Source organism: Marmota monax, unplaced genomic scaffold (genome assembly GCF_021218885.2).
Source record: "Marmota monax isolate L192 unplaced genomic scaffold, Marmota_monax_Labrador192_F-V1.1 WCK01_AAM20220418_F8-fsc00249, whole genome shotgun sequence".
NCBI lineage: Eukaryota > Metazoa > Chordata > Mammalia > Rodentia > Sciuridae > Marmota > Marmota monax.
Window position 1 is genome coordinate 1,046,334 of NW_026694242.1, and position 123,667 is coordinate 1,170,000.

A 123,667-nucleotide genomic window follows, 5' to 3' on the forward strand; every position below is an offset into this window, starting at 1 on the left:
AGAACAAGTCACACCCCTTGTAGGTATAATGTGTCCAAATTCACGCTGAGCCGCACCCCCAGCCTGCAGTCTCTGCCTTGGGGTGGCCACAGCCGGATGAGAAACAGAGACACCCCCTACAATCTGGTATTTATGAGACGAGGGAAGGCAGGTTCTCAGGGAGGGTGACTGGTGTCCTGGGACGTGCGATCAAGAGGCTTCTGGGGGCGGTGACACCTGATCTACATCAGGGCTGGGGATGAGGCTCAGAGGTGGAGCCCTTGCCTGGCGCCTGTGAAGCTCTGGAGTCACTCCACAGTGAGCCGGCACCCAGCAGAGGGCCACCTGATCTAGGCAGGAAGAAGGGCCTGGCAAAGAGCTGGAGGCTTGACTTGGGACAGGGTCACTGAACATGGCAGAGCAGAAAGGGACAGGAGAAGGGCTAAGAATGAAATCAATTTTTTGTTTTCTTTTAGTACTAGGATGGAACCCAGGGTGCTTCACCCCTGAGCCCCGTCCCCAGCCCTTTTTTCTATTTTATTTAGAGACAGGGTCTCGCTGAGTGGCTCAGAGCCTCGCTCAGTGGCTGAGGCTGGCCTCCACCTTGCGATCCTCCTGCCTCAGCCTCCCGAGCTGCTGGGATGACAGGCGCGGGCCACTGCGCCTGGACACCTGTAAATGTACCATGACCCCAACTTGAATGGGACTCACCCCCAAAGCACTAGCCTAAATGGACATCTTCCTCCACAGCAGACTCCCCAGGTCCCATACAGTCCCCATGGCCGGGCACAGTCCCTGGGGACATGGCTGCCTGCAGAACTGTGATTATTTGGAATGTGTCCCTAATGGTAATGGGATGCCGGCTTATTTCTGTGTCTTCAATGCCATTTTTGAAACAAAGGTGGTTCAAAGTTCTTTACAAACAGCCCCATAATGAATGCAACTTCATCAAGGCCCATTAATCCAGGATTAATTATAAATTGGCCCAGAGGAAGTTATTAGACTTTCCTCTTTGATTTGAATTCGGGCTTTAAAGATGCTTTCAGGAGGGAAATGGAAATTTCTCTTTTCTCGGAGGGGACCTACCTTGCCGAGCGATTGCAAATTAACCCTGTGTGTTCCTCAGTGGGTCCTACATCCACCAGCCTCAGAGGACACTGTCCCCCAGGCCTCCACCTGAGGTCCCTGTCGTTCCCAGAACTGAACAGATCCGCTCAGGCCACACTGAATCCGAGGTGGGGGAAGTCTGACGCAGCGGCAGCAGCTCACTCCAGCCGGGCACAGTGGTATCCAGTCGCCTGGCATCCAGGTTGGCTCCGGAGGCTGAGGCAGGAGGATGGCGGGCGAGTGTGAGGCCGGCCTCCACAACTTAGTGAGACAGTGACTCAAAATAAAAACACCAAAGAGAGCGAGGGATAGAGCACCATGGTAGAGCATCCCCTGGGCTCCATCCCTAGTACCGCAATAAATGAGAAAAACTGCTGCTGAATTTGGTTTACAAATATCAGATTTTTGGGAGAGAATTTTGCATCTATGTTCACGGGGGATATTGACCTCGGTTTTGTCTCTTTTTTTTTTTTTTTGTTTCATTCCTTGTAGAATCTTTACCTGATGCTGTCATCAAGATAATGCTGGCTTCATAGAACATATTAGAAAACATTTCTTTCTCTTTATTTTTTTATTTTTTATTTTTTTGGTAAGAGTTTGAGATGCATTTGGTTTTATTTTTTATTTTTTGGCACTAGGGATTGAACCCAGGGGTGCTTACCCACTGAGCCCCGTCCCCAGCCCTTTTTATATTTTATTTAGAGACAGGGTCTCGCTGAGTTGCTCAGGGCCTCGCTAAGGAAGTGGCTGAGGCTGGCCTCCAACTGGAGATCCTCCTGCCTCAGCCTCCCGAGCCCCTGGGATGACAGGCGGGCACCACTGTGCCCAAGTGAGAAAAATAGATGACTTCTGTTTTTCTTTATCCACTATTGTCTTGAGTCTCTCCGTTGATGCAGCGGTACTAATATTCTAACTAATACAACATTAGATCATCCCATGCCCAGTTGTGAGTGTTCAGCTGAGGACGGAGGCCATGAGCACACAAGGGCTCCCGGGGAACCCTGGGTGACTTTCTCCTCCTCAGCAGCAGTACAGAAGGCAAGGTTGGCTTGATCCCAGGCTTGGGGGTTCAAAGGTCAGATGGGACAGAGGTCAAGGCAGGCAGGGAGCAAAAGAGTTGGGAACCAAATGACTGAGGGCATCCGTCTTGGGCTGGAGAGAGGAGAGGTTGAAGGACTTCAGGTGAAATATGACGGGAGTGAGAAACTGAGACACGGCAGAAATGGGATTGTCCAGTGCACGCACGGTTCCAGAATGTACTTCTCCATATGATAATGGGTCTGGCTTTTTATTACCTATTAGTGGATAAAAACATAATTCAAGCCCTGCACGGTGACATATGCCTGTCATCCCGGTGGCTTGGGAGGCTGAGGCAGGAGGATCGCAAGGTGGAGGCCAGCCTCAGCAACTTAGTGAGGCCCTGAGCAACTCAGCGAGACCCTGTCTCTAAATAAAATATAAAATAGGGCTGGGGACGGGGCTCAGGGGTTAAGTGCCCCTGGGTTCAATCCATAGTATAAAAATAAAGAGCATGGATTCAACAGTGTGTGTGTGTGTGGGGGGGTGTTTTCTAGAACCTTCTTTGAATTTATAAGAAGTCTTATCTAGAAGCTGGTTTGTAGACTGTGTACCAGGTTCCAAAATTAAAATTAAAATGGTAAATATGTGTTCTCCACCTTCATCATGTAAAGCAGTCGAGGGAAAGAGGCAACCATCAACTCAATAATTATGTCAATAATCAGAGTAAAATAATTAGATTTAAAAGTCAGACTAGAGAGGACAAAGAAATCACAGGGAATCAGAAACACCCGCAGCTGGACTGGATCTCAGGCGTGTCTTAGCCTTCATGTAAGCTCGCTTATCTCTGGCGCACACCTCTAATACCAGCGGCTTTGGAGGCTGAGGCAGGAGGATCGCAAGTTGGAGGCCAGCCTCAGCCGCTTGGCAAGGCCCTAAGCAACTCAGTGAGACCCTGTCTGTAAATAAAATACAAAAATGGGCTGCGGATGGGGCTCAGTGCTTTAGAGCCCTTGGTTTCAATCCCGGGTACCAAACACCCCCCAAAATGCTACTGGGGCCACCCACCACCTGGGCTCAGCTCCTGAGCCAGGGAGCAAAACCCAGGGCTCCGTCCTTCTGCGCTCACACCCCCCTCAGAGTGAGCCGGAAGCACCTGTTGCCGGGGAAGCCAACGCAGTGACACAGCCGGAAGTATGTGGGCGGAGCTCTACCGGCAGCTGGCGATGAGCGCATGCCTGAGCCAATGGAGAGCGGCGGCGCTCCGATATCCTCCAATGGGGCGCCCACGGAGGCGGGCTCTTGCGAGCCGCCCTAGTAACGGCCGCATGGTAACCCCCGGGGCCGCCGGGGGCGCAGGGTAGCGGCGGCTCGTGGCTCGGCGGCGGCTTGGGCTCCCGGGCGGCACCATGAAGATCGAGGAGGTGAAGAGCACCACGAAGACGCAGCGCATCGCCTCGCACAGCCACGTGAAGGGGCTGGGGCTCGACGAGAGCGGCCTGGCCAAGCAGGCGGCCTCGGGGCTCGTGGGCCAGGAGAACGCGCGGGAGGTGCGGGCCCGGGGCGCGGGCTGCGGGGACCCGCGGGGGGACCGTCCCGGGGGTTCGTCCCCGACTCCGCGATCGTCAGTGTCACCTTGGTGCCCGGGGTTGCCCGCGGAGCCACATCGCGGCCCTTTTTTTTCTTTATTCCGAGACAGGGTCTGGCTGAGCTGTTGAGGCTGGCCTCCACTTGCAGTCCTCCTGCCTCAGCCTCCAGGTGCCCTGGGGTGACAGGCCTGCGCCACCGCTCCCCGACCAAGCATCCTTTAAGTGGCCACTGCACCAAGTCCCTGGAATCCCGCTATTTATTTATTATTATTATTATTTTTTGCAGAAGAAAAAGTTGAGAAGGGAGAGGTCACCCCGCCCATCCATTGGCCACCCAGTTTAGTAATGACGGCGGGGGGTTTGCACTCCACCGCCTCTAAGCTGCTGGACCCTAGAGTCATGGCCCGCGGTCTCCCTGGAGGCTGAGCAGCTACAGAAACCTGCAATTTATATGAGGTTGTGACTGCAGCCTTGGAGCCTCCTATTAACAGAAAGGGTCTCTGTCTCTTTTTTGGGGGTGTGGGGGGTGCCAGGGATTAAACTCGGGGGGCCCTGAACCCCTGAGCCCGTCCCCAGCCCTATTTTGTATTTTATTTAGAGACAGGGTCTCACTGAGTGGCTTAGGGCCTCACTAAGTTGCTGAGGCTGGCCTCCACCTGGCGATCCTCCTGCCTCAGCCTCCCGAGCCGCTGGGATCACAGGTGTGGGCCACTGTGCCCGGCAGACTTTTCTCTCTTGCCTCCACTATTGGGGCATCCAGTGCCTGGAGGGTGCTGGCGCCCAGGGTTGGTTGGATGAGTCTGTGAATCGTGTGGATCAGAGACTGCATTTCCCCCCCCCACTGACACACAGTAATAGTGAGCATTTCTTCCCTCTGTGCTGCAGGCATGTGGCGTCATAGTCGAGTTAATCAAAAGCAAGAAGATGGCGGGAAGAGCCGTGCTGTTGGCGGGACCTCCGGGAACTGGCAAGGTACCCGTGTTCTCTCATTTATTTCCACTGCCCAAGAGGATGATCCTCATGTCGAAGCCCAAATGGAATTCACGTCTGAACTAGTCTTTGTTTAGCGACATGGGTCATACGTGTGTTTAAAGAAGGAGTCTGATCTCAAACTCAGGCTTCTAGAATTAAAATCATCCTGGCCAGAGAGAGAGGAAAGCCCTCAGAGGGGTCTGGTCGCTGGGATTGTCCTTTAACTCTTTCAAGTGTCTTTGCTTTGGAAATGCATCTCTCTTTCTTTTCTTTCTTTTTCTTTTTGTACCAGTGATTGAACTTGGGGACACTCAGCCACTAAGCCACATCCCTTTTTTTTTGTGTGTGTATTTTATTTAGAGACAGGGTCTCGTTAAAGTTGCTGAGGGCCTCGCTAAGTGGCTGAGGCTGGCCTCCAACTTGCGATCCTCCTGCCTCAGCCTCCTGAGTGGCTGGGATTATAGGCGTGTACCAGTGTCCCCAGCTGGAAATGCATTTCTGTTGGTCCAGGGCCTTGTAAAGATCTGTGACAGGCTGTGGCTGTGACTCAGTAGCAGTGCTTGCCTCAAATGTGTGAGGCACTGGGTTTGATCCTCAGCACCACATAAAAAATTAAAATAAAGATATTGTGTCCATCTACAATTAAAAAACTATTTAAAAATCTTCTGTGGCATCTTATTTGAGGGGGGGAAATGAGTCAGCCTGCATTTTTCCTAAGGCTAACTCTGCACACCACTATTTTGGCTACGCGTGTGATTGAAAAATATTAGAAACGTGGTTTTGATCTTAAAAGAGGCTTCTAGTCTTTTCTGGGTAGAGAAACAGGAAGTCTCTTGATGGCACAAAATGACTCAGTTGAGGTCTGAGCTTCTAACTGCTGACTGATTTTAAACGCTGGAATTGGGCAGAGGGTTTGATGATTCCCCTTCAGAGTCGGGATTTGCAGGGCAAAGGAGCCTTCTAGGGAGGACACATGGTGGAGCTTGCTGGGATCTGCAAGGGGGTGGCCAGATCCTCAGGCTTCCCAGAGCTCCTGGTCTGGGCATGGCTTGTTCTCTGGAAGGGCCTCTTGGCCCAGGAGAGTCGAGGCCTGTGCTCTTCTATGTAAAGAAGTGGCTCTTACCAGGGGCGGTGGCCCACGCCTGTCATCTCAGTGACTCTGGAGGCTGAGACAGGAGGATCCCATGGTGGAGGCCAGCCTCAGCAGTTTCGCCAGGCTCTAAGCAACTTAATGTGATCCTGTTCAAAAATAAAAAATATAAAGGTCTGGGCTGCAGCTTGGTGGGTATTGACTCATCAGCTGGGAGACCTGGGGCAGGCTCCTGACCTTTCAGAAGCAGAAATATAATCGGTTGTGAAATAAAAGCTTGAATTCTGATTCTGAAGTTGTGCATATGAAGTTGCCAGGGTGGGTTGTGTGGTGTCTGATGGTGGATGAGGAAGTCCTGTGTCGGGGGGAAGTTTTTTGAGGCTGGAATGCCGTACGCTGTGCACTTACAGGAATATTAACTTGTCCAAGTCGTCTTCATTTTTGGGGGGGGGTTACCAAGAATTGAACCCCAAGAATTGAACCCAGGGGCTCTCGACCCCTGAGCCCCGTCCCCAGCCCTATTTTCTATTTTATTCAGACACAGGGTCTCGCTGAGTTGCTCAGGGCCTTGCTAAGTGGCTGAGGCTGGCCTCTACCTCACGATCCTCCAGCCTCAGCCTCCAGACCTGCTGGGATGACAGGGGTGCACCCCACACCCAGCTCTCAGCTTCTTAACCCATAAAATACAAGTTAGACTTCCAAGATGACAGACTATGGGAAGATCAGTGAGATCTATATAGTTCCATAGGAAAGGGTAGGTCTATGTGCCTTTCTTCTGTGACTGTTTTTGATATTTTTATATATATATAATATTTCTTAGTTGTAGTTGGACACAAACCCTTTGTTTTATTTATTTATTACTTTAGCCCGGCCCCTTCCATGAGCTTTTAATTGGAGAAAGCTAGACGGACATGAAGCCATTCCTAACCCAGTATTTATCCTATTTAGATGGAAATGTAATGGTCACCCCTTCTCTATTAGGTGGAGGGAGTTGGGGATGCTGTTCAGTGGGACGTGGTCACCGTTTTTTGACACTGGAAACTGATAATGGGGAGTTGGGGGCTGTGAAAGAAGAGGGAAGAGATATCCTGGGTAGAAGGTGGGCATGAAAACCAGGCTCCGTGGCTCACACCTGTAAACCAGCAACCCAGGAGGCTGAGGCAGGAGGATCGCAAGGTGGAGGCCAGCCTCAGCCATTCAGCAAGGCCCTGAGTAACTCAGTGAGACCCTGTCTCTAAATAAATGCAAAATGGGGCTGGGGACGGGAGGGAGGAAGGAATGGCACTCAGAGGCCTGGCATTTCCCAGTCCTGGGCCCACTTGAGAACATTTGCTTCCCATAACTTGGCATTTGACGAGACGCCTGTGACATCTGGTTCTCTTTAGCATCTGCCAACCAGAGTTAGGTCACCGAGCATCAATTTGTAGTTGACCACAGGGCACGGTCAGGGGGGCTTGTGCTGACCAACCCACGGCTTCCAGATTCGGCCTCACGAATCATCCACTATTCGCTGGCCTTTTAACATGAATTGAAGGTCATGGAATAAATCCTTCCTGATTGATTAATATTATTTTTTTTGGTCCCAGGGATTGAACCCAGGGCTGCTTAACCCCTGAGCCCTGTCCCCAGCCCTTTATATTTTGTATTTAGAGACAGGGTCTCGCTGAGTTGCTCAGGGCCTCGCTAAGTGGCTGAGGCTGGCCTCCACCTGGCGATCCTCCTGCCTCAGCCTCCTGAATCTCGGGGATCACAGGTGTGTGGCACCATGTTCAGCCTCTTGGATAAATTTTTTTATAGATGGGTTTGGATTATGTTTTCAGGACTGTAAAATGAAAACCTTTCCTTTCTCGCCTCTGTAGACAGCCCTGGCCCTGGCGATTGCTCAGGAGCTGGGGAGTAAGGTGCCTTTCTGCCCCATGGTGGGGAGCGAAGTCTACTCCACGGAGATCAAGAAGACAGAGGTGCTGATGGAGAACTTCCGCAGGGCCATCGGTGAGTGTCACATCGGAGTGAGACATGGCTGTTGCTTCTCTGATGCTTTGAATCCTTTCGTCTTGAAAATGCTTCTGTGATGAGTTGATTGTACTGCTGTGTTCTTTTGGTACCGTTGACAAGACTGGCAAGAGCAGCCAGGTGTCCCAGCAGCCCGGGAGGCTGAGGCAGGAGGATCGCAAAGTGGAGGCCAGCCTCAGCCACTTAGCAAGGCCGAGCAACTCAGTGAGATCCTGTCTCTAAATAAAATAGAAAAAGGGCTGGGGACAGGGCTCACGGGGTTGAGGGCCCCTGGGTTCAATCCCTGGTACCAAAAAGAACCAAAAAAAATGTGACCAATAAGATATCACAATCTTTCAAATACCTGAATATTAATATTTTTTAAAACTTAAAAAAAATACATTTTGGGGGGCTGGGGCAGGGGCTCAGTGGTAGAGCACCCACCTAGCATGTGCAGGGTCCTGCGTCTGATCCTCAGCACCACATAATAGTAAATAAATAAAACAAAAGTGCTGTGTCCATCTACGACTAAATAAAAATTATAATCAAGATCATTTCTGTGAGACAAAAACCTGATAAAACTGGTCTCCACACAGTTGCTTGTGTTTGAATTAAAAGGCTTTAAAATTTGAAGAAAGTAGAGGTCACCAGGCACCTTGGTTGGGAGTGGCCCCTGGGGTGGGGTGCGGTGGGGGACACAGCCGGGGCTTTTGATGGCAGCAGGTGACGAGAAACTTCTAGATCCTGCCACAGAATGAAAGGGCAGGCTGTGGACGCCCCTCAGACAGGAGCCTGCTGTCCCCGCACCTTTGAATTCCTGCGAGGCTGCAGGGGTGGGGGGGAGCGGTCATCTGTCCCCGTCTGGGCCGCTTCCTTGACGTGATGAAGGTCCCTGTCAGGGGCTTGGAAACCCGAGCCAGCAGATGAAACCCGTGTCATTTGTGCTGTCGTGGCCAGAGATAGCGCCCGCGGCCCCTCTCCTGGCCAACAGCCGGCCCATTGTCCGCCGGGCCTTCCCCTGTCCACTTGTCACCACCGAGAAACTTCTAAACAAATAGGAGCAGAGAGACGGAGGGCTCCCTTCCCCTCCCGGAGGAATTCCATGTCACTGTCCCCTGACAGTGAGGAGGGGCTGGCATTGCATTTGGAGGAATTCTCTCTCTGCAGAATAGAAGAGGTTCTGTTAGAAAAATCAAAGTAGGCTTAAAAGCCCAGAATTTTCCAAGCTTGACAAGAGTTTTCTGATCACGTTCATGTTGGTTGAGAAATTTATTTATTTATTTTTTTTGTACCAAGGATTGAACCCAGGGCCCCTCGACCCCTGAGCCCCGTCCCCAGCCCTACGTTGCATTCATTTAGAGACAGGGTCTCCCTGAGTGGCTGAGGGCCTGGCTAAGTGGCTGAGGCTGGCCTCCACCTGGCGATCCTCCTGCCTCGGCCTCCCGGGCTGCTGGGGTGACAGGTGTGGGCCACTGCTCCCCGTAGTGTAGCTCTGTACCCAGGATGGTGTCTCCTTTGAGGCACCAAGGTTGTTGGTGGGGAGGGGATGGATGTGGAGAGAAGGATGGTCCCACTTCTCACCGTGTCCCCATCGGCCGTGCCTCCCAGGGCTGCGGATAAAGGAGACCAAGGAGGTCTACGAGGGGGAGGTGACCGAGCTGACGCCGTGTGAGACCGAGAACCCCATGGGCGGCTACGGCAAGACCATCAGCCACGTGATCATAGGGCTCAAGACAGCCAAGGGCACCAAGCAGCTCAAGGTGGGTCCCTCCTGAGCCCTGTCCTCCACACTGTGGCACCGGGCAGGTGACGTGACCTCTGTGTCCCCGTTTCCTTGGCCTCTGCACTGTTGATGCCACATGGGACACTCGGCTTAACACCGTGTGGTATAAAGGGACACTCGGTAGAGGGCTTGCACGTAGGTCTCTTCCTTTTCTCATTGCTCCTGGGAGTCGTGGGGTGAAGTCAAGAAATTGCTTCTGCCATCTCGTCCCCCACATGGTGACCATTGGCCAGCCGGGCACAGTGGCCCACGCCTGTCACCCCAGCGGCTCCGGAGGCTGAGGCAGGAGGATCGCAAGTTGGAGGCCAGCCTCAGCCACTCAGCAAGGCCCTCAGCAACTTAGCGAGACGCTGTCTCTAAATAAATGCAAAATGGGGCTGGGGACGGGCTCAGGGCTAAGTCACCCCTGGGTTCAATCCCCAGGACTGCCCCCTACCTCCTCCCAAAAGTCAAAGTGTGCATGATTTTTTTTGCTTTTTTCCTTTTCGTAATGTTTCATTCGTGCACCGCTGTCATTAGTGAGTCACGCTCGCTCTGTACCTGTCCCCTGCTGTGTGGCCAGGTCCCCTGCCGCAGGCCTGGGGAGGTACTTCACCTGTGGCTCCTCACAGCTGTGTGCCACTGGGGTGCGCATGCGCCGGGGATCTAGTTCCCCGTTTTCAAGATCAAGGCCTCAGGCTCATAAAGAGGCTCAACAGTCGTCCTGCGTCACACGCTGGCTGAGGGGCACGGTGACTGTGAGTCCCCTGGCGCTGTGTGACCCCTGGTTGTCACCCGAGCTCTCTGGGACTCAGTTGCCCATCTCTAGACCTCACTCCATCCAGCCTAGAATTTCTCCTCTTTTCTCTGTTTTATGATTTCCTGGTTGTTTGATTCTCTGAGGTTGTCTCTTGGTCACTGCTTTATGGAGATCATAAAAATGTCACTTCTTCCAAGGGCCATTCTTCTTTTTCCTAACGGGGCCTCCATGTCGGGAGCTGGGCTCCGCCAACCTCTCTCTGTCTCTTTAATACGTCGCCTCATCACGTCCGTCCTGTGTCAATGAGGTTCTGAGGAGGTGGCCCCTTCTCAGGAACGACATCTCGAGCCAGTTCATCTGGAAAATCAGCCGTAGGAAGCACCTGAGACGGAAAGAGAAAAATTGTCCTCCTCCACACAGGACAGAGGACACAGGAACACAGTGGGAATTTTTGTCATCCTTCGGTCTGCTTCCGACAGCTCCTCCAAGAAAAGAGCAGAACGGAGAAGAGGAACAATTTCTTCCCAAATAAATATCTCTGAGCCGAGGGCGGTGGCCCACACCTGTGATCCCAGCAGCTCCGGAGGCTGAGGCAGGAGGATCACAAGGTGGAGGCCAGCCTCAGCCACAGCGAGGCCCTGAGCAACTCAGGGAGACCCTGTCTCTAAATAAAAGACCAAATAGGGCTGGGGACGGGGCTCAGGGCTTAAGAGCCCCTGAGTTCAATCCCTGGTGCCCTCCACATGTTTTCCCACGTGTGACATGTTGGGACAGAAGGACCTCAGGGACATTGTGAAGTTTTCAAGTGTCTGAGTTGGAAGGAGGCTAACGAATCTTGGCCTGGGGACTCCCCAGCCCTGGTCCTGTGTGTGTGGCCCAGTTCACTCCCCCCATCTTAATTCTAGCACATGAGGGACCTCATTCCCATGAATGGCCACCTGCTGACCTCCCCCTGGCCTTCGGCCACCACGTGCTGACTTTGTTTCTGGATTGGCCTTTTGGGGGTCCCCTCCCGCCGAGGGAGCCCTGCAGTGGGTGTTGACTCTGGACTCTGGGACAGAGCTCAGGTGTGTGTCCCCAGGTGGCCCTCTGTAGCAGCTGCCCCAGAAGCTCAGCCTCGGGACCTGTGCGGCAGCCGGCTCCCTGCAGAGGCTGCTGTCTGCCCAGTGCACACCTCGTGGGGAGGAGCAAGGCCCCGTAGACACCGTCACCCCGGGATGTGTGCACAGCCCCGGGAACTGGAGGCCGCGGGGGTCTGCTTTTCTGTGGTCCTGGGACTCGAACCCAGGGCCCTGGCCGTGGTGAACCAGCGCCCTGCCACTGAGCTGCCCGCAGCCCCAGGGCCTAGCTGCGTGGTCTCGACTGGCCTCCACCTTGGTGATCCTCCTTCCTCAGCCTCCGACCCAGACAGTGTGGGGGGATTCCAGCTTATGTTGCCCTTCAGAGCTGGACTCCTCTGTGGGTGCTTCTGGGCGCTGTCACCTAGAGGAGGAGCCCGAGGCCCAGAGAGCCGGGATCACGGGCCACGTCAAATGCAGCCTCAGGTGGCTAGGCAGGAAGCTGTGGGGACCCCAGCCCGAGGACTGGCGCTGCGGTGGCGATCCTGAGGGGTGCCGTGGGGCGGGGCCACAGACAGGTCCCCTCTGAGGACAGCCGGGTCCCTGTGAGAATGCTTCTCCCACTTTGCAACCCCTGAAGTCAAGGCCAAGGGGAGTAGTGGTGACCGTCTCTTGTCCCCTGCAGGCAGACACGGTCACCCTCGGGTTCCCCTCCTGGTGGGCTAAGCCCCCAGTCCAGGCTGTTGTGCCCTGTCACATGCCCTCACACCCACCCGCTCCCAGGGTCGCTGGCTGCCTGGGGTGTCTGTCTGTGTGTCTGTCTGTGTGTCTGTGTGTCTGTCTCTCTCTCTGTTTAGTCCTGTGAATTGAACTCAGGAGGGCCTACGCCGAGAGCCCGGTGCCTGCCTTTTTAATTTTGCTTTGTATTGTTTTGAAAGAACTCTCCCCTCGCTGAGTGGCTGAGGCTGGCCTCCACCTTGCGATCCTCCTGCCTCAGCCTCCTGAGTCCCTGGGATGACAGGTGTGCACTGCTGCGCCTGGCCCCTCAGGTCTCTTCGGGCAAGGTGCCTTCCCTCGGGGTCAGAAGGAACGGGAACATGCATCACGTCCTCTGAGTCCCCCTTTGTCTGGTGGGGTTTGGTTTTAGCTGGACCCCAGCATTTTTGAAAGTCTCCAGAAGGAGCGAGTGGAGGCCGGGGACGTCATCTACATCGAGGCCAACAGCGGGGCCGTGAAGGTACGTCTGCTCCCCGGGGACAGCACCGCGCCTGAGGGTCTGCCAGGGGGACCTGGGGGACCAGGGCGTCACTTTCCTCAGTGTGCATGGGGGGGGGCAGCAGCTGTCCCTTGACCTAAGTCAACTTGGCTTCTGTGCTTCCTGTCCTCGTGACCTCAGCAGGCAGAGTGTTAAGACCCACCAGGCGGTGTCTTCCATCTTCCTTTATCTCCCTGGTGTCCCTCCCTGAGTCCTGAGCCTGGGGACCGCGCCAGGCGGCTCCTCCTCTATCTGATGCTGTGTCCCGCGGTGGCCGCGCCTCCCCGGTAATGGATGTCACCCATAAATCACCACCGAGAGGAGCCCGCCCCGCCCCAGTGAGTCCCCTGGAGGCTCCTTTATCAGGAGCAAAAAGAAAGGGCAGAGAATGTTCTAGAAAGTCTCAGGTGTCGTCTGGGCGGGTCTGGGAGCCCAGCAAGGCTCAGGCGGAGGGCACCTCGGGGCCTTGGTGGGCAGGGGGACCTCTCTGCCCCTGAGCCCCGTGTGCTGAGGGTGCCCGGGGCTCTGTTGGCAGAGGCAGGGCCGCTGCGACACCTACGCCACCGAGTTCGACCTGGAGGCCGAGGAGTACGTGCCCCTGCCCAAGGGCGACGTGCACAAGAAGAAGGAGATCATCCAGGACGTGACGCTGCACGACCTGGACGTGGCCAACGCCAGGCCCCAGGTACAGGCCCCGGGAACAAGGGCCTCCCTCCTGGAGGCCGCCGCGGCTGTTCCCTGTGGGAGGTTGAGCAATGAGCACGACAGCAGCTTCGGCCCCTTTGTCCTGATGCCCAGGCGCTGTCACAGCCCCGTCCCCAGCCCCTTTTTATACTTTACTTAGAGACAGGGTCTCGCTGAGTGGCTCAGGGCCTCACTAAGTGGCTGAGGCTGGCCTCCACCTTGCGATCCTCCTGCCTCAGCCTCCCGAATTGCCAGGATTTTTACAGACACGTGCCACTGCGCACGGCTCTGCTTGATTCTTGCAGGTCAGGGGAGACCTCTAGGATCCCTCTGTGCTTAGGAGCCCCTCATCCTCCCCAGGGGAGCTGTGCTGGGCCTGTCCACCTCAGGATTCCAAGTGGAGTGACATCAGGGACCCACAGGACACAGGAGGATGGGCTTTGGTAGCTGCCTTAGATAGTCCTCTCTCCTGCAGGGGGGACAAGACATCCTGTCCATGATGGGCCAGTTGATGAAGCCAAAGAAGACAGAGATCACAGGTAGGACACGTGGCGAGGCCTCCCCAGCCCTGTTTCCATTTTATTTAGAGACAGGGTCTCGCTGAGTTGCTCAGGGCCTTGCTAAGTGGCTGAGGCTGGCCTCCATCTTGCGATCCTCCTGCCTCAGCCTCCCCAGCTGCTGGGATGAGAGGCCTGGGCTACAGTACCTGCCCGTCTCTTCCCCAATTTTATGTCCTTCTCAGGCCCATGACCTCTTTACTCCCTGAAAACATAAGTTAAACATGAATCCACTGTCGCCTTGAGGCCTCGCAGCCGCCTGAGCTCCTCAGCGAGTGGCCAAGAGCAGATTCCGTCTCTAACTCGGTTTTGACAGCCCGCGTGATGGCTCTGGGCGAGGACAGGCCTCAGATCCTGGTTCTTTGTGAGCAGCTCCATCCCAGTGACAGCGGGCGCTGGTCTGGAAGATGAGGGCTGCGACCTGAGGCGGGCCCGCCGTTCCGCAAGGGCTGATGGTTCTGGGGCGGAGGCTGGGCTCCTGCTCCGACCCGGTGCACAGGATTGTCACTGCATTTGATTGAAAGTTAATTAACCTGAGCATTGTCACGCAGGGCCCCCAAAAGGGGCTGGTGCAGCAGAGGAGAATTTGCATATGAAAACGCATCTCCCTGGAGCTCCCAACTGGATGGCTCCAAGGAAGGTTTTTTGTGGCATTTCGGTGCAATGATGCCTGTTTTTTTGGGGTGGGGTACAGGGATTGAACCCAGGGGCTCTTAACCCCGGAGCCCCGTCCCCAGCCCTTTTTACCTCATATTTAGAGACAGGGTCTCGCCGAGTTGCTTAGGACCTTGCTAAGTGGCTGAGGCTGGCCTCCAACCTGCGATCCTCCTGCCTCAGCCTCCCATTCTGCTGGGGTGACAGGCCTGCGCCCCTGCACCCGGCCTGATTCCTGTTTTCAAATGATGACACCCAAACTGGGATGGGTCAGTGCCCAGCCGGGGTCAGAGCCAGGAGGAGAAGCAGGCTGCAGGGTTGCTCTGGAGGGAATCGAGGTGGGGAGAAGAGAGGTGACATTTCCCCCGCCGGCTGTCACCCTGCCCGTCTCCGTCTCCTAGACAAACTCCGGGGCGAGATCAACAAGGTGGTGAACAAGTACATCGACCAGGGCGTGGCCGAGCTGGTCCCCGGTGTGCTGTTCGTGGACGAAGTGCACATGCTGGACATCGAGTGCTTCACCTACCTGCACCGAGCTCTGGAATCTTCCATCGCCCCCATCGTGATCTTTGCCTCCAACCGAGGCAACTGTGTCATCAGGTAGGTGCTGCCGGCTCCCGGCTCCCCGGGTCTGTGCCCACCCACGACGTCTCAAGTCAGGATGGGACGAAGGGATCGCTCGGTGACCCTGAGCCTGGCCCTGATGGGCAGGCTATCCACGGGTCTCTGAGGCTCAACGTCCCTGTGGGGAGCAAAGGCCCGAGGAGGCGGGGCCACTCTGGTGACCTGAGCCTGCTTCATCATCTCACTCAGCACGATCGTCTCCAGCTCCACCCATTTACCTGCAAATGCCATCATCGCATCCTTCTTGATGGCTGTGTAATATTCCACTGTGTATATGGACCCCAGTTTCTTTATCCGTCCATCTGCTGAGGGGCACCTAGGCTGGCTCCACAGCTCAGCTACTGTGTATTGAGCTGCTATAAACACTGACAAGGACACAGGTCTCTCCAGTAACGAAACCAGTAAGGACAGTAGTGCCTTTGTCCCAGACCTTCCCTGGGACACAGTGGTGCCTCTGCACAGCTGCCCCAGGCCGTGGGGACGGGGGGTCTGCTGCAGAATGGCTTGGACACATCTTTAGCCCAGCGGCCGTGCCACCTGCGCCACAGCTGGGTGACGTTCCTTGGCTCCCAGGCCCTCCCTGGGCCCCTGCGCTAGAGGCCTCCCCGCCAGCAGCCGAGGGCCGTGGGGACGAGCCTGAGAATGCACGCTGGGGTGGGAGTTAGAAAAGGATCCCGTGGTCCAAGTGTCTCGGGACGGCTAGAGCCGGAAGTGACCCCCCATGGGCCCAGACTGGCTGCTGGGAAGTTGGTGGCTCTCCGTGGAGAAGCCCTGTCTCGGGAGCTAGAGGGCCACAGCACCAGGCCCCCGCGGGTCCCTGCCAGTGGCCGTTCCCCTGCCCTTGGGATCTAAGCGAGTGACCCAGGCTCATGGGCAGCGTTGTGTGGTCGGGTCCCCCAAGTCCCCTGACGCCAGCTGCTGCAGCCTGGTGTCAGCCCGCCCGGCTGCCCCAGGAGCACCTGGCTTCAAGGCCCACCCCCCGCCTGCTCCATTTAGAGTCAGGGTCTCGCTGAGCTGCTTATTTAGCACCTTGCTTTTGCTGAGGCTGGCCTCCAGCTACGATCCTCCTGCCTCGGCCTCCCAAGTCGCTGGGAGGCACTTGAACTTCCGGTGGCTGAGGAGCGCCCACCGCGTGGCACATTCCCCAGCTCATGGATCTGTGCACCTGTCACCCGGAGCACGTCAGGTGGTTTGGCTGTGGGAGTGACGCCGCCGCAGATGTGTGGGGACCGCAGTTTCTTTTGGATCTGTGTGGAGGGGGGAGCTGCTGGGTCACACGGCACCTCTGACCTTCCAAGGACCTGCCAGAGGACGGCTTCATTGCCACACTCCTTCCGGGAATGTCTGAGGGTCTGGGTTTTTCCGCGTGCCACTCGACGTCTGTTACTGTCCCACTGTAGATGTCCTGGTGGGTGTGCAGTGGCCTCTCACTTGATTTGCATTTCCCGAGGGCCAGCAGTACTGCCATTTTTATTTATTGGCTATTTGTATATCTTTGTAAAAATATCTGTACGTATCCTTGTCCCTTTTTTATTCATGTTATCTTTTTGTTGTTGAATTGTAAGAGCTCTTTATATATTGTGGATACTAGATGTTTATCCTGTGTGTGATTTGTATTTTCTATTCTCAGGGTAGTCTTTTCAGTGTTAGAACAGGGACTTTGACATAAACGAGTTTTGAATTTTGACTTAAAGCCCTAGTTGATTGTGCTCAGTGGTGGCTCAGTGGTGGAGTGCTTGCCCAGTGTGCCCAAGGCCCTGGGTTCCAGCCCCAGCATCACATACACATACAAAAAAAACAAAGAATTGCAGTTAGTCTGCTTTTTCTTTTGTATTTTTGGCCTCATATTTAAGAAATCATTGTCCAGCCAGGAGCAGTGGCGCACACCTGTAATTCCAGCGGCTCAGGAGGCTGAGGCAGGAGGATCACGAGTTGGAGGCCAGCCTCAGTGCGGCCCCAAGCAACTCAGCGAGACCCTGTCTGTAAACAAAAATTTAAAAAGGCTGGGGACGGGGCTCTGTGGTGGAGCCTCCCAAAATCAGCAAAAAGGAGGTTCTCTGGGGCCTTCCTTGGGGTCACCCCCTCGCTCTCTGTGGCTGTCAGTGTCCCCTTCCCAGTTCCCAGTGTCCAGCATCTTGTCTCAGACAAGCGTAGGTGACGGGACTCCTCTTGGCCTTCACAGGGGCACCGAGGACGTCACCTCTCCCCACGGGATCCCCCTGGACCTGCTGGACCGCGTGATGATCATCCGCACCATGCTCTACTCGCCGCAGGAGATGAAGCAGGTGCGCCCCTGTCGCCGGCCCCTCCCGCCTTCCCTGCCGGCCCCCACCACCCTGGGCAGCTCCTGTTACCCAGAGGCTCTGTCCCCGCGTCTGCAGGGTGGGTGGGTTACGGGGCCATTGCTCAGTGTCCCAGAGCCTCTGTTCCCCTGGGTCTTGCCTGTTCTCACCTTTAACCCCCTTTGGCCAAGTTTGAGGGAGAGAATAACAGGGACCTGCCAACAGCCAGGGACCAAACCAGGGCCCTCGTCCCTGAGCCCGTCCCCAGCCCTGTTCTGCATTTTATTGAGAGACAGGGTCTCACGGAGCAGCTCAGGGCCTTGCTTTTGCTGAGGCTGGCCTCCACCTTGCGATCCTCCTGCCTCAGCCTCCCCAGTGCTGGGATGACAGGCCTGTCATTCTCTGAGCCCGGGTGAAGGGCTTTGCTGGGGCACCTTGCAGCAGTGGTGGCCTGCATGGGGGTTGCTTCCTGGGGTGCACGCTGGCCTGGTCACCTGGACCCCACCCTGCTGGCCTCGCAGCATGCTCAGCCTCCCTGGGTCCCTGGCTCTGTCCCTCTGGACAGCCGGCGGGCAGGCTCGGACACAGCTGGAGGACTGGGTGTCCCCAGTCCCCGGGCCTCCACCCCTGGAGTGTTTTTATGGCTGTAATTGAAGCCTGGGCTCCTTGAGACCTTGTTTACGAAGCTGCCAGAGTGACAAATCCCCGTGTGGACCAGGCGCCAGGCCCCGGTTATCTCGGCCGAGCCACACGCCACCTCATCACCGCCCCTTAACACCCAGCGCCCCCGGGACCCCGCGCACCGAGCCCGGCCTCCCGCCGTGGCCGCCCCGCAGCTCCCCAGGACCCCGCGACAGGCGTCACCGGCTGACAGATGACATGGCCCCCGATGCTGTGTGGGCTGCCGGATCCTGGGGACACTTTCTGACTTATTGGCCTGTCCTGTTCCCCTCGCAAATAAAAATGGCTCCTCTCGGTCCCAGGCTGCGGAGGGAGGCTGGAGCCTCGGGGGTTGGGGTGCAGGGACAGAGGGGGACACCAGGCACTCTTTAGTCAGTGAGCAGGACACCGGCCATGCAGGTGGCCCGGGTCTCCCAGAGGGTGCAGCCAGCCTCCCAGTCCCCAGTCCTGCAGCATGAGACGCTGCATAGGGTCATTTTAAAGCACTGGATAAAGGGGACATTTGAGCCCTGTCACTTATTTATTTGGTACCAGGGATTGAACTCAGGGGCACTCCACCCCTGAGCCCCGTCCCCAGCCCTTTTTGCATTTTATTTAGAGACAGGATCTCGCTGAGTGGCTCAGGGCCTCTCTAAGTGGCGGAGGCTGGCCTCTACCTTGCGATCCTCCTGCCTCAGCCTCCCGATGCTGAGATGACAAGTGTGGGCCACTGTGCCTGGGGCCCGGACACTGTTGATCATGTTTTTTTTTCTCTGAAAGATCATTAAGATCCGAGCCCAGACGGAGGGGATCAACATCAGTGAGGAGGCGCTCAACCACCTGGGGGAGATCGGCACCAAGACCACTCTGAGGTGAGGCTGTGGCCTCCTGGGCCCAGGTGGAGGCTGCCCAGGGCTCAGGCTGTCTCTGGGCTTCTAGGTGTGACAAGTCCCGGGACACTGTGGCCTAGGCTGCTGAGCGTCTGTGGTGGCTTGTAAAAGCTAGATTGACGACAGAGGTCCCCCTTGTCCTGCCGCTGACACTCCCTCTGCAGGAGGTCACTAACTCTGCCACTGTCCTCTGGGACAGGAGATGGACAGAGCCAGAGCCTGGGCTCCGTGGGGGCCTCGCCAGCCCAGCCTCTCCCCTGGCCCCTGGCTCCTGCCCAGGTGCGTGAGGACAGTGGGCTCTACAGACCAGGGACGGTGTCCCCGACAGCCCACAAGGCCCTGTGACCAATTTCCTCAACTTCCGCGTGTCCCTGGGGTCTGGCTGAGCTCACAGCTGCAAGCCGCCTTGGGTGGGGGGTGACTTTAAAGACCTTTCTTAGCTGGAGACGCACGGGGCCTTTATTTTTATCTATTTTTATGTGGTGCTGAGGAGCAAACCCAGGGCCTCGCAAGTGCTAGGCAGGTGCCCTGCCCCTGAGCCCTGTCCCCAGCCCTTTTTGTATTCTATTTAGAGATAGGGCTTCGCTAAGTGGCTGAGGCTGGCCTCCACCTTGCGATCCTCCTGCCTCAGCCTCCTGAGCCCCTGGGAAGCCACTGTGCCCAGTCTGGGGAGTTTCTAGTCTAGGATTAAGGTGTGAGGACCAGCCCTTACATCACGCCGGTGGCCTCTCTGTTGGGGCTGTGACTGTGATGTTCCCAGTCATGGAAGCTCTGTCCTTTGCTGACCCCTGGCCCGACGGTCCACGGCAGGTACTCGGTGCAGCTGCTGACCCCAGCCAACCTGCTGGCCAAGATCAACGGGAAGGACAGCATCGAGAAGGAGCACGTGGAGGAGATCAGCGAGCTCTTCTACGACGCCAAGTCCTCGGCCAAGATCCTGGCTGACCAGCAGGACAAGTACATGAAGTGACCCGGATGACTGCACGGGAGACTGCGGCCCCCCGAGGGCAGCGTGCACGGCCTGGGCCCGGCCCGCCCCGCTCACGTGAGGTCTGCGCTGTGGTTAGTTGTGTCTGAAGACAATTTATTTTTTTTTTTTAAATTATAACTTTTGCGATTGCTTTGGTAGAATCCTCCCTCCCTGAGGTGTTTTTAAATAAAACCTTACATGTCACTTGGGTGTCACCTCCCCGCCCCCTCCCTCCTTTGAACTTTTTTTGGTGGGGGGTACCAGGGATTCAACCCAAGGACATTTTTATTTAGAGACAGGGTCTCACTGAGTTGCTCAGGGCCTCGCTAAGTGCCTGAGGCTGGCCTCCACCTTGCGATCCTCCTGCCTCAGCCTCCCGAGCCACTGGGATGACAGGTCGTACCTTAATTATCTGTTATTGTGATATTTCTTCCAACATGGCCTGGGCCCTGTCCCCAGGAGGGTGCCTCCGTGTCCCCCACTGCGTGCTGTTGGGATTTCTCTCAGGTTCAGGCCCTGGGACAAGCTCACTGTGGCGCAGGGGACAGCGGGGCCAGGGTGAATCCTGAGCTTTCCCTCCACCTCTGCCCACTGTCTCCTCGTCTGCTCGGTCCCATGTCCCCACACCCTGGCAGTGAGGTCCTGCCCGTGTGGGGGACGCCTCCGTGTGCTCAAGCACGCTGTGCTCGGCCTACTGGAGAGGAACCTTCTAGAATGGCCACCTGCCAGGGCTGCCCCCTCCCGCTCACTCAGTGGCCCTCTAACCCTGAGGTGGTCAGTGATGGGGACACACTGAAGGGACCCAGGAGCCAACAGAAGGCTCTCAACGGCCCAGCTGCAGCAGCCTGAGTGACCAGACAGAGGCGTTCTGGGTTGTCACCCAGTGCACAGTGACGTCTCCGAGAGTCACGCTGACATCAGAGGAACTTGGCCAACATGGGGGCTGGGATCGGCCAAGTCACTGAGGTCAATGTGCAGCCACCGAGCCCAGGACACCACCCTCCACAGGTGACAGGACCTTGTGGGTCTGAAGCCGTCCCCTCGACCCAGCCAGGAGGTGGCGGTCAGCACCAACAGGACGCGTCCACAGCGAGTGCTTCAGCAGACACAAGGGCACAGGGGCTCCCCACACCCAGGGTCCTGGTCAGGCCATGAGCTCACCTGAGGGACCCGGGGGACAGCACCTGACCAGTCCTTCCCCCGAACCATTGAGGTCACCAAGAACAAGGGCCATCGAAGAAAAGGTCACAGCCCAGAATAAGCCTCTAGAGATGGCACAACAAGGTCCCTGGCTGGGATTTCAGGACACAAAAAGGGGCATCAGGTCAAACAGAAGGCGTGGTGCAGGTGGTGACTGGGCGCCAACTACAGAGGACGACAGGTGACACACAGGAACACTCTCCACCGTCACACTGCTCTGCAAATCTGAAACTGCTCCCCTTGTGGCAGTGGACATCCAACCCAGGGCCTCACGTGGTTGTAAAAAGTTCCAAGAAGCCAGGTGCAGTGGCCACACCTGTCATCCCAGCAGCTCTGGAGGCTGAGGCAGGAGGATCGCAAGGTGGAGGCCAGCCTCAGCCACTTACCGAGGTCCTCAGCAACTCAGGGAGACCCTGTCTCTAAATAAATGCAAAATAGGGCTGGGGACGGGGCTCAGGGGTTGAGGGCCTCTGGGTTCAATCCCTAGTGTCCCCCAAAAGATGGAAGCCGAGTGGCCGTGAGAGCCCAGAGCGCCCTGGGCCGCACCCCTCCCTTGGTGACCTCTAAGGGCAGGTTCCGCCCTGGCCCCTCCTCTGACCCAGGCCCCAACCTTTCCCAGGAACAGGCCAGAGGCCATGGTGACAGCAGGCCCCAGCTGGGGGTTGGGACAGAGGTGCCCTGGTGACCAGAGGGGGGTGTGGTCTTCTGCTTCCTGCTCCTCAGGTGTCAGGGAGGTGGCCCGCTGGCTCTGGGCGGAGGTGGCCCTGGGTGGGCAGGTTGGGTGGCCTGCATTTCCTCCGAGTCCCCGAGTCCCCTCTGTGGGCCCTGATGATCGCATTCATCTCCCAGAGGAAGTCTTTACGAGCCGTCCCTCGCCCACGGCAGGCAGTGTCTCCATCCATTACGGGCGGGACACAGCCCGGGCGGGAGCAGGGGATTTGTCACATCTTATCGCGCTGACACGCAATCTAGCTGCCATTACAGCACCCCCATTTTTTGTGCTATTTCAGCTCCAGCCTGAAAAATGGTTGTGATGTTTAGGTGGGGGGTGGGGGCTGGTCCCCGGAAGTGGCTCAATGGGTCACAGCTGGGCCCAGGCTCTTGGGTGCCTCCCAGTAGGGGACTGGGTGGCCATCAATCCCTGCCCGCTCTCAGGGACCACCGTGGGAGTGAGAACCCAGAACCTGGAGGGCTCTTGGTTTTGGCACCAGGGACTGAACCCAGGGTCCCTCACCTGCTGAGCCCCGTCCCCAGCCCTATTTAGATTTTATTTAGAGACAGGGTCTCACTGAGTTGCTCAGGGCCTCGCTAAGTGGCTGAGGCTGGCTCCACCTGGCGATCCTCCTGCCTCAGCCTCCCAAATTGCTGGATGACAAGCCTTTGCCACCCAGCCCGGCTCCTTTCTGTTCCTGAGCCTCGGTTTCCCCATCTGTAAGATGGGCCTCCGTCTCCTATCGCTGGGGGTGTGTGACCATATCCCATGGACCTGGGGGGTGGTGTGTGATGAGCCACCCAAGCAGCCAGGATTGAGAGGAGCCCCCAATCCGGGTCCCCCCAGGAAGAGGACCTGGCAGCAAGGAGACCCCCGAGGGCCAGCTCCACCCTCCCCTCCCAGCCGCTGGGCTTAGAAGAAAAATCTCCATTTGGGGGATAAGAACCCGCTGCCTGCGGGGTCCCCAGAGCACAGAGGATCAGACCAGGCGAAGTCCCCGGCTCCACCCAGTGTCCCCACTGGGAGAAAGACCCTGGGCCCCTGTCCCAGGGCTGCAGGGGGAGGGCAGCGGCCACCCGTCTCCTGCTCACCCATCGGTCAGCCCGTGCCTGGTCCCCTCCCCAGGGCGATTGGAGGACGGTGCAGGGGGCCTTCCGCGGGCCGCTGTCGCCCTCGTCACCCTCGTCACCGTCGCGGTGATTAATGGGCGGCCGCGCGGCCGGCGATGGATGCGGCTGTCACTGCGCCCGGCCGCGCTGACCCCCGGCCCCGGGCCCCGCGATCAATGGGCGGCGGCGGCGGCGGCGGCTGGGCGGGCGCGATAAGATGGGCCGATGGGCGCCGCCGATTGCCCGCTCCGTCACCTGCCGTCGCCGTCCCCGTCACGCCGCCCGCGCGCAGATCGGCGCCGTCAGCGTCGCGTGATTAATGGGGACACCGGCGGCCGTCGGGAGGGACGGCGCGGGGCGGGTGTGGGCCTGGGGACGCGCAGGGGGACCCCTAGGGCTCGGCTCCCGCCGCGCTCACCCGAGGACCCGGGGACTTCAGCGGGGGCGGGGGCGGGGGCGCAGTGACAGCCAGACGGGCTTCCCGACCCCACCCCGCCCGCGCCAGACTCAGCCACTGGGGCCGCCGTGCTTGTCGCTTGCGGACCCCTTTCCCCCTGTCCCAGCCATCGGAGAACCCAGATCCGAGCCGGGCGCCTGTCATCCCAGGCCGGAGGCTGAGGCCGGAGGATCGCAGATTCGAGGCCAGCCTCCGAACTTAGAGAGACCCTTAAAAACCGAAAAGGCTGGGACGTGGCGCGGTGGCCAGCGCCCCTGGGTCAGTCCCTGTCGCCGGGGTCCCCACCCCAGGGGCGAATCCCGCCTGCACTCTTCACCCTAAGCGGGAACTTGTCGCATTCAGGACGCGGTGACAAGCTGCCGGGTCCGGGCTCCCGCGCACCCCGCCCGACTGCGGCGCGTTTCTCCAGGCGACCGGGGAGACCCCTGAGGTGACCGTCCCCCGGCACCGTCCCTGCAAACCAGCGGCCCCGCGGCCGCCCCGAGCCCAGCGCGACCCGCCGGGGGCCACGGAGGCCGGGGGCGTCCCGCAGCGGCAGCGCCGGCCACCGGGCGAGGGACAGCCGCGCCCTCCCTAGAGGAGCCGAGCTGCCAGCGGGGACGAGGTGGGGACCTCGGCTGGGTCCTCTGGGCCTCAGGCGACCCGCCGCGGAGACGCGCCGTCCCCTCCTCGCGGTTCCCGGGGGCTCCGCAGCGAAGCGAGGCCGGCAATTGCGAGGCTGCAGCGCCGCCGCGCGGACGCACGCGCACAGCGCGGTCCCGGCTCCGCCCACGCCCCGCCCCGGGGGCGTGGCAACGCGCGCCACGCTCCTGCACCGCCCACTTCCCGCCCCTGGGGCGTGGCCTCGCGCGACCTGCTCCGGCACCGCCCACTCCCCGCCCCCGGGGCGTGGCCACGGGCGCGCTGCTGCGGCACCGCCAGCCCCCAGGCGGAGGGTGGCCAGGCGCCTGTGGGGGAGCCCTCCGGGAAGACGACTCCCGCGGTACGTGTGCGCATGCGTAGCGGGGACGGCTGGGAACGTGGTTAAGGTTTAAGAAAACCCCGAAGGAGCCGGCTGCGGTGGGGCGCGTCTGTCATCCCAGCCGCTCCGGAGGCTGAGGCAGGAGGATCGCCAGGTGGAGGCCAGCCTCAGCCACTCAGCGAGGCCTGTCTCTAAGGGGCTGGGACGGGGTCGTCGGGTAGGCGCCCCGGGGTCCAGCCCCTGGGACCAGAACCTAAATTGCCCCGTGGTGCCCGCCCTCGGCCTCCTGTCCCCGACCTCCAGCTCCCCAGGCCTCGTCTCCGGAGACCCCCAACCAGATCGAGGCGTCTGTGCGACACTGACTTGGGGACTTACCAAGTGCAAGGCTGGGGACTCGCCGAGGAGCCCCCAGAGCCGTCCATCAGGCGCTCCCCGTCACCCCATCATCCTCTGCGCTCTCCGTGCCACGTCCAGTGTCCTGCGCTTTGGAACTGACACGCGATCCCTGGGCCCCTGTCACCCGGTGTTGAGCGGATTCTTTTTAAGTTGTAGGGACTGGAGGTTCCGTCGGGTGGCCGACCACGGAGCCACATCCCAGCCCTATTTTTTGAGACAGAGTTTTGCTAAGTTGCTGAGGCTGGGCTCGAACTTGCGATCCTCCTGCCTCAGCCTCCCAAGTTGCTGGGATTCAAGGCGTGCGCCACGAGGCTGGGGTCATGGAGGCTCTTGTCCAAGTCCTTGTAGGCCCGGCTCCTTTCAGAGTTGACGGGAGGGGCATCCAGTGTTCTGGCTTCATGGAAACTGCTAGACCTTTCCTGATGCCCGGTGGTTTGCTTCTCATCCAGGCTTTAATTTAGCTTCTAGAATGGACAGAGTGGTCCCAGAAGGTGTGGGGCAAGGGGTGAGGTGTGCGCTGGCGTAGTTAGGGCACCCCTGGGAGCCTCCAAGGAGAAGCACTGGTGGGTGTGGTGGGTGCTGAAGCTCGGGATGGTGCCACAGGCTCAGGCACCGGCCCTCATCAGGAAGCTGTGCGCTTTCCTGGGCCGCCCACCCAGAGGCTGGGACTGGAGGCTCATGGGTATTATCCTCCAGAGGATGAGGCCAGGCCAGTACGCAGATGGGGGTCACCGGTGGGAAGGAAACCCAGGGGGTGGGAGCCAGGGGTGGCAGCTGACGTGGCCAGGACCCCCTCATTCCTGGCCTCAACTAGACCCCAGCAGGCAGGAGCCTGGGGTAGGCAGAGCTCAGAGCTTGGCCTCACATCTGCCTCCTGGCGCTTCCCGGGGCAGGAGGTTCCCGACTTGGGGTTTTCCCTGTATCAGGGACTGGACCCCAGGGCTGCTGGACCACGGAGCCCCACCCCAGCCCTTTTTATATTTAGAGACAGGGTCTCGCAAGTTGCTGAGGGCCTTACACTAAATTGTTGAGGCTGGCCTCAAACTCATGATCCTCCTGCCTCAGCCTCCCTAGTCACGGGGATACAGGCGTGAGCACAAGGGGGCGCTCCCAGGAGGAGGAAGGTCATGCTGCAGGCCAGCGCGCCTCTGGGGATGAGCCTGAGGGGAAAGGAGACTGTGACCCCGCAGTTTGTAAAAAGTTGCCTTTATTTCTCATTTATCCACCGTATCTCAGTTATGCCGTTTTGGCATCCACAGTGACAGTCCCCTGGGAGCTGGGTCAGCCCCTGCCCACCCGCCCACTGTGACCACCGCCCACAGGCTGGAAGCCCAGGCCCCAGGGGGCCAGCAGGACCGCAAGCTCCTCTCAGGTCCGGAGCTCTCCAGCCACAGCCCGGGAGCCGGGGACTGGGCCTGCCTGCCAGAGGCCACGGAGTCCCCAGCGGTGGCCTGGGGAGGCCCTGACCTCTAACAGGCGCAGGAGAGGGACGGCGGAGGCCCCCGTGGGCTGGGGGGCGGCTGGTGGCGGGGCTGCCCGGCTGGGGACTGGGTCTAGACAAGGCCACGTGTGAGAAGGTGCTGGGCCCTGGGCGGGGCCGGGGACCCCTGGTTCTGGTCCCAGGTCTCTGGGGACAGTGTGCCACCTCTACTGAGGTGTGACGGGGCCCTCCAGAGGGAATCTGCAGCTGTGTCTGAGAGGGGCCTCCTGAGACCTCCGGGAAGGTGCCCAGCTCCGTGGTCTACGTCACCTGTCACCACAGACGTCATTGTCTTTTTGTCTCAGACACCAGAGCACCTTCCTGGGGACCCCGAGTCCCTGACCCTGAGCTGATGGCCGTCCTGAGCCTGAGCCTCCCCTCCCGGCCTCCGAATGCAGTGGAGGCTGAGTGTGGTGGAGGCTGGGAGAGCTGGTGGCGCCTCGCTGTCCCCTTACTTGCATTTGGTCCCTAAGTGCAGTAAGAACGTTCTAGAAACACAGGGGGAGACGGAACACGACCCTTCCCAGGGGCACAGGGGCAGCTGCACGGTGAGGTCGCACAATGGCTGACTGGAGTCTGGACAAGCGGACGCGGCGGGGTGGTCCCCTGAGGGCACCGAGCTCGGCCAGGTGAGGGGGGAGGTGGCGACCCCAGGCCTCTCCCGGACGAGGACAAAGCTGCCTGGCCACCAGGTGGCCACGAGATGGCGGGGACGGCAGCCCTGGCTCTGCCCCACCGGACACTCAGTGGGAGAGCGGCCGCCAGTGGCCAGGGACCCAATGCCCCCCACGGGAACAGTCTTGAGCCAGACAGTGCCACCGCTGGTGACAACAGGGACATGCTGGTGACGCTGTCCATGTCCCCAAGAGGAGGTGCGACCCGACGCCCAACCACCCTAAGGCCACACACAGAGATTTTGTGCTTCCAACCAGAGTCAAAAAGCCACCTTTGTGGGGACCAGGGACGCCACGGTGGCTGCACACGTCACTGAGGGGGGAGGGGAGGCCAAAACAAAAGTCTGACAGACGATGGGGACAGCGCTCACCGTCCCTGTCACGACTGCAGCTGCCAAAGCCAGGAGGAGGAGAGGGGTCCCGCTGGGGGTGGCCAGCCTCGCGGTGGACAGGAGGGCAGACGCCACCCAGCCGATGTCCCCATGCGCCACAGCTCCGCTGCCAGGGGCCACCGCTGCCTTCCGAGGCACCGCCCGGCGTCCTCCCTGGTCCTCGGGCAGGCGTGGCTCTCAGAAGAGCAGGGCACCCATGCTGCCCACCTCACTCTGTTCCTTCACGAAGATCTCGAAGTACTGGTAGATGATGGTGACCGCCAGCAGGATCCCGGTCCCCGAGCCGATGGCGCCCAGGAAGTCAGCCAGGACCGAGAGGGCCCCGATACACAGGCCCCCAAAGGCGGCCGCCGTGGGGATGTACCTGGGGGAGGGCAGGCGGTCAGCCGCAGGCCACCAGAGCCCCCAGGTGGCCACCAGGCTTGCCCATGACTGAGACCAGAACCTCAGGAGGCCCCCCACCTCCCTGGGGCATCATCTGCTAACACCCCGTGCGCCCCACTAACGCTACGGGACCTAGTCCCTGCTCGGGGACTGTGACTAGTCCAAACTGAAAGGCTGCCGGACGCAGGGGCCCACGCCTGTCACCCCAGCGACTCGGGAGGCTGAGGCAGGAGGATCGCAAGGTGGAGGCCAGCCTCAGCTACTTTGCAAAACCCTCAGCAGCTCAGCGAGACCCTGTCTCTAAATAAAATCTAAAAAGGGCTGGGGACGGGGCTCAGTACAGGGGCTGGGGATGAGACCCAAGTGCTGAAGATGTCCCTCGAAATTGCCACTGTCCCTACCAAGGATTAGAGAGCAACCTGGAATTTGCAGTTGTGGCTTTTAAAGTGGTTGCTTCTTTCAGGAACGGTCACCAAGTGACAGCCCCCAGGACAACCTGGCCTGCCACCTGACTTTGTAGACACAGCCCTGCTCACTGTGGCTGCTGCCGAGTGGCAAAGAAGAGCTGACAGTGTGGCAGAGAGGCCCAGGGAGGCCGGAGGCAGCCGTCCATCCAGGATGAGGCCCACCTGCACGGGCTGCTCCTCCTGCCCCGGGCACCTGCCACCTGGAGCCTCTCCCCACCCTCCCTCCTCTCCACCCCAAGGTGACGGCCACAACTGGCCACCTGGCCGTGGTCCGGCTATCTCTGGCCTCCTCTCCTCTCTGACCTCCCTGCTTCAAACACCATCCGCCCTCTGCGGCTCTGCTGGCCTCTCTGCCACATCCACCATCTTTTTTGGTCCCAGGGATTGAACCCAGGGGCACTTAACCCCTGAGCCCCGTCCCCAGCCCTTTTATATCTTATTTAGAGACAGCGTCTCACTGAGTTGCTGAGGCTGGCCTCCACCTTGCCATCCTCCTGCCTTGGCCTCCAGGTGTGCCCCACGGGGCCTGGGGCTTCAGCTCAGATCCATCTGGAGCCCCCCTCTGTGCTCAGGTCCTGGGCACCTGCTCCTGGATGCCACCAGCATGAGCAGAGGTGAGGGTCCCTTGCCACCAGCACCGTCCCTACAGAGCCCCATGCTGGGCCGCCAGGCGTCTGTTCCCATGTCCCCAGAGCCCAGCACTTAGCAGGTTCATGAACATCCAATGACGCGGGGACCTTCCCTGTCCTGCAACCCGAGGAGGAGACCCATGGCCACTGGAGACCCCGAGGCCACCAGTGCTCGAGGCCCAGGAGCCGCACACGCCGACTGGGAGCGGGCACCGCACTCACCGGTTGAGCTCGTGCACCATGGACGTCTCCCTGTGGCCCCGCATCACCATCTGCTGCTCCTTCAGCTGCTTGGCCACCTGCAGGACGCCCAGAGCAGAGGACAGGCTCAGAGGTGGGTTTGGAGGGAAAGGTCTCGAGGTGCTGGGCACTTACAGGGCTCCTTCTGCAGCTCTAGGTCTTTACACGGACTTTAAGGGCCGGGGGTGCGCCTGTCATCCCAGCGGCTCGGGAGGCTGAGGCAGGAGGATCACAAGGTGGAGGCCAGCCTCTACCACTTAGGGAGGCCCTGAGCCACTCAGCGAGACCCTGTCTCCAGATGAAATCTAACAGGGACTGGGAGGTGACTCAGGGGTTAAGTGTCCCTGGGACCAACAAGGTGCCGTAAGGAGACGACGACACAAGTGTGGTCTTCCACTCTGGCTTCGGGTTCTCAGACCTGCTGCTGACGGCTGAGCTCTGTCCGTCTGTCCTTAAGGCTCTGAACTGTCTCACCAAGGTGGGTGGCCCGTCTGCATGTCACAGACCACCACTGTGACAAAACGACAGGGCACGTGACACTTTAATAAAGTCCGCTCATACTTACATCCTTAGCAGAGGAGCCCGAGACCTCGATCCAGGTCTTGGAGAAGAAGGCGCAGGAGCCCAGCATGAAGACGATGTAGACCACCGCGTGGACGGGGTCCTCCAACACGGAGCCAAAGGACTCCGGCGGGGACAGGTAGTAGCACAGGCCACCAACTGGGTAGGCACGGGCCGGGCCTCCAGAAGACGTGTCCTGGGAAGAAGGAACAGAAGGTCTGGGACGCTGTATCTACCGAACCTGAGCTTCTAGATGAACCCAGAGCAGATCAAAGACTGTGATTTTTGGTGGGCACAGTGGCCCACACCTGTCACCCCACAGCTCAGGAGGCTGAGGCAGGAGGATCGCAAGGTGGAGGCCAGCCTCAGCCACTTAGCAAGGCTCTGAGCAGCTCAGCGAGACCCTGTCTCTCATGCACAGAATTTGGGAAAGAACACAGGGGAGGAGAGCTGTGGGCAAGACACTTGGTCATGGTGGCCGGGAGAAGCTCCCTGGGGACAGCGGACTTACAGACCAGGTGCCCAGCAGGCTGACGAGCAGGTTCCCGCTGAAGCGGGCCGACAGCATCTGGGAGATGACGTAGAGGTTGGAGACCAGGGCGGACTGCAGGATGATGGGGATGTTGGAGGTGTAGAACAGCTTGATGGGGTAGGTGTTGTACTGGCCCCGGTAGCGTGCAGACTTGATGGGCAGGTCCACCCGGAAGCCCTGAGGACACAGAACAGGGCGCCCGTCAGTGCCTCGCTGCCCCCTCCGGTCCAGAGACATGAGAGGTGGCACCAGCTCCGGGGACCCGACTTCTGACAGTGCTGGAGAACACCTGCCCCTTCCCTCACCCCCACTGTGCTTAGGGCACACACAGTGGCCCACGCCTGTCATCACCAGCAGCTCTGGAGGCTGAGGCAGGAGGACTGCAAATTGGAGGCCAGCCTCAGCAACTCAGCGAGAGCCTCTCTCTAAATAAAATCTAAAAAGGGCTGGGGACGGGGCTCAGGGGTTAAGCGCCCCTGGGTTCCATCCCTGGTACCAAAAGATAAAAGAGATCCACAGTTCCTGTGCTCACGCTGGACACACCTGGAAATAGATGACCACAGCAAAAACAAAGATGGTGGCGATGAGGTTCATGAGGTTGGGGAGATTCTGGCGGTAGAAGGCCTCTCGAAGGGCTCGGACTTTGTCTGTGCGCGTGGCCAAGAGATGGAACAGTGCGATGATGGCGCCTTCAAATTCCATGCCTGTTGGCAGAGGAGGGCACAGATGTGAAGGGAAGAACAAGAGGCTGGACTCACCTGGGTCTTGGGCCTCCTACCGGCCAAAGAAGAGGCAGGAGAACAGAATCAGCCAGGAGACTCACAGTCACGGGGTCACAATCTGGATTTTTTTTTTTTGGTCCCAGGGATGGAACCCAGGGGCGCTTAACCCCTGAGCCCCGTCCCCAGCCCTTTTTAGATTTTATTTAGAGACAGGGTCTCGCCGAGTTGCTCAGGGCCTTAATAAGTGGCTGAGGCTGGCCTCCACCTTGCGATCCTCCTGCCTCAGCCTCCCGAGCCGCTGGGATTTCAGACAAGCGCCTGATACAATATGAATTTTTTGAATCTTTTATTTCTCTTTCTATTTGAACTACAGCAATGGACTAGTCCACTGTTTAAATTCTTTGGGTACTAGGGATTGAACCCAGTTCTTATTTTTAAATAAGTGGCCTTGAACTTTTTTCTTTTCCTTTTTTAAAGTATTTTTTTGGTCGTGGTTGACTCGATACCTTTATTTTATTTATTTATTTTATGTGGTGCTGAGGATCCAACCCAGGGCCTCGCACGTGCTAGGCAGGCGCTCTGCCCCTGAGCCACAGCCCCAGGCCTGGCCTTGAACTTTCTTCCTTCTGGGCCTCAGCCCTCGCTGAGATTAGAAGTGATCAGAGGTCCCAGGTGGCCCCGCCCCGCCCAGCTACTCCACCCTTTTGAATTCACTGGTGCCCTTTCTTGGGCGGGTGAGTTCAAGGCCACGGCTGCTAGGGATGAAGAGCCCCAGGCAGAAGGGCCCCCAGCTCCTGAAGTCAGGCTCAGGCTGGCCTGGGGGGCTGGCCCTCTGTGCCCTATGCAGTTGCACACACAGCCCTATGACATCTGTGCCAGCACGACGGTCACAATCTTGATACTTTTTTAGTACTGGGGACTGAACTCAGGGTTCCTTGACCCCTGAGCCCCCTCCCCAGCCGTATTCTGTATTTAGAGACAGGGTCTCCCTGAGTTGCTTTGGGCCTTGCTGTGGCTGAGGCTGGCCTCCACCTTGCGATCCTCCTGCCTCTGCCTCAGCAAGGGGCAGAAAGGGGCGTGGCCTGAGGAACGGCAACAGATGGGCCAGGGATGCTACAGCACAGGGCACCAAGGTCCAAGCACTTCAGAAATGGTGTGAGACTGACTTGAGGACAAAAGCACAGTGGGAAACACTGTCACCTGTCACCGTGACCCCTGCTGCCCAGGTCAGTGCTTCCCTAGACGTGGCCTCTGTGGGCAGAGTGGCTGCCGGCTGGGGACTCAGACATCCCAGTCCCTCCTTGGGACAGCATTTTTCTGCCACCCCTGACTTGGGACAGCGAGAAATGTGTCGCTTTCTGGCCGGCCACTCAGATGGGCCATCTGTCCTGTAGACCACGTGGCCGGGACGTCCGGGAAAGAAAAGCTGTCCTACCACTCCCTGGGGTCCAGAACCTGAAGATATTAAAGCTCCAGCATTTTGTAAAGGAGGAAGTTCAGCAATCCCAGGGGGAGGAAGCAGGGACTTGTCCTGGCTCCTCTTGCCACCAATGAACTCTCTGAACTCCTCTCACATGCTCCGCTGAGCCCCGCGCCGACCCTTGAACACACCAGCTCATGTCTGCCCCAGGGCCTTTGCACCTGCCAGGTTCTCTAGACGGACCCCCGTAACGCTCTTCCCCAGGCGCCCCGTCTGCCTTCTCTGCTCCACTCTGACATCTGTCACCCAGGGCCCTGGGTGACACTGAAGCTCACGCATCTTACGTTATATCCCTTTGTATTCTTAGCACCCACAGAAGTGCTGACACTAACAGCACCTGCCTGACAAGTGTCTGGAATAAAAGGGGGGTCACAGCAGTGGCAGGGTGAGGGCCTTAGGAGCTTTCCGAATGTTTAACGTGGTCATTTCTTGAAAGTCACTACCCGCTGATCTCTGGGAACTGGGTTGTTTCTTGCACTAGTGCCGCCCGGGGGTGAGAGCCGTGTGACCTCTGTACTGTCCCCCTCCCTCCCAGCCTGGACTGTCCCCCACCTCAGGGAAGCAGGACCAACTGCGCTCTCCACCCGAGGGGCCCTTCCACACCCCACTTTCCAGGTCACAAGCTGAGCCGTGGTGGCACCAGCTGCAAGCCACCTGTGCCCTCTCTGCCCGCTTCTTGCCCGTCCTGGGGTGTCCCTGTGACTCCGCCATCTTGGCTCCGTCCAGCACTACTCATGGCCCCCCAGGTAGCCCCTCTGCCCCAGCCAGGTCCCAGAGGTGGCCAAGGGCAGCCACCTCCACATCTCGGTTCCCTGGGGCCTTCACCTCTCGCCAGGTCCTAAGGCCCTCGCTCTGATGTCACACTGGCTGGCTCAGGCTGGATGGCTATGTCACCTCCCAGCCATTTTCTCAGCCTGTCTCCCAGGGACAGCAAATCTTTCCTTCCCAAACTGTCCCCTCACTCACTACCCTGCTCCAGAGCAAAGTGACCCTCAGGCTGGCTGCCGCGGCCCAAGCCTTTGCTGATGGGCCCCTGTGGCCACCACTGCTCCCGATCCTTTCGAAGGCAGGCTCCCCCCCAAAGCCAGGGGGTCTTTGCAGACACCCCGACTCCTACCCGGCCTTCACCCCCACATCCACGACTGGGGCCCAGCTGCTTTGCACCCCCAGGTCCTCAATTCATCTCAGATTTTCTAGAATTCTAGTTAGAGTCCATGGAAAAACCTGGTGTCACTTCTGTAAGTGTCCCCAACCCTCCTTCTCCAAGGTCCAGTCTTTCCCATGGGATCCCTCAGGCACCCTGCAGGGACCTGTGTGCAGTTTCATCAATTTGATGATGAGGCACTGGAGGCCGAGAACCAGCTCCACAGTGAATTCCAAGAAAACACGAAAATGCACACAAGTATTTCTCCTGAGGGACTTCCCGGCACATAACAGCTTCAGGTTCAGAGGCCAAAAAAGAAAAAAGTCAATTTCCATGCGTCATAGTGCACGCCTCTGATCCCAGTGGCTCTGGAGGCTGAGGCAGGAGGATTGCAAATTGGAGGCCAGCCTCAGCAGAATTGGGGCCCTGAGCAACTCAGCGAGACCCTGTCCCTAAATAAAATATAAAAAGGGCTGGGGACGGGGCTCAGGGGTTAACTGTCGCTGAGTTCAATCCCCAGTGCCTCCTGCCCACAATTGGCAATACTGGGGATTTTACCCAGGAACAGCCATTCTACCCCAGCCCTTTTGGAGACAGGGCCTCACTTATTGGCCAAGGCTGGCCTTGAACTTGTCATCCTCAAACGAACTGCTCCTTGCCTGAACAAGTGGTTTGCTGTAGCAATTTCATTTTTAGAATCTTATTCACTAGGAACAACTCTAAAATATGTGCAGATGATCGCCCGAGGACATTCACTTCGATGCTAACTGTAACCGAGAAAGGACTTAAATGTCCACCAGAAGACAACTGGCTAAAATCAACACTCCTTTCTCCTTGCAGTGCAGGTTCATGCTAAGAAAAATGAAGCAGGATTGCTCTGTGGCATGCTAAATGTCCTTGAATAAGACTTGGAAGTTTAGATATCATTTTGAATGTAAGCCTTATTATTATTATTATTATTATTAAGTTCCAGGGATTGAACTCAGGGGCACTTGACTCCTGAGCCCTGTCCCCAGCCCTTTTTATATTTTATTTACAGACAAGATCTCACTGAGTTGCTTAGGGCCTTGCTAAGTGGCTGAGGCTGGCCTCCACTTTGTGATCCTCCTGCCTCAGCCTCCTGAGCTGCTGGGATGACAGGCTTGAACCTCTGCACTCAGCTATATTTTTAAAGCTTCGCACACTGGAAATTCAGAAGAGATGTCCTTGAAACACACATTTCCCCCAGAGGAATGCTTTGCGTGCATCAAAACTTCCTGCAGAGGTGCCCCCGGGAGGCAGGGCCCTTACCTCGGCCGGTGTTGACGGTGGTGGGGCTGAAGGCCTTCCACACGATGGTCTCGCAGATGTTGGTGGCAATGAAGAGGGAGATGCCAGAGCCCAGGCCGTAGCCTTTCTGAAGAAGCTCATCCAAAAGGAGGACAATCAAGCCCGCCACAAAGAGCTGCAAAATGAAAATCAATCAATCACTAAAAGTGGACTCCATGTTGCTAGCCCCAGGGACCTGGTTCTTCCCATCTGGCTCTCTGCTATGAGGCCAAATAAGAGCCTCTTCTCGGTCTGCCTCGGTGAATTCAGAAGCCAAAGCCAGGGTCTTTCCATTCTTTTATTTATTTATTTTTTTTTGTTTTTAAATCCCTTGAGCGCTCTACAGCTGAGCCCCAGCCCCAAAATACTTTGTTTTTATTTCTTAAAGTTTTTTGTAATTTTAAGTGGACAGCATGCATTTATTTATTTCAATATTTTTCATAGTAGATGGATGCAGTATTTGTATTTTTTTATTTTCATGTGGTGCCCAGGCTCGAACCCAACCCAGGGCTTCGCACTGGTTAGGCCAGCACTCAGCCCTGAGCCCGGACCCAGCCCCGGCTGAGCATCGCTGCGGAGGAAGAGGGAGGGCAGGGTCCCTCAGGAAGCGGGGTGCAAGTGGGAGCTCACCTGAATGGTGATGAGCAGGCAGATCCCAGCGCCCATCTCCGAGGGGTCCCCGTACATGCCCGTCATCACGTACACGATAGACTGGCCGATGGTGATGATCATGCCGAACACTAGGACCCCAAGAAAACCCTGAGTTGGTCATCACAGGGACGTCAGTGGGACACCAGGAGTGGGAACAGCTGCTGGACACTCCTGCAGGGCAGAGTGTGGCAGGAACCCAGACGAAAAATACTGACACTGCCCCGGGGACCTTGGTGAGGACCGTCAAACTGGCACACGTCAAAAGCGCCCGAGAACTCAGAGGCTCTAGTGAAAGCACACGTTTGGTCTCTTTTGTGGCTTTAGGGATTGAACCCAGGGACCCTCGACTACTGACCCCCGTCCCCAGCCCTATCTTGTATTTTATTTAGAGACAGGGTCTCGCTGAGTTGCTCGGGGAATTGCTAAGTTGCCGAGGCTGGCCTCCAACTTGTCATCCTCCGGCCTCAGCCTCCCGAGCTGCTGGGATTAGAGGCATGTGCCACTGTGCCCAGCCAAGTATATTTCAAAATGTCCCAAATAAAAATTTAAAAAAAAAGAAAGAAAAAGAAAACCCCTGATTAGTGTTTTAGAAGAATAAAGCATTAATTTAAGGCATTGAATAATAAATGCATTACTTAATATTTAATCATGCGTAACTTAATTAATGATTAATGCATTAATACATAATATATTTTACAATCTTTCTTTATGTCTGAAACTCACAAATTTAAGTTAGATAGATGTCTCGCTCAATGATTTAACCTAACTTAAGATTTCTAAGGCATGCTGTATGGAAGATGGCAGAGTAGAAAATTGTAAATATTGTTTTCTAAACCACACGTTCCAGTTGACAGAGGCTAAGCGTGGTTCACTCTGAGGTTGGTCACCATTTGACTGGGTGCTGCCTGTATCATTTGTTACTGGGGCTGCCCATCGTTTGATAAGGCCAATACTCTCACCCTAGTTTAACAGCACTAAGAACTGACACTCCAGAGCTATTACCTAAATTTCTTCCACATCACAAAATGAATCAACAGCAGAGCTGGACGGAGAGGATCACCTTTCCGCTCATTAAATCCTTTTAAACGCAGAAAAATAGCACTTGCCAAGTAACTACCATGCGCTAGGCACTGGGGGAGTGATTATTCAATTTAATCCTTTTTTTTTTTAAGTACTGAGGACTGAGCAGAGGTGCTTGACCCCTGAGCCCCTTCCCCAGCCCTTTTTCTATTTTATTTAGAGACAGGGTCTCCCTGAGTGGCTTAGGGCCTCGCTAGTTGCTGAGGCTGGCCTCCACCTTGCGATCCTCCTGCCTCAGCCTCCTGAGCGGCTGGGATGACAAGCATGCTCCACAGCACCTGGCTTCAATTTAATTCTTATGACAGCTCTGAAGTAGATGTCACCTCCTTCGTGAGGTAAGGAAATGGTGGTTGGTGAAGGGGTGACCTCCATGCCCTGATCCTTCAACTCCACCCTCTGGGGCGTTCCTGCCCTCCCCTGCCCTGCCTGGTCTTACCAGGTGCCCAGCACCTCCCAGAAGTGCTCTCCCACTAACAGGCCGTGGAGCACCTACAGGGTTGGCAGGCCAAGGACACAGGCCAAGGAGGGGACACAGGCCAAACTGGGCTGTTTTAATGCCCCCGATTTTAGAGCCAATTCAAATTCTCAACTAGACACCAGAACTTTCCACATGATCTTTCTTACACTTCTGGGCTCCGTTGAAGAGGGCTCGGTCTTTTGGGGTGTCACCAACTTCGATAATCTTGGCGCCGGCCAAGAGCTGCATGATGAGGCCCGAGGTGACAATTGGAGAGATACCCAGCTCCATGAGTGTGCCTAAAGAAAGGGGTGGCAACACAGCCCTCGTGAGCTCAGGAAAGGGAGACCTCATTTAATAAAACGAACCTCCAGATTTTCATGTGTACCCCTTCTCCACGTCGGATGCGCTTCAGGTTGCTGGCAGCAATTATAGAATAATCCCCCAAAACCAAAGATCAGAACCCAACCAAATCCCTCCTTGGAGCCCGCCAGGCCCTGTCTCCTTCTGTTTGGAAATTCACGTACCCAGGAACAGATCCATTCTAGCTGGACAGAGATCAGAGTGGTCCCTCCTCCATCAGTTTATAAAACTGGGTAACATTCAAATCATCTCCTGAGGCTGGAGACGGGGCTGGTCCCATCCTATCTAGTTGGGAATCAACCTTCCTTCCATTATGTTAAGCTGAACTATGATTCTGAGGGGCTGGGACCTCATTTGAACCCCATTTTTAAACCATGACCATCAAATGCACCATCAACATACACAAGAAAATTATTTTTCCAGACCCACAGGGGACTGGTCAGAGTCGACCCTACACTGTCTGTCGCTCGTGGTTTTGATGCATATATTTCACCTGTAGATATGAAAGAGATGCAGCTGAGAAACAAATGGAATGTTCTAGAAAATGTTATGGTGGACTCGCCATCTCGTTTCAGGTATTGAAAACACTCTAGTTTTTGCAAGTTTTCAGAAATTCTCTAGCAGAGACTTATCTTGCTCTTCCAGGTTTTGTATTGCATTCAAACCCAACTCCAAAGAAGATGATCTTTCTCAGGGCGGAATGCACCATTGATCAGGCTATTCAACGTGGCACCCGCAGACACTGCAGGCTACGTAGCTTCCTGTTCTCTGAGCTCCACAGAAAGGCTGTCATTAAGCTAAATGGGGCTTGTCCAGCACAGAAGAGGCCAAGTGAGTCTGAGCCTACCTCTGTTGGAGGCCAGAATCACTCGCATCCAGTAGAAAGGGTCCGCAGAATCGGAGGACATAATACCAAATAGAGGGATCTGGAAAGAAGCAGAAAGAAAATGAGTGTGTCTGGTCCTCTCTCCCCCCCTGCCCCAAAGCCAGCACAGGAGACCAGATTTACCTGACAGCATACTAAGAAGATGAAGAGGGTGATGGCTGTCCACAGCACCTTCTCCTTAAACTGGATCTGCAGAAGAGACAGAATCAGAGCACAAGAAGTTTCCCAGCAAGTCAATAAAAATGAAGCAGTTCGGGAGGCTGAGGCAGGAGGGTCACAAATTGGAGGCCAGCCTCAGTAATTTAGCGAGGCCCTAAGCAACTCAGCGAGACCTTGTCTCTAAACAGGGCTGAGGATGTGGCTCAGTGGTGGAGTGCCCCGAGTTCAATCCCCAGTATCCCCCCAAAAGAACACTGCGTAGAAAGTGACTTGTCACACAGACAAGCCTACACGTATGAGCGATTTCACTGGATGGAAGAGCTGGTAAGTCATCTGGAATTTGGGATTGTTGACGTGATTTTCTGTGAATCAAGGAGAAAACCATGTAATAAATAATATGGGGGAGAAAGTGTTGCCCCGAGTTCTAGTAACATCTGTTCAAGCAACTTCAAGTTGAACAGGTGACATGATTCATTTTACAGATGACTGTCAAGAATCATTAGGAAAGTTCACAGCCCTCCTGCCCAGAAGTTAGTCACTGAGCAAGAGTGAAAACTCTTCTGGATTTTTCTGCCTTGAAAATGGAGTGTATCATTAGTCTTGCTGCCTTTACTACCAAGAAGGCACAATCTCCTACAGTGGGGCTGGAGGCAGACACACACATACCCCCACACAGAGGGGGTGAATTCAGGGCTCAGATATGAATCTATCGGGTTCATACATGATACATATGCCTCTGTGCCATACAGAATCTGGAGCTGAAGGATATATACTCCCAACTTCCTGGAGGAGGGCTCCAAACCTTTCCTTCCCTTGGGGAATGCTCCCCTTACACACTGCTGTCCTTCCACAATGAGACAGAAGTTGGCCAGAGGAAGGTGACACCATTCAGACTAACCAGTGATATGACAAACTTGTAGTGAAACGCACCTCTTCCCCCACTCCGCCCTGCAGTGCTGGGGGACAAGCCGGGGGTCTACTGCATGTACTAAGCAAGTGCTCTACCCCTGAGCTCCATTCTCAGCCTTTTAAATTTCTATTTTGAGTCAGGGTCTTGCTAAGTGGCTGAGGCTGGCCTCCAACTTGCAATCCTCCTGCCTCAGCCTCCCCAGTAGCTGGGATGACAGGACTCATTTTTAAATGACTAAGTCTCCTCTCTTGGTTACAGATTTAACAGCACAAATTGAAAACCTCTTTACCCAAGGGCCGTCTCCTCTGCCTTATAAATAGCTCCTAGCCCCATGGGCGTTCAGTACTAAGGTTCATCCTCCCATGCAAAAGCCTGCAAACCAGACTCTAGGCCTCCCTCTTACTTCCAAAGCAATTTCCTGTCAGATCCTCTCCATTCATCTCCCATCGCTTCCTGCTTGCCCACGTCCACCATCCAAACACACGAGGCTGGTCTTCTTATTTTTGTACCAGGGACTGAACCCAGGAGTGCTTCACCCCTGAGCCCCGTCCTCAGCCCTTTTTTTATATTTTATTTAGAGACAGGGTCTTGCTGAGTTGCTGAGGGCCTCACTAAGTTGCCGAGGCTGGCCTCCAACTTGCGATCCTCCTGCCTCAGCCTCCCACAGTGCTCTGCTAGTCTTGTCTTCTTTGCCTTAAATACCAAATTAGACTCCCAAAGCCTAAGATCCACACAGATGTCAAGCACACATCAACCTGTGGGTGCATTCACAACAGTCTGTATAGAGTAGACACAAGTATCTCACTGGCCACTTTCAGAGCCGGGTCCTTCACCATTGAACAGCTCCAGTTACATCAGGGAATCCCTCTCTTGGGCTGCAGTGGGCCGCCATGCAAAACCCCGACATCTCTATCTTAGTCTGACTGCACCTGCTGGGGAGAGCAGCAGCCCTCCCCAGACGCCTCTCTGAGCATTTTGACAGCCTACGAAAGAGGAAGACCTCGTCCGCACCCCGGGCTGCTCTTGCCCTTAGTAGCTGGATTCAAAGGGCGTCTCCTGGGGTCCTGCTGGAGGGAGGGAGGGAGGAGGGGTCCCAGGAGCTGATCCTGCCGGAGGGGAGGGCGGTGGGGACCCAGGAGCTGCGCCGCTGGAGGGGAGGGAGGTGACTCAGCCCGGGGATCTTCACGATTCGCTCGTGGCCCAGATTCCTTTTGGGGGCAGGGGAACCTGATTCGAAAGAAACAACTCCCGGTGCCCGGCGGCCTCCCCTCTGCCCGGCGGCCTCCCCGCGGCCTCCCGCTGGCCCCCGGCGGCCCGAGGCCATCTTGGCCCGCGGCGGCTCACCTTGCGCTCCGGCTTCTGGATCTCGGGCAGGATGACACAGAAGGGCTTGATGACTTCCAGGAACTTGACTTCGGGGGGACAAAGGAGAGCGGCAGTGAGCGCCCGGGAGGCCGGCCGCGCCACCGGAGAGCCTCGAGGCCCGGAGGGGCAGCGCGGCGGAGGAGGGCCGGGGCCGGGGCGGCCTGGCAGGGCGGCGCGCGGGGAAGGGGAAGGGGATCCCACCCGTCCCGGCCGCCCCGGGGGAACTCACTCGCCATGGCGGCGGCTGCTCGGGCTCGGCGCCCCGCTCCGGCTTCGCTGCGCTCCGAGTGGAGTGACGCCGCCTGCCCCGGAGCGCAGCTCCTCCGCCGCCGAGAGAGAGACACGTCAGTGCTAACCCGGCGGAGAGCGGCGCGGCGCGGCGCGGGGCGGGGCCGGGGGCGGGCCGCAGGCCACTTCCGCTTCCTGCCACGCGCGCCGGCCGGCCCCCGCGCCGCTTCGGCCGAGGCCACAACTCCCGGCAGGCAGCGGGGCCCCGAGGCCCGACGGGAAGCGGGCGCGGGGCATGCCGGGGCGGGGCCTGGAGCTGGGCTTCTGCGGCTGCGCAGATTCGGCGGGGGCTGCGGGCCTGGGTGACGCGCCGGTGGCTTCCCTGCCGCTGACCGCGCTTAGCGCTCCTTGAGGTCGGCGGACGGGCTGCAGGGCCCGAGCGCCGATGGGTTTCGGTGTTTGTCCGCTCGTGGGTTCCGGCCGGGGAGCCCCGGGACGCCTTTGTTGGGTCACTCGGCAAACGGGCGGGTCCGGCCAGGCGTGGCCCCTGCAGCGGGGACAGATGGGTTGTGAAGGGACGTCGTCGGAGGAAGGCTGCGGCGGCTCGGGGAGTAACCCGGAGTCCCTGGGCCAAGCCCGCTCCCCCTGGGGGAGACCCGAGGGGGCCGCCGTGGCCGGGCGAGGGGACCTCGATGGGAGAGGGGCCCGGCGAGGGGACCTCGGGCCGGGAGAGGGGACCTCGGGCCGGGCGTATCCGGGGGGAGCGGGCGCTGCTGGGGGGCGGACAGAGTCACCAGACCTTGACCTGAGCCGGTGGAGGTCGCAGTGCCGACGTGGCCAGGTGGCCTTTTTTGCTGTGCCTTTTGGTCCTAGGGATTGAACCCACTGAGCCCCCGTCCGCAGCCCCTTTTCATATCTTATTTAGAGACAGGGTGTCGCTGAGTTGCTCAGGGACTCGCTAAGTGGCTGAGGCCGGCCTCCAACTTGCGATCCTCCTGCCCCAGCCTCCCCAGGCGGGAGCCACTGCCACCCACGCCAAGTTGCTTTTGTAGGTGTTCCTGATTTTATTTCCCCTTAAGCACCGTGGTCAGGCAGGTAGATCCATTCAGTGAAGTGGCCCAGGTGGGACACCACTTTATATCCATCCCTCACCAAACCCAAAAGCCCAAACAACAAAAGGTCTTTGTGATGGTGCAGGAGGATCACCAGGTGGAAGCCAGCCTGGGCCGTGGAGTGAGATTCAGGATCGAAATTTTAAAAAAGGGCTGAGGATTAGCTGAGTGGCAGAGCACGCCTGGGTTCAGTCCCCAGTGCCATCAAAGAAAAAGACAAAGAAAAGCAGGTAATGACTAGGGTCGTAATTGCTGTGCAAGCCCCCACCTTCCCTTCCAGGACCCAAGGCCAACCCTGGCAGCCTCTGGACTGAATTCAGATAGACCAGAGCAGGTGTTTGGCCAGCACTCGCTCTGTACCCTACGATGAAATGCTCTCGTGATGTCATAGTAATTGGAATAAATGTCCCAATGAATTAATATTTTATTTTATTGTACTAGGAATTGAACTCAGAGGCACTGAACCCCTGAGCCCCATCGTCAGCCCTATTTTGTATTTTATTTAGAGACAGGGTCTCACCGTTGCTGAGGCTGGCCTCCACCTTGTGATCCTCCTGCCTCAGCCTCCTGAGCCGCTTGGATGACAGGCCTGCACCACCGCACCTGGCTCAAATATTTTAAACACAAACTCATTGGTTGGTACTAATAGTAGGATGTAAGTTCCGTTGATACTAGACCTCTTGTTATGGCACATCTGGGAAACGTTTGTGACAGGTTGACGAGTGTCACTGAAAGGACTGTTGGAAAGTTGCGTAGGTTTACAAACACGATTTGCTTTAGGAGAATCACTAGTTTGAGCAGGGCTTGGTGGCACATGCCTGTCATCAACAGGTAATCCATGCCTATAATCCTCCGAGGCTGAGGCAGGAGGATTTGTGAGCCAAAGCCAGCCTCATTAGCTTAGTGAGATCCTGACTGTAAATAAAATACAAAAAGGGCTGGGGTTCAATTCCTGGTAGAAAAAGAAAATAAAAGATAACTTTTATTGCTGGACATAAATCGTGGTACATACTTGTAATCACTGTGACTTTGGAGGCCAAGGTAGGAGGATACTGAGTTTGAGGCCAGCCTCAGCCATTTAGTAAGTCTTAAGCAACTTGATGAAACCATGTCTCAAAATAAGAAATAAAAAGGTCTGTGGGTATGGTTCAAGTGGTAAAGCATCCTTGGTTCAATTCCCAGTAACCCCCCCCCCCAAAAAAAAGACACTCTGTTGTTAGCACATCATGATTATTTTGGGAAATTGTAGGTCTGCAGTGTTTTTAAAAGCTTAAGATTATATTATAAAATATTAGAAACAAGTCAGGCGTGTGGCCCACGCCTGTAAGCCGAACAGATTGGGAGGCTGAGGCAGGAGGATCGCAAGGTGGAGGCTAGTCTCAGCTTAGCAAGGCCCTAAGCAACTCAGCAAGACCCTGTCTCTAAATAAAATATAAGAAGGGCTGGGGACGGGCTCAGGGGTTAAGTGCCCCTGGGTTCAATTCCTGCTACCAAAAAAAGAAAAAGGAATATTAAGATTACTATTACAAACCTCATCCACCACCCGGAATTAACAATGTAAGAAATCAGACAATGCTGGATGCTCATATGGATTTCAGCACTCCCTGTTTTGGAGCTAGGGCTGTGGCTCAGTGGTAGCGCACTTGCCTGGCATGCGTGAGGTCCTGGGTTCGATCCTCAACACCCCATATCAATAAATGAATCAATAAAATAAAAGATCCACTTAAACCAAAAGGGCAGGTGGGCTTTAGGTCAAGCTGGATCCAGGAGGACTGCAGTCATACTGTTTCTCTGCCTCTGAGCTCTGCTTTTGGATATAGGTTTCCTGCCTTAGGGTGACCCTCAGCTGATCCACAAGTCACAGATTTTTTTTTTTTTTTTTTTTTTGCTTCATGGCTAGGTGTAAACAGGTTCTCAAACTAGTCAAGTGCTTTACCACTGAGCTACAACCTTAGCCCTTCTCTTGTTCCTCCCTCTACCCACCCCGTGGTCCTGGGCTTTGAACCCAGGGTGCTTAACCACTGAGCCACATCCCCAGCCATTTTTCTCAAGATGGATATTTTAGTTTTAAGGGGAGACAATATTTTACATTTATGTGGTGCTGAGGATCCAACTCAGGGCCTCAAGCATGCTAGGCAAGACTATCACCAAGCCACAACCCAGCCCCCAGCCATTTTTTAATATTTTATTTAGAGACGAGGTCTCACTGAGTTGCTCAGGGCCTCACTAAGTGACTGAGGCTGGCCTCCAACTTGAGATCCTCCTGCCTCAGCCTCCTGAGCCACTTGGGATGACAGGAGTGAGCCACTGCTCCTGGTGTTGATTATCTTTTCAAATGCTTATTTGACACCCGTGTGTCCTTTTCAGTGTTCAGTGAAATGTCTTGTCTCTCCAGCCCCACCCCCTGGAGTTAGTTTTTCATTGTGCTAGAAGATCAGTGATTTTGTTTCATTTATTTTTTAAATATTTTTAGTTGTAGATGGACACAGTACCTTTATTTATTTATTTATGTGGTACTGAGAATCGAACCCAGTGCCTCTCACCTGCTAGGCAAGTGCTCTACCACTGAGCCACAGCCCCACCCCAGTGATTTTATTTTTTAATTTAGCTAATATTATGCAGGTAATACAAGTTTTATGTATCTTAAACTGAAAATCAGGAACTCCTGTTCAGACCCCATTGCTCAAAGGAAATCATAATCATTTTTTTTCTTGTCTGTGCCTCTGTGTGACATGCTTCTATCATACTGTTAGATTTTTTAAAATTTTAATTATTATGTTTGGTGTCAGGGATTGAACTCAAGGACTTTTAACCACTGATTCACATCCCCAGCCCGTTTTATTTTTTTATTTTTAGTCAGGGTCTCACTAGGTTGCTCACAGCCTCACTAAGTTGCTGAGGCTGGCCTCCAGCTCGAGATCCTCCTGCCTCAGCCTCCCAATCTGCTGGGATTATAGGCATGAGCCACCGCACCAGCTACAACGGCTAGACTTAACTTTAGACCTTTTCTGCTGACTTCCTACCATTAACAAGGAGCTTTCTTATGTCTTCCCACCAATTCCACCATGACCCAAATAGAGTTACCACAAAATCTGGCTCAGTGCTTAGTTACCATGAGTCCGTACACGTCAAAGTCCTCATCGGCCAAGATGCGGTCGAGGAGTCGGAGGCCATTCTGATGGCCAGTTCTCCCTCCCAGTCTTCTCGCCTGCCCTTCTGGACTCCCCAGTGGAGCTGGGTGGTGGGGTGCAGGGCTGCTTCCTAGCTGTTTGGGAGCTGAGTGGGGGAGGGGCTGGGCTTCCAGTTTTCCCTTCTGGACCCCCCCACCAAGACCACCCTGTCTTCTGCTGGGCCTGAGGGTCCAACTCAGGGTTCCCTGGTTCAGTTCTACAGATGTAAGACACAGGGCTCCCAGTTAAAGTGGGATTTCAGAGAAGGGACTCAGGATAAGTATATCCCACAGAACGTTTGGGATATACTCATACTAACATTTGGGATATACTTATACTAGCATTTGGGATATACTCGTCCTAACATTTGGGATATACTTATACTAAAAAAGCACTACTTGATGCTTATCTGAAATTCAAATTCCCTGGTATTTCCTCTTTCCCTCCCTCCATCTGTCTGATCCCTTTCCTCGGCTGGCCTCCCTTCTATTTTTAAGAGATCCCTGCCCCCCCACCCCTCTTTCCCTCTCTGGCTTCCACATTTGAGAGAAAACCTGCGGCCCTTGGCTCTCTGAGTGAGACCCCCGTCACCATAACTTTCTCAAGTTCACGGACACAATTTCCTCCTCCTCATGGCTGAATGAGACTCCCTGGTGTGTGTACCACAGTGTGTTTATTCAGTCGTCCATTGAGGGTCACCTGCTGCCATTTTGATTTTAGATTCTATTTTGGTGGGGTCATTTGAAGGAACAGAAAGAATTTTTCAGGTAAATTTTTGCTAAAAGAGGCCCCCCCCAATGCAGGTCCTGAGTCAGAGCTGGGTGTTTTACAAGGTGAACACAACATGCAGCCACACAGAGATCAAGAGGAAGAGCATGGCCAGTCCCCAGAGTCACTAGCTAGTCTCCAAGGATAGCTACTACCGCCTTCTAGAATTTTTTCTCTTTTTTTTGGGGGGGGGGTACCAGGGATTGAACTCAGGGGGCACTCGTTCACTGAGCTCCATCCGCAGCCCTTTTAAGAGACAGGGTCTTGCTGAGTTGCTTAGGGCCTCACTGTTGGTGAGGCTGGCCTCCAACTAGCAATCCTCCTGCCTCAGCCTCCCAAGCTGCTGGGATGATGGGTGTGCACCACGGAGCCTGACTAGAAATCTTTTTACAAGGGTCAGATGATAGTAAATATTTCAGGATCTGGGGGCCATGGGGTCTCAGCTGTGGCTACTTGGCTCTGCTTTTGTAGCACAAAAACAGCCATAGATAGTAATAAATGGGTGGAGGTGTCTTGTGTTCCAATAAAACTTTATTTACAAAGGAAGGCAGGGGCCGGATTTGGTCTACAAGTGAGCACTCCTCTGCACCTGGCCCTCACCCGCCTCTGGCTGTGTGTCGCAGACCCTGGGTTGGCTGAGTGTGGATTTCAGATAAGGGACTCAGGATGAGTCTATCCCACAGAATGTTTGGGATATACTTATACTAAGACACATCACTTGTCTGGAATTCACATTTAGTTGGTGTTCTGAGCCCAGGGCTCCCTCCCTCCACTTGGATTCCATTCGCAGCCCACAAGCTCTGCCTGGGCACAGTACCCTGACATTCGGCTTCTATACCCAAGGTCCTCTCTTGTGCCCAGGGCAGATTCCACTCTAGGAAAGGTGAGCCAGGAGGATGAGAGCCAGGACCCCAGCCCACACTCGGCCATAAGTCAGGGTGTCGCAGTTAGAGAAGTGGCTCACTGTCCCCACCCCTCAGTTGTGCAGTTGTGGCCCAGAGGTTTTGGCCAGGGGAGGGGCTAGGAATCTGTTCTCAGGCGACTGCTATAAACTAAGGCTTATCAAACTATAGGCTCTGGTGCACGAATTGCATTTTTAAAGAATGGTGGCAAAGACCCCAGCCCTTTTTTATATTTTATTTAGAGACAGGGTCTCTTGCTGAGGCTGGCCTCCACCTTTCAATCCTCCTGCCTCAGCCTCCCTTTTGGTCACTGTGACAAAATACTTGACATAGATCAACTTAAAAGAAAAAAAGGTCATTTGGGGTCCTGCTCCTCCTTCCCCCAGGTCCCCCTCCAGGAAGCCACCATTCTTTTTTGGTACTGGGGTTTGAACTCAGGGACTCTTGATCCCTGAGCCCCATCCCCAGCCCTATTTTATATTTTACTTAGAGACAGGGTCTTGCTGAGTTGCTCAGGGCCTCGCTGTTGCTGAGGCTGGCCTCCATCTTGCAATCCTCCTGCCTCAGCCTCCCGAGCCACTGGGATAACAGTGGAGCGCCCCTGTGCTTTGTCTGTAGACATTCTCTACGTATCTTGTGTCTAGATAATGTCTAAGGGGACTTTGTCGCTCATGGTGTCGTGTCTTTTGATCTCGGTGGCCCAAGCTGTATCCTGAGCAAGTTCTGCAGCTGCCCGATGGGCTCCCTGCCCTGGGCGCGGGTGGCATCCTGGGGTGTCGGAATGCTCCATCGCAGGAAGCGCCTGCCATGCTCCATTTGGCCACCAGGGGGCGGGGCTGCTCCACTGACCCCTGCGCCCTGCTGGCTGTGTCACTCGGTGGGGACCGCGCGCTCTGCAGGAAGGCCACCCTGCAAGGAGCAGATGGGCAGGTGGCCCAGGGAGGGCCACCTGAGACGGAATTTTAGCCCCAGGAAAATCAGACTTGCAGGACAGTAGCTGGGGCAGAATGAGACCCCGGGGACAGGGAGGAGCCGCAGTGAATGGGGTGGCCCTTGCTCCCTGGGACTGTGGCCTCTGCCAGCACTGGACCTGATGAGGTGCAGGGCAGGGACTGCAGTCCCAGGTGTCCAGTGGGGACAATAATTTCGTACCTTCCGAAGGGCTGGACCCCACCCCCCATCTCAAGTTCAAGTTCAGATTCTGACGGCAGCTGGTTTGTCCTGGTTTTAGAGGGACCAGGGCCCTCCAGGCCCCGAGCCCTGGGTAATCACAGACTTGGGAGGCCAAGGCAGGAGGATCACAAGGTGGAGGCCAGCCTCAGCCACTTAGCAAGGCCCTAAGCCACTCAGGGAGACCCTGTCTCTAAATAAAGTAGAAAAAGGGCTGGGGACGGGGCTCAGGGGTTAAGCAACTTTTTTTTTTGGCAAGGGACAGGCAGAAACAGGATTTGGCAGGGAAGTGGAACTTCAGTCACATGTGACAATCAGCTCCCCTGACAGCAGCTGTGCAGCAAGAACTGTCCCTCACAGTGTCCCCAGCTGAGCTGAAGTTGCTGAAATCCCTCCCTGCTCTGTCCCCTGATGCAGCTGACCTGGAGAGGGCCAGATCAGAACCAAGACACCCTGGGCCAAGGTGCTGGCTGAGGGCTGGGTCCCGGTTGCACCCCACAGCTCAGGGACCAGCAGTCCTACTTCCTGCTCACCACGGGGGGCACTGGGTTTAGCAGAGCCGTGTATTTATGATGTTCATAATTTTTTTTTTTTTTTTGGTACCAGGGACTGAACCCAGGTGCACTTAACCACGGGCCCCTTTTTATTTATTTATTTATTTTTAAATTTTGACACAGGACCTCGCTAAGTTGCTGAGGCTGGCCTCCAACTTCCAATCCTCCTGCCTCAGCCTCCAGAGCCGCTGGGATCCTAGATGTGCACCCTGGCACCTGGCTGTGGTTTGGAACTTAAATGTCCCCCCCCCCCACCCCAAAGTCCATGGCTTGGATGCCAGCCCACAAGGTGGCGGAAATGTCAGGAGGCGGATCCCAGAAGAAGTGAGGCCATTGGAGGCCTGGCTTTGAAGGGACATGGGATTGGGTCCCTTTCTGCCTCTCTTGGCTTCCTGGGAGCCAGGAGGTCGGCAGGTTTGCTCCCTGACCTGATGGGGGAACCCCAAAACACAAAGACTCCCAAAGCATGGAGCCAACCAACCAAAGACTTCAATATCTGAAACTAGGAGCAAAAAATTGTTTTCTTCTTTATAAGTTGTTTATCTCGGGTGTTTTGTCACAGTCACGACACGCTGCCTAGTACAGATATCACTATTGCTCATTTATGGAAGAGGACATGGCTCCCAGAGCAAGGGCAGTGCACGGCTGCAGGGTCAGTGGTACAGGAAGACCTGGGCACCCAGCGTAACGGCTGCGTCCCACTTCCTGGGTGCCCCAGGGTGGCCCCCACTGCCCGGCTTGGGGCTATTGGTGTCTGAGAAGGGGCAGGACAGTTCCAGACCCTGGAAGCTTCCATGTGGGAACAGCCCTGGAGCTCTGGGGCCAGGTCTGGCTCCCTGAGGATCCACCCCTCATTCCTGCATAGAGAGGCCAAAGAAAGTTCTGGAAGTGGGTGTGACCTACTGGGGCCAGCTTACGGGAGCCAGAGACGGCTTTAGGCAGAGTTCACGTAAAGCTTGCTAGCCAGGTGTGGTGGCCACGCCTGTCATCCCAGAGGCTCGGGAGGCTGAGGCAGGAGGACCGCAAGGTGGAGGCCAGCCTCAACAACTCAGTGAGACCCTGTCTCTAAATAAAATAGAAAAAGGGCTGGGGACGGGGCTCAGGGGTGAAGCAACCCTGGGTTCAATCCCTGGCGCGTGCACACACACACACACACACACAAATCTAGGCAGAGAGCAGGGCTTTCTGGGTAAAGCCATTCCTTAGGCCCTGACAGATGGAGGTTTCCTGTCCCCACCCCCTGACCAGGGGTGACAGGGACCTGACCTGGTCATGTCGGCAGTAGGCCCAGGAGAGCAGCAGCCCGAGGCCCCCCCGCCACACGGAGTTCCATCCGACTCTGATGGTTTGTCACACAGCAAATGATCAGAAGTCAGTTGGTGGCCAATTAGTGACGGTCCTTCTTCTTCTTGGACCTTTGGCCTCCCTGGCCACAGGGGGTCTCTGAACAAGTAGCAGGAGCCGCTGTGATCAGAGCCCGGGGGCCTCTCCCAGGCCTGACGCAGCTGACCTCTGACCGCAGGGCGGCTCCTTGTTAGCTCAGGGGGCCCTGGTCGGCCTGGGCCCATCTGCCCAGAGAGTCCATTATGCTAAGAAACTTCCAGACCTCTGACCACCCCTTTCTTATGATTTACCTTAAATTATCTTTTTTTTTTTTTTTTTTGATTTAACTCACGGGCAGTCAGCCCCAGAGCCCCCTCCCAGCCCTATTCTGTATTTTATTTAGAGACAGGGTCTCCCTGAGCTGCTTAGGGCCTTACCATGGCTGAGGCTGGCCTCCAACTTTCGATCCTCCTGCCTCAGCCTCCCAAGTAACGGGGACGACAGGCGCGGGCCACAGTAACCAGCTGCTTCCATGTCTTTTTAGCTCCACTTTCTGGGCCATTTTCTTGTACAGTTGGTCCCCCTGTAGTGGCCTCCCCCTCCACAGAAAGTCTGAGCTGACCTTGTCCTAGAATCTTCACCAGGGCTGATCTGAGGACTGTCAGCGACGAGTTCAGGGTGGGTAAACTCCCTGTTTTCGTGTCACCCTGTCTTATTGGCCACTGGCCGGGAAGAAATGGGCACCCCAGGTGCTGGACGCCCCCCGACTAGCTTCTCACAAACACGTGTCCAGTGTAGTAGTTTGTAGCAATGTGCCAACTGGCCTCTGGCCCTGAGCTGGGCCTCACAGACATGTCTCCGTTCCTAAGATGACAGAAGTGACCACCTGGGCTCCTGGTGACAGCTGCAGGGGAGGAAAGAGGGGAGAAGTGGCTCCCCTCCTCAGGTGCTGGCCTTGAGGGGTCAACCTGCCCACGACAGGGAGAGGAAACCTCTTTATGTGACCTCTGAGCGCCCCCCACATGCTGGGTGTGATGATCTGAAACTCCCTGAACTCGGGGTTCAGGGGACCCAGTGATGGCAGCAGAAGCTGTGCCCACTGAGCCTGGCTGCAGCCAAGGAAAACTGTCCCCTGCTGCCTTGGGTGCCCGGCCCCATCTGTCCCTGCAACACCCCCTGCTGACGGTAACTGGACCGTTCTCTTACGCAGCAGGATTATCTGACTCAGGGTTTGACTTTATGGTGGTGTCATGGTTTGAAGCTTAAGTGTCCCCAGAGGCCTGGGCGTTGAAGATTCTGTCACTGCCCTGTGGTGCCACTGGGAGGTAGTGAACCCTCAGGAGGCGGGACCTGGGGCGAGGAGGTCAGGTTATTGGGGCGGAACCTGGGGCGAGGAGGTTAGGTTACTGGGGTGTGTCCTTCAAGGTGGAACTTAATTTTAATTTACAGGAGGAGAGCCACAGCCTCCCACCTACCAATCATAGTGCCCACGGCTCCAAGTCTGGGTTCAGACCTCTGCGGAGTCTCCTGCCCCCACCCCCCTCGCCCTCCTTCAAATGAAACTCGGGCCCCAGTGAAGCCCAAAGGCCCGCGTCCGTGTCACCAGCAGAGATTTATTGTGCACGTTTGCAGTTGAAGCACTTGCCTTCACTGAAGCCACCTGACCACGGTGGGTGGGCCCAGACCTGGTGGCAGCTGCAGGGCTTGGGTTCGCCCCAGCATTCAGATGACGTCCCCACTGTGTGTCGCAAAGACCAGGAGTCTCAGAAGAGCCCTGCAGGGTCGGGACCACAGAAGGGCCCAGGCTGAGCCCTGACAATGCCGAGCGCAGGGGCGCGGGGACGGGTTGCTTTTTAATGTTAGGATGGAAGTCAGACTAGAAGCAGCACAGGCTTCAGGGAAGCGCCAAGCAAGCAGGGATGAGGGGAGCCAGGAGGCCCGTGGGACAAGGCCGGGAGATTCTGCCTCTGGCCAGTTTGGGCAGCTGCCCTCTGACCTCCAGGCGGGGGCCATTGACCCTGCTCTGTCTTCCCTCAGCACTTTCTGGAAAGTTCCATTGTGACGCTGCCCAGGTGAGGCCTTGCTGGGGACAGCACCGCACCACCTCTCGCGGGTGGGGACGGTCTCACCTGTGCTGCCCCCAAAGTGCCCACTGGCCATCACCCTGCCTTCTCCCACAGGAGGAACCCAGCTCACCGGCCCCGGGGGCCAAGCACCGGGCCCTGGGGAGTCAAGGACCATCTCTAATGCGGGTCCCTTTCTGGAATCCTAAGAAACCCCCTGGCCCATCGGGTCCTGCTGTGTACACTTTGGGGAAATGCTCATCAAAATAATAACAACGCGCTGGGCGGGGGGCGCACACCTGTCACCCCAGCAGCTCAGGAGGCTGAGGCAGGAGGATTGCAAACTGGAGGCCAGCCTCAGTCACTTAGCAACTCAGCGAGACCCTGTCTCTAAATAAAATATCAAAAGGGCTGGGGACGGGGCTCAGGGGTTACACACCCCTGGGTTCAATCTCTGGGACCAAAAATAAATAAATAATAATAATAATGACGACGACGACGACGACGTCACAGCGACAGGCTATTTGCTGCTCTGGCGCTTCTCGGAGCCCCGGTGCGGCCTCGGCCTCCCCCTCCAGGCCGGCTCCTGGGCACAGCTTAGGTCTTTCCCCTCCATCCTCCAGGGCAGGAGGAGGACACCCGGGGGAGCCCTGTGCACTGCAGGTGCTGAGCAGAGTTGTTGCACCAAGGATCCTCCAGCAAGGCCTCCCGGACCCAGGACAAGGGGGAGGCTTCCAGAATGTTCCAGGGGGGATAAGAGCAGGGGTTCCCAGACAGGGAACCTGGGGGTGTGGAGGCCCCCGGAAGCTGATCCTCAGCCCAGACTGACCAAAGGAGCAGGCGGCCTCACAGTAGAAAAGGAAGTGGCAGAGTGTGACCCTCCAGTCGGGAGCAGAAGGGACGTTTCTTTTGGCGTCAGGGATTGAACCCAGGGACACTTAACCCCTGAGCCCGTCCAGCCCCTGTTTATATTTTATTTAGAGACAGGGTCTGGCTGAGTTGCTCAAGGCTTCACTAGTTGTTGAGGCTGGCCTCCACCTTTCGGTCCTCCTGCCTCAGCCTCCCCAGCTGCTGGGATGACAGGCGTGGGCCACCGGCCTGGCTAGAATGAGCTCATTTCGAGTCACAGACCCACTCACAGACTAAGCCCTGTGTCTTAGAAGTCTGTCCCCTTCTGGCTACCCAGGTGTCAGGTAGGACAACACTCTGGGGACAACCCTGAAGAGACAGACCTGGCCCCTGCCTTCCTAGGGTCTTCCTTGGGGACAGCCCACACTGAGCCTCCTGGGTCCCCCTTTTCCGGGGGCACAAACAGATTCCCAACAGGCTCCTTCACGGGGCTGCCTCTCCTGCCAGGGCCAGCAGCTGCGGGGTCACAGGAGGACGGTCCCGACTGTCACAGCCTGCGCCGGAAACACCCCAGGGAAGTCACCGACTGACCCAGGAGCCCTGGGCAGCGCCGGAAGGAGCCGCAGAGGAACAGCTACCCGGACGCATCTGCCCGGCTTCTGGGAACACGGATGGACTTCCCGTGTCATTTAAAATGTCACCCCTAAAATACATTCGAGGGGTCACTCATTGAGCTCCACTGTGGGCGGAAGCGGGCGATTCCATGTCCCCACACTGGAGCCCAGGGGGCGGCTGGCGGGCAGCGTCCTTCTTGCCAGGGCTGTTCCTGGCTGCGCTGTTTGTGGACTTCCCTGCCTCAGGACCTTTGCACGGCCTTTCCCGTGACGTCACCGTGGGACCATTCTTCCTCTCCTACCTCCTCTACCCTGTCAGCGGGAAGACCCTCGTCCTCCGGCTCCCGGCGCCCAGCACACGCTGCTCTGCACAGAGGTCACTATGCGCGCAACACATGACAACATGCCGCCCTCAGCTGCGACCTGCCGGAGGGCGGGGTGATCTGCAGGAGGCCCAGCAGAGGCCCGGCAGCCTCACAGGCCTCGGTGCCCACCGTCTTCCTCCACCAGGTCCGAGGGTGGCGGGATGAGGTCCCGGGGGTTCATCCTGGCCACCAGGCACACGTCATAGCTGTCGTGCATGAGGACGTTGACGGCCACCACATTCCACTGGTTCTCCCAAGGGTCCAGCTCCAGGATCTCCTTGGAGATGACCTCGTGGCGATCTGAAAGCCAGCAGAACAGGGGGACAAGGTGTCACGGGGACAAGGGGTTTAGGTGTCATCATCGCCACGCTAAACGGATTTCCCCGCAAAGCAGGAAGCACCAAAAAGTAAGTAACAGCCGAGTAAAGATCCCTGAGGGGACACACAGCGTCCTTAGAGCCACAGAAGCTAAGAAAGGCCACGTTATGGCGCCCACCCCAAAATTAACCAAACAGGGAACAGGAACACTATTTTTCTTTGGTTTTGGTCTCAGGGATTAAACCCAGGGGTGCTCAGCCACTGAGCCCCGTCCCCAGCCCTTTTTTCTATTTTATTTAGAGACAGGGGCAGGACCTTGCTAAGTAGCTGAGGCTGGCCTCTAACTTGCCATCCTCCTGCCTCAGCCTCCGCGATACCAGGTGTGCACCACCGTGCCCAGCTGGTATCACAATTTAACAGCATCTACTTTGTCTTGAGGTGTTACAAGTCATTAAAGAATGCAGGAGGATGCGCTTAGGTTCTGTGCAAATACTTAGCCATTCTACAGAAGGGAATTGAACATGTGACGTTTTAGGTCTCTGTGGGGGTCCTGGACCTAACCCCCCGAGGATACCCAGGGACAACTTTTCTATGGAAATCATAGTTCAGTGGGATGGAGCGATGTGCCAATTGGTTGTTGGTCACTGTGACAAAATACCTGAGATAAATAGCTTATGAAGAGGAAAGGTTTCTTTCGGCTCCCAGTGGCAGAGATTTCAGGCCCTGGTTGGTGGGCCCTGTAGCTTTGGGCCTGGGGTGGCAGGTTCATCATGGTGGGAGCCAGTGGCAGAGGAAGCTGCTCACCTCGAGACAGCAGGAGGTGCAGAGAGAAGGGGAATAGGGGTCCCAATGATGCTGTGAGGGACACGCCCCCAATGACCTAACTGCCTCTCGCTAGGCCCCACCTCCCGAAGACTCCTCCATTTCCCAAGAGCATCACAGAAGCCTGCAGCACAGGGGCCTCTGGGAGACATTCCAGATCCAAAATGCAGCAAGGGGGTAACAGCAGGTGTGGGTCCACATAGGTTGGGGACACACAAGTGACACTTGGGCTTTGCTGGCCAGTGGGTTCAGGAGTGCTCTGGGACCCGGGGCTGGTTTGTCTCTTCTCTCCCTGGCACCTCCACGGTGTGCATCCAGGTCTAAGGACATCCACCATTTTTATTTGATACCGCGAGACCTCCTACGTCATTCTTCCTCGTTTGCCAACTGATATGACACTGGGTCCACATGATTGATTTGAAACAGGAACGTTGTGGGTGCAGTGGCGGCCACCCGTAGTCTGAGCTCCTGGGGAGGCTGAGGCAGGAGGATCGCTTGAGCCCAGGAGTCTGAGGCCCTTGGACAACATAGAGACCTGGTCTCAAAAACCCAAACCACAATAATCCAACAAGATGAGAGGAGTGAAGTCCCATCTGCGGAGGTGACTCTATTCTTATGTCCACGATGAGTAACTGGACACTCTGAAGTGCTTCCAAAGTAGTATCTCAGTTAGTTCTCTGAACAATAGTATCTCAGTTAGTTCTCTGAACAATAGTATCTCAGTTAGTTCTCTGAACAATAGTATCTCAGTTAGTTCTCTGAACAGTCATCTGAGAGAGACTGATCATTTTCTCCATCTTGTTGGTCCAAGGAAGCTGATTAACTGGCCTGAGGATTCATGGCGGCTGAGGGACAGTGTCAGGGTCTGAATAAAATATGGAAACGACGATGTTGAGGCCCTGGGGAGCGTGAATGTGGAGTGGGTGCCAGATGGTGATCAGAGATCACGTGAGTTCTCTTAGGCACTGGTGGGCAGATCAGAACGTGCACCCGTCAGAGACGGAGGCTGCGGTACTTATGGGTGGTGTGGCCTGGATTTTGGATTTATTTTACACACTCCAGGAAACAAAAATAGGTTTGAGGCCCAGAGAAGACAAGAATGGCCGGATCACAGAAATAGTCCTGATCATATTATTCTGTTATGCTCCATACATAAATATCTTGTGACACTTGTGAAGACAGAGAAGCCAACCCGCACAACCCCCAAGCAGAACTGGTCTGGCCCAGGCTGGATTCACAAATTGGATTTATAAATCAACTTGGGAAGGGCCAACAGATTAGCAATGATCCTCATTAGTAGCTTGATGTATTTCTTGATTTCGGGAGTGGGAGAGGGCTTTAGATCTTTTAATGTGATTTATTTATTTATTAAGAAATATTTTCAAAAAAATTTTTTTTTTTTAGTTTGTAGTTCGTGGGACACAATACCTTTATTTTATTGATTTTTATGTGGATCAAACCCAGGGCCTCACACGTGCTAGGCAAGCGCTCTACCACGGAGCCGCAACCCCAGCCCCTTAATGTGATTTATTAAAAAAAAATCCCAATGCATACACTAGCAGGGCTGAAACTGGAGAATTTGAAAGTGCTACAGACAGAATCATTTGGGCCAAGCTGAAATATTGGACATTTCTGAGTTTCTTTTGTTGGATGCAGAATTCCTTTTGGGCTGTGTGGGGTGGTGCACGCCCAGGGGCTCAGGAGGCTGAGGCAGGAGGATCGCAAGTTGGAGGCCAGCCTCAGCAATTTAGTGAGACCTTCAGAAACTCAGTGAGACCCTGTCTCAAAATTAAAAATAAAAAAGGCTGGGGATGGGGCTCAGTGGTTAAGCGCCCCTGGGTTCAGTCCCTAGTCTGTGCCCTCCAGCCCCAAATAATTCCTTTCCCGTGTCTTCTGGAAATGGGTGCGGTGTTGATTGATTTTCACTTTTAAATGTCTTCTTATGTATCTAAGGGTACCAATTCCCCCTCCCCATTTTTTATTGGTGCATTATGGCTGTACAAGATGATTCTTACACGCTCACAATACACAATGTGACAATATATATATGTGGCCAATGTCACTGTCCAGTGCCTCCCCTTCTCTCCCTCCCTCCCTCCTAGTTCTTGGCCCCTTCCCTCTTTCGGTCTCCCTTTGATTTTTATGAGATTCCCCTGGCCCCACCTATCTTTCCTTCTTCCTCTTTGGCCTCCACACGTGAGAGAGGACATGTGACCCTGGACCTTCTGAGTCTGGCTTATTTCACTTCACATACGGTCTACAGTTCCATCCATTTACCGGTAAATGCCATCGTGCCGTTCTTTTTTACGACTGAGTAATATTCCACGGTGTATATGTGCCACAGTTTCTGTATCCACCCGTCTGTTCATGGACACCGAGGCTGGTTCTACGGCTTGGCCACTGTGGACGGAGCTGCTGTGATCGTGTGGTTCAAATCTCTCCAGTTTGTCCCTTTAGGCTGGACGTGCATGTTGACCCAGGACCTGTTCACAGTGGGGTCCCGAGTTTCCCCCGTGTCCTTAGTGGGAAGGTGAGTGCGTGGGATCATCATCTTGCTGCAGGTTCCTGGGTTTCTGGGAGCCGGGTGGCCTGTCTGGCTGCTGTCATCGCTGACCCACGGTGAGGGTGAGCCGGTGGAGATGTCCTACAAGAGACTGGGAAGGGATGTGCTGGGGTCGAGGACGTGGCTCAGAGGTGGGGCACCTCCAATCATGGGTGAGGCCCTGGGTGTGCACTCTGTTGTCCTCTGTGTCGGTGAAACTGAACCTAGTGATGCTCCTCTTTGACTCCTTGTGACACTCCACAACTTGCTGTCCCACACTGTGTCCGTCAACCCCCTGTGGGGCCGAATGTTTTATGCCTGCTGGGAAAAATCTATAAATTTCATTTAATTTTAATCATCTTAAATTAGAATATTTAAATAGAGACGGCTGTTGTGTTGGACAGCTCAGTTCTCAGATCTTTCTTTTTGGTCCCAGGGATGGAACCCAGGGACACTTACCCACTGAGCCCTGTCCCTAGCCCTTTTTGTTTTTTATTTAGAAACAGGGTCTCACTGAGTTGCTTGCTGAGGTGCTGAGGCTGGCCTCCAACTTGCGATCCTCCTGCCTCAGCCTCCAGAGCCAGTGGGGTGACAGGCGTGGGCCACCACGTCTGGCTCTCAATCGCCTTTTGTTTTCATTATTTTATCTGCTTGGTCTGCTGGTTTCTGAGCGTCTCAAAGTCCACGTGTTTTTGTGGATTTACATTTGTCACAGGGTCGTGCTTGCTGGATCAGGGTTCTTGGTAGCAATGACAGAGACCATGTCACTGGCTGTGACAAAACAGAAGCCACTGGGAAGAAGGCACCTTCCAGTTGGAGGCCAGCTGCAGGGGGCAGAGTGCCATCGTGTCCCTCCACACTGCCAGCTGCTGTGGCTGCTGGACGCGGCTGTTGTCCCCTGAGTCCCCAGAGTGAGAGGCTGGCCAGCCCAGCACTGGCAGGGTCTGTCGAGGGACCGAGGAGGAGGAGGGCACCCACAGCCACCTCCCAGCGGGAGCCAGCGCCTCGTCCCAGCAGGAAAGGTTGGGGACTTGGACCAGGGGGCAGAAGGACGTCACTGTTCAGTACGGCTGCTGCGTCCTTGTCCCACCGTGGAGGTGAAGTGACCTTCTCCAGCTCACTGTCGCTGTGCCGGGGCTCTGTTCTTTGGCAGTGACCCCTTGGGTTTGTGTAGTGAGAGAAGGCGTCCAGGTGTCCTTCAGATGACCCCAGGCTGGGGCGCCAACCACCGGAGTCAGTGGGCTTTTGGCTCACCCGAGTGTTTACTGAGGAAGTTTTTTCCTTTCTCTTTAAAAAAAATTTTTTTTGGGTGCTGGGGATGAAGCCCAGGGGTGCTTACCCACTGAGCCAAATCCCTGGTCCCTTTTATTTTTTATTTTGAGACAGGGTCTCGCTGAGTTGTTGAGGCTGGCCTCCAACTTGGGATCCTCCTGCCTCAGCCTCCCCAGGGGCTAGGATTCCAGGTGTGCACCACTGCGCCCGGCTTTGTTTTTTATTTTGAGACAGTGTCTTAGCCTTTTCCCTGCTGTGACCAAAGGAGATGACAAGAGCCTCGTAGATTTATTTGGTGCTCATGATTTCAGAGGTCTCAATCCGTAGATGGCTGACCTCATGGCTCTGGGCCCAAAGTGAGGCAGAACATGATGGCAGAAGGGTGGGGGACAGGAACCAACAGCTCAGGACATGGCCACCAGGAAACAGAAATGTGTTCACCAGGGACAAAGTATGCAGCCCAAAGGCTTGCTCCCACTGACCCTCCTGCTCCAGCCACGCTCCGCCTGCCCACAGTCAGGGCCCAGGTGACCTGTCACAGGGACAGTGTGCTGATTAGTGAAGACACTCACGACCACTCACTCCACCTGGGAACTTCCTTGCACGCTCACACAGGGGCTTCTGGGGACACCTCGTACCTAAACTGTAACAGGGCCTCGTTAAGTGGCTGAGGCTGGCCTCTAACTTGCGATCCTCCTGCCTCAGCCTCCTGAGTTGCTGGGCACTTCTATCCACTCTTACCCTTGGGGACTCATAAGCAAGGGACAGGGTTGGCATTGGAGGACCTGCTCACGTGAGGCTCAGGTTCTCAACGTGTCACCACACTGACAAGGGCAGGCCGCAGCCTCAACCCCACCCACCCGCCGGCTCTTCCCCCTCACTCCGTGTCTCCCAAACCCTCACACGGGATCCCAGAGCTCCTCAGGACCCCTGGGCTGCTACCTGGTGAGGGCGGTTCTGGAACAATCCCCCATGAAGACGGCCCCGGTGTATCATGGGGTAAAGGACCCGCGTGGTGTTGGGGGTCACTGATGAGGGCTCAGGGCCAGGCTGGGGCGGGGACTCCGAGGTGGGTGCTGCCTGGCACGGGTGAGGCCCTGGGCTGGATCCTCGGCATCACGTAAAACATAGACCACTAAAGGCAACGTGTCCACCTACCGCTAAAATATAGATGTTAAAAAATAACGAGGTGTCACAGAGCTCCCCGGGTGGCACGGGGACGGCTGCCTGGGGACGGAGCCGGGGTGTTCAGGTCCACCTGGGGAGTAAGCTGGTGAGCCTCGTTTTGGAGAAGCTGTCACTGAGCGCAGCGAGCCCAGGGGAGTGCCACACACGAGTGTCCGTCCCTGGACCCTGGGGACCCCTTTCCCCTGACGGGCTCTTAGGTGAGGTGCTGACTCGCTGTTTTGGTCAATAAAAGGTTTTACTGAGGACACTCTCAGCAGTCCTCATGAGGCCAGGGAGAGATTTCCTCCTGGTTACACGGTGCCCAGCCGTGGGGTCCTAGCAGGGGACACTGGGGACACAGGACACGCCCTCCTCTGTGCACCGGTCTCTGGTGAGGTGGCAGGGAAACAGGTGGTCCACACCCACAGCCAGTGTGCAGGAGCTTGGAGGCCACCTGGGCTCTGGCCTTATCTCTGTCTCGTTGATTTATTTTTTTTAATTTTTATTTTTCCTTCCTTCTACGTCCTGATTCACTTTAATTACTGTTTGGTATTTTTCTTTTTCTTGGGTCCTGGGGAGTGAACCCAGGGGCCCTCCACCCCTGAGCCCCGTCCCCAGCCCTTTTTCTACTTTATTTAGAGACAGGGTCTCACTGAGTTGCTCAGGGCCTGGCTAAGTGGCTGAGGCTGGCCTCTAGCTTTCGATCCTCCTGCCTCAGCCTCCTGAGCCCCTGGGATGACAGGCGTGGGCCGCCGTGCCTGGTGTGTGGTGGGTTTCTTCCGTTCCTTTCTATCTTACTGTGGATGGTCGATAAGTCTCTCAGACTCCATCCTGTTTGGAGCGAGTGGGTAAAAGGAGAAATAATACATGGTAGAGCGAGGCACCTACCCCAGGCGAACGTGGCTTGTTCTCAGGTGAGGATGTTTCCTGGTCTTGCTGGTGGTGGAGGAGCCAGTGTGCTAATGAAAGGGACAATGTCCCTGATCCGAGCAGACAGAAGCAGCTCCTGAGTGTCACGATAAGCCTGACCATCAGACGATGCCTTGGCGGTGCGGGAGGCCGCTGGTCTATTGAAGGGTGTGAAACAGCAGCAAGTGGCGGAGGCTGGCCTCTACCTTGGGATCCTCCTGCCCATTTCGTTGGTTGTCATGTGGTCCCTTGCAGGGGAGGGGACGTGGACGTTCTCTGACCATCCTCTTGAGCACATAAGCATCGTTATAAAAGGCTGTCTAGCAACTTTCTCTGGCCGTGCCTTCAGTCAGTTAAGGATTTCACATTTCCCACCAGATTGGAGGAAGGGACGTGGCAAAGCACTTGGGATCCAGGGTCCCTGGTGTTCTGAGTAACGGCTGGTGAATGAACTCCTACTGAGGTCTTCGGGGCTTATTCATAACCAATATGGCTGCGGCATTACGGGCTAGCACAGAGGAGAAGCGGCTCCGGGGGCGGGTTATCATGGGCTGTCCACTGCGCCTCAGTGTGGGGGGAAGAAAATAGGTCACTGAGGCCCAACAGAACGGCCTCCTGCCCCTCCACACTGATGGCCTCCATCCTTCCAGACAGCCTGACACTCTCTCCTGTATTCTCGGCCTTCTTTTTGGTCAAGAGAAAGTGGGACGGCTGGGGCGGCACAGGAATCGAGGTGACCAGAGTGGAGGGAGAGGCCAGCCGAGTGGGCCGGGCAGCAGGGCGCCCTCCCTGGACAGCTCAGATCCTGGTGTCCCGGCAGGGCTTGCGGCTGCTAGGCCTCCCGGCTCTGCCAGGCTTCTTGCTGTCCTTTGAAGAACAAGTAAAGAAAAAGAGCCGGGTGCAGAGGCCCACGCCTGTCACCCCAGTGACTCGGGAGGCTGAGGCAGGAGGATTGTGAGTTGGAGGCCGGCCTCTTCAACTTAGTGAAGCCCTCATCAAGTTAGCGAGACCCTGTCTCTAAATAAATTATAAAAAGGGCTGGGGCTGGGGCTCAGGGGTTGAGAACTTGTCTAGCAGGTGTGAGGCCCTGGGTTTCAGCCCCAGAACCACGTAAAAAAACTCAGTCAGGGCTGGGCTTGTGGCTCAGAGGTAGAGCACTCACCTAGGATGCTTGAGGCACTGGGTTCGATTCTCAGCACCACATAGAGAATAAAATGAAGATTTAAAAAAAAAAAGACGTCAATAAACAAAATAAAGGCACTGTGTCCATCTAGAACTGGAAATACTAAAAAAAAAAGAGAACCAGAGGAGCTCAATCATGGCACTTGATTCTCCTGCTTCATGCTGAAGTTACGACCATTATTCTCTGTTGTGTATGATTATGTGCTTATTAAACAAAGTCGGCCTAGCACGAGGCCCTGCTGTGCACTGTCGGCCTGGGCAGGACGTCTTTCTTTCAGAACAGGAAGTGCCCGGAGCTCTGTTTCCAACAGGTCTGTGCTGGCCACTGTGGCTGTCAGTGAGGTCACACTTAGTCTATTTGGCAGTATTGGGGTTGGACCTAGGAGAGCCCTCCCCCTGAGCCCCGTCCCCAGCCCTTTTTATTTTTTATTTAGAGACAGGGTCTTGCTGAGTTGCTCAGGGCCTCACCAAATTGCTGAGGCTGGCCTCCGACTTGCGATCCTCCTGCCTCAGCCTCCCATGTCTCTGGGATGACAGGTGGGAGCCTCCGGGCCTGGCTCTCCCTATTTTAAAATCTCTCCCCCTCCTATGATTTCTCCCCCCTTCAGGTTCAATGCTGCCCTTCGGGGTCTGTGTGGTTGGTGTCTGCCGTGTTCTGGCCACAGGAGAAGCCAGGACCCACTGAAGGTGGCCCACACCTAGGGGTGTGGATACTCGTTAGGTAAACGTGGAGCCCGAGCGCACAGGTCTAGGGACTCGCTCAAGGTCACTGAGCTCCCGAAGCCTGACTCTTCCAGTGTGGCCCTGCTCTTGGGCAGTCACCTGGACACTGAGGGTCAGAACCAGCTCCGGGGCGGGGACCCGTGTGACGGGGCGGTACCTGCTCCGTGGAATCCCCCGCAGACGTACAGCTTGCCGTCCACGGCGCCTGCGCTGCTGGCGTTGGTTCGGAGGGAGAGCAGGGGACAGGGCATGGGCGGGCCCTCCCTCCAGAAGTCCCCGTCGGGGTTGTAGATCTCCACCACGTCCAGGCACTTCCGAACCTGGCCCTTGTCTCGACCCACACAGCCGATTCCCCCTGCAGAGAGCGACCCAGGAAACGGCGGGTCAGGAAGGGCAGGTCCACGTGGGCGGCCACCTCGGCCGGTGGGGTCTGCCCCCCAGGCTCCAGGACGGTGGCGCGTCCCTTTCCCGCCTGGTGCTGCTTCTAAGATCATGTCACAGCAGCAGTGATGTCTGCTACGTGCCCATGGCCAAATTCAATGTCACTTGTTTTCTTTTTGATACCAGGGACTAAACCCAGGGCCCTTAACCCCTGAGCCCTGTCCCCAGCCCTTTATATTTTGTATTTAGAGACAGGGTCTCGCTGAGTTGCTGAGGGCCTTGCTAAGTGGCTGAGGCTGGCCTCCACCTTGCGATCCTCCTGCCTCGGCCTCCTGAGCTGCTGGGATGACAGGTGTGCCCCTCGGTGGCTCTGCCGCCCAGTACTCAGCGAGTCCACGGAGCTGGAGGTGAAGGCTGCTCTCCCCACCACCGGGGCTGAGCCTGGGCACCAGAGCTGCTGGGGACGGCTGTGGAGAGGAGTCCTTTTCCCCTTTGCTGACCGTCTGGCCTGTGTCCCGTCTCAGTGGGGATCCAGGGACGGAGGCTCTGAGCCCAGAAGGCTGCTGGCTGCCGGGCATGACCTGACTGGATCGATAGTGCAGCCCAGTGACCACGCGGAGTCTGAGCAGCTGAGTCCAAGGAGGGCGACACTGGCCTCAGCTGACCACACAGCTGCTGTCCCCGGGCCCACTTTCAGGGAGGCACCGAGAAGGTTCTCAACCTCACCAAAAGCGGAATCTCTTCCTTGTGGGGTGAGAGGCCCAGGGCGAGGCTTCAGCCACAGCTGGACACCCCCAGGGAGGGTCACCGGGACTTAGCTGTAGGATCCCGTAAGGGCCGCGGAGATGCTCTGCGCTGCTTTGCATCGTGACCTTGTCAGGGACCAGCAAGGTCAAGGGTGAGCCACAGGGGGGTCAGGTGGAGGCCCACAGAGACCAACATCCTCCATGTAACTCAGAACCTTCACAGCAGAGCCCCTGTGTCTGTCCCCACCAGACACAGAAAACATGGGGCGTTACCTTGTCCTGTGGATTTTTTGGAGATAACAAATGCCGTCATTTTTGTTGCTCTGTTACCAAAAGTGTATTTATCTGGGTGTGGTGGCACACGCCTGTGATCCCAGCAGATACGGAGGCTGAGGCAGGAGGATCGCAAGTGGGAGGCCAGCCTCAGCCAAAGTAAGGCCCTGAGCAACTCAGTGAGACCCTGTCTCTAAATAAAAATATAAAAAGGGCTGGGGACGGGGCTCAGGGATTAAGGGCACCTGGGTTCAATCCCTGGCACCAAAAAAAGTGTATCAATGACGATGTTCGTCCCTTGGTCCACAATCTAACCCTTGGATCTGTGCTTTCTTGCTGGCTGGTGACAGTTCACGGGCTCTGCTTGAGGGGTGGTGTGTGTGTGGGCTTCCGGGGTGTCCCCTTTTTGTTCCTGGCCACAAAGGCGGGACCTACTCCCTGTGTCCCCCTGGGTGTGATGTCACCATCAAGGACACGAGGGCAGCAGACATACCGAGCGCATACTGAAGGTGACTCTTGATGAGATAAATAATCAGAGGCTCCATCTTTATTAATAAGCCACACCTGCCTCCAGGGAGACCTCCTATGAGAGCCCTCCTGGGGGGGGGGGGACAGGTGCATCTGTGGGACGTCAGTGGGATCTGGACACCTCCGAATGTCTAGTTCATGTGCCCAGAACCTGTGAGCCCGAGTTTAATTCAAAAACAGGCGAATGGACAGTCTTTCCAAGTCACCTCCCAACACATCCCAGATGCAGAACAGAACCCTAGCCCTGGGTCGTTACCACTGTGCGTTTTTGCAGGGGACGGAGAACAGGACGGGAGGGGACACTCCTCCCTGCCCCACCTTCCTTGAGATGGAGGCTCCCTCCTACATTGGCCTGGGACGGACTCTTCCCTCTCCGAGGGGCCTGGGCGTCACCTTCTCTGCCCATGGAGCCTGGCGGGAGCTGGCGGGGGGCACAGGACCCGTGGACACGGTGGTGCTGGCCCTGTGTGCCTCGCCTGCAGGTGGCCTCAAGGGGGCAGGCACATTCTGCTCTCCCGGGGCCTGATCCAAAGCAGGAGGAAGATCTTGTGATAGTCACCAGGTCCCCAGCTGCCTGCGGGGCCAGCCTGGGGGTGCCTGTGTGTCCCTGTGCCCTGGTGACACCACGTGGGCTGCTGGGAAGACGGAGGCCGCTCCATATTCTTGGCTTGTCACTTGCTGGCAGGACAAGGTGGTCGATTTGGTTCCTGTGTCATGTCCTGCTGTGGCTGTGAGTGTCCCCAGAGCCCCCCGTGGGAGGTGACGCAGGAAGGTCCAGAGGAGGAGTGAGGGGTGTGAGCCCTGAACCCCGGCAGGGAATGGCTCCCTGGTGGCAGGTGGGGTGTGGGGGAGGAAGTGGCCCTGGGGCCGTGGCTTGGGGTCTCTCTTTGTCCCTGGAGAGTGGAGTCCCTGCTCCCTCACCACACTCTTCCTCCATGATGTCCTGCCTCCCCTCGCCCAGGAGTGGAGCCGCCTGTGGACTGGGACCTGGGACACCCTGGGCCCCACGTCCACTGTCCCCCTCTGCAGTGGTGTTGGAGGGTCCTTTAGTCACAGCAGCAAAGTAGCCGACTAAAACAGTTCACTTTCTTGTCATCTGTAGACGAAGGATGTCACACTGATTTCATAAATTGGTGCCAGAGTGATTAGACGACCACACGGGGGGGGGGGACAGGGAGGAGTCACGTTTGTGGTCTGGGCACCTGTTCACGAGGGTCCCTGCAGCAGCTTTGACGCTGATTCTCAGGGACTGTATCTAAGTGACGTGGCGAGCAGGCAGTTGTGACTCGAGTCTTATTTCTTGCTCCTTTTCACGTTCTAGGATGTTCGTAAGGAAGCCAGCGGGTCCTGAAGTTGCTCAAGTCTCATGTTTGATGATTCTCAAGTGTTTGCTAAACCTATAACTGATGGCAATTCAAATTGGGAGGCTGAGGCAGGAGGATTGCAAGTTGGAGGCCAGCCTCAGCAACTCAGCGAGACCCTGTCTCTAAATAAAATATAAAAAGGGCTGGGGACAGGGCTCGGGTTAAGCGCCCCTGGGCTCAATTTCCGGTATCCCCCCAATTAATGGCTTATTGATGGTCAACTTGCTGTCACAGGTTTCTTTCAAAGTTGCATGAGGCAAATGGAAGGCGAGGACTGTTTCTCGTGGCATTTTATCAGGTCAAGGCCAGCGGGGCCCATTTCCCAACTTAAATCCACCGGCGTAAGCAGTGCCTTGGGAGAAGCCAACAGGAAGTGCGGACAGTCACCAGCCGTCAGTAAGCAGTAAGGAGAGAGCAGGGTGACACGGCTGGGCCGGTGCGCAGGAGGCTGAGGCAGGAGGATCCCAAGTTCACAGCAGCCTCAGCCACTTAGAGGTCGTGTCTCAAAAAAATGAGGACGGGGTGCGGCCCGTGGTTAGAACCCCAAAGAGAGAAGCCGGGTCATGTTTCCTAAGGCCTCAGGCTCCAAGTGAGGGTGGGAAACGTCAGAGATGGGACAACTCACGTGACAGTGAAACAGATTGTCACCCGCATTCTGTTAGCAGGACAGAGACTCCACTTCTGAGAAAGAAGCCCATTCGCTCTGGTTGGGCCCCCAAAGCCTACAGGCTGCAAAATCCTTTTCTGTCTTTCTCCATGTCTGCCTGACCTCTGCTGTGCCCCTCAACTGTGCGTGCCCAAGTGTGACCCGCAGCCACGTCAGTGACGTCTCCCTCCACCTGAGCCCAGAGCAGGCTGGGACACTTGTTAGCTCTCTGCCTGCCATTTGGGTCAGAGCTTTCTGGGGGTCACGGTGGCCGTCCTCCTGGGCCCCAGGACAGCCACCTGCAGCAGCCAGGAGCTGCACAGACCACGGCTCTTCGTTTCCCCTTCGTGGGGACAGTGTCTGATGCCAGGACCAGGACCCCGGCAGGTGTCCCATCAGCCCAGGGTTAGGCCGCTCCAGGACTGTCCACCCGTCTGGGGACGTGGTGACTACAGGGTGGCTCTCATGCCACCTCTCACCCCCTGGCCTCTGGACCTTCCCTGTTGGGTCCCTGTGGATTTTCATTTTTGCTTGAAGAACATTCTTGAAGCTTCTTGGGTGGGGACCTCCTCGGGTGGTGATGCTCTTGGTCTGTCTGAGACGTCTCTATTGCTCTCGCAGGACCGTCTCACAGGCTGTGTCCTTGTCACCGTGGCACACCAAGCGGACGGCCCTGCTGTCTCCTGTGTCCCACACTCTGTGGCGGGCGAGGCCACCTGTCAGTGTGTCGATCCTTTTCCTCCAGCTGCGTTAAGGCCCTGTCCCTCTGGGGTCCCTCAGTCAGGTCCCTGTGCCCTCGGCTCTCGATGGCCAGCCAGGCTGGCACCGTGTTGGCACGAGGCTCCGTCCGTCTTTCCCTAGTTCCAGGACCCCCCCCCCACTGTCCCTCAGACACTGTCCCTGGCCCTGTGGGTCCGCCGTGGCTGTGACACAACACACGAGGCTTGGAGCTTCGGGAAGAGGAAGCCCCCTCTGGGGAACTCGTGCTGGGTGACATCACAGGTGGCAGGGGCACAGGAGGGGTCACACGGAGAGGAGGGAGCAGAGGGCAGGGCGGGGCAGCACCGGGCTCCTTCCCCTCTTCCCCTCCCTGTCCTGGCCGGGGCTGCTGTCCCAGAGCCACACCCGGCCCTTCCTGTTGGAGGCACGACCTCTCTTCAGGGGCACGGGCTGCCTTCAAACACGGGGCCTCCTGCGTCGGCCTCCGCGTCACTAGGAGGACAGCCGGGTCCCCTGCTGTGGCTGGCTCACTCCTGCGGGACGTCACTGCCCCTGCAGAGAGCAGAGTCCCCGTGACCTGATGACCTCCCACTGTCCCACCTCTGAAGGCCCGGCCACCTCCTGATACTGTCACCTCGGGATCAAGCCTTCAGCACCTGAACCCCTGGGGGACGAAGTCCCCAAGCAGAGCAGCCTCTTCCCTCTACGGGACTTGACTGAACGTCACCCATCTTCTCCTCTGTCCCCCACGTCCCCAACTTCTCTTCCATTCAGAGAGAGGTGGCAGGGAAGGGAGGCGGTGTGTGCGCAATGTGTGTGAGTGTTCGTGAGTGTGTGAGTGTGCACAGTGTATGATCGTCGTCACTCTGTGTTGTACCCTGCACAATTTCTTCAAGACTCTCTCCTGATTTGCTAGTGTTCTCCTTACCCACTGGCTTTCCATCACTATGCTCCCTTCACACTGTGGGTCCAGCTGGCTCGTCCCACACACTTTTTTCAGTACCAAGGACTGAACCCAGGACACTTAACCCCTGAGCCCCGTCCCCAGCCCTTTTTACATTTTATTTAGAGACAGGGTCTTGCTGAGTGGCTGAGGCTGGCCTCCACCTTGCGATCCTCCGGCCTCAGCCTCCAGAGCTGCTGGGGTGACAGGCTGCGCCACTCCATCCAGCGTCCCAAATACTACTGACCACTCGGTGTGGTTTTCTGTTTCTTCGTGCCACTTGGCCATCTTTTATTTCTTTAAAAGGAATACAGCTATTTGACACCACTTGTCGGATGGCTCCAATACGCGTGGCCTCCTGGTTCTCTGTTTCTATCAAACGTTATTCCACGGGCTATTGCTCAAGGTGCTTGTCCCTTTAGCTGCGGGATGTTTTCTGTTCCTTGGGAAGTTACCTGTGGGGACTTTTTGAGGTCTGGGATAAAGACACATGGCTCCAGAAGGAAGGGAACTGATTTCCTGTTATAGGCACCCAGGGCACCAGCAGCGTGCGCCACCCTACAGATGGAAAGGGCTGCTGTGGGGGGCTCGGGTGTGTGAGGCTCAGTGGAGCCCCACTCGTGGCCGCGTGGATGGTCATCGCTTTTCAGGGACGTGCGAGTCTTGCACCTCAGTAATCCTGTGTCAAGTCAAGTTTCCCTGCTGCTCTCAGACATGGGAGACATAGGGCAAGCTGACTTGTCACACACCCTGACACAGGGACACGGCTCTTCAGAGTGGACCCCAGGGACACCAGCCAGATGTCCCACCTGCCAACCAGGTGTCCCACCTGCAGAAGTTCTGGTGCTCTGGGAGACACTGCAGTTTAGACTTGCAGGGTTTTTTGTTGTTAACATTTATTTTTAGTTGGAGTTGGACACAGTACCTTTCTCTTTTTAGGTTTATTTTCCTCTGGTGCTGAGGATCTGACCCAGGGCCTCCCACGTGCTAGACAAGCGCTCTGCCACTGAGCCCCAGCCCAGCCCTAGACTTGAGGTCTGACAGACGCTCTGGTGTCTTGCAGTCCCTCAGTGAGATGGCATTTTTATCAATTAATTAATTTTGGAGGGTACCAAGGATTGAACCCAGGATCTTAACCATGGAACCCCAACCTTTTAATATTACATTTAGAGACAGGGTCTCACTGAGTTGCTCAGGGCCTTGCTAAGTGTCTGAGGCTGGCCTCCACCTTGCGATCCTCCTGCCTCAGCCTCCTGAACTGCTGGGACGACAGACGTGCGCCACCCCACCCAACTTCTGATTGATTTCTAGATCTGAAACGGTTCTTTTTGACAATGTGTCTCCTTCCAAATCCTCTTCCAGGGGAGAGAATGGTGGCATTTTTACTTTGTAGCTGGAAGTCTCTTGGTCTCGCTTATCTTTTTGCTAGCTAAATGCTTACTGGCACCATAGATTTCAGAAGCTTAAAAAGTGCTTCATGGAACATTGTTAGATATTCTCCGATGGAGGCTCGGCCTGGATATCTACCAGCCACACAGAGGAGAGTGAATACTTGGTCCATTTTTATGACCATTAAAGGAAACTGTTTATGCAAAGAATTCAACAAAGTGCCTACGGCATAAAGTCGCCCACAGCAGCAGTTATGAGGCCGCGTGCTTGGGCTGCAGGGATCGTTCATCCGTTATTAACCTTAATAACTCCCAGGCAGACAGACATTCCAGTTTGGGGTGGGGAGAGCACTAGCGATTGAACTCAGGGGCCCTTGACCACGGAGCCCTGTCCCCAGCCCCATTCTGTGTTTGATTGAGAGACAGGGTCTTGCTGACTTCCTCAGGGCCTGGCTAAGTGGCTGAGGCTGGCCTCCAACTTACGATCCTCCTGCCTCAGCCTCCAGAGCCGCTGGGATGACAGGTGTGTGTGACTGTGCCCAGCTGAGTTTCTTAATTCCTTACTCACAGCCTGTCACCTGGCTCCCTGTACCTACACTCGTGCTCTCGACTCCGGGTCCCTGAGGGCTCATCTGCTTCCTCTGCTCTTGCTTCTTTGTCTGAACCAGCTCCGAGCCCCATTCCTCCAGGACTCGGGGTCAGCTGCTCCCGGCCCTGAGCTGGGTCCCTGTCTCTCAGCTCAGGTGCCATCTCCTCTGGGCCTGTGACGTGGCACGTAGTCCTGACAAAGCACAGGATGTCTACCCAGAGGAAAAGCTTCACTCGAGTGAGCCCTGTCACCGAGGCCGTCACAAGTGACACTGCACCGCGCCTTGTCCTTAAATAAAACCCTTATTAACACTCGGCCACGAGTCCTGCTTCCCTCCAGGACCGGCAGACAAGGACGACGTCACCCCTGAGCTGAAGACGTCTCACTTCTGCTCACAGGCGTGCTGTTCCCTCCTGTCTCCTCCTGTCACCGCGGCGACCCGTCCCCTTCCCCAGGTGTGTGCCCTTTGTCCCTCACTGCAGATGGGACCCAAGAACGAAGGGCACAGTCCCCCTGCACCAGCGCAGCCGGCGTCCTTCCTGTCTCCCACGCGCAGGGAGGAGGGAGGTGACGGGGTGACCTTAGGGAGCAGGAAGGCGCTCAGGGCGCAGAACTCAACAAACGAGGGGGGAGGAGGGAAGAACGGGCCTCAGGAGAACGTGCTGGAACTGGGCTCACCCCGTCTGTGGCCCTCGGGTCTCTTACCTGTCCCCGCGGGTCTGAGATGGGCTGATGTGTGCGAGACCAGGCGTGTTCAGGACATGAGAAAAAAGGCCGTGCCTGGAGGGGCCCACCTGCAACCCCAGCAGCTCCGGAGGCTGAGGCAGGAGGATCGCAAGTTGGAGGCCAGCCTCAGCAAGTCAGTGAGGCCCTCTCTCCTTTTTTTCTTTTACTTTTTTGAGTTTTCAATGGACTTTTATCTTATTTACGAGGTGCTGAGGGCTGAACCCAGTGCTTCCCATGTACCAGGCAAGGGCTCCACCACTGAGCCCCAGCCCCGGCCACGGGACCCTGCATCTTAATAAAAAAATATACAAAGGGGCTGGGGAGATGGCTCAGTGGGGTAGTGCCCTGAGTTCAACCCCGTGGCCCCCAGAATATATGATTCAGAGGAAATTATTTGGTGACATCTCTACAAATCTGGTGGATCTGGTGAAGTGACGGCCACTTGGTCTTCCTGACTGAGATGAAGTTTGGTGACTCACAGATACATTTGGAAGGGGACAGACAAGGGAGAATATTTCATGTTGACTGAGCCAAAGTGCCAGGAGAATAAAGATGGCCGCGCTGTCGGCCAGGAGCTTACCCAGCACATAGATCTCCCCGTTGAGGACGGCCGCGCTGAAGCGGTACTTGGCGTACTGCATGGGCGCCCGCTCCCGCCATCGATCCTGGCCGGGGTCGTACTGCAGGAGCTTGTTGCTCAACCGATCAGGCTCCTCGTCGGGGCGATCCATCTGCGTGAAACACGAGGCCAGAGAGCAAGACCAGTCAGCGGTCTCCACCAGGAACAGCAGCCGGGGGACAGAGCGTCTGTGGTCCCTCACAGAGCCCAGGCCTGGGCCTCCGGGTGGCAGGACATTGTCAATGTTACAGGAACCCCCCCTTCTGTGGTCTCGGGGCTGAGGGGCTGGATCCAAACCAAGCAAACTGTGTTTTGTTTTTTTTTATTTTATATTTTGGGGACTGGGGACTGAACCCAGGGGCCCTGCACCCCTGAGCCCCATCCCAGGCCTATTTGTATTCTATTTAGAGACAGGGTCTCGCTGAGTTGTTAGCACCTCACGAAAGTGGCTGAGGCTGGCCTCCACCTTGCGATCCTCCTGCCTCAGCCTCCTGAGCCCCTGGGACTCCAGTCCTGCACCCCTGCACCCGTCTTAGAGAGCATCTTATCAAATGTAGGTGTGACACTCTTAGTGTCCAGTGACTACGGCGTCTTCAACAGAGCCAGGCCCAGAGAAGCCATGCCAGTTAGTTATCCAAGAGATTTTCCTACATGACTCCCATGTTCACATAGGAACCCACGACCAGGGACACCCCACAGCAGGCCCAGCCACAGGAGTGGGAAGCCACATCCCGTGTAGGTGACATGGCAGGATGCTCGCTGCTGTCACGGGGAGCTAAGGAGGACTAATGAATAACTACAACCAAAGAACGTTCTCACCTGCGGGGTCCAGCCCCCCATCACATAGAGCTGCTCCTTCACGGTCACCACGGCGTGGCAGGCCAGCTGCAGCGGGAGGGGGGACACTCTCTTCCAGGTGTCGCGCTCGACGGAGTACCTGTCCACACAGTTGGTGACGAGGTACTGGTTTTTGACTTTCATCTGTCCTCCTACGACATAGAGGTCCTTGTGGACGCTGCCCAGAGCATAGAGCTCCCGGAATTCGGTGGAGGACAGCTTCTCCCAACACTGGTTCCCTCCGTCATGGTACCTGGAAATCAGCAGAAAGGGAGCCGAGGATCAGCGTCCACTCGAAAACAGAAGGCCCAAGGGACATACTCAAGTCTGGCTCTCCCAACTGGAGGGGAAAGAAGATCAACACGAGACAGCTGTATACGCACCAGCTCTGGAGGCTGAGGCAGGAGGATTGCAAGGTGGAGGCCAGCCTCAGCCACTTAGGCCCTCAGCAACTCAGGGAGACCCTGTCTCTAAATAAAACATCAAAAAGGGCTGGGGACGGGGCTCAGGGGTTAAGCCTGTCTTGGGTTCAATTTCTAAGAAAAAATTACATGAAAAAATCATGGTTTTCAGGCAGAGAATCTGAAAATATCCAACTCAGGATTTCTAACAGGCTGTCTGATGCAGGACACAGAGAATTTAAGGACTGTAGTTCTAACAGGCTTCAAACTGGGTCAAAGGACGGCGTAAAAGCTCATCTGAGGACGTGGGCCGGGCGCTGGGCAGACAGTCTAGCCCACTAGGTACGGTGACTTCTTGTATGAATTGTCAGATTGATCTAAGAAGAGTCTCAGGGGACAGGGGCTTGGGGTCTCTCGGGGCCTTCTAGAGAGCTGACATCTGTCAGTCACCGAGCATGAGCGCTTACGACCGCCCCTTGTCCCACTCAAGGTGACGTCTCATTTTCCCAGTCGTGATCTGAGAAGGACAAAGTACTTAGGGCAGCAGTGGATAAAATATGTGAAATCCAAAGTCTCAGAAGACCTAGGAAGGTACCCGGAATCAAAACCCCACACACGCACCACCCAGGACAACCCGGAACCGAGAAGCCAGGTTCCCTCCGTGAACAAGAAGAACTAGAGAAGTGTGTTCTGTACCGAGGGCAGATTTTCAGCGACACCTGGCAGTCAGGCCTGGAAGCTTCTCTGAGGAGCTGTTTCCGGGCGACTCCCACATTTCCCATCAAGAACACTCTGCCTGGGGCTGGACAGGCCACTTGGAGGTGTGTGCCTGGCTTGTCACCAGGGACTGCAGGGACGATCAAACCCCTGTCGCTCTGGGCAGGAAACCAAAGTCCCGAGCATCCCAGGGTGACACCTTCACCACTGTGTGGGTGTTTGGAACAGGAAGGAGACCCGGGTCTCCGTAGGGCTCCTTGATGAAGCCCAACGGGGCGAATACCCACGTAGAGCTGAAAGGTGGCTGTGGTTTTTTGAGACACTGTGAGAAAACAGGCTCAGAACAGAATGGATCCTATGAAGGTTGCACAGCACTTGTTTGTTGAGTGACTTACTGATCACATTTTTGTTTCAACGTTGAGAACTGGAAACGAGGAGAAAAAAATGCCCAGCTACAAATACAAAACTTTTTTCTTTTTTTTTTTTGGGGGGGGGGGAGGGTACCAGGGATTGAACTCAGGAGGAACCTTTGACCCCTGAGCCCCATCCCCAGCATTTTATTCAGAGACAGGGTCTCGCCGAGTTGCTCAGGGCCTCGCTGTTGCTGAGGCTGGCCTCCAACTTGCAATCCTCCTGCCTCAGCCTCCCAAGCCACTGGGATGACAGGCGTGGGCCACTATGTCCTGCCAGAAGCCATTCTTAAAGCCACATGGTTTCATGAGTATTAGGGATTTAGAAAAGATGCAGAAATTAAGGACAGAGAGCGAAAGCTTTCTGGTTAGGAAAATACTTAGTACTCTGAGTAATTTTTTAAAAAGTTCAGAGAAGTCTGTGATATAAACTTTTCTTATTGTTTAAAGTTCTATCAAGGTCCACAAAAAAATTCATTATAATGCACAATATGGATAAATCATGAAAGCTAAGTGAAAAATATAATTGAATTGTAACATAAATACAGGTGACTTAGATTCAATCATGTTTTTCGGAATTAAAGGAAGAGAAAATAGATTTATAATGTGGATGACTTCTAATGAATGTTATATATATGCTACATTCAGAGTTATGGCCTTATACACAGGTACACATAAAACTGGGTTCTGCATACTAATCTTATACATATATTTTTTGGTACCAGGGATTGAACTTAGGGGCCCTCAACCACTGAGCCCCATCCCCAACCCTAGTTTCTATTTTATTCAGAGTCAGGGTCTCACTGAATTGCTCAGGGCCTTACTAAGTTGCTGAGGCTGGCCTCCACCTTGCGATCCTCCTGCCTCAGCCTCCCAAGCCGCTAGGATTACAGGCGTGGGCCACTGCACCGTGCCTTTTATACTAATGTTTGTGGAGACTTTCAGGGTCACCCGACAGGCTCCATGGGACTATAGAAGTGACCACTCTTGGCCGTACTCCCTTCTACTGTTGCTACAAACCTGTAGATTTCCACGTTCTTACTCCTTTGTCTCGAGAGCCTGGAGGGTGTGGCCTCCCCAGCCACGATCAGGGTGTTGTCTGCCAGGACCACGCCAGCGCACACGGTCCCCAAACCCTCCCCGTATTTGGGAGACGAGATGAAGTAGGTCTTCCTGGCCACGGGGTCGTAACAGAAACTCGCGTCCCCGTAGTTCCTGTGTCGCGAGCGGATCCCCGAGGCGTTGTTGCCGATGCAGAGCAGGAGGCTGGTGGTCTCCATGCCGTAGCGCAGGTGCGGGGCGCGCTGGCGGGGCGAGCGGAGGGCCTTGAAGGCGCCCTGGAGGAGGTCGATGCAGCCGGCGTCGCTGAGGAGCAGGGTGTTCCTGCGCAGGGCCTCCCTCAGGAAGGCCGGGGCCACGAGCTCCAGGCGCACCTGCTGCAGGAGCTGGGCCAGGTGCGGGGCGCGCGCCCCCTGGTCCCGGCCGACCCAGCGCAGGACCAGGTCCAGGATGCCCTCCTCCCGGGTCACGTTGAGCTCGTCCGACTGCACCAGGGCCAGGAGGTGGTGCAGGTCGACCTCCAGGATCTCCTCGTGGAGGCTGACCTCGGCGAAGTGCTGGTGCAGGAACCTCCTGGAGCGATCGTGCAGGTCCTCGGCGCCCATCAGCTTGGCGAAGTGGTAGATGCCCACGCAGTTGGCGGCGTCCATGTGCTCCGCCATGTACCGCTGGCAGACGTCGAACAGGTCCTCCACCTGCAGGAAGCGGGCCACCGTGGCCACGGCCTGCACGTTGGCGGGGCTGAGGTCCAGGGTGGCGCTGTACATGTAGCCCAGCACCGCGGCCACGCCCTGGGCCGGGACGTCGTGCAGGGCCACCTCCCCCTGCGCGCACTCGAGCAGCCCGCAGGAGAACATGGCCTTGAAGTAGGGGCTGAAGGCGGCCAGGACCACGCGGTGGCAGGGGAAGCGCTCCTCTTCCGCCACCAGCACCACGTCCACCATCTCTGCCGAGTCGCGCATGCTCTTCAGCCTGCTCAGCAAGGTCAGGCTGTGCCGCTGTCTGTCCTTGTCCTCGGTCGTGTGCTCCATGACACTCTCCCAGGTTCTAAGGGTCCTTTGACTTCGGCTTTAATTCCTGAGGAGCTAGGGATTCCTGAATTCCAGGGATTCCTGACGGGAAGGAAGGAGATGGTTTTTGTCTTATAAGGTTCTGCATAGTCGATGGAATATTACTGAGCCATGAAGAAGGATGGAATGATGGCATTTGCAGGTAAATGGATGGAACCAGAGACGATCATGCTAAGTAAATAAGCCAGTTCCCAAAACTAAATGATGAGTGTCCTCTGAGATATGCAGATGCTCACACACAAGGGGGTGAAGGGAGAATAGCAGTTCATGGACAAGACACAGGGGAGGGAAGGGAAGGCAGGGAACAGGAATGGGAGACGCAGAGGAGTGAATGGGCATCACTTTTCCAACTCACCACGTCTCTCCACAGCATCCTTTCCTAGCGGTGGACTGGAGGACTAAGCTAAGCGCCTCTCTCCCCACCCCCACCCTCATATAACTCCATCACACCTTGGGCCTCAGGTAAATTTTAGATAGTGTTTCAGAGACAAGTACGATTTAGGTAAGAACTGACACTCTGGTGTTGGGCGTCATTTAAAATCTCATACAGGAACACACGACCAGGGACACCCCACAGCAGGTCCAACCACGGGAGTGGGATCCCAATTAGAATAAATTAGACTCCACGTATGAACAATATGTTAAAACACACTCTACCGGCTGGGTGTGGTCATGCACATCTGTCATCCCAGTGACTCAGGAGGCTGAGGCAGGAGGATCCTTAGTTCGAGGCCAGCCTCAGCAACTTAGCAAGACCCTGAGCAACTCAGGGAGACCCTGTCTCTACATAAAATGCAAAAATAGGGCTGGGGATGGGGCTCAGGGGTTAAGTGTCCCTGAGTTCAATCTCAGGTACTAAAAACAAAAAACAAACAAAAAAGCCCCAAATCACTCTACTGTCCTGTATATCTAAAGAGGACAAATTAAAAAGTTAACATTAAAAAGCTCTCTGGGGGCTGGGGATGTGGCTCAGTGGTAGCACGCTGGCCTGGCATGCGAGAGGCACTGCGGTCAATCCTCAGCACCACGTAGAAACAAAATAAAGATCTGTGTCCACCGAAAATTTAAAAATAAATATTTTTTAAAAAGTTCTCTGTAGTTGAAATATGCAGCATTAGTGTTCCTGAGTATCTATGAGCAAATATTCTCTGCAAACAGAGCAGCTCAAGACAAGCACTTGTGCATCTGAGAGTCTGCTGGGTGTGTGAGGGCCCATCAGGAACGGCCACCCCATGAGCCTCCTTGGAAGCAGGGGAGATGGTTCTAGGCAATTCCACTTTTAGTTCCCAAATCCGGCTGACCTGCAGGCGGAGGGTGCAGGGCCCTCCGTTAATACGCCTTCTGAGTCCTTCCTCCAAAAATTCACCACTAATGAAAGGGTCATCGAGTCATGCCAAGGGCCTGGGGGGCACACTCTGGAAGTGGAATGATTGGGGGGGTAAGGCCACTAAAATTCTGCTCGAACTTGGATACGGGACAAATAATTCCACACTGTGGGTAAGATCAAGATTGCTTCTACTGGGTTTTAGAAAGGCAGGTAAATGTCTGCTCATCTGCAAATGCATGGTCTTTGAAACTCCCTGAATTCAGAGGCTGGAGAGGAGCTCTGCGGTCTGTCTTCCCCCCTTGCTCAACTTCTCTTTGTTCCCTCTCCACAGTGGGGAGACCGGAATCCCTTCCCACTTGAAAAAGCACCCGTCTAATTAGCAGTCTCTTTGAATTGGTGCTGTCATCCTCACCTTCCCTGGGGCAACGGAATGGGGCTTCCGGGAAGGTAATTAGCTGCTTGGATCTAAGGAAGGACGCCCCAGAGTTAGGAACTTGGAGTCCAGGCGGATCTCCAGTCTCTGTCCTTTACTATTCTTCCTTGGCTGTCGAAGGTGCACGCAGCAGGAGTAAATGTGGCTGGGAGAAGTCAGTCCTGGGATTTAAGGAAGGAGAGGTGACACACACCTGCAATGCCAGCAAGCTCAGGAGGCTGAGGCAGGAGGATCGCCAGTTGGAGGCCAGCCTCAGCAACTGTGAGGCCCTAACGACTCAGGGAGACCCTGTCTCTAAACAAAATCCAAAATAGGGCTGAGGATACAGTGACCCTGAGTTCAATTCCCCAGAAACTCCCCCCACCAAAAAATAAAGAGCAGTGACCATTTCAATAACAAGAACACAAGACTGACCAGCTCTAAAGGGTCGACACTTTCTAAGTTTCTGTAACTCCATAAAGGATTAGGACTCTCATGAGAAATGTCAGGTTTTTTTTTTTTGGTACCAGGGATTGAACCCGGAATTCTTAACCCCTGAGCCCCATCCCCAGCCCTATTTTGCATTTTATTTACAGACAGGGTCTCCCTGAGTTGTTTAGGGCCTTGCTGTTGCTGAGGCTGCCTTTGAACTCGCGATCCTCCTGCCTCAGCCTCCCAAGCCGCTGGAACGACAGGAATGCACCCCTAGGCCTGGATAGCAAGACTCCTCATTGTAAAGAACAGCAAGCCCAACTCAAACCAGTCAACACTACAGCTCCAAACTAAAAATACAGCTTCAAGGGCTCTATTTCCAACTCTATTGTGGCTCAGTGGTCAAGTGCCCCTGAGTTCAATCCCCTGTTATGCCCCCATCCCATAAAGAGAGTCCCTTCTGGTATACCATTTGCAGAAATACTGAGCGAAGGTTGCCTGAGGTCACTGTAGTGACATACAGTATCCCCGCTGTGACAGACTTATGTTTTGTGAGAACCATAGAAACCTCTTATCTTTGTTTCTCTGTGATAAAAAAGCAACGGTAACCTGAAGTCCCTCCTCCAAGTGCCCTCGCCTGGGAACCGGCTGCCACCCTTTGACCCAGTTCTCTGCACACTTGACCACTTCCTCTAGCACAAAGGTCTGAAAACGGGGGCCAGACGGTAAGGATCTTAGTCTTTGTGGGCCACCACCATTGACTCCGACTTAATAAAATGCAAATGAAGGCTCTTGGCCAGGATCAATCAGATCTGGGGGGGGGAAGCTGAACCCCACTTCCATCCGTCTTCATCTTCTGTTTTCAGGCACCAGCGGTGTTATTCTTTGGGTTTTTAAAAGTCATTTAAAATGATGACATCTTTTTTTTCTCCCCCTCGGCTCCCGCACTACACAATGACAAGTGGCAGGCTGCCACCGCTGCTTGGATGTTATAAATACAGCCATTCTCCAGACTGTGAGTAAGACAGGCCCCTGTCCGGGTGACTCATCTCCAATTCTCCTCTGAAACCCAGCTGAGGAGCTTTTGGGGCGGCTCGGTGGTGCTGTTAAAAGATCATCTGGTTGTCCCCAGATTCCCCAAATATAAGTCAATTTCTCGAAGAAATCCTGCCCTGGGAGGGAGCATGTTGCTTTCAAACACTGGCTTCAACAGACATCAACCACAAAGCCGAAATAACTGTTGCAACACGCTGAAGAAATTGTTATGGATGAACTTTTTCACTGGGCATCTGTTTATTAAGTATCTGAATCTCCCAACTGTTTCTCTCTCTCTCTCTCTTTTTTTTTTAAACCAGGGATTGAACCCAGAGGCCATGACCTACTGAGCCCCATCCCCAGCCCTTTTTATATTTTATTTAGAGACAGGGTCTCGCTGAATTGCTTAGGGCCTCGCTAAGTGGTTGAGGCTGGCCTCCAACTTGACATCCTCCTGCCTCAGCCTCCTGAGCCACTGGGATGACAGGCATGTGCCACTGTGCCCCATCCAACTGCCTTTTATAAAAAGCTTCCTGAAAGCTACTCTAATTGCTATGGATTTACAGATCAAATGAATTTACAGACAGAAATCCTGAGGAATGTCTGGGGAGTTAAATCAGTCACCATTAAGACCTCAAAAACATCTCAGCCTGTTTCTTGGATATCTACATAAGGTACATGGACCATATCACCATGACAGATGGGAGACTCGACATGAAAAAGTTCTGGGTATGAACTCCAAATGAGCTGCTTGTTTGCTGTAAATAAAAAAGAATTTTTTAAAAGCCTTTCTAAACCTTCTTCCTTCATCTGTACAATGGGGGTGTTCAGATTAGTCTTGGCATCCAAGCACCCAACAAAGGGACATTCCTAGCCATTAGAATGAGGGAGATTCGTGTGGCTCATGTTCAGGCACGTGAATTTGGGCTGGGGCTACTGAGGTCTGGGTTTGAGACCCTGCTCATGCCACTTAGAGTATTGTATTTCTTATAGTTGTTCTCACCTGGAATTTCTTTTGAGGATTCTATAGGAAAGCTTGGAGAGCCAGGTACGGTGGTGCATGGCTGTCATCCCAGAGGCTTGGGAGGCTGAGGCAGGAGGATCATAAGTTGGAGGCCAGCCTCAGCAACTTAGCAAGGCCCTCAGCAACTCAGGGAGACCCTGACTCTAAATAAAATACAAAATAGGGCTGGGGATGGGGGCTCAGTGGCTGAAGGCCCCTGGGTTCAATCCACGGTACCCAAAAAAAGAAAAAAAAAAAAAAAAGAAATAGTTTGGAGAATTGAATAAGGTCAGGCACGTACCATACGTCATTTGCTCAGTAGGGCTGGGGCCGTAGCTGAGAGGTAGGGCACTCTCCTAGCACGTGTGAGGCACTGGGTTCGATCCTCAGCACCACATAAATATAAGATATTGTGTCCACCTATAACTAAAAAAATACATATTAAAAAAGTTTGCTTGGTAAAACCTGCACAAACACTTTTCAAATCATAAGAATATTTGGGCACACGTACCAAGCACTGCGGATAAAGACACAGCGCCTGCACAGAGAGCTGACAGCGACTTTTTCCCCATAATGAGGGCAGACGAGCGCATTTTCCTTTATCAGCAAAAGAAAATTGTAGAAATGTTCCCAGGGATATCAATGGGAAGTCATTCTCTGTTCCAATTTATAGAGGACTGAGCTGGTGCATTCACAACAATAGTATCCATAATAATGGAGGAAAAATGAGTAGCAGAGATAAATACAAACCACAGAATAAAGCGTGATTGCTTCGCCAGTCCAAAAATGCAGTTACACCCAGGGCCATTCTATTGCGTTCTGACAAACGGGCCGCTGTAAATTTTAATGTGGGGCAAAAAAATGGCAATTTCCTTATACCACAAATGTTTTGCTTTCATAGTGTCTGATTTTATCATCTTTGCATTATCTTTACAGTTGCTACTTTTTTTTTTTCCTAAACACATGGCCAAGCCCTCTTTTTCCATGAAAATCCCTCCATGTTTGGCTGAAGATAAAACTAGTTTAAATTCATAGCAGCAAGAATGTGCGGATAACCTAACTATCCATTAACGGGACAGACTACAGTATTTCCATCAAAAGAATTCTGCACAATAGGAAAAAAACAGACGAGATCAACGGGTGGCACGCGGGGATCTCATCCACATGGGGGTCTGACGCAGACTGGACAAGACATTTTGTGTACATGAACGAGTTTGACACAGAACAGGATAACAGTCAATTTTGACAAAATAAACTATTGGTGAAGGCGGTAAAGGGTCGGCGGGAGCTTTTTGTATTATTCTTGGGACTTTTCTGCAAGTTTGGAATCATATCAAAATTAAAAAGTCAAAAAAGTTGTGTTTTAAGAATTCATATAGCGAGAGTGGAATGTGAATGAAGAATAATAATTATTATTTTTCCCCCTTTGGGACCAGGGATTGAACCCAGAGATGCTTAACCACTAAGCCACCTCCTCAGCACTCTCCATTTTTATAAAATATTTTTTAGTTGTCAATGGACCTTTATTTATTAATGTGTGGTGCCGAGAATCGAACCAAGGGCTTCACATGTTAGGCAAGTGTTCTACCACTGAGCCACAACCCAAGCACCCCCAGGCCTTTTTTTAAATTTTTATTTAGAGACAGCATCTCATTGAGTTGCTTCGGGTCTCACTAAGTTGCTGAGGCTGGCCTCCAACTTGTGATCCTCCTGCCTCAGCCTCCTGATCTTCTGGGATCATAGGTGTGCACCATCGTGCCCGGCTTGATGAGGCCCTAAGCAACTCAGCGAGACCCTGTCTCTAAATAAAATACAAAAAAGGGTTTGGGATGTGGCTCAGTGGTTGAGTGCCTCTGGGTTCAATCCCCAGTACCAAAAGAGAAAGAAAGAAAAATCATGTTATGTGCATATGATAAATAGGATACAGAAAACTTCACCTTTATGCATAGAGAACCAACCAAATATAAATTAATAGGAAAACAAAAGGAATTAACAGATAAACAACAACAACAAAAAAGAGTATAGGGAGAAGAATGGGAGAGGGGAGGAAGGACAGGAGGGAAAGGGGGGATTCTAAACTGAAATCAGATTCCATGTATGTATGAGTTTGTTGGAATGAACCCAACTACTATGTATAACATAAAGCTCTAATAAAAAAAAAATCCTATGGAAAGGAAAATTAAGAAACTTGGAGTTTTCTATTTTAAATATATACCACGGTGTTAGTGCTTTTAATAAACAGATGAAGCACTGCTATCTTTTAGAATTATGCACAGGAAGGATTAAAAACCTGTCCACACTCACCTGCCTCCAAATGATAGTATTTTTATTTTAAAAATGTTACAAAAAATAATTTATTGGTGCACGGCCTCCCTCACCTTTTAATGAGAAGCTCGTGGAGGGTAGAGGACTATGTCTTGATCACTTTCTTATCCTTAACGGCTCTGTGATGATACCTAGCCATTAAGAGTTACTCAGTATGTTTCGTTCAATCAAATTAATGCTATGTTGAGCATCAATCAGGTTGCAGGTTTATGATGACCTGTTGCAAAGGCCTAAGTGTGTGTCAGCAAACCACTATCATGAAGATTTCTCTCTACATGTAAAAGTCCTGCTTGCTGGGTGCGGTGGCACACACCTATAATCCCAGTAGCCCAGGAGGCTGAGGCAGGAGGATTGCAAGTTGGAGGCCAGCCTCAGCCACTTAGTGAAGCCTGGAGCAACTTAGCAAGAACCTGTCTAAAAATTAAAAAAAAAAAAAATTTAAAAAGTGGGCTGGAGATGTGACTCAGTGGCTAAGAGCCCCTGGGTTCAATCCCTGGTACCAAAAAAATAAAAATAAAAAATAAGTCATGCTTAGTGATCCAAGGTGCTATCCCCTTTGTCCAAGTCAAATAAATCATCCAGAATTATTAACTTGATTCCCTTGCCTGTAGCTTGATGCCTTATGACAGGTACATTATACTCCTACTCTCAAAATTAATTCTCCAAAATAAATTCATCGTCTGCTCTTTGAGATTTGGACCTCACTTTTAGGCAACAGCAAAGCCTGCATTGGCTTTTCCTGATTCTAGGGACCACAAACTGGCTGCTAACCAGCAGGTGCGCATGCGTATACACGTGTGTCTAAGTGAGTTGTCAACACACAAAGTTGAAGCATTCCAGCACCTACTGAAAAACAAAGATCATCCAACAATGATCCCTTCATTCCCAAGTGACAACAGTATGCAAGCACCCCAAAGCTAGCTGCTGCTCCGCAGATGGACTTGTCTATTCTCCAACTGCCCAGTTCCTAGCATCCCACCCTGAGTGTGTCCTAGGATCCTGCATTTCTGGCCCCTGGACCATTTTGATTATTTTATAGCCACTTGTTTGGGACCCCTCATTGACACCCTAAGTGCCCCATATCCTGTTTAGTTTCTGCCTTATCCGCTTGCACCCGATCCCACACTTGCAGGCCTTGGTAGAAAATGACTCTCGCACCACCCAAAATGTACTTTGGAGCCTCCCACTAAGGTAGAGGGTTACAAAATAATAATAATTAAAAAAAGACTTGATTCACTTAATAGCCATAATCCATCCCCCCACACGATGCACAGGGACGAGAAAGACAAATAGGACAAGTTTCCCTTTTTTCTTTGATGAGTTCACAGTGTTTTGCAATCTCGCAGCGCTTGCTACTTTGCAAAAGGGCTTTAATATGCATCATAGCTCATTAGTTCCCCTTAAGAATCATGCGGGGAAAATGCGGGGCAATTATTTTCCTGGCTTTAGAGTGAAGAGAGTTGCCCTGGGAGACATTCCACGTTGATTGAATTTAAACGAACCATTTTTTTTTTTCCCCAGCGCCAGGCACTCTTCTCGCTTCTAGAATGACTGCCAGGACAGGAGGACAGCAGGACAGGAGGACACAAGTCAGACCCCAGGACACGTCCCACCCCTAAGTGGGGGGCTGCAAAACTACCACCGTAGATTGAGAGACAGCTCCCCGACTGGGCAGCCATGACCTCCAGGAGGAAGCCCATGCCCAGCCGAGGCCTGATGCCAGGAGCTGGCCCCACGGCGACCCAAGGGCGGTGGCCTTCCAGCAGCGGGGACCCTGCCAAGTGCAAGGGCGCCCGGCTCCCGGCCCTGCTGGAGCGCACCCTGGGCTTGTCCACGGGGCCCGCATTTCCCAAGCTCTGCCCCTACTTACGGAGCTGCTGCCCTGGCAGGGGCCGCCCGTGGTGGCGCCGCGACCTGGCCTGGACGTCGCCGGACGCTCCGAGCTGGGAGTGCACCGGACGGGACGGTGTGAGGGGCCGCACTGCCCAATAAGGGCCTGTGTGGGCCCAGAGATATAAATAGACGGTACTGGAAGGCGGCGTGAGGGCCAGCGCCCCGCCGGGCTGGAGGGAGGGAGGGTGCTGGCCGCCACTCTAGGAAGACAGGTGTGGATGGGGCCGGAGGCCACGTGCTTCCGCTGCGCGGGACGCTCTGCGCTTGCGCAGTGCCTTCCCGCGAGGATGCCTCGCACCAATCCGGGCCGGCGGGCTGTTCTGCGCTTGCGCGGTGCCCTTCCCGCGCTGATTCCTCACACCCACAGTCCCGCGTGCTGTTCTGAGCTTGCGCAGGGCCTTCCCGCTGTGATTCTGCGCACCCGGGACCACGTGCTGCTCTGCGCTTGCGCAGTGCCTTCCCTCTTGGATTCCGCGCAACAATCCAGTCCCGCAGGCTGCTCTGCGCTCGCTCAGTGCCTTCTCCTGTAGATTCCTCACACCCAGTCCCAAGTGCTGCTCTGAGCTTGCGCAGTACCTTCCCGCTCTGATTCTGCGCACCCAGGACCACGTGCTGCTCTGCACTTGTGCAGTGCCTTCCCGCTCTGATTCTGCGCACCCAGACCTACGTGCTACTCTGCGCTTGCGCAGTGCCTTCCCGCTCTGATTCCGCACAATCATCCAGTCCCGCAGGCTGCTCTGCGCTTGCTCAGAGCCTTCTCGCGTGGATTCCTCCCACCCAGGCCCACGGGCTGCTCTGCGCTTGCTCAGAGCCTTCTCGCGTGGATTCCTCCCACCCAGGCCCACGGGCTGCTCTGCGCTTGCGTAATGCCTCCCCCCAGTATTTCCTCTCACCAACCTAGTCTCGTGGGCCCTTCTGTGCTTCCGCAGTGCCTTCCCGCGCTGCTTCTTCGCACCCAGGCCCACGTGCTGCTCTTCGCTTGCGCAGATGCCTTCCCGCTCTGATTCCGCCTCAACAATCCAGTCCCATAGGCTGCTCTGCGCTTGCGCAGTGCCTTACCTTGCTGATTCCTCTCACCCAGTCGCACGGGCTGCTCTGCGCTTGCTCAGTGCCTTCCCTCGCTTCCTCGCGCCGACCCAGTCCCGTGGGCCAGTCTGCGCCTGCGCACCCCTCCACGCGCGCCCCTCACGGAGCACTCTGCGCCTGCGCACGGTCTTCCCGCGCTTTGGGGCGTGCCACGGTGGACTCCCGTTCAGGCCTGAGCTGGGTGAGGACACTTGTTTTAAAGAGCGTCTGGAATTGTGGCCTTTTAAGGTAACAGATCTTTTATTTGATCTTTTAAAGTTGCAAAACGACAAAAAAAGAAAATGATTGGTCGACCTTAGTGCGCATGGCCCAGGTTCGCGTTGCCAGATAAGACTTAAGAGCGCCAAGTTCCCGATGTGCCATCGATGTCTTCTTTAGCGTCCTGTGTCCCAAATAACAGTTTGCCATCGGATCCTTGGGAGTGTTCCCACCTAAAGACATTAAGTAGGAAAATTCCCCAGAGGTCCATCTGTTAAAGGCTAGATCCCAGGTGGGACTGTTCACAGGTGGTGGAACTCTAGGAGGTGAGGCTACTGGGGAAATCCTTAGAAGTGTGCCCCAGAAGGGGGAAAGTAGGGGGACTGCAGCATTGTCCCCCTGCTGTGATCACCCAGCATGCCCACCAGAGGCCCAAAGCATCTGGTTTACCCAGTCATGGCCTGGAAGCTCCCAGACTCTAGGCCAGAATAAACCTGTTGTCTTTCTAAGTTACTTATCTCAGGCGTTTCATCATAGGCGTGTGAAACGGACCAACCAAACAGCCATCGCCAGGATCCATTTCCAGAATTTCTTCACCACCCCCAATCAGAAGCTTAGTACTCCTTAGAAAAATAACTCTCCATCTCTCCCTCCTCACCCCACACCCAGGAACCTCGGTTCTACTTTCTGTGTATGAATTTAGCTATTCTAGGGGAACTTGGATAAACAGAAGCTCATTTATAATAGTTACCCTTTGCTGATTTATTCTTGAATTTAGCATGTCCTCAAGATTTGTCTGTTGTAGCCTATGTCAAGAATTTCTTTCCTTTGAAAGGCTAAATCATAGTCCACGGCACGTGTGTATCGCATTGGGGAAAAAAAAATGTATCTTGGTAAGTAGAATTTCCTTAAAACATTTTAGAAGTTGTTCACATCGATGAAAAACATTTTAGAGGGAATCCCAGCAGCTCCGGAGGCTGAGGCAGGAGGATCGCAAGGTGGAGGCCAGCCTCAGCCACTTAGTGAGGCCCTAAGATATTTATCAAGAGCCTTTCTCTAAGTAAAAAAGCATTTAAAAAGGGCTGGGGATGGGGCTCTGTGGTGAAGCATCCCCTGTTTGGATTCCAGGATGGTTTTATTCTCCTCAGTAAGGAAATCCTCAAATCCTGGGTGGATAAATATTCGGCTCCTATTTCAGGCAGGATCCAGGTAGTTTCTGATCCTATATGCAGTGATCTTATGTGATCTAACGGCGTAGGTTCAGGTAGCTTGGCCTCATCTCTCTTAACTGACATAAGAAGCCGGCAGGAAATGAATTCTCTTTTTCGTAACTGGCTGGACAGGAGCGTTGCAAGACTCTTGAGGTGTGACTCCCGGGTGTCTCTGACCCAGGTCCCTTCTCTGTACCTGGCTCCACCTTTCCCTTCAAGAATTGCCGTTGCCTCCAGCCAGGGGAAAGAGCTCTTCCCTTCCAAAGGTGTGACTTCTGCTCATGTATCCTTGGGCTGAACTGAAGTCACATTGCCACATGGAGCTGCAGGGCTGTGACTTGGGAAATGCAGTTTAATCCTCTGTGGCCAATACCTATATATATCTATATCTCATGAACTCATGAATGTTCGTTTTCATGAAGTCTTACACCTCTTCTTTGTAACCTTCTGGTTTAGGTTTTTTTTTTTTTGGGGGGAGGGGTACCAGGGATTGAACCCAGGGGCCCTCAACCCCTGAGCCCCGTCCCCAGCCCCTTTTTATATTTTATTTAGAGACAGGGTCTCGCTGAGTTGCTTAGGGCCTTACCAAGTGGCTGAGGCTGGCCTCCACCTTGTGATCCTCCTGCCTCAGCCTCCTGAACCACCAGGATGACAGGTGTGGGCCACTGTGCCCAGCCAATCCTCCCTCTCTTCTGAATTCAAATATGAAAACCTTTTATTAGTCTTAAAAAACTATTCCAAAAGTGTTTCTTCTTTTGCTTCTCTTCCCTGACAATTTATTCTCATCTTTCCTCTTCAACGTCAAGTTTAAAATGTGTGACCTGGGCTGGAGGGTGGTCATTTCCTTACTACTCCTGACCTTTCTGCGTCTGTGCTTACCACTGTGCTAAAATCACTCTTGGGGGGTGGTCACAAGTGGCCCAGTTAAAACCAATGGCCTTTTCTTAGGCTCAGGAAACTTGGTTACTACCTTCTTCTTGGGACTGTAATATTCTCTCTCCCCGGACCATGATTTCATGTCATATAGCTTTAGCCTGGGTGATGGAAGAGGTTTATTTTGTCCTCAAAGAAAATGAGACCTGAAAAAAAAAATCTGGGGATGAAACACAAATCTTTAAACTTTTTTTTTTTTAAACGGCAAGATAAATAGTGTAACTGCTAAAAAAAAAAAAATCCATCTCATTCACAGGTATATACAGTTGAAAGGGTACCCCAGATCTCCCAAGCTCCCAGGTCCCCGTCTCCAGAGGGGTTACCATCCGTTTCTTACATTTCCTCTACAAATAGTGTGTGAAGTTGGTCCTTAGAGGTCACAAAGATCCTTTGTAGGGGACCCAAGATGTCAAGACGGGAGATCAACCAGAATGAAGTTTGCAGGCCTGAGGTCAGGTGTTGGAACAGAGGCCCCATGAGCAAAGAGACATTTTGAACGCAGAAATAAGGCAACACACAGATTGAGATATGAGAGACACAAGAGGGTAAAAAGTCAAAGACAACCGGATCTTCAACCAGGACAACTGAGAAAGCTAAAGGGATCAGTGATATAAATGGAGTCACCCACTGGAGGAGACTATGCAGCCCTTCTTGAATATTGAGACACTTTGTGGGAGTTAAAAGTGATTTCCGATGCGGGGAGAGGGGGTCAGAGGTTTGTGATTTACTAGGTGACTTTGAGCACAACTCTGGGGCGTTACCACCTTCAACAAAGTTTTATTGAGCACCTATTACCTGCCAGGCACTGTTCCAAGTCCTCATGATACAGCAAAAATATAAAAAAAAAAAATCCGACCTTCTGGAACTTGGTGGGAGAGGTTCCCCACAAGGAAGATTGGAATACATTTTCAAGCAGTGATAAGGGCTCTGAAGAAAAATAAAACAGGTGAAGGGGATAGAAAGAGACAGGATAGGGTGATATCACACTAAAAAAAGCCATTTTTAGAAAATTCCTCTCTGGGAGCTGAGCGGGGTGGCCCATAGCATGTCATCCCAGCGGCTCGGGAGGCTGAGGCAGGAGGATCGCAAGGTGGAGGCCAGCCTCAGCCACTTAGCAAGACCCTGAGCAACTCAGGTAGACCCTGTCTCTCTATAAAATAGGGGTGGGAATGAGGCTCAGGGGTCAAGCGTCCCTTGGTTCGATCCCTGGTACCCAGAAAAAGAAAGAAAAAAAATTTCTTGCTGGGGGGATGTGACCTGAAGAATATGAAGGCGTTTCAAGGGCGTGCCCCTGGACTATCTCTAAGGCCACTTGCACCCTGTGGCCTGGGACTCTTTTGGTGAAGAAATCCCCAGGTAACTGCAGGATGAGGATCTGGGGCACAGGTGTGAGGTCCAGGAGATTTGTAGATCCGTAGAATGGATGAGCTGCCGTCAGCCTGGGGCCCTGAGTGACTGTCTGGGTGACATGATAGAGGCCCTGAAATCAGAGAGGAAAGCAAGTTCAAGAGAGAAGCTCAGAGGAACCGGAAAACAGCCAACAGAGGGATTTTGAAAGCTGCAGGAAGACGTGGTCCAGGAGAGAAGGAGGGAGAGAAAAATACACCTTCTGTAGCCTGAAAAGAGCAGAAAGAGAGACTTCACGGTTGCAGAGACCCAGCAAGCAGCAAGTGGTCATGAAGGTCACACTACCAGATGACAGAGAGGTCAGGGACTGCAACAGTGAACCAGGATTAACTACATAGTCACTTTGAAGGTCCCCCATGCCATCTCGGTGGCAAGGTAGGAAGCAGAGAGAGCTCTTTACTGGGAGCTAAAATGGAAACAGCATAGAGTTATATAATTAAGAAGCCTGAACCTCCTTTTAAAATTTTTTATTTTTTAATTTTGGGTACCAGGGATTGAACTCAGGGGCGCTGGACCCCTGAGCCCCATCCCCAGCTGTATTTCGGATTTTATTTAGAGACAGGGTCTCCCTGAGTTGCTTAGCGCCACGGTTTTGATGAGGCCGGCCTCCCACTTGAGATCCTCCTGCCTCAGCCTCCTGATGACAGGCGTGTGCGGCCTCAGCCTCTTTTACCTACTTAGGTTTGTTTCATCCGCACAAGATAAACCCCTGCCATAAAACATGTCACACATGGGTAACATCCAGCCGCGTTGAAGTAGGAAGGGACCCAAGGGCAGGAGCATTCTGGAGGCAGAAACACCAGCTGTCACTACAAGGGGCTGCAGAGAAGTGGACTTTGGCTGTAAGAAAGTGTGAAGTTGAAAATAAACGGGGGCTTGTGAAGACCCCTGTGGCTGATCCCAAGGGACACTGTGAAGCATTTCTCCCAGTCTGGAGCCTCTGTCTGGCCTCTGGAAGAACAGGAAGGGAGGAAGTCCCTCCGGTGTGTTGTGCAAATCAGCCACAGTTAGATTCGCAGCTCTGCAAATCCCCGGCTCCCAGACCCAATCAAGAAGGCGGCAAAGAACCCACAGGCCACCCGCTCAGGAAGGAGCCCCAGCTGCCCTCTGCTGTCCCCCAGGACCTGCTGAGCCACCGGCAGGTGCCAGGCAGTGTGAGGGGTCACGTGGGTGTGCGTTGGCCCACGGCCTCCTGCAGGGGCTCAGGTTTCCTCCCCAGGCAGCCAGGAGGTAGCTGGGGCTGGTGACACTGGGACAGCAAGTGACAGGGTGGCACCGTAGCCCCTGCTGGAGCTGGCCGAGGACAGCCGCCGCCATCTGCTGGGCCAACTGCCCATCAGCCTTATTTATGTTATAGATCACATACAATGTAAATATGTGCATACATTTACATATCATTATATGCCATGCATATGCAACAGAGATGCTTTTATGTTATATTGATATATTTTACAATATACACAACAGGAACATAGCTGTAGTTTTCTATATTAGTTAATATTATATGTTACTTTATAATATGTAAATATATGTGTATATGTTATGTTAATATATATTATCCTATAATATAAATATGCACATATATTTGCATATCATTATATGCCATGCATATTCAACAGAAATGCTTTTACGTTGTATTGATATATTTTACAATATATACAGCATGAACATATCTATAGTTTTATATATTAGTTAATATTATATGTTACTTTGTAATATGTAAATATATGTGTATATGTTATGTTGATATATATTATCCTATAATATAAATGTGTGCATACATTTACATATCGTTATATGCCATGCATATGCAACAGAAATGCATTTATGTTATATTAATATATTTAGCAATATATACAACATGAACATAGCTATAGTTTTATATATTAGTTAATATTATAATATATACTTTACAGTATATAGATACTATATATAAATACTACATATACTATATAATATGTAAATACTATATATAAAATATGTAAATAAATATACTTTATAATATATAAATATATGTGTGTATGTATGTTATATATGTTAATATATATTATCCTATATATAATATAACTAGTGGATAGGTTTGTTTATTATATCAACCTACTATAATATATAGCAAACATGTAAATATTTATATAGTAATATCATATACTATTTTGTGATATATGAATACATGCGTTCATTTATATATTATATGTATTTATATATTATATATAAGTTTACGTTATATATTATCTTACATTACATATTATATTATACTACATATTATATTACATATAATGTATAATATAAATCATATAATATATAAGTATACATTTACAAATTATTTTAATACTATGCATTAGTATGTGTTTATTTTATATGTTATATTAATATTGTATATGTTATCTTACAATAGAGTGTAAATATATGTGCACATTTAACATATAAATATTATATATTATGCATATATAATGTAAATATATGTGTACATCTATGCATTATATTAATATATACTATATTATATATAGTATATAAAAGGGTTTTTTGGGGGGCGGGGGGCGAGGGGCACAGTGGCCCACACCTGTCCTCCCAGCGGCTTGGGAGGCTGAGGCAGGAGGATCGCGAGTTCAAGGCCAACGTCAGATACTTAGCGAGGCCCTAAGCAAATGAGACCCTGTCTCAAAAATAAATAAAATAAGAAAGAAAATAAACAGGGCTGGGGACGGGGCTCAGTGGTTAAGCGCCCCTGGGTTCAGTCCCTGGTACAAAAAAAGAAATGTTTTGTTTTTCTTTCTATCTTTCTTTCATTTATTTGTTTTTTGGTTAATACAGTGGAACATCTTTCCTCAAGGTTTTTGCCATCTGAATTCTTTTGTAACATTTCTTGTTCGGCGCCTTTGATTTTCCTCTCATAGATTTGCTCTATAATGGGCCTTCCTTGGATGGGCTCCAGGACCCCAGTTGGGTACCAAAGTCCCCGGATGCCCCCAGCCCTTATGTAAACTGGTGAAGTATTGGGGCTGGGCTGGGGCTCCATGGCAGAGGCCCTGGGTTCCATCCTCAGCCCCACATAGAAATAAATAAATCATACATAAAAGACAAGATCCATTGACAACTAGAAAAATGTACATTTTTAAAAATGGTGAAGTCTTTGCCCAGAACTTACGCACATCCTTTGGTATACATCACCTCCAGATGACTTACAAGGCCTTGTCCAACGTAAACACTGTGTGAATAGTTGTCATGCTGTTTGGGGGACAATCACAGGTTGTATACGTTCAGTTCAGACACAATTCAAAAAATATTTTTGGTTGGATCTACAGATGTGGCAGGTCAACTGTGTCTGCTCTTATTTATTTCAGATTTGAGATCTAAACAATATGAAACAAACTTTTTTCCAGAGGTGCTTAACCCCTGAGCCCCATCCCCAGCCTCTTTTTATATTTTATTTAGAGACAGGGTCTCCCTGAGCTGCTGAGGGCCTCGCTAAGTGGCTGAGGCTGGCCTGCACCTTGCGATCCTCCTGCCTCAGCCTCCCGAACCCCTGGGAGGACAGGTGTGGGCCACTGTGCTGGACCGGAGTGTTTTGATATGACATCTTAACTTTTAACTTTTCTTAGAATTTAAATGGGTTTTTAAAAACCAATACATAAGAACATAATAATTGCACACATATAGGAGGCACCATATGATATTTTGACACGCATCTACGTTGTATAATATTTAAATCAGGGTAAATGTTTCATCTCGGCAAACACTTATCATCTCCCTCTCTCTCATAACAAATTTGCCTATTCTGTCCATCTGTGCTCTCTTTTTTTTATTTTTTCTATTATGCAGTTTTTTCCCCCGTCTTCGTTAACAGTATAGTTTAATGACTGTCACTTTATTTAATATTTTTCAACACATGCTAGGAAGTTTCTTGTCTTTCTCAAAAATTTCTTGGCTATCCTCATATGTCTTTTTTTTTTTTTTTCTATTTCAGTTTTAGAAACATTTCCTCTCACTTTCTAAGAAAAAATCATTTGGTAAATTCGTCTTGAATTACAAAATAACAACACCATCAACTTGAATTCTACCAATACCCTAAAACAGTCGGTGAGCAAACGATAATTTTGCAATAATGTACATTCCATCCATAATCCTCTCTCTCTCTCTCTCTCTCTCTCTCTCTCTCTCTCTCTCTCTCTCTCTCGTGCTGATGGTGGAACCCAGGGGTGCTTAATCAGGAGCCCCCATCCCCAGCCCTTTTTATATTTTATTTAGAGACAGGGTCTCGCTGAGTGGCTGAGGCTGGCCTCCAACTTGCAATCCTCCTGCCTCAGCCTCCAGACTCACTGGGATTAGAGGTGTGTGTGCCTGAGCCCAGTTCTTTCTGTTTTGTTTTTTCACTGGTGAATGAATGACTCGTAAAAGGGTTAGTCGTGTACCCTCCCTCCATCCTCCCCTCTCTTGGGCAAGGCCTCCCTCTACCTGGGCGGACAAGGGCGTTGCCTGTGTGTTTTATTGTTGTGGCTTGTCTGTCTGCTTCACACGTTGGGGTGTGGTGTGAGAAATATCCTCGTTCTTTAAATGAGCTCTTTCACACAACCTGATTGCTTCACCTGCCCCACGGTGGGGCAGGTGCATTTCACTGAGGAGCCCTGTAGCAGACACAGCCATGTGAGAAAATAGCTAGACGTGGACTTTTGAAGGTCACTAAGCTTTCCATGTTTTGGTCAGCTTTGCCTGACTGTTACACAATGCCTGAGAGCATGGACTTAAAAAGCAAAAAGGTTTACTTGGGTGCACACTTGTGGAGGTTTCCGCCTGTGGTCGGTTCTCCCCACGGCCAGGTAGGAAAGAAAAAGGAGAGAAGGAGGGGTACCAATGTCCTCTTCAAAGTCACCGTCCTTGACCACAAGACTGACAACTCGGCCTCACCCCTTCAATTTTGTACGCACACCCCCTGGTGTTGGCTGGGTGCTGTGGCCCCTGCTTGTCATCCCAGCGGCTCGGGAGGCTGAGGCAGGAGGATCTCAAGTTGGAGGCCAGCCTCAGCAATATTTCAAGGCCTTAAGCAACTCAGCGAGACCCTGTCTCTCAATAAAATACGAAATTGAGCTGGGGATGGGGCTCAGGGGTTGAGCGCCCCAGAGTTCAATCCCTGCTCCATGTGGCCACAGCATCCAAGAGACCACCAGATGCAAGAGAGAGAGAGAGAGAGAGCTCATGCCAAGAAGAGTTCAAAGGAATGTTCTAGAAACCAGAGCCAAAGACATGGTCCTCTGCAGAGCTCCAACCCCTGGCCTGGTGAGCTTGGGGCCACCGTGACATAACTATGGATTTAAAAAAAAAAAAAATAGCCTCATGGGACTTGGTTGGGGCTCAGGAAGTGTTGTCTCTGGGGTCATTTCTGACTTATTTAGTGGCTGTCACCTCCCCTCTCCCTCCTGCCTGGGAGTCTTTCAATTCCCTTCAATGTGCTTTGACCATAAAAAGGTAACCAGCCACCGGTGGGGGGAGTGGGAGGCCCTTGAGGGTCCCCGATGGTGGCTTGGAACCCGACTGGGTAGGTGACAGGATGATTCATGACCTCGCTGGACACGAGACCAGAGTTTCCCAAACTCGAGTTCCCTGGGCTGATAGGAACCCCCACCCATGTCCTCAGGCCCAGAAAGTTCTCAGGGTAACCGGGGCCAAGTTGGCTTAGGCAGTGTGGCCCCGCTCAGTACCCCCTGAGAGCAGGACAATGTGCATTTGCATATTAAAAGTCCCCAGGGCCCTGGGTCACTGCAGAGTCCAGCTTTGATTCTGCTGAGTAATTAAGCAAGTTGAGGAGCGCCAAGGGACACATTTCTTTGGAGACAGGCAAGTTCCCCTGCACACCCAGTTTTGGAAGGGGTTCCCCCCCCAGGGATTGAATGGAAGAATTTTTACCCCCTCCTTAGCCCCCAGCCACCCCAGGACAGTGTGGGTCCATACTGAATCCCCAGAGCTCCATTTTATTTTATTTTTTTTAAATGAGATGCAATCCAAATCGCATGCGGGTGGATTTGCTTCTTGGTGCAAAATGGCATTGGTGTATTTAGAAATGCATTAGGTAGGAGAGAGGGAGGGCCTTTTATCTCCCAGGGACCCTTTGTCCCTCACCAGAAAAGCAACGTTCAAAAATGCATTCAGTGACTCAGACAGTGGGGTTCAAGGGGACCCCTGAGTGGCAGCTCTGTGCTAACTGCAAAAATAAAATAAAATAATAAAATAATAAAATAAAAATAAATAAAACGTAAAATAAAATATAAAATAAAATCGATAAAATAAAAATACATGAAGTAAAATATAAAATAGAATAAAAATAAATAAAATATGAAATAAAATAAATAAAATATGAAATAAAATAAAAATACATCCGATAAAATATAAAATAAAATAAAATAATAAAATAAATAAAATGAAATAAAAATAAATAAAATGTAAAATAAAATAAATAAAACAAAATAAAATAGAATAAAAATACATAAAGTAAAATATAAAATAAAATGAAAATAAATAAAATATGAAATAAAAATACATAAAACAAAATATAAAATAAAATAAATAAAATAAAAATACATAAAATAAAATAAAAATAAATAATATAAAATAAAAATAAAATTAAAATAATAAAATAAATAAAAAATTGGCTGTCTGGGTGTGGTAAGGAAAAAAAGAAAACTTGGAACACACAAGGAAACTGTGCATATAATTCAGATTGGCCCCTGGCCACTCTGGGCACTTTTCTATGATCCGCAGTGGGTGGTTGTGGGAGGGCAAAGAGCCAGTTGGAGCCTGGGAAGGCATATCTCAACCAACAAGTAGGTCATCCATCCGGCAGGCACGCGCTCAACCCCAACAAATATCCCTTCACAGAAATACTACCCTGGGACAAGCCCCATCACAGCTGAGTTGCTTGGCCGGGCACGTGGGGGGGCTCAGGCCTGTCATCCCAGCAGCTCTGGAGGCTGAGGCAGGAGGATCGCAAGGTGGAGGCCAGCCTCACCAAAATCAAGGCACCGAGCCCCACTCAGGGAGACCTTGTCTCTAAATTAAAACAACAACAACAACAAAAAATGTATCTGTAGCTCGGTGGTGGAGAGCTGACCTAGCGTGTATGAGGCACTGGGTTTGATCCTTAGCACCACATAAAAATAAAATTAAAAAAATAATAAAGGTATTGAAAACGTATCATCTGGGGGCTGGGGTGGTGGCTCAGTGGTATCACACTTGCCTAGCACAGGTGAGGCACTCGGTTCGATTCTCAGCACCACATAAATAAATAAAATAACGGTCCATCAACAACTAAAAGATATTTAAAAAAAAAATGTGTCATCTGAAACCTCACAATGATCTCAATCTATGCCTGATTCTAAATCTAATGAAAATTCAAGGAGCGGGGGTGGGAGAAACGTTAACATTTTTTTTTTTCTTCCTGGAAAGCAGCAGATGCCATTCCCATCTAAAAACCCTGCCTCTCTCTAGCTGTGTGACCGCAGGGACATCATTTATTTAGATCACCTGGCCCGGGGTTTCTTTACTTGAAAGCAAATGATTTCTCAGAATTGAGTCCGGCTGCTTCAAAGAAGGTGATCCTCCAAGGATTTCATGTATCTGTCTCCTACATTTCTGGGAGCTCCGTGCCAAGGATGGTAGGAAGGGCCAGGCACAGTGGAGCTCACCTGTCATTCCGGGGGCTTGGGAGGCTGAGGCAGGAGGATTGCAAGGTGGAGGCCAGCCTCAGCCACTTAGCAAGGCTCTCAGCAACTCAGTGAGACCCTGTCTCTAAATAAAAACACAAAATAGGGCTGGGGACGGGGCTCCGTGGTGGAGGGCCCCTGGGTTCAATTCCTGGGTACCCCCCCACCCCAAATGGTAGGAAGTATTTTTTTTTTCCCTAGGTCAAGGCCAAAGTTCAGATCACAGGAAACAGTCTGCCCTGTCACCACCCTGTCTTGGACACACTGTTATTTTTAAAGCCTAAAATTTTTAAGTTTTATATCAGATGCCCCAAGGCATCTGATATAAATGGGTTTGGGTCTGGGACATTCCACCAAAGCCTTGGGTTAAAGGTCAGCCTGTGGCACTCCAGGGAGGTGGGTGGAGAAGTTGTGGGCGGGGCCTCATGGGAGGAAGTTAGGTCATGGGGGCCCCCAGCTCTTTCTCTCTCTTTGCTTTCCAGTTGCCCTCAAATGAACAAACCTCCGCTACGTGCTCCCCACGATGGCACACTGTGTGCCACCACCACGCGGCCCAAAGCCACAGGCCAAGAGATCACAGATGGAGTCACCTGAAACCATGAACTGAAATGAACCTTTCTTCTTTTTAAGTTGACGACCTCGGGTGTTTTGCCATAGCCACGGAAGGCTCTGAGTTAGTCACATGATGGCCACGTTTGCCGTCGTTTCCTGGAACGAACGTGCCCATGTGAAGAATGAGTTGTCACCTTTCTTACATCATCAGAACAAGTTGCTCAAACCTGTAGATTCACAAACCTTTCCACTTGACACGTCATCGTCATGGGTCCCCGTGGCTCTTGTAGCACCCATAATAACACAAATCGCAAGTTTCATTCCATTTCATAAAATATTTTTTTTTTGGGAAGGGGGAGGTACTCGGCCACTCTACTACTGAGCTACATCCCCAACCCTTAAAAAGAAAAAAATATAGATATATTTTTTTTAATTTTTTAAATTTTGAGACACGATCTCACTAAATCGCAGAGGCCAGCCTCAAACTTGCCATCCTCATCCCCTCAGCCTCCTGAGTAGCTGGGATTACAGGCATGCATTTCATAGATAATTTCTGACCAATCTTAAATTGTAATCTTTTTTTGGGGGGGTGAGTGGGTACTGGGGATTTCAGCCCTTTTTTTTTGTTGTTGTTATTTTAAGACAGGGTCTCACTGAGTTGCTTAGGGCTTCACGAGGTTGCTGAGGCTGGCCTCCAATTTGCGATCCTCCTGCCTCGGCCTCCCAAGCTGCTGGGATGATAGGCATGTGCCACGGAACCCGGCTGCCACAGGTTTTTAATATCAACATGCTCCTTCCTGAGGCATGAGCCCACCCTTTTCCTGGTAGGGTTGACCTGTTTTTGTCACGTAATAACGTCCCTCCAAAAGATTCATGATTTCATATTTGTTTAAGATCTTAGAAATAGCCTAGTGGAGTGGCGCACACCTGTCATCCCAGCGGCTCGGGAGGCTGAGGCAGGAGGATCGCAAGGTGGAGGCCAGCCTCAGCCACTTAGCAAGGCCCTCAGCAACTCAGTGAGACCCTGTCTCTAAATAAAATCTAAAAAGGGCTGGGGACGGGGCTCAGGGGTTAAGGGCCCCTGAATTCAATCCCCAGGACTCCCCCTCTAAAAAAGAAATTTTAAAAAATCTCAGAAATGTTGCCAGGAAGGCTAAGATTTTGACTGATAAAGATTCTGGCCTGAGGTCCCTCTCAGAAGACTTTGGTGCCAGGACACACGAGGAGACATAAATAGAAGAATGGAAATGTTCAGCTCGGTTTTTGACACAAAGACAATTCTCCTTTAGCAATTATGGGGCTATAAAAAGAACGAGCCCCGAATCCATCTTCTCCACACATTCCCCGAGCGACTCTGGGCTCAAGGACAAATGGCAGTACAGACCAAGTACCCAGCCCCTGACTTGACCCTCTTTCAACCCTACCAGGAAAAGGGTGGGCTCATTCCCCTGGCCCACACCTGTCATCCCAGCGGCTCGGGAGGCCGAGGCAGGAGGATCGCAAGTTGGAGGCCAGCCTCAGCCACTTAACAAGACCCTAAGCAATTCAGCGAGACCCTGTCTCTAAATAAGAGCTGAATGCGTGTTCCTGGCAGCCAGAAAATTGGCCAGACCAGAGCATAAAAATGGGAATCACCCAGGGTGACCCCAAAGCCAAGAATTCACCCCCTTGGAAGGAGAGAGACCTCATCAGGTTGGGCCTTGGCAGATGCTGTTGACTTGCATGAAAGAAAATTCTGGCCCCCCGGAGAGTGGAGTCCCTGCTCCCTGGTCCCCATGGGAGCTGCTGCCTCCCCACACTCTTCCTCCATGATGTCCTGCCTCCCCTCGCCCAGGAGTGGGGCTGCCATCTGTGGACTGGGACATGGGACACCCTGGGTCCCAGCACTCTGCCACGGAGCCACTACCCCAGCCCTCATATTTGATTCTATTTTTTTTTTGGTACCAGGGATTGAACCTAGAGGTGCTAACCCACGGAGCCACACTCTCTTTTTATTTATTTATTTATTTTTATTTAGAGACAGTTGCTGAGGGCCTCACTAAGTTTCTGAGGCTGGCCTCTAAATTGGGATCCTCCTGCCTCAGCCTCCAGAGCTGCTGGGATGACAGGTGTGTGCCACTGCCCCAGGGGATTATCATATGTAATAAAAGGGTATATATAAGCCCTATCTTATTCTTTCCAACCAATTTGAATGTCTCTGGGTCAATTTTATTGATATTCATGGATCAAAAACCCAGGACTGAATTGGTCTGACATAGACTTTCCCACCTAATATACGTTTGTTTGCTCTCTCTGTTTAAATAAAATGGCTCAGACGCATCTCCTTTGAAATATCAGGTTTTTTTTCTTATTGTGGCATGCAAAGAGATTCTCTGTCTACCCGTGATTATCTGTTTAAATTAGAAATGGTTCATTTCTCATTTAGGAGGATTAAAAAGCACATGGTTCAGATGATGGGGCTCAGTCAAAATACTTGAGTCATCATCAGACAGACTTCTGGTTCGTTATTTTATTCAGCTTTTTTTTTTTTTTTTGGCCTCTGGGATTCAAATACCTGATAAGAAGAAGAGTTAGAGGAGGAGAAGTGTATTTGGCTCAGAGTGTCCACAAGGTCCCAGGTCCCAGTCCACAGATGGCCGGGTCCATGGGTCAGGGCCCGAGGGGAGGCAGGACATCATGGAGGAAGAGTGTGGGGAGGGAGCAGCTCCCATGGGGACCAGGGAGCAGGGACTCCACTCTCCAGGGACAAATCGAGACCTCAAGCCACGGCCCCAGGGCCACCTCCTCCACCACACCTCACCTGCCTCCAGGGGCCACCAGGGGACCCCCAGGGGACCCCCAGGGAGCCATTCACTGCCAGGGTTCAGGCCTCAAAACCCCTCACTCCTCCTCTGGACCTTCCTGTGTCACCTCCCACGAGGACTCTGGGGACACCCCACAGCCACAGCACAACAGATAGGGCCTCACTAATTTGCTTAGAGCCAAGTGGCTGAGGCTGGCCTCCAACTTTCGATCCTCCTGCCTCAGCCTCCCAAGCCTCTGGGATGACAGGTGTGCGCCACCGCACCCAGCCTATTTTTTTTTTCTTTTTTAATGAGATTCAAATAAAATCTCTCACAGATCCCTACTGGACTCTTTGCAGATGAAAGGCTCTGGCTGGGATCTGCTTTAAAATAATCTGAGTGGGGGTGGGAGTGACTGGCATGACAGAGGGAGCGAGATGACATGTTTGGGTAATTGCTGAAGTTGAGGAGCGAGGACATGGAATTCATTACATTATCTCTCGACTTATATAAATGCTTGGAAATTTCCAAAATAAAGAGCTCAGAAAGCCACGTTGGAAGAGAGAGGATACACTTAGGAAAATACCAGCATCCCATCGCCCGGCCAAAAAGGGCTCATCTGGTTCATATAAAGAGTCCCTATAGAAATCTAAGACAAAATGAGGTCACTCCCCAATAAGCCATTTTGCCAGTACTCAGAAAAAGAAATGCGACTGACCCTAAAATAGGCCTCACCTTGGCCCTAAGAGAAATGAGAATTAAACTAGATGAAGACAGGCACGGTGGTGCACGCCTGTCATCCCAGTGGCTCAGGAGGCTGAGGCAGGAGGACCCAAATTGGAGGCCAGCCTCAGCCACTTAGGCCGTGAACAACTCGCTGAGTGGCTGAGGCTGGCCTCCATCTTGGGATCCTCCTGCCTCAGCCTCCAGAGAAGGGACTGCCCAGGGAGACTGACCAAGCGCTGAGCTGGTTCCTTGCTAATTCTCCCAAGGGGTGAGAAGAGCCCGTCATGGAATATGTCACCAGCCTCCAAAGCCAGGCAGACAATCCCAGGGCCCAGGGGTGGGTGAAGGAGTAGATGATCTTAGACACACGGGGGTGGGGGGTGGTGGTGGTGTCACAAATCTAATCTATATGGAAAACAGCAGCTCATTAGCAGGTGTCAAGGACGTCTGGTGAGGGGGTCCCCTGCCTTGTTCCTGCGCGTCTGGTCCCTTGGCAGGACTTGTCTCACCATGGCGGGCTGGCTTGATTGACACTCCAGGGTCCAGCTGGTGGTGTTAACCACTGAGCTTCCCTACCCTTTCTTTGCCTGGATCCAAAAAAAAATGACACTGTGTCTGAGTGTCACCCAGGCATCTTTGGATTGGTACCATTTTCTCAGCTGGGAAGAAAATTTGGCATCGCCTTGGCAGAGACTTGGCAATTACATTTAGAAAAAAATTAAAAAAAAAATATATATATATAGTGCTTTTTTTTCAATTATAAAAAGAATGCATGCTTATAATAGAAAATTGAGAAGTATTAAAAACTAGAAAGGAAGAAATAATTATTCACGATCTCTCTGCCGGGAACACCTACTGTGAACATTTATTGGATTTCTTTCCAGTTGTTTTCTATGAATATTTATGGGGCTCGGATTCATTTTCTGGGTACAATCTTACACTTTTCACTTAAAATTTCCAACAGGAGCATTGCATCTGGCCGTTACGGATAAACAGAGGAGATAGGTACTACCTGGCTCCTTGATATAAAATCTTCCTGAACATCAGTAAAATTAAAAGCAGATGGCCCAGCATGGTGGTGCACAGCTGTCATCCCCGCAGCTAGGGAGGCTGAGGCAGGAGGATCGCAAGTTGGAGGCCAGCCTCAGCCACTTAGGGAGACCCTGAGCAACTCAGGGAGACCCTGTCTCTAAATAATAAATACAAAATAAGGCTGGGGGTGCGACTCAGGGGTTGAGTGCCCCTGGGTTCCATCCCCAGTACCCACCCACCCCCCAAAATCATATGTCCTCAGCACCACAAACAAAACTAATAAATAAAATAAAATAAGTAAAACATAGGTATTTACAACAGCCACAGACGCTCACTGTAACAAAATAGCAAAGATAACAGGAATAAAGTAGTTTGGAAAAAAAAAAAGTTCCTTCTTCTCTCTCTCCTCAAATAGAAGCATCATTAAGGTTAGTTTTTCTCTGTGTATATTATTATGCATTATATCTAAATGCATGTACAATTTTCTTTTTTTTTTTTGGTATCAGGGATGGAACTTGGGGCGCTTAACCCCTGAGCCCCATTCCCCAGCCCTTTTTAATACTTTATTGAGAGACAGGGTCTTGATGAGTTGCTTAGGGCCTTGTTAAGTGGCTGAGGCTGGCCTCCACCTTGTGATCCTCCTGCCTCAGCCTCCTGAGCCGTTGGGATGACAGGGGTGCAGAGGCAATTTAAAAAAAAATATATATATATATATTTTGATCCTTGGTTGAATCTGCGGATGCAGCACCCACGGATACAGAGAGCTGAGTGTATCATTTCATATGCGTGGCGATTGCATTTTCAAAGAGGGAGTATAAATGGGTTATGGTTTCTTCTCTAGGGTTAGACAGTTGGAGGGTTTTGGTCTTCCCCGAGGGAACCTGACTCACCCAGCTTGTCTTTGCACTTCTGATCAACCCAGGGCTTCACACTCTTTTGAACACTCAAGTGACATTTACAGTGTCCCTGGCAGGGGGACCACTGGAAGCCACCCCCGAGGCTGTTTACCGAGGGAGCCTTCTGTGGGTGCCCGTGGGCTGCCACAGACCAGCCTACGGTGCTTCTTTTCTGAAACAGCACCTTCTAGTTCTTTCTGTAGACGTCCTTCCCTTCCTCCTCCTTTTCCCAAGCCTCTCCTCTTTCAATGTCCCCTCGTCCTTCAGCTGCACGGCTCTGAGTGGCTTATTGGATCTGCTGGGGTGAGGAGGGCAGGGCCACTTCCCAATGCCCTGATTGGTCCTCAGGGAGCTGGCCAAGCCACACTCATCCCTTTCATAAAAAGGTGGTTACCATGTTGCCCCTCGGCCCTGGGCAGGGACACTCCCTTGGATCCCAGGGACTCTGGAGGCTGAGGCAGGAGGATCGCAAGTTGGAGGCCGCCGGCCTCTACAAAACTTAGGGAGACCCTGTTTAAAAAAATAAATAAATAAATAAACAGGACTAGGAGAGAGCTCTGTGGGAAAGCACCCTTGGGTTCCATCCCTTGTCCAGCCCCCCCCCCCCCAGCCCTAAAATGACAGTCTGCCTATTGCAGAGGGGACCCAGGGTTCCTATCCGTGACACAGAAACCACCTCTGCGATCCGCTGTGGGTGCCAAGATTCTCTCTCTCTCCCAGCATTTGGTTCTGCCAAGTCACATGCCCAGGTCCTCCCACCCCTCTCCTGTCCTCCAAGGCAAGTGGCCTGGTGGGTGTGTGTGGGGGGGTGTCTCTGGCTCTCCAGCTACACATTTATTTGCATGTTCTTGGATTGACATGTCACCAACAGACTGACCAACAGACGGGGGCGGGGCGGGGGGGGCAAGGCAGAACCACCCAGAGATGCTAAAAGGCCACAAGGGTTTTTCAAAGACCCTCTTGGTCCCAGCCAGTCAGGCAGCCACCTGCAAAAGGACTTCATTAAAGGTCATGTCTCCTTTGCCACCAAACCCAGGGCAATCCTTATTCTTGGGGACACTGGGGCATCCTAAGGGATGTCCTTCAGAGACATCCCTCCCTCCACTCCATCTCATAGGAATGCCTCCCTCTTCCCCGGGCAGGGAGATGGGCACACCCCAGGGAGGTCAGGTCGGGCTCTGGCGCGCCTTCCTCCGCATTGGCCAGAGCGCTCAGCCCGGGAGCCCCGAGGGCGTCTGGGAAATGTAGTCCAGCAGCACTTCCCCCCACCTCCCCCAACCTAGGAGGGGCGCTGTCAATCAGCGCTGCAGACTCAGCTCGAACACGTCATGGAAATTCACCGTTTCCTTGCACACGCTGCCCAGGCAGGTGAGCCAGGGCTGGTTTGAGAACCCTAAAGAATATTTCCTGATCCATTTGGGTACATCCAGGGTGTTTAGACCATCGTCTCTGCCCGACTTGATTTGCATTTTTTTTTTTTTGGTACCAGGGATTGAACCCAGGGGTGCTTCACCCCTGAGCCCCATTCCCCAGCCCCTTTTAAATATTTTATTTAGAGACAGGGTCTTGCTGAGTTGCTGAGGGCCTCATGAAGTGGCTGAGGCTGGCCTCCAACTTGCGATCCTCCTGCCTCAGCCTCCCCAAGTCCCTGGGATAACAAGCATGTGCCACGTTTATCAAATTTAAAAAACAGTTCTACTGCTCCGATGGTATATTTTTTGTCTTATGACCACACTGTTTAAAATTAATTTCTGCCAGGCTCTGTGGTGCACACCTGGGATCCCAGCAGCTCACGAGGAGGCTGAGGCAGGAGGATCACAAGGTGGAGGCCAGCCTCAGCCACTGAGCGAGGCCCTAAGCAATTCAGCAAGACCCTGTCTCTAAATAAAAAAATAAAAAGGGCTGGGGATGGGGCTCAGTGGTTAAGCACCCCTGGTTCAATCCCTGGTACCAAAAAATAATAATAATATATATATTTATATATTTTATATTATATAGCCCCAGTCCTATATATTTTATTTTTATATTTTATTTACAAATGTATATATATATTTTGGCACCAGGGATTGAACCCAGGGGTGCTTAACCACTGAGCCCCATCCCCGGCCCTCTCTAATTTTTTATTTAGAGTCAGGGTCTCGCTGAGTTGCTTAGGGCCTTGATACATTGCTGAGGCTGGCCTCCAACTTGCGGTCCTCCTGCCTCAGCCTCCCGAGCCCCTAGGATGACAGGGATCTACTTACATTTTTGAACATCTTTTTTTTGTTTTGTTTTGTTATTGTTCAACCTGTGAAATTCCCAAGAGTCAACAGAGAATGATCAAATCTGCAGGTGGGTGGAGATTTTTCTCCCTGTTCCAAGGTGACAGGAGACTGTCAGAGGAGGAAGAGGGCTTTGTTGTTGGCTTTTTGAGGGGGGAGAGCTGGGTCTGGAACCCAGGGCCTGAACACCCTAAGTGAGTCCCCCTTGCAGTGAGCCACACCCCCAGCCCCAGGAAGAGTCCTGAGGCTTCTCAGATGGAAACCCATCCACCCAGGCCCAGAATTTGAGCAGCTGAGGTCCAAGGTGGAGAGTGAGGTTGGGTGCAGGGATCCTGTGCCTGAGGGCGTTAGTGATTGGGTGGCCCCAGGTAGGCGGAGGGAAGCACCACCCTCCGCAGGAGCAGCTCATGAATATGCAAATTAAAGAGAGACCCGCCCTGAGCAAAATGGCACCTGGGCGCTACAGGAACCCAGCAGGAGGTGGTGGTGGGGGGTGGCCTAAGGCTGTGTGAGAAAACTAGGAGCCAAAGTAAACCCCAGACAGGGTTTAGGCCATGCCTTTAGACCCCTGTGGCTGCTTATTTATAGATTCACGTATTTATTTGAGGGCATCAGGCGTTGGTGGTAGCACAGGCCTGCAATCCAGTGGCTTGGGAGGCTGAGGCAGGAGGATCGCAAGTGGGAGGCCAGCCTCAACCACTGAGCGAGGCCCTGAGCAACTCAGAGAGACCCTGTCTCTAAATAGAATAAAAAAAGGGCTGGGGGCGGGGCTCAGGGGTCCTGCACCCCTGGGGTCAATCCCTCCTACCAAAAAAAAAATCTATTTGGGGGCTCTAGGTGCAGCTCAACGCATGTCAATTTAACATTGTTGGTTCAAAGAAGGTTATTTCCTTATTTTATTTCTATTTTTTTCTTCCTTCCTTATTATTTTATTGTCCACTTTATCTATTTATTTGTCTCACTTGGGGTCAAATCCAGGGCCTCAAACATGCTAGTGAAATGAGCTACGTCCCAGCCCGGGATTCGTGATTTAGTACTTTATTATTATTATTATTATTTTAATTGTGTTATTTACTGCTATTATTATTTTTATTTGGCATTCATGAGTCTCTGCGTCCCTTTTCCATTCTTCTTCTAAGCAAATACAACCCACTTGTCCTGCTTCTAATTTATTCGTTATAAATGGTTTGGTTTAGGGGTCTGTGGCTTAATACATATAAGTTAAATTATGTTATAGATTTTTTTTCTTTTTTTTCTTTTTTTTTTTTTTTTTTGGCAATACCAGGGATTGAACCCAGGGGCTCTTCACCCCTGACCCCCTGTCCCCAGCCCTCTTTCTATTTTATTTAGAGACAGGGTCTCTCCCTGAGTGGCTTAGGGCCTTGCTAAATGGCTGAGGCTGGCCTCCACCTTGCGATCCTCTTGCCTCGGCCTCCCGAGGTCCTGGGATCACAGGCGGGGGCCACCGCGGTCCGCTCTCTGGTTTCTTTTTCTACCTGAAATGCCCAGAATCTGTTGGCCACGATTCTCGGTCACCAGTACCCATGATGCAAAGGGACAGGCCTGACCATCGTCCTCCTGTGGACTTGGCCTCCAGACGGGGAACGGGCCTCACCACCCTGGGAAAGTCCCCCCCTCGCCTCGCTGGCCTCAGTCGCTGCACCCCCAGAATGCTGGTTTCCACCAGATGATGTCACCTGTGGCCTGCTGGGGATATTCAGAGGACAGTGGACCTCGCACGAAGGGTCGCGACGAGATGAGACGCTGGTGCTCAGGTTGAGTGGCGCTCACCGGGAGGGGGCTGTTTGGAGGGGACCGTGGGCCCAGTTGTGCAGATGGCGGTCACCGAGCTGGGACAGAAGGCATTTATCACAGGCCACCGCGTCATATTATTCCCAAGCACTTTGATCAGGCTCCTATCACCAGGATCCTAAGAGGAGGAGACATTCTCTTCCCCGGACCCTTGAGGACACAGAGAGGTACAGTAACTCGCTCAAGGTCACCAAGTTTCCAAGTCCAAGAGTTGACTCAGACACACCACAGGACCTGTGGTCCACAGGACCTCGGTGACCCCCAAGTTGCCAATTAAAAAGCAATCCAGCCCCCGGGGCTGGGCGGCACAGGGCCTATAATCCCAGCAGCTGGGGAGGCTGAGGCAGGAGGATGGCAAGGTGGAGGCCAGCCTCTACAACTTAGCGAGGCCCTGAGCCACTCAGTGAGACCCTGTCTCTAAATATAAATATAAAAAAGGGCTGGGGACGGGGCTCAGGGGTTAAGTGCTTCTGGGTTCAATCCCTGGTACCAAAAAAATAAAAAATAAAAAAATAATCAATTAAATTGAATTTAAAAAGCAGCCTAGCTTCATATGTATATATATATATATATATATATATATATATATAAAGATAAAGTGACCTAATATATATTTATATTTAAATATAAATAATTAAATATATATTATATATTTAAATGTATATTTAAAATATATATTACTATTATATTAATGTAATATATTATATTTAAATATATATTTAAAATATATATTAATATTATATCAATATAATATATTATATTTAAATATATAATATGAATATTTAAATATTTATATATTTAAATATACATATTATATATAAAATATATTTTATATATATATATATTTAAATATATATATATATTTAAAAATATGGTGTCATAATGATAAAATACACACTTGTCACTTTTTTAAAAATTAAAAATAAAAATAAGCACATTAAAAAAATAAAAAGCAGCCCCGGAAAATAATGCTATGATTCAGAAAAGGTACCTGGTTTGCTCCTCTCCCACCCACCCCCCAGCCCTTCCTCTTCACCTTGCCCAGATTTTCTGGAAATTACTCTCCCTATGAAGTGGTTTCTACAGTTAGTCATCCCGTCTCTGGGTTTTCCCTGTTTAAACATAACCACCACCACATTTCCCTTGAAAAAAAAAAAAACAAAAACCTCACACTGGAGAATGGGGTCAGCTGATTCCATTTCAAAAGAAATCTTTAAAAAAAAAAAAAAAAAAGAATCTTTAAAATCTTGTTCAAAAACCCCAGGAGGAGGATGCACCCCCTCAGGAGCCGCCCTGTTGTTGGAAGTCTGTTTTCTGTGCGCCTCTTGATGACCCTGGAGGAATATTTTTTTTTTCCAGTGTGCACAAGTTTTAATTGCTTCACGAACTCCATTAGTCAGTGCAAGAATCTCTTCTCCATTGCTGAGTCCAGATCTCATGATGGTGCTGGGGACGAATGGCGGACATCCAGGATTTACCAAGGGCCTAGGGGGAAAGGGCTGGGTGGGCAGAACCCGCACTTCTCTCCTGATAGATTTTTTTTTTTTTTTGGAGGAGGAGGAGGAGGGTACCAAGGATGGACCTCAGGGGCCCTCCACCCCCCTGAGCCCCATCCCCAGACCTATTTGGTATTTTATTTAGGGACAGGGTCTCACTTTTGTGGAGGCTGGCCTCCAACTTGCAATCCTCCTGCCTCAGCCTCCCAAGTTGCTGGGATGACAGGTGCGGGCCACCATCCCGGATTACCTTTCTTTAAAAAAAAAAAAAAGCCAGACATTTAAACAACTTGACTTTGCTTTCATTAATGTTCTTTGTAGGGTTATGTTTATTTTATGGCAAGTGCTTTCTATTGGAAGAAAAACCCTTTTCAAATAACTGTAGTGAAATTAAAATATGAGTTGAAGAAAGATACTCAGTAAATAATAGACAAAGTCACCATATCAGAGATGTCTCCAGGACCAAGACTGGGGACCCAGAGGGAGGAACATCGTGGGGAGAGCTGATGATCGCTCCTGTCCTTCCTCTGACCTGTTAAGTGGCTTCTCTGGGGTTGGTTTCCAACGGTGGCCTGATAATTTTCACTTCTGCCAGTCAAGATAAAGGTTGGCCCAGCTCTTGCCAACAGTCATTCTGAAAGTGGCTGTTTTTAACTCTACATTGAAACACCAGGGTCAGGCCTCTTGGGAAAGGTCATTCAGTGCCATCAAATCCATCAGGACAGCCAGGTGCCGGCAACTGCACACCTGTCATCCCAGCCACTGGGGAGGCCGAGGCAGGAGGATCACACGTTGGAGGCCAGCCTCAGCTATTTACTGAGGCCCTAAGCAACTCATCGAGACCCTGTCTCTAAATAAAATAGAAAAAGGGGACTGTGCCCCACACCTATGACCAAACTAAAAAAAAAAAAAAAAACAGTGAGAAACCTTGGACTTGTATCTTTACCGGTGGATCGTGAGGACACACCACTTCATTCCTTTGGCCAGAGTAGTTTTAGAGAAAGTCAGGAAAAAAAACAAACGTTTCCAACAAGATCCAGAGTTGGATGATGTGATACGTAGAGGATGACATCACAATAGAAAAATCACTGATTTAACCAAGAGACCAAAAGATCCAACACTGGATTTAAAAAAAAAAACAACACAAACAACAGGTGCAGAGAAGGAACATAGATTTTTAAAAAATTTTTATTTGTTCTTCTTAGTTCTCCGTGACAGTAGCATGTATTATGACATGTCCCACCTACACGGAGGTGTGACTTCCCACTCCTGTGGCTGGACCTGCTGTGGGGTGTCCCTGGTCGTGGGTTCCTATGTGAACATGGGAAAGTGACGTCCATTCACTCCCCTGTCTCTCCCAGTCCCCTCCCCTCCCTTCCCTCCACTCCCCTGCATCTCATCCAGTGAACTGCCATCCCCCCCTTATTGTGAGTCAGCGTCCCCATATCAGAGAGGACACTCAGCCTTTGGTTTTTTGGGGACTGGCTTATTTCACTCAGCATGATCGTCTCCAGCTCCATCCATTGACCAGCAAATGCCATCATTTCATTCTTCTTGATGGCTGAGTAATATTCCACTGTGTATATGGACCACAGTTTCTTTACCCATCCACCTGTTGAAGGGCACCTAGGCTGGTTCCATGGTTTAGCTATCGTGAATTGAGCTGCTATAAACATCGCTGTGGCTGTGTCCCTGTTGTGTGCTGCTGATTTTAAGTCCTTTGGGTATATATAGACCGAGGAGTGGGACAGCTGGGTTCCATTCCAGATTTTCAGAAGAATCTCCATCCCGCTTTCCAGAGGGGTTGTACCCATTTGCAGTCCCATCAGCCATGTACTAACAATGTACCTTTTCCCCCCACGACATTCTCACCAACATTTATTGTTTTACTTGTATCCTTGATAATTGTCCTCCTGACAGGAGTGAGGTGGAATCTCAGTGTAGTTTTGATTTGCATTTCTCTAATTGCTAGAGATGATGATCATCTTCTCACATATTTGTTGATGGATCATTTCTCCTCTGTGAAGCGTCTGTTCAGTTCTTTGCCCACTTATTGATTGGGTTATTTTTTTTGATTGATTGATTGGGTTATTTTGTGTGTGTGTGTGTTAAGTTTTTTGAGAAGAACTCAGATTTTGAAGCAGGCATGATTCAAAAAAAAAATGTTTCAAGGAACAATTAGGAGCAGGCTGAAAACCCCATCAAAAACAGAAAGTCTCAGCAGAGGAATCCAAGACCCAAGAACCAAATGGCCATCCTCGAGCTGGAAAATACAATCATTGAAATGGAACAAACAATGGATGGACTCAGAAGTAGAATGTCGGGGAGGGGGGACAGAGGAGAGAATCAGTGAACTGGAACATGAAACCAAAAACAAAAATTAAAAAAAAATAATGTGCAATCTGAATGACAGAGAAAATAGATGAAGAAAAAAAATGGGAAGAAATCTAAGCCTCGGGGTCTCGTAAGACAAGCTGTCACCTTCATGTCCTCATTGTCCCAAAAGCAGAAGAGAAAAAAGTGTGGGGCTGAGATGTACTTAAATAAAACTAGAAATGTCCCCAAATTTGGCAGGAGATGGAAGCCTTGAATTGTTCAGATTGAAGAACCAGAAAAAAAAATCCTAAAAAAAGAATAGAAGCAAAGAAATCCATACCAAGACCCATCATAGGAAAAGTTCTGAACATGAAAGGTAAAGAAAACATCTTATAAGCCACAAGAGAGAAAGAACACGTCACCCATAAAAGAAAATATGTTCAAATGGCCGTGGGTTGGATACCGTCAAGGCCAGAATAAGGGGCACAATATTTTTCAAAGTTTTTTTTTTAATTTATTTTAGTAGCAGGGATTGAATCCAGGGGCACTTAACCATGGAGCCCCATCCCCAGCCCCTTTTTATATTTTATTTTAGAGACAGGGTCTCGCTAAGTTGCCTAGGGGGACTCACTAAGTGGCTGAGGCTGGCCTCCAACTGGTGATCCTCCTGCCTCAGCCTCCTGAGCGGCTTGGATGACAGGCGTGCACCACCACACCTGCATTTTTCAACTTAAAAAAAAAAGAAAAAACAACTTACTGTTAACCTAGAATCCTGTATCTAGTGGATATATCCTTCAAGAATGAAGAAGAATCGATACGTTCTCAGGGGAAGGGAGACGGTTCTCAAAGAATGGCTAAGATGATTTTTCTAAATAGAACTCAAAGGGTAGAAAAAGGAATCGTGGAATACTATGCAGGAAGAAATAAGACAGTGAGCAAAAACAGGGCCGATAAAATAAGCGTCCCCCTCCCTCCTCTTTTCTAAATGATGTTTGAAACAAAAACGATGACATTATCTGATGAGGTTCTCAGTGTATGTGCCGGACATGGTTATGACAGTAAGGACACATGAAGGGATGTCAGGTTTCTGTTTCACTAGGACTGGGAAAAGGTCATCAGTAAGCTGGGATTATATCAAGTGCAATACAAGGGGACGTGGCTAAGCAATCTCTACAGAGAGACACACTCCAACACAGCACAGCTAAGCAGCCATCCTGCTCCGGTAGCCCACAAGAAGACTAGAAAAATAAAGAGAGAACAGAAAACAAGACAAAATGACCAAAATATAAATAAATAAAATACAATGGTAGACTTAAGCCCTACCATAACCATAATTACATTAAATGTAAATGGTCTAAAAAAAATCAGACATCAGCAGAATAGATTTAAATCTTCATTTAAACTTATTTTAACTGACACATAAGGTGACAGTTTTACATATTAATGAGGTTCGATAAATAATAAGGTGTCAGTTTTGCACATGAATGAGGTCCCCCAGGGGTGTTTCAGTACACGTTTGAATTGGGTTAAACATATCTAGTTCTTGGAACCTCTACTACATTCTTTTTTTTTTTAATGGCAAAAACTTCCAAAACCCATTTGTTTGTATGGTTTTTTTGTTTGTTTGGTTTTGTTGGTTTTTGCGGCAGGGTCTCCATCTGTTGTTTAGAGTCTCTCTAAGTTGCTGAGGCTGGCCTCGAACTTGGGATCCTCCTGCCTCAGCCTCCCAGGCTGCCGGGATGACAGGCGTGCAACACGGCACCCGGCTATATCTTTTAAAACACAAAACATGCCATTTCTACCCCATCCATCAATTGCAGTCCTGGTCTATTAAAGGATTATATACATATACATATATATATATATATATATTATATGATTCCACACACAAAACATTCTAGACAGGATTTTTGGAAATTGGAGAACAATTCGTGTTTTCCAGTGTTTATAGGGGACGTTGGGATGCCTGGGAAATAGATGTGACCCTGAAAGTGTACCCTGCGTGATTTTTGCAATGATGGAAATAGATTCTGTTTCTTGACTGTATCAACGTCAATAACCTGGTCATGAGATTGTACTGTAGTTTTTTTTTTAATATTTATTTTTTAGTTTTAGGTGAACACAATATCTTTATTTTATTTTTATGTGGTGCTGAGGATGGAACCCAGCGCCCTGCACACACCAGGCAAGTGCTCTACCGCTTGAGCCACATCCCCAGCCCTGTACTGTAGTTTTGTAAGAAGTGACCATTGTGGGAAACTGGCTAAAGGGTATATGACGTCTTTCGGTATTATTTCTTAGAACTGCATGTGCATCTACCATCATCTCAAAATAAAAGTTCAGCCAGGGGCCGGTGGTGGCACACGTCTGTCACCCCAGCAGCTCAGGAGGATGAGGCAGGAGGATCTTAAGTTGGAGGCCAGCCTCAGCAATTGAGCAAGGCTGTAAGCAACCTAGAGAGACCCAGTCTCTAAAAAAAAAAAAAAAAAAAAAAAAACTCCCTCCTCTCTGTCTCTCTCTCTCTCTCTCTCTGTCTCTCTCTTTCTCTCTGTCTCTCTCTGTCTCTCTCTCTCTCTCTCTCTCTCTCTCTCTCTCTCTGTCTCTCTCAGAGATGAGGGTCTTGGGCTGAGGTAATTCCCCTGCCTCAGTCTCCATTTATTTATTTATTTATTTTTTTGGTACCAAGGATTGAACTCAGGGACTCCCCTCCCCAACCACTGAGCCCTGTCCCCAGCCCTATTTTATTGAGAGACCGGGACCAGATGTCTGTAGACATGCTTCAACCTGCCTCTGCCTTGTGCCCTGGGGACTTGCGGGGACCCCACAGCTTTACAGCACGTGTGTCTCTGTGTGTGTGTGACAGGAACGTGTGTATGCGTGTGTGATGTGCTTTTGGTAACAGGGATTGAACCCAGGGGCCCTCGACCCCTGAGCCCCGTCCCCAGGCCTATTCTGTATTTTATTCAGAGACAGGGTTTCCCTGAGTTGCTCAGGGCCTTGCTAACTTGGTGAGGCCATCTTTGAACTCATGATCCTCCTGCCTCAGCCTCCCTCTGCTGGGGTGACAGGCATCCTCCACCATGCCCGGCCCTTAGTGAAAGTTTCTAACCACCAAATTTTCACCCATTTCCTCCTGTTGCTCCTTCTTAACTCATTCTTTATTAAAACTCACTTCCTCTTCAACAAATTAAAAAAAAATTGGTCCCAGGGATCAAATCCAGGGGTGCTCAACCCCTGAGCCCTGTCCCCAGCCCCTTTTCTATTTTATTCAGAGACAGGGTCTCACTGAGTTGCTTAGGGCCTTGCTAAGTGGCTGAGGCTGGCCTCCACCTTGCGATCCTCCTGCCTCAGCCTCCCCAGCCGCTGGGATGCCAGGCGTGCGCCACGGCCCGGTGCTGTGACCTTCTGTGAGTGTCCAGGCGCATTGGTGTGTCCCTGCATAGGTCATGGGTCATCTCAGCGTGCCTGTGTGTGCACGCGAGTCTGCTGGATTGCACGTTTGGGTGTGTGCGCGCGTGTGCACACGGTGCCCTTGTGCGGAGTGGGTCCCCGTGGGCACGGGCGCCGTGCGTGCGTGTGTGCCGTGTGCGCGCACCTGGGGCCTGTGTGCACCCTGCGCGTGCCGCGCCCGGTGTGGCCTGCGGTCTGCAGGGACAGATCGGCGCCCTCCCGCGCAGGGGCGGGGTGGGTGTGGCTAGGGGTGGCCCGGACTTGTCCCCGGGCGCGGCCGCCTGCGAGCCCGGGGCGGGGAGGAGCGCACGGCGGGTCCCGGGCGGGCGGCGCCCCCGCTCCTCCCCGCGGGGCCGGGCTCACACACGTGGGCCCGGGCGCCGCCTCCCCGCGTCCCCACCCACCGCGGCCGCCCCCGTCGCCGAGCGGCCCCGGGGATAAAGTGGCGGCGCAGACGCCGCGCCCTGTCGCCCTGTCGCCGCGGAGGTGGCCGCGCGCGCAGCTCGCCCGGCCCTGGTCCCGCCGCCCGCTGAGACCCGCGGCGCTCGGGAGGTGACAGCGCCGCTCGTGGCCCCGGTAACCTGCCTCCCTGTCCCCGCCCCACCCGCGAGCGCCGCCACCAGGGGGTCGGGGGGCGGGGGGTCCCTGGCGCGCTCGGCGTGTGGCCTCCCGCGCGCTCCTGGGCGCGTGTGCACGATCGTGCGCGTGTGCACGCGCGCGCGCGCCCCCCCTCGGACTCCCTGGCACCAGCCCCCCCCTGTCACCAACTTGTCCCCATCCGCCGCGGTCTCTTTGCAGCCCCTGGTGGCACCAACGCGACTCGGGGTGAAGTCCCCGGGTTTTTTTCCCTGCCCCCCCCCACACCCGGGTGGCACTTCCAAATGACAGCTGCGACCCCGTGCTGTGGGTGACCTGGCAGGAGGCAAAGTTTGTCCGAAGCCTCAGGGGGCGACGACTGGGTCCTGGGAACCCGCCTCCTCGGGGGTTGGGGGGGACTTTGCGGGGCGCCCCCCCCCCAGGGGACACGCAGGGCGACTTGACCCCCTCCCCCCCCTGGGCCACCCAGGGCCGCGCTCCTCCCCGCGCCCAGCCCCATCGGAGCGGATTGTGTAGGAAAAAGTGATGACAGGGGACAAGTAGTTGGGGGGAGACCGCAGGCGCCTGGTCCCCGCCCCGGGGAGGGAGGGGACCCGGGAGCCTGTTGGGGGACACAGCTGCGAGCTGGCTTCCCGGCTCTGCACCCCGCCAGCCCCCAAGATCCGGATCTGGGTGGTGGGGGGGGAGCGCAAGGCGCGGGATGGAGGGACCCGGGCTCGCCACCGCGATCATCGGGGAGCAGCCCCGGGTGGCCTGGCTGTGATCCTGCAGGCGGTGTCCCCTGGTGGAACGCAGGAGCCAGGGCGGAATGGAACCAGGTTGGTGATGGTGTCTGTGTGGCATCTCTGGTGGCAGCAATCAGCCAGGAGCATGCACTCCAGAGGGGACTCAAACTGTTCCTTGGAGATTTTCTCTCTTTTTTTGGAGAGAGAGAGAGAGAGAGAGAGAGAGAGAGAGAGAGAGAGAGAGAGAGAGAGAGAGAGAGAGAGAGAGATGGGTCTCCTTGCAGCTGGGTCCCCACATCCACAGAGCTGCCTTGATTACAGCTAAAATAGTCTTTAAGATGAAGTTTCGTGGAATGATTGGAAACAAACACAGATGGATAAAGGAGAGAGAGAGAGAAAAATCCTAAAAATGAGGCACTTTAAAAAAAATAAAGTGAGCATTTTTCTTAAGAACAAATGAGATTTTTTTCCCCATTTTTTTCTTTCTCCCAGTTGGAGAGAGATTTGCAAGAGATGGATGTCATTTAGAAAAAAAAAAAAATTAAAAAAAAATCTCTTTGGACCTGGGTTGACCCCCCCCTCTACTTAAGAGTCTTTTCCCACCCCACCCCCCCACTCCCCAGATTTCTGACTTGGGAATGTGCCCCCTTTCCTTTCAAGGACCTGAAGACCCTTCCAGAATGCCCGAGGAGACCTCTCCCAGGCGGACCCCGAAGAGCATCCCCTACCAGGACCTTCCCCACCTGGTCAACGCCGACGGACAGCACCTCTTCTGCAGATACTGGAAACCCTCGGGGACACCCAGGTGAGTCTTCGTCTCCTGCTCCTCCTCCGTGTCCCCCCTCTCCTGCCGGTCTCTCTGACCCCCATTTCCCACACCGTCTTTGAACACTGGGTACAGTCATGTTACCAAAGCTGAAATTTCCTGCTTTATCATTTATTTTTATTTATATATTTTAATTAAGAAGCCAGAGTTCTCTTTCTGCGATGACAACTAGGCATCGACCATATGTCACTTTGCAAAAAAAGGAAAAAAAAAATTCCACATGACTTGATTTATTTATTTATTTTGGTGCTGGAGTTGATTTCCTGTGGTCTAGGCAATTCGTTCATCATCAAACCCAAGAGTTAAAAACCTCCTAAATGCATAAAAAAACCCACCATCCTGTATATATGTCACTGATGCGTGTGTCTTTTCTTTCTTTTTTTATTAGTTGTTGATTTGTTGATGGATCTTTATTTATGTCTTTTCTTTAAATTAGTTGTTGATTTGTTGATGGATCTTTATTTGTGTCATTTTTTAAAAATTAGTTGTTGATTTGTTGATGGATCTTTATTTGTGTCTTTTTTTTTTATTAGTTGTTGATTTGTTGATGGACCTTTGTTTATGGATACCTGGTGCCCTGAGATTCGAACCCAGGGCCTCACACAGGCCAGGCGAGCAGCTCTACCACTGAGCCCCGACCCTAGGCCCAATGTGTGTGTGTCTTTTGGGGGGGGGGCGGGGCTTGTCTTTTCCTGTTCAATGTGGACTTCGGAAGGTGACATCCGGGTAGAATTGAGAAGAAAGGGGTCTGGGTTTCTCCTTTGATGCTTTGTTAGGTTACTTGGTGCATTGGCTGTCGAGGACCCGCCTGGGGACTCCGGTACCAGGAGGCCACCAACCAGTGTCTGGCTTCTCTTGGGTGAGGCAGGAACCCTGCCTGTTTGTGTTATCTGGGGGAAAAGAGAACAGTGTGCAAGACAGTTGGCCAAGTGACAAGTGTGAAATTTCCTTTGCCCTGTCCCTGTTGACCTTCACTAGAGGACTCTTGTCTCCTGGGGGGGGGGATCATAGGATGACCACCGGGGATCGTCCTCTATTGTGTCTCAGTAATGACTCGGCTGGACATTTCCCACCCCCCACCCCCATAGACCTTCAATAAAGGTGTATCTAGGTAGCTGTCAATTCAACACCTCGAGATGGGGACGGCTAAAGTCCCTAGGTGACTCCGGATGGAACCCAGGGGCACCTTCCCCCAGAGTCGCATCTCCAGTCCTATTTATTTAAAAATTTGAGGCAGCGTCTTGCTCAGTGGTAGAGGCTGGCCTTCAACTTGCCATCCTCCTGCCTCAGCCTCCCAAGATTTTTTTGTTGTTGTTGTTGAGATTTTTTTTTTTTTGCTTTTGGTAACCGGGGATGGAACCCTGGGTCGCTTAAACCACTGAGCCATATCCCCAGCCATCCCCCCACGACACACACACACCGCCAGTTCTCATGTTTTATTTGAAGACAGTATCTTTGGCTGGAATGATAGACCTGGGCCACCGGGCCCGACTTTCCTATCAGTTACTTCTTCAAGAATTCCCTCGACAGGAGGGTCTATCTCTATGTGCATGGCATTTTGGAGGGAGAGAGGGAGAGGGGAAAGGGGGGGTCAGGCATTAAGATTCAAATTAGGGTTCGAATCTCAGGGCACCACGTAGACATAAATAAAGGTCCATCAACAAATCAACAACTAATAAAAAAAAAGACACAAGTAAAGATCCATCCACAAATCAACAACTAATTTTAAAAAAAAGACACAAGTAAAGATCCATCCACAAATCAACAACTAATTAAAAAAAAAAAAAGACACAAGTAAAGATCCATCCACAAATCAACAACTAATTTTAAAAAAAAAAGACATAAATAAAGATCCATCAACAAATCATCCTCCCGCTGACACCACTCTGGTTGTAGCATTGAAACATTCCTGTATTAATTTCTGGCAGATTATTACCCTGTGAGTTATTCAGTTAATAGACAGAAAGAGGAGAAGGAATGGAAAGTCAGAGTTTTTACCCACGCCCAGTCTCAGACTTTGGGGGCTCTGCTGGTGGGGGACCTGGAGGGTGTCCTCGTTTGAAATCAGTCAACTCAAGAAGGCCTGCCCTCCTCCCCACCCCCAAGGGAGGGCGGTTGGTGACAGAGCCGGCCAGGCATGGGTTTGGCTGTGGGTGGTTTTAATTCTCCCTGCGGAAGCTGTGTCGGCCGGCCAATTTCTTCTCGCTTCTGTGTGGCTCCTGCTCTAGTCAGAGATGGCAACCTCTTGGAAGTCCGCGGTGGATGAGGAAGAGCCGAAGGGCAAAGTGCCCCACGCCTATCCTCCCTGACGCTGCGGAGGCTGAGGCAGGAGGATCGCAAGGTGGAGGCCAGCCTCAGCCAAAGCAAGGCCCTGAGCCACTCAGCGAGACCCTGTCTCTAAATAAAATAGAAAATGGGCTGGGGAGGGGGCTCAGGGGTCGAGGGGTGCCCTGAATTCAATCCTCAGTATCTACGCCCCCCCCAAAAAAAAACATGGGGGTAAGGATAGGTTGGACCTCAGCCTCTCCCTGTCCCAAGTCCTTTCCCGGATTCTTAGTGCAATGGAGGCTTTTTCTTGCATAATAAACCTCCTCTCAGTGAGGAAGAGAGAAAAGAGGGAGAGAAGGTGACATTAACGGTCCACACTGCGCTAGGGACCCCGTTTTTGTCCTCCTCCCCTTTCTCACGAGGTCCTTGGGACATCAGAAGTCCCAACCCTGGTTAAGGCCTATCTGCCTTTGTGGGTGGGCACTCGTTCACTCGGGTTCAAGTTGCCGCCTGCTCCTTGGGCTCTTCCCATCAACACCTTCTGGAAGGTTCCGCTGTCAAACGAGTTGCTAGGTGTCTCAGAGCCCCAGGGAGTCGGTCCCAGGTGAACTGGCTCAGCCTGCTTCCTGAAATCGGCGCGATCTTTAGAAAACACCAGATTCCCTGGACGGGTCTGGACCTGGAGAAAGAATGAGGTCTTTCCTGGGGTTCGTCATTGTCACCCAGCAGGGAACAAAACACAGGCTTGAGGCCTGAGGCTTGGTATCGAATCACGAGGCAGAAAGTGGGTAGTGTTTACAGTCACAGCAAAGATTTTATTTTATTTTATTTGGGGTCCCAGGGGTGGAACCCAGGGGCTGCTCAACCCCTGAGCCCCTGTCCCCAGCCCTTTTTCTATTTTATTTAGAGACAGGGTCTCGCTGAGTGGCTCAAGGCCTCGCTTTGGTTGAGGCTGGCCTCCAACTTTTCGATCCTCTGGCCTCAGCCTCCCACCCTCCCTGAGAGCCACACCTCGGGGCTTCAGCCAAAGGTTCACCTTCTAAGTCTCTATTTTAGTATTTTTGTTCCCAATTCCCCTCCACTGGCAAAGAAGGATCCATCTCCGGGTCTTTTCCAGCTTTGCTTGCTTTTATTTGCTCCGACTTCGGCCTCCCCGCCTCCCTCCCCTGCACAGCTGGGCCACGGCAGGGAGTGACCCAGGTGGTTTTCAGGATTTTCCTGTTGGTGACATAGGCCTGGGACACCCTGGGGGGAGGGGGACGTCTTCTGGGGTCACTATAGAGCACAATGGATTTGTCACTTGCGGCAGCCATTCTGCATGCAGTGCCCTGTGGTGGTCTCCACGGGTACAAGGTCCTCCCGGTGCCCCCCAGCTCCACCCCTGGCACCTTGACTGTGTCCAGCGGGGTCCTTGGGGTCCCCCGAGCCCCATAGCAAGCAGCTGGGCAGGCTCCTTTGGGGTTCTTCTCGGTCCCATTTCAACACGTTCATTGAGCGCATCTTTGACAGACATCTACAGGTCTAGACATCTTGGACACCAGGGGGGCAAGAGGACAGCAAAGTGCATTGGGGTTAGGGATCCAGGCACTTGTGTTCAGAACCCTGGGAGAGCAGGCTGCGGTGGCCCACGCCTTGTTATCCTTGGCTGAGGAGGCTGAGGCAGGAGGATCGAAAGTTGGAGGCCAGCCTCCGCAACTGAATGAGACCTGGCCTCTAAATGAAAGCCAAAGTAGGGCCGGGCCTGGGGCTCAGGGGCCGAGGGCCCAAACTCTGTGGCACTTTCCTTGGGGGCCACCCTGGATTAAACCAGGAGAAAAGTGACCTGGACTTCCTCAGCCCAGCGTGGCCAGCAAAGTGACCTTCGTTTCAAACAGCACCAGGAAAATATTGATCGATATCAATCACGAATGACTTTCTTTTTAAATTTTTTAAAAATTGTTCTCCTTAGCTCCCCGTGACAGCAGAGTGCATCCTGCCATGTCCCATCTACACGGGGCGTGACGTCCCACTCCTGTGGCTGGACCTGCTGTGGGGTGTCCCTGGTCGTGGGTTCCTCTGTGAACATGGGAAAGTGACGCCCATTCATTCCCCTGTCTCTCCCAGTCCCCTCCCCTCCCTTCCCTCCACTCCCCTGCGTCTCATCCAGTGAACTGCCATCCCCCCCTTATTGTGAGTCAGCGTCCCCATATCAGAGAGGACACTCAGCCTTTGGTTTTTTGGGGACTGGCTGATTTCACTCAGCATGATCGTCTCCAGCTCCATCCATTGACCAGCAAATGCCATCATTTCATCCTTCTTGATGGCTGAGTAATATTCCACTGTGTATATGGATCACCATTTCTTTACCCATCCATCTGTTGAAGGCCACCTAGGTTGGTTCCATAGCTTAGCTATCGTGAACTGAGCTGCTATAAACATTGACGTGGCTGTGTCCCTGTCGTGTGCTGATTTTAATGAATGACTTGTTTTTGGTCCCAGGGATTGAACCCAGGGGCCCTCGAACCCCTGAGCCCCACCCCCAGCCCTGTTCTGTGTTTTATTTAGAGACAGGGCCTCCCTGAGCTGCTCAGGGCCTTGTCAAGTTGCTGAGGCTGATGCTGAGGCTGGCCTCCACCTTGCGATCCTCCTGCCTCAGCCTCCCGAGCTGCTGGGGAGTCATGCTTCATCACGTGGAATCAGAAATTCAGTGGCTTAGACCTACATCCATAGCCTCATGAAATCTGCCCTCGAACCTTAATAAAACGGACCCATCCGGGCCTCTCCTAGCGATGCCATCATTGTCAATCTGGCTGCCACCTCTGGGTCGAGCCTCTATCTTCTCTTTGGGGGAGTTTCCAAACCTTCCTCTCCTGGGAGGCTGCCGTTTCTCCTGCCATCGCTCTTATTGGAGCAGAGCAAAGCGTCTTATTTTTAAATAGGGCACTTCTTCTGAGTCTCTCTCTCTCTCTCTCTTTTTAAAAGACTCTTCGAAGAGCAAAAGATCTTTTGATGGCGAGAGGCGAAGCCAGCTTCTGGCTGATCTTTCCACCCGCTTCCTTAAGGCGTGATCTCTCCTAGTTGCTCTCGAGTGTTCTGCTGACACAGATCCGCCTTTGTTTCTCGGTGGAGTCCAAGAAGCCAACTGAGCTGCCTCCTGAATAGGCATCTGTCCCCAAAATGCAAACCAAACCAAGCGCTCTTTCCCGGGGTGCGAGTTTTTACAGCTCAGATCACAAGATGACCCTTGTGCCCTATTGTGGGGTCATCCACGGCTCTTGGTGGTGGGAGGCTCTCTCTCTTTTTTTTAAATTCCATCCATCTTTGTTCCTTAGGGGGATGGGGGATGCCGTGGGGGTGGGGAGGTCACCCCGTGAGACTGGGGTGACTTTGTTCTCTGGGTGTTTCTTTGAGGGGCGACCTGGAGAGCCACAGGCACGGGGGGTCACTCCATCCGCAGCTGCTCAGAGTCGGTGGCCACCTCCAAGTGTGCTGATCACACACTTGGGGTACCGGGGATTGAACTCAGGGGCTCTCAACCGCTGAGCCCTATTTTGTATTTTATTTAGAGACAGGGTCTCACTGAGCTGCTTAGGGCCTCACCAAGTGGCTGAGGCTGGCCTCCAACTTGCGATCCTCCTGCCTCAGCCTCCCAAGCTGCTAGGATGACAGGTGTGCGCCACCCTGCCCGGCTGCTTCCTTTTCTTTGACATGAGGGCAATGGCTGGACAGGTCTCGATGGAGCTTCTAAGGTAAACTCAGCCCTCTTCAAGCCAGCAACGAAAGGGCCCGCAGACAGCTTGGATTCTCAGGCCTGTTGGAGAATCTAAAACTCACGATTTGCACGAACTTTCTCCAAACACCGCGTGAGTGCAAGGTCTCCCTCCAGTTTGGAGGTATGGAAACGAAGCCACTCTGCCCCATGCTATGCTCCAAAAATGATGAGGATCTTTTAGAAGCTGGAGGCTAAGTTTTGTATCTTTTGAGATGATCGCTTACGGTGTTGCTGAGGCCGGCCTCGAACGCCTGAGCGCTAGCAGTCCTCCTGCCTCAGCCTCCCCAGTAGCTGGGACTACAGGTGTGCATCACAGAGCCTGGCTCTGGAGTCTCAAGTGCATGGCAAGCCAGGCGTGATGCTGCACGTCTGTAATCCCAGCAGCCGGGGAGGCCGAGGCAGGAGGATCGCAAGGTGGAGGCCAGCCTCAGAAACTTGGCAAGGCCCTGAGCAACTCAGGGAGACCCTGTCTCTAAATAAAATGCAAACTAGGGGCTCAGTGGTCGAGCGCCTCTGAGTTCAATCCCCAGGATCCAACCCTGCCCTCCCCCCCCCCCCCCAAGAAAAGTGTGTAGCAGAAGATGGGTTTGGGCTGCGGTATGGCCCATGTGGGCCACCGTAACAAAGTACTACAGATGAGCCCTTGAACCACAGGACAATTTGCTGAGGGGTTTGGAGCATGGAGGTTCACCGGGTTTAGATTTTGAACATTCCCCCAAAGACCTGTGTGTTAAAGGTCATTAGCTGTCATCCACCTCTTGGACCTGGTGGAACCTTCCAGAGGTGGGGCCTGGTGGTAGGAAGTGAGGTCATCAGGGGTGTGGCCCTGAAAAGGATGGTAGGGGCCCTGCCTCTTCCTGTCTCTCTCTTCCTGTCTCTCTCTCCTCACTTCCTGTCTATCGGCTCCACTGTGTGCTCCCCACCATGACATTGTGCCCCACCACAGGCTCAAAGCAATGTAGCCAAGCATCTGAACCTTTTTTTTTCCTTTAAGTCATTTTACCTCAGGTATTTTGTCACAGTCACAGAAAGCCTGCTAACACCCCAGGACGTTGGCAGGGTCAATCTCTCCAGAGGAGGCCTCGTTCTCCCGGGGCTTGCCCATGAGGACTTCTTACTGTGGCCTCAATGG

General features: G+C 53.0%; 4 protein-coding genes and 1 long non-coding RNA gene across 9 annotated transcripts in view; 3 read left to right on the forward strand and 2 right to left on the reverse strand.

The window, feature by feature from the left end:
- The first annotated feature begins 3,410 nt into the window (after positions 1-3,410).
- On the forward strand, positions 3,411-20,106 carry Ruvbl1 (RuvB like AAA ATPase 1). The gene is made up of 11 exons (XM_046466918.2): positions 3,411-3,653; positions 4,578-4,664; positions 7,614-7,746; positions 9,355-9,506; positions 12,474-12,563; positions 13,117-13,266; positions 13,741-13,804; positions 14,878-15,076; positions 17,283-17,385; positions 18,823-18,914; positions 19,743-20,106. Exons 1-11 carry the CDS (start codon positions 3,513-3,515, stop codon positions 19,900-19,902), a joined length of 1,371 nt encoding a protein of 456 aa, XP_046322874.1. The 5' UTR covers positions 3,411-3,512; the 3' UTR covers positions 19,903-20,106.
- Positions 20,107-25,927: 5,821 nt separating this feature from the next.
- Sec61a1 (SEC61 translocon subunit alpha 1) lies at positions 25,928-41,008 on the reverse strand. Its single transcript, XM_046466919.1, has 12 exons — positions 40,851-41,008; positions 40,601-40,668; positions 38,311-38,376; positions 38,149-38,227; positions 37,106-37,237; positions 35,381-35,490; positions 34,733-34,886; positions 30,640-30,800; positions 30,076-30,273; positions 29,569-29,760; positions 28,986-29,062; positions 25,928-27,647 (listed from the first exon to the last, which is right to left on the reverse strand). Exons 1-12 carry the CDS (start codon positions 40,855-40,857, stop codon positions 27,461-27,463), a joined length of 1,431 nt encoding a protein of 476 aa, XP_046322875.1. The 5' UTR covers positions 40,858-41,008; the 3' UTR covers positions 25,928-27,460.
- A 12,026-nt stretch (positions 41,009-53,034) lies between these two features.
- Positions 53,035-84,712, reverse strand: Kbtbd12 (kelch repeat and BTB domain containing 12). Of its 4 annotated transcripts, XM_058586228.1 has the most exons (8): positions 84,496-84,705; positions 80,602-80,726; positions 74,983-76,133; positions 72,417-72,687; positions 71,559-71,709; positions 62,832-63,029; positions 60,749-60,927; positions 53,035-54,039 (listed from the first exon to the last, which is right to left on the reverse strand). In XM_058586228.1, the coding sequence occupies exons 3-8, from the start codon at positions 76,050-76,052 to the stop codon at positions 53,917-53,919; spliced, it is 1,992 nt and encodes a 663-aa protein (XP_058442211.1). In that variant the 5' UTR covers positions 76,053-76,133; positions 80,602-80,726; positions 84,496-84,705; the 3' UTR covers positions 53,035-53,916. The 4 variants fall into 4 exon arrangements, with proteins under 4 accessions (XP_058442211.1, XP_058442210.1, XP_046322876.1 ...); XM_058586227.1 differs by lacking the exon at positions 80,602-80,726; XM_046466920.2 differs by lacking the exons at positions 60,749-60,927; positions 80,602-80,726 and having other exon boundaries at positions 84,496-84,696.
- LOC124108476 (uncharacterized) lies at positions 65,129-66,187 on the forward strand. Its single transcript, XR_006856698.1, has 2 exons — positions 65,129-65,332; positions 65,924-66,187. It is a non-coding gene; the product is annotated as an uncharacterized LOC124108476 (long non-coding RNA).
- A 30,099-nt stretch (positions 84,713-114,811) lies between the features above and the next one.
- Mgll (monoglyceride lipase) overlaps positions 114,812-123,667 on the forward strand; it is a 64,852-nt gene continuing 55,996 nt past the window's right edge. The window contains exons 1-2 of one of the 2 annotated variants that reach the window (XM_046466923.2): positions 114,812-114,944; positions 116,351-116,495. In XM_046466923.2, the coding sequence (XP_046322879.1) occupies positions 116,371-116,495 (125 nt within the window). In that variant the 5' untranslated portion in view covers positions 114,812-114,944; positions 116,351-116,370. Of the gene's footprint in view, positions 114,945-115,580; positions 115,784-116,350; positions 116,496-123,667 lie in introns of those variants that run through there. The other variant, XM_046466922.2, reaches the window with a different exon arrangement.

What these genes read in the sequence shown, in the direction of transcription:
- Ruvbl1 (XM_046466918.2), top strand. Translation starts at nt 3,513, where the DNA reads ATGAAGATCGAGGAGGTGAAGAGCACCACGAAGACGCAGCGCATCGCC. An exon ending in AGGGCACCAAGCAGCTCAAG is followed by an intron (nt 9,507 to 12,473) that starts GTGGGTCCCTCC and finishes GTTTGGTTTTAG; the next exon opens with CTGGACCCCAGCATTTTTGA. An exon ending in TGGCCAACGCCAGGCCCCAG is followed by an intron (nt 13,267 to 13,740) that starts GTACAGGCCCCG and finishes TCTCTCCTGCAG; the next exon opens with GGGGGACAAGACATCCTGTC.
- Sec61a1 (XM_046466919.1), bottom strand. An exon ending in GATTCTGGCCTCCAACAGAG is followed by an intron (nt 37,238 to 38,148) that starts GTAGGCTCAGAC and finishes CCCTTTCTTTAG; the next exon opens with GCACACTCATGGAGCTGGGT. An exon ending in CGGGCTCCTCTGCTAAGGAT is followed by an intron (nt 29,063 to 29,568) that starts GTAAGTATGAGC and finishes GGCGTCCTGCAG; the next exon opens with GTGGCCAAGCAGCTGAAGGA.
- Kbtbd12 (XM_058586227.1), bottom strand. Translation starts at nt 76,052, where the DNA reads ATGGAGCACACGACCGAGGACAAGGACAGACAGCGGCACAGCCTGACC. An exon ending in AAGAACGTGGAAATCTACAG is followed by an intron (nt 72,688 to 74,982) that starts GTTTGTAGCAAC and finishes GCTGATTTCCAG; the next exon opens with GTACCATGACGGAGGGAACC. An exon ending in CGGGGGATTCCACGGAGCAG is followed by an intron (nt 60,928 to 62,831) that starts GTACCGCCCCGT and finishes ACCCTTCAATAG; the next exon opens with ACCAGCGGCCTCCCGCACCG.